Source organism: Zootoca vivipara, chromosome 6 (genome assembly GCF_963506605.1).
Source record: "Zootoca vivipara chromosome 6, rZooViv1.1, whole genome shotgun sequence".
NCBI classification, from domain to species: domain Eukaryota; kingdom Metazoa; phylum Chordata; class Lepidosauria; order Squamata; family Lacertidae; genus Zootoca; species Zootoca vivipara.
In genome coordinates this window covers 27013578-27146259 of record NC_083281.1, presented here as the reverse complement: position 1 = coordinate 27146259, position 132682 = coordinate 27013578, and the positions used below count along the sequence as shown (strand labels likewise).

Here is a 132682-nt window from a genome sequence, read left to right as displayed (position 1 = left end):
CCTACACTGGGTGGCAGCGGCTCTCCAGGGTTTCAGGCAGGGGATATTTCCAACCCTATGTGGAGATGCTGCCGATTGAATCTGGGACCTGCTGGCAGCAGAAAAGATGCTGTGCTGCTGAGCTACGGCCTTTTCAAAGGTGCTGTATGTATGCAGAAGCAACTTAAGTTTCTAGACAGCCTAAATGATGCACTATCAGTACAATCCTAACTAAAGCACATTACAAGCTACTTCAAAGGCAAAGGCTGGGCAGGTATAGAGAGCCATCCAGGTGTTGCAGCATTCCAATGCCTATATTTCCCCATCCAGCATAGGTAATGGTCAGGGCTGATGGGAGTTGTAGTGCAACAATATCTGGAGGGTCACATTGTTGCAATCCAAAAAATGGCTTATCTTCTGAGTTAGGCCAATAAGACTCAGAGACAAGAGGAGTTGCCGGTAGGAGTCCATTTAGTTTATTGCAAAGCAATACGGTTATAAAGGTAAAGGGCCCCTGACCATCAGGTCCAGTCGTGTCCGACTCTGGGGTTGCGGTGCTCATCTCGCTCTATAGGCCGAGGGAGCCGGTGTTTGTCCGCAGACAGCTTCTGGGTCATGTGGCCAGCATGACAAAGCTGCTTCTGGCAAACCAGAGCAGCGCACGGAAACACCGTTTACCTTCCCGCCGGAGCGGTCCCTATTTATCTACTTGCACTTTGATGTGCTTTCGAACTGCTAGGTGGGCAGGAGCTGGGACCGAGCAATGGGAGCTCACCCCGTCGCAGGGATTCGAACTGCTGACCTTCTGATCAGCAAGCCCTAGACTCTGTGGTTTAGCCCGCAGCGCCACCTGGGTCCCATAATACGGTTATAGTCAGATCTTTTTGTAAAACTGCAACCCCACCCAACGTGGGGCAGAGGATTTTTATAACATTTCAGACAAAGGATTTTGATTTAACCAATCACATAAATCATTACATCATTGTATATTTAATATTCATCATGGCTTGCAACAACATGATCCCTGGCCCTGACCTAGGGCCTGGGGAGAAAATAATCAGCCATCCCGATTCCTCTGTAGTTCTAGACCTCAGAGTGAGTTAACACATGTCTGCATGCCCTCCACCATTTCTTTGGTGAAAATAGGGACGTCCCATTACATAATTATAATTTTACTATTTATACCCCACACATCTTACTGGGTTGCCCCAGCCACTCTGGGCAGCTTCCAACATATATAAAAACATAATAAAACATTCAACATTAAAAAACACCCTTTCCTATACAGGTTTGCCTTCAGACAGCTCAGGGGTCAAGTAACTCCATACCCTCCAATATTTCTCCAACGAAAATAGGGACATCCTAAGGAAAATTGGGACATTCCGGAATCAAATCAGAAACAGGAATGGCTACTCTAAATCAGGGATGTCCCTGGAAAATAGGGACACTTGGAGGGTCTGATATATGTACGCACGTATTTTAAAATGTATATCCTCTCTCACTAGCTTAATTTTGCTATGTCTGATATTATTCTGAGCCACGCTGATTTGTTATGCAAAGTGTCTCCGCCTGAGTTAGAACAGAAAGTAGTCAAGATGTTTATTGAGTATCTATCCTGATTTTCTTTCATGAAGTTTATGCAGAGGTTTGACGGTGCCTGGTCCTGACTGAGCATTTGTTTGTGAGGAGGTTCCATGGTGACAGCCATTCATCATGATTTCTTGCAGGACAGTTATGCATCTTCCTGTTAATCAATAGGTTTTTTTTGTGTGACTTTTGTTGTGTATTGAGTCAAAGGATTTTATCTCTGTATTATTATTGTCTGTATTTGCATTAGGATAAAGTAACTGCCTTTTGGTTCCAGAGGGTACAGCTACTATTGGTTCATTTAAGCTGCTGTATTTGGATCCTCTGTCTTATTGGTTCCCTCCAAAAGGCAGCACGGTGATTGCCTGATATTGTTCCCTCCAAAATGTATCCCCTTCTAGCTAGTTCCCTGTCCCTATAAATGTAGCCTTCCTGCCCTCACAGTCAGTCTTGTTCACTTAAATAAAGAGCTGTTACTAGAGAACTGTCTCCAGCATGTTTTGTCAAGAGAGCTGAAATCACAAACCCCACGTCACAACAACTGGCGACGAAGGTGGGATCCGGAATGCTGAGGAGCGGTTAAACACAACCCTGCCTCAGAGTCCGGATTGCAGCTGAGAACAAGACTCACTGGCCAGCTGAGAAGACGACCCTGCCCGCTAGGACAATGGAGAGTCCAAGGGTATTGGAGCCCTTCCAGCCATCAGAACCCCACACCTGGGAAGACTACGTCGAACGCTTCGAGTTCTTCGCAGTAGCTCAAGGGATCACCGATGCCAGCAAAAGAAGGGCCACATTCCTGAGCTACTGTGGGCCCGAGACCTTCAAGCTAGCCAAGGCATTACTTGCTCCAGCGAAGCTGAGTGAGACATCTCTCCAAGATATTCTTGCCTGCCTAACAAGCCACTTGGCGCCTACTGAGACCAAGATGGCCCGGCGGATGGAGTTCCATAAGAGGCAGCAGCATGCTGGGGAGTCTGTATCCGCATTTCTGGCTGAACTCCGGAAGCTCGCTCAGCACTGCGGCTTCCAAAATCTGGAAGAGACTCTCCTGGATCGGTTTATTGGTGGTCTGAGCAGCAAGAAAGCCAGAAGACGCATCGTGGCTAAAGAAGAGGTTACCCTTGCTTCAGCCTTGAAGGAGGCCACCGCCATGGAGAATTATGAAAGAGAGGAGCTTGATGCCAGTCGCAAGGCCACTAAGCCACAGATAGAAGTTGCGCATGCCATGGACGAGCTAGAGGCTACTCCGAGCCAGAGCCCAGTCCGTGGGGTCGAGTTGGTGCGTCAGGCCTGCACAGTGCACAAAGATCGCGGAGGCAGTTGCCCAGGTTGTGGCGGAAACCATGGGCGGAAGAGTTGTCGTTTCAGGGATGCTATGTGCCGGATGTGCGGGAAGACAGGTCACATCGCCAGGGTCTGTAGATCGGCGGCGTCAGGAGCAACAGGAGCACCTATACTGGAGCATCGCAGACCGCCCACAGCAACTCATTTTCGAAAGGACTGCCACTACATAACGGAGATCAACGGGAGGGCCGTGCAGTTTCCAGCACAAGGCAAGGCACACGTCAAGGTGATGATTGAGGGTCAGCAGTGCGACATGGAGGTGGACTCTGGATCTGCATTCACCATTGTGTCGGACCAGACCGCGAAGACATTCTTCTCCAGGGGTAAGTTGCCCCCTCTGGAGCCCTTCCCGGCAACCTTGCAGTCGTACTCAGCAGGCCGCATCCATGTTATGGGAATGTGTGCCGTGAGAGTACAGTTCCGGGACAAACAGGCTGTACTCAAACTGGTGATTGCGAAGGGCAGTCGCCCCAGTCTCCTGGGCACTGACTGGTTCCCCGCCCTGGGACTGAGTATCTCAGGGCTTAATTCAATCCAAACCTGCCCTGAGATGAGTGAGACATTATGCAAGGAATTTGCTGGTCTCTTTAATGGAAAACTGGGTTGTTATAAAGGGCCCCCAGTTGACTTCGAGTTGGACCCCGGGGTGGCCCCAATCCGACTCAAACCAAGGCGAGTGCCATTTGCACTGCAACCCAAGATCGAGGCAGAGCTGGATAAATTGGTCAAGCAAGGAGTTCTCTCACCCGTGGACTCTGCTAAGTGGGAGACTCCAATCGTCACGCCCCTTAAAGCAAATGGGGAAGTCAGAATATGTGCAGATTACAAATGTACTATCAATCAGGCACTCAGGGGAAACTCATACCCCATTCCAGTCGTATCACATCTGTTGGCTAAACTGGCTGGGGGCAAGGTGTTCGCCAAAATTGACCTGGCACAAGCTTACCAACAGCTGCCAGTAACCCCACAATCAGCGGAAGCACAGACTATTGTCACACATAAAGGGGCGTTCAGAGTTAACAGATTACAGTTCGGAGTTTGTGTGGCCCCAGGGATTTTTCAAGGGCTCATGGAACGCCTGTTAAGGGGTCTGCCGGGGGTCTTGCCATTTTTTGATGACGTTTTGATTGCTGGAAAAGACCCACAGGAACTGGTTGCGCGTGTCCGTGCAGTGTTGCTCAAGTTCAAGGAGGTGGGGTTGCAACTGAAAAAAGAAAAATGCAGTTTTGGGGTGCCAACTGTGGATTTCTTGGGGTTTAAAATTGATGCATCAGGCATCCACCCCACAGATGCTAAGATTAAGGCCATCATCGAGGCACCACGACCACAGAACAAGACGGAGTTGCAGTCATTCCTGGGACTTATTAACTTTTATCATTCATTCTTACCCCAGAAAGCTTCGGTAGCTGAACCATTACATAGACTTTTGCAGAAAAAGAATGTGTGGCGCTGGGGGCGGGAGCAGCAGAAGGCTTTTGACTCCTTGCGAGAAATGCTGAGTAGCAGGAGCGTCCTTGCTCATTATGATGAGTCGAAGCCGCTGGTCCTGGCATGTGATGCCTCTCAATACGGCCTGGGGGCTGTGCTGAGTCATAGGGAACCGGATGGGTCGGAAAAGCCCATCTCTTTCTATTCCCGTACGTTGTCACCCACGGAGCGCAACTATGCTCAAATTGATAAAGAGGCACTAGCAATTGTGTCAGGAATCAAAAGGTTCTATGATTATTTGTACGGTCGCCATTTCTCCATTGAAACGGACCACAAACCACTGTTAGGGTTGTTCAACCCAAACAAACAAACGCCACAAATTCTCTCCCCCAGAATGTTGCGTTGGTCAATATTCCTGAATGGGTTCCAGTACACCTTGACCCATGTGCCGGGGAAACAGTTGTGCCACGCTGATGCGCTGAGTCGATTGCCCCTTCCTGGCGGGAGCAATGAGGATCCTGCTCCGGCGGAGCACATTATGATGCTAGAAACACTTCCTGGGGCTCCTGTAACAGCTACTGATATAGCTGAGAAAACGAGGAAAGATGCTGTTCTCTCCCGTGTGCTCACTTGGGTGGGGAGGGGGTGGCCAGGTGGTCCGCATGAAGAAAAATTCAGGCCTTATGCGACAAGGCAGCACGAATTGTCCATGCATAAGGGTTGTCTCCTATGGGGAGATAGGGTGATCATCCCAGCACCACTGAGAAACAGGGTTCTTGAGACGCTTCACATGGGACACCCGGGAATGGTCAGGATGAAGTCGCTAGCCCGATGTTATGTGTGGTGGCCTGGAATGGACCAGAACATAGAACAATGGGTACGAACATGCAAGGCATGCCAAGAGGTGCGGCCAGAAGTGGCCAGAGCACCAGTCCACTGGTGGGAGCAGTCCAGGACTCCCTGGAGCCGGCTGCACATAGATTTTGCTGGGCCATTCCAAGGGAAGGTCTTTTTGGTTATCGTTGATGCATATTCCAAATGGTTAGAAGTGGCGATGGTCCCTAGCATGGCATCAGCTGCCGTAATCAAGGTGTTGAGGCAGCTGTTTGCAACCCACGGGTTACCTGAGACCATTGTATCAGATAATGGGGCAGCTTTTGTATCCCAAGAATTCAGGGCATTCTTGGCTGATAACTTCATAAGAGGGGTCACATCCGCGCCCTTTCACCCATCCTCCAATGGGCAGGCTGAGCGCATGGTAAGAACAGCCAAAGAATCCATTGCGCGCTTAATGGAGGGTAACTGGTCGGCTCGCATTGCACGAATGTTATTTTTGCAGCATGCGACGCCGTGTACTGCGACGGGCAAGTCGCCAGCTGAGCTGCTCTTAGGTAGAAGACTAGTAACGGTGCTGGATTATGTCCACCCAGATAAAATGCCAAACCGTAATTCAAGAGCAACCCCCCAGGCTGAGACTGACACAACAAGGTATCTCGCCCCTGAAGATCTGGTCTGGGTGAGGAACTATTCACGAGGTCCACGGTGGGTGGCCGGTGTGATCACCCGGGCTAGTGGACCTGTGTCCTATTATGTGACCTTGGAAAATGGGCAAGTTTGGAAGAGACATATAGATCAGCTGAGGCGCCGGGCGCTCAGCAGGGAGGAGTCAGATAATTCATCCCTGGCTAATGACGCACAGCTGCGAGACCAGAGTGAAGATGGCCCAGAGGTGCAGTCACCAGGGGCTTCAGCAAATGAACCAGGGTCTGCTAGTCCTCAGGATGACGAGGTACAGGTAGGGGACCCTGAGGTGTCTGGGACTCCATCTGTTCCTGACGAAACCCCTATAGCAGCCCCTCCACCACAGGTAACACCCAATCCAGAACCTGCAACACCTGTTGTCAGGAGATCAAGTAGAAGTTGTAGGACCCCACAGTACCTGAGGGATTACGTCTGCTGTGCTCACTAGGGGGGGAGGGGTGTTGTGTATTGAGTCAAAGGATTTTATCTCTGTATTATTATTGTCTGTATTTGCATTAGGATAAAGTAACTGCCTTTTGGTTCCAGAGGGTACAGCTACTATTGGTTCATTTAAGCTGCTGTATTTGGATCCTCTGTCTTATTGGTTCCCTCCAAAAGGCAGCACGGTGATTGCCTGATATTGTTCCCTCCAAAATGTATCCCCTTCTAGCTAGTTCCCTGTCCCTATAAATGTAGCCTTCCTGCCCTCACAGTCAGTCTTGTTCACTTAAATAAAGAGCTGTTACTAGAGAACTGTCTCCAGCATGTTTTGTCAAGAGAGCTGAAATCACAAACCCCACGTCACAACAACTAACTGCAAATGTCTGTTTTTTGCTCTCTCTCTCTCTTTCTTGTGGATTTGCCGCTCTGGAGTCCTTTAATCCAGGGGTGAACAACCTTTTCGAGCCGTGGGCCGGTCCACCATGCCTCAGACCATGTGGTGGGCTGGACTATATTTTGGAAAAATAAGAAAGAACGAATTCCCATGCCCCACAAATAACCCAGAGATGCAATTTAAATAAAAGCACACATTCTACCCATGTCAAAACACCAGGCAGGCCCCACAAATAACCCAGAGATGCATTTTAAATAAAAGCACACATTCTACTCATGTAAAAACACACTGATTCCCAGACCGTCCGTAGGCTGGATTGAGAAGGCGATTGGGCCGCATCCGGTCCATGGGCCTTAGGTTGCCTACCCCTGCTTTAATCCCTTTTAATTGTGCAAATCTAAATTTCTGGTATGCGAATGCTCTTGGTGGGCGTTGATTGTCAGCAAAGTAACTTTGGACTGCACCTCCCTTGAGCAAAGGCTGGAAGAGGATACCAATTTTGCTATGTCTGGGAGAAGGTGGAAAGCAAAAAAACAGTAGTCTAAATTTCACCACTACCCACCCCAGAAGAGTTGGTTTCAGAATTTAAGATATTAGACTGCAGGCTCATCCACACTCCCCTTTGTTCCACACTTCCTAGGCACAGGATTAGGCTTTAAAGGTCTGTTTCTGAGCAGGTTTTTTTAGTCCTGGTGTTTCCCCATAATTTACGGTGGCTGTTTGCTCTGAATCAGGGGTAAAACATGGTTTTCCAGGCAAAGCATTGGGACAAAAAACACTGCTTGGATCGGGACAAGGACCTGGGAAACCTAGATGGGGAGCAAAGTTAAGTGTGGATAATCCCTGCGGCTGGAGAGTTGGAATGTCCAATGTGCCCTTTTCTCTCTCAAAGTACTTGGGTGTCCACAAGATTCTGAATCGCAGCCGCAAGTACATTTGGAATTTGAAAAGCAGTGATATGAACAGACTCTGAAATTCCGTTCTAGCTCAATTGTTTGACCTGCAGGCATCTCATCGAGTGCAAACTCTTCTTAGAAATCTGTACTCTTCTTTTTCTTCCAACACTTAGGAAAACAGCAGCTTCTGTACAAAGGTGATGAGGTGTGCTGTTTTTTTTTAAATAAAAACGACAATATTCAGAAATGTTGCAGTGTTAATCTGAATGATCTGACAGGCTACTGAGCAGAGATGGTTTTGAAAAAGATAGGCGTTAAACTCTGGCGATCGCCATGTCTGCTGTAGGGAGCATCAGGCGCTCCTAATGCCATGACACCAGTCGATCATGCCAATTTATTATTTGGAGCCCACTCTTCTGCTCATAGAGCAGCTTCACAACATTAAATGAAGGGGAAAAACCAACCTGGAAGCAAATACTTCACGTTGTTTTAAGCATGCGGCAGTCCCAAATCCACCTCTCCTTTCCATTTGTGCTGATAACCTTTCTATAATGCAGACCTGCACAGTGTGTGTGAGACATCATTTCGCTCAAAGGCTCCTACCGGCTTTCCAGCAGTAGCCAATGAAGTGGAGCAAAGGAAGGGAAAAACTAAAGTTAATGATGTCATGCCATCTGCTGTGGTCCTGGGAGATATGGGGAGATGTGGGCCGCTTCCAGACAGCTTGTTTAATGAGCAATCAGCCTGATATGTTTGCAGAGAGATTGAACAACATTGGTTATCTAGCATAAGGTTACCAGATTTTTTTTCAATGAACCCGGGGACACTTTTCAACTTCAATGGATTTTGTATGGGGACTGATGTGTAAATCCGGGGAACATAGCTGCCAAGTTATCCCTTTTTTTAAGGGAAATTCCATTATGCTGAATAGGCTTCCTCGCGAGAAAAGGGAAAACTTGGCAGCTATGCCGGGGAATGTCCCTGGGAAATGGGGACGTCTGGTAACCTTAAATAACATGCACTCACCCTGATTCACCCCCACAGAGCTACAATTCCCAGCATCCTTTAAGAAAAACCAACAACTACAGTTCCCAGGATTCCTTGGGGGAAGTCATGTGCTTTAAATATATGATGTGGATCTGCCCATCTCATTTTACCTGTCACTTTCCTTTCCCAATCTTTATGGGGAAGCATTTTTTCTTCCTCTCCCCACCCTGCTGCTGAAGAATCTTGGGAACTATAACCGGTCCCCTGGCAGAGCTGCAGTTTGTGCTCGCCACCCCAACAAAGTGGGGAAAGTTTGTATGGGAAAGTTTAACTGGAAGGCATAGCATCTCTTTCACCAGCTTGTTTATGTGTCTGGGGGCCGTGGCTCTCTCTGCAAAAGGAGCGGCATGGAGCCACACTTTGGTGCACGAGGGTGCACTATAACACCAGCTAGCGATGCTGGATGAAAGGTTCCTGTGCCGGAGGCCCTGCTCTCCAAGATCGCTCAGCTGCCCATTGGCAGTCGCAGAAAGGAGCAGCCTTACTATTCAGAGTCCTTCACCCGCCCCTCCTCACCCCGTGAGCTGTGTTGCACCTGGCTTGTGCTTTGTGGGGAGGCGTGTGGGGTCCTGTGGTTTCCGGTCGATGTTGTGCACTCCTTGCCTCAGTGCTGGGGCCGTTGCATAACCTCACGCTGCATTTTCAGGCTGAGGCACCCACCCCTCCCCTGAGATTCCCTGACAAGGAAAGGGGCTGAGAGTGGAGGGGTTGCAGGGTCAGCCCACCCACCTGACTCCCCCTTCCCCATTTTATTGGGGCGCTGTAGTTCCTGCTAGGATCAAGGATAATGAGATTTGCAAAAAGTTACTGTGGAGAGGTAGAAAGGAGTGCCCTATCTAGCCACTGAGAGGGGTCAAAGGCAGGGGAGGGCATCTCAGGCCTTGGGTTGGTGGGGGAAGAATCCGGCCCCTCTTTGGGGTTTTCTCTAGGCCACACCCTCTCTTCTTCGGTCACGTGCCTGCCATCATGCCCTTGTGCGGATTGAGCATGGATAGTTGCAGGTGTAGAAACCTCTGCTTTGTGTGTGGCTGGAATGCAGCCTCCGGCACAAAGACAAAAGCTGCATCCATTGCTCTGTACCTACAGTACTTTGGCCCCTGGCTACACCCAGCCAGCGGCATGCACCCCCCAGAAGTTTCCACACAAGGCAACATGGCCCTCAGGCTGAAAAGGTTTTCCCTAGCCTTGGAATAAAGATTTGGATCCAGGGCTATGAAGGAACAAGGATTCCACAGTGAGGGGTTCCCCCCCCCAAGAGCTGGGTTCCAGTTAGGGTAGAGGGCAATTCTCTTCTCTTCACTCTTACCCAATCTCAAGCCTTTACACAATCTGCGGGTTTGTGGTTTCAGGCTGTTCAAGGGGGCTGATCTATCTCTATGGGTTGTGAAACTGGCCTGACCATCGTTGCTCTCTTGCCTTCCACAGAAAAAGGCAGGCTGGGGAGATGGGGTGTGGTGTAATCTCTCTCCCTCTCCCTCTCCCTCTCCCTCCCTCTCTCCCTCCCCCCCTCTCTCTCTCTGTGTGTGTGTGTACACAAAGATGCACTCACAGTCTGTTTCCAACACGGAGAGCTGCTTGTGCCAAACAACAGCAACTAAACCTTAGAAGCTGAATGCTCTCTTGCTACCACTTTTGCATCTCCAGCTAGCCACTTCCTTTGTGAGGAAGATTGCTTGTTAATGGCTCAAGTTGGGTGGGGTGCTTGTTATCTCAATGGGAGCTAATGACTGAGAGATATCTGGCACTCTTCTCTTCTGACCTACCAGGACATTGAGAAGTGCTTCCCCCACCCTGACACCCAGTAGAACGCATGATGTGGCTCTCTCCTGCCTGGCCAGCTCATGGCGATGAAAAAACAACTACTCTATGTAACTTTAAGAACTGGCAACTGTGTTTGCTTTTTTCCTCTTCCCTCCTCACTCCCTTTTCCTTTTGTGTGCTGCAGTTGCAAGCCTGTGGGCAGAGACCATCTGGTTTCAACTGACTGCATGTGCTCTATGCAGGGGGTCAGAGTGGTCTACTCACCATGATGCTGGCCCAGAGGACTGAAATTATGGTCAGATGCCCATCTGCCATGTTCTCTTGCCCTCTGAAGTGAGGCAAGTAGCAATGGCAGGGCAAGGGGCCTTCTCAACGGCTGCAGCACCCCTATGTGGAAAGCTCCCCTCCCCAACTCTGACGCCATTTTAGTCCCCAGCATATACATTTTAAGAACCCAGAGTTGGGCAGTACCATTATTGGGGGACCAATCAAAAAGTCACAAGCTACCGAGTTCTCCAGAACGCTTCATCAGACGAGTTGTTACACAAAGCCTCTTGCCCAATGAACGAAGCTTCTGGGGAAATTGAAAGCTTGCCAAGTTTCTGAGACATTTTGGTTCTTATTGCTGAACTCTGGATTTTGCAAACTCTTATGAACCAATGTATTTCTCCAGCCTCTTGAACACCCCCCGCCTCCTGCTCAGATTGTATAGTTGTTTCTGTTTACTTTTACCTGAAGGATCGTCTCGCCGCTTATATATTCAATCGATCACTGAGCTCTGAAGGAGAAGGCTTCTGGCAGATTGTCCCTTACTCGGAGGTTCATTCCACACAATATCAGAATCAGGCCTTTAGTGCTGTGGCACCAGCTGCTTGAATATTAGACAGGCGCCACCTCTGTTATATTTTTTGTCGCCTGCTGACGAAGACCTTCCTATTTCAACCAGGCTTTTAAGTTGATAACTTTCCTGGTCTGCATATTTTATTGCAATTATTTTTTTTAAATTATTTTTTATTGTTTTATCGCTTGCTCTTTGCCGCCCTGGGCTCCTTTGCCAGAACAGGCGGGATCTAACTTTAATAATAAGTAAATATTTTAAAATAGGAATAAAAGCAGCACAACAGGGCACATTATTATATGTACATTGTTAAACGTGAATCCTGTTCTCTTGTTTGCTTTCCAAATGGTTTTAATATTGTATTTTCAGATTGTTGTAACCCCCCCTGTGGGATGGGGAGGGAGGCTGTGTGCTTGTATATGTGTCCTGAGTATATGAAAATGTACTCCCTTGCTATAGAGCAATTCACAAACCAATTTAACACACCTATTTTCCACCTTAGGAATAAAATGTGTGTGTGTGTTTGACTTGGCTCCAGTCTTGGCTTACCTGGGAGCAAGTCCCACTGACCTCTGTGGGATCTGCTTCTGAGCAGACATGCCCAGCCTCCCGTTTTGTGTTCCTTTTTGTGCGGCAGGGCAGCACGAGTGATTTTTATCAGCTGCCATGAAAGGAACCGTGAAATTGTCTATCCTCCCTTCACTCCACCCCATAGCCTCCTGGGGTCACAAAGATTTTCCATCACGACTGGTCAAGCAATGACTGCGGAATTCCCTTACACTGTAAGGATCAATACAGAGTTGCTAAACTACAGCAACAAACACATTTCACACAGATTGTGAACTCCAAAAAAAGATAAAAAGAAAAAAATAAGATGCTTCTTTGCAGAAATTCCTGCAGAGCGTGTGTAGATTGCAACATGTGAATTATCATACATCCGAGGATTTGCAAAGGCTGTTTTAAATGACAGCTTTTATGCTCAGGGCCAGCCCTATCATTGCTATTTCATTGTGCAAACCTAAATGATCAATATGTGATTGAATCTCTCCCACAAAATAGTGGCACTCTGGCGGTGGTGACCTTAGATGGCCTGGAGCATGGGAAAAGTTGTTTCTTAAGGGCACAATCCTAGGCGTTCAGGAACAAGTCCTCCTTAGCTTGTTGTTGTTGTTGTTGTTGTTGTTGTTGTTTAGTCGTTTAGTCGTGTCCGACTCTTCGTGACCCCATGGACCATAGCACGCCAGGCACTCCTGTCTTGCACTGCCTCCCGCAGTTTGGTCAAACTCATGTTCGTAGCTTTGAGAACACTGTCCAACCATCTTGTCCTCTGACGTCCCCTTCTCCTCCTTAGCTTATTTCTAGGTAAATTGGTAGAGGAGCTCAGCCTAATAGTTCTCAGCCCAGGACAGGCCTCAGAGGAAGCTGTGGTGTCTCATTTCGAGATTTATTAGGGCTACTTATACAGCCTGACAAGGAGATTCTGCTGGCTGCATCGTGGTCCCTAGAGATAAACACACCAGTCCTGCTTCCTCTCACGATTCCCCCCTCCCTCCCCCCAGCTCCCCCCAGCTCTGAAATCCGACCACCTGGCCTTCTGATCTGGGGCTGCAGAGTCGTGATACGCGGACACAAACACACACACTGGCTGTGACGACATAGACGCCTATCTCCCCCTCCCCATAAACTTAGAAAAAAGTCACGAAACTGGCTAAACCAGCCAATGGCCGGGCAGAGGAACTGGAAGGGTAGGGGGATATTAATAGAGAGAGGGAGAAAGGGCAGCAGTAGCAGCCTCTGAATCCTCTAGCCAAGGAAAAGCACCCAGCAGCACTCCCCCCACCCCCGTAAGGCATGGTGCAGGATCTCACATCTCAGAGATCGGTGTAGGTACGCACACCCTCCCTTTGCCAATTTCGTTGTCCAAGGGAAAGAAGAGGAAGAGCCAAGGAAGACGCCCCAAGGCGGCACTGGGTCAGCTATCCTAGAACGCAGCAAAGAGGTGAGTAGCCTGCATAGCCCAGTGGCAAAAAGCACATGCTCTATGTGCAGAAGGTACCAGGTTCGATCCCTGGCATCTCCAGCAAGGGATGGGAAGGTCCTTGGCTGAAACCCTGGGGAGCTGCTGCTGGACCAGGAACCTCTGACCTTCCAGGTGATGCTGGACTCTAACTTGCATTGTCCCTGACTGGCTGCGGATCATGGAAGTTGGAGTCCAGCAGCATCCCTGGAGGATGCTGAGCTAAATGGACCAATAGTCAGACTCCGTACAAGGTAGATTCCTAACTAATGCTGAGGTGATGCCTGTGAGCAGGGAAAGAGAGGCAGCAGCTCGCTGCACATTCGTACTACAGGTTTCAGGTTCCATGTAACTGGCATTTGCAGTAAGAGGCTCTCATGTCTCTGGAAAACCCACTGCTGACCAGATCAGGGAGGGCCACTGCCCCTTAGCGGGCTAAGGTGGATCAGTGGTTTGGCTCAGAGCAGCACATCTGCCATACTTTAACCTTAAAACATGAGGCTCTTAATCCCAGGGTTGTGGGTTCGAGCCCCACGTTGGGCAAAAAGATTCCTGCAGAAAAGCAGGTTAGACTAGATGACTCTTGTGGTCCCTTCCAACTCTGAAATTCTATGATGGCAAGTCCAGATATTCACAAATAAGAAGGAAAGCAAAAAATCATACTGCAATCTGATTGTATTAGAATATGAACTTTTTTTGCTATTGTTGTTTCAACTGTTTATTATTATATCTGCCTTACTTTTGCCTAGTTTTAATACTTCTTTCATTAAAAATATAAAAAAATTCTGCTCAATTCAGATCTACATCAATTTAAATAGATTGCAGACATGGATCCTTGGCACCAGTGCTGGAGGGAGCCACCCTTGCAAATGGTCCCGACTGGAGCAGAGGTGGAACTGTCGGGTAAGAGCTTCTCCCTTCCTTCCACACTAACCCCTTAACCATGTTGGCTGCAGCCCCGTACCAACGATTGTAGGACTTCCTTCTCAGTGCCTATGTGTAGGATTGTGCTGTTGGGTGTTGCTTTAGAGTGTTTTATTTTAAAGAATAACTCAAATGAATAAATGAACTTAAGCAGCTTTTTTCATTTTAGTCATTCCTACAGTTCCCACCTATGGCATGCCAAAGTAAAGGACTAATGCTTTTTATTGAGTCAGACCATTGGTCCACCTAGATCAGTGTTGTCTACACTGACTGGTAGCAGCCCTGCAGGGTTTCAGCCAAGGGACCTTCCCAGCCCAACCTACCAGCCACCTTCTGCATGCAAAGCAGATGCTCTTCCAGTTGTCGTCGTACTGCAACTCCCATCACTCCCGACCTTTGGCCATCCTGGCTGGGGCTGATGGGAGTTGGAGTCCAGCAACAGCTGGAAGGCTGCAGGCTCCCTACGCTTGATGTAAAGTATGCATTGGTTAAAAGATAGAGAGAGAGCCATTCTCTTTCTATCCTGCATTAATCAAATTCATGATGCTATAGCCTTTTTTAAATGTGTTTTTGGGTAGGGGTGGGGCTATTGGTTTGGTTTGTCTTTGTTTTGGGTTTTGATCTTGTATTTTCATGCTGTGAACCCCCCTGAGCTCTGCAGATGAAGAGTGGCCTACAGATAAATAATACAGATAAATAATGATGATGATGATGACATTCTGTGTGTCTCTTCAGCATCACTTAAGAAAATGCTCGAAGTCAACGGCAGTAGCCCCACAGATTTTTTTAAATGCAAAGTTTTATGCAAAAGTAACACAAACAAACATATTTTTAAGAAAATGTAAGATGCAAAAGTGAAGCAACACTGTCAATGAAGCCATGAATTATCAAAATGGTTGCAAGTGAATGTTGAAAGTTACAGATAATGCTCCCTAGGATAAGTAGTAGTAGTAGTTGAAATAATAATAATAATACATTTATATATAATAATACCACTTGCCTGCCATAATGGCTTCTGAGCAGTTTTCGTGTGTTTGTGTGTGTGTATGTGTATGTGTGTGTGTGTGTGTGTGTGTGTGTATCTTTAGCACAAGAAGAATGGAACTGGTTCTTTAACATTTTTGCTAGGAAGTTCCAACCTTAAAGAAAATGTCTTCAGAACTATATATCAGTGCCATCTTATCCCTTATAAATTAAGACAAAATTATAAAGTTAATATAAATGGCTGGAGATGTAGAAGAATTTAAGTGGGCATTATTAACATGTACTACTAGTCATTCACTGAGATTAAATGTACAGTATTTGGAACACATTATTGGGCATCATTCAGAAAACCACAGAGCACAACGTAACGAGAATCCTAAAACGGTGCTTCTTTGTATAATGCAAATGGAAGCGTTCAGAGGACAAGACGTTAAAGCAGAGCCAGGGTTTTTATTCCCCCTGAGGTGGTAGTGAGTAGTTTGAAAGTGGTTTCACTTTCAAAGGTGTGTACACTTGTGTACACACATTGTTCTCATGTGGCTGGGTGGTCACTCAGAGCCACTGCATGTGGAGTTGCCAGTTCTAGGCATCAATGCTGGGGGGAAAGCAGGAGGCTTTATCTTAAGAAATTTCCGGGAGAGATGTATAGCTCAGTGATAGATCACATGCTTTGCTTGCAGAAGGACTTGGGTTCAATCCCTGCCACCTGCAGTTCAAAAGGATGAATTCACAAATAATTGGAAATATTTCTGGCTGAAATCCTAAGGAGCCTACTGCCAGTCAGAACAGACAAGGCTAGTCTATTGCAGATAACAATAACAATAACAATAACAATAAATTCATTATTTATACCCTGCCCATCAGACTGAGTTGTTCCAGCAACTCTGGGTGGCTTCCTTTGTGCAAAGCCTGTGTGATCAGGTGTCTTCTTCTTCTTCTTCTTCTTCTTCTTCTTCTTCTTCTTCTTCTTCTTCTTCTTCTTCTTCTTCTTCTTCTTCTTCTTCTTCTTCTTCTGCGATCACTTGTAGCCGAGTAAGATTGACTTCCATAAACACGGTTTTAACAATGAGTCCCTAAGTGAATGTGGAGGCCAATTCTGGATCCACACATCCTTCCATAAGGAAGACATAGGTTTCTGGGTGGGAGTTGATCATGGTGATGGTTTGCCTTCCTCTTAGTACGTTTCTCCCTTTTGTCCTGAGTTCGAGTGTCTTAAAAGCCCATGACACCTTTGGTAAAGGCTGTTCTCCAACTGGAGCACTCGCAGGCCAGTGTTTCCCAGTTGTCAGTGTTTAAAAGATTTGCCTTGAGAGGGTCTTTGAACCTTTTTTGTTGACCACCAGCATTACACTTTCCATTTTTAAGTTTGGAATAGAGTAGTTGCTTTGGAAGACGATAATCAGGCATCCGCACAACATGACCAGTACAACGAAGTTGATGTTGCAGAATCATTGCTTGGACACTGGCAATCTTTGCTTCTTCCAGTACACTGGCATTAAGGGGTAGCCTTGGGATGAATGTAGACACCATTTCTTTCAAGCCAGCTTTAGCTCTTGTACCATTTTGTGCAGCCATTTTGTGTACCATTTTGTTTATCCTGCGGGCCTCCAGATATTTTTTGGACTCCAACTCCCATCAGCCCCTTCTGGCACAGCCAATGGTTGAGGGATGATAGGAATTGTAGGCCGGGAATACCTGGAAGGTTTCAACCTCCTTGTCCTTGCCCTACGAAAAAAAGTGTTTTCGAATGAAAGTCTGATGCCCTTACTTCTTTCTCTTTATTTCTCGCCTGCATCAAGATTACATGGAAGATTACAGGAAGGTTTTCCAAGAGGAAGACTTCAGCGCTGTAGATTCCTGGTTTTTGCCAGAAAATGAGGTGGATCAGACGCTCCCAAGTTGGACCGGTGGGAGTTACCTAGCTGAGCTTGAAGGGTTTGAGAAGGAAATGCCGTTCCATCACACGCTGGGCTTGAAAGGTAAATGATATCCCTGTGCGTGTGATCACTAACATATCCCGACCTTTGCATCAGCCACACTGGAAAGTCGTGGGAATCTGTGACCTTCCAGATGTTGATGGATTCAAAGGCCTCATCTGCACTATCGATTTAAAGCAGTATCATACCACGTAAACATTTATAAGTATATGTTGGAAGCTGCCCATACTGGCTAGGGCAACCCAGTCAGGTGGGAGGGGTACAAATAACAGAAAGAACAAGAACATCAACAACAAGAACAACAACATGGCTTCCCCAAAGGATCATGGGAACTGTAGCTTGTTACAGAGGCTGTTCCTCTTACAGAAGACCCTCTGTTCCTCTTACAGAGGTACAATTTCCAGAGTGGTTTAACAACCAATCCCTCTTCCTAGAGAACTCTGTGAAAGGAATAGGGGTCACCTAACAACTCTCAGCATCCAAATGACAATTCCCAGAATTATTGGGCGGAAGCCATGTCTGTTCAGAGTGGTATGATACTGCTGTAAATGTGTATTGCAGGTGGGACCCACATGTTGTAAGTTGCTTGGAGACCCTTTGGGCAGCGGCAAGCAACTAACAAGTCTAATAATTATCCCATTTCTTTTCTAGGCTTTCCTGAGTACACAAATGCGGCAATGGAATTGACACAGGTCTCTTCTACCTGCCTGGATTACAGTGCACTGTATGAAAGTGGTAAGTTATAGGGACTGGCGGAGGAAGAGGGGGGTGGGGGGAGCGCACTGCCCCCAGCAGCGCAATCCCGGTGAGGTGCCTTCGCGGCTCCCCGCAGGCGGCGCAGCATGCCCCCAGGACGGGCGGCGGGCCCCCAGGACAGGTGCCACACCCCTGGGACGCGTGCCAGCCATGCCCCCGCCTGCTCTCTGCCCCCTGGTGCCGGAGCATGAAGCTCCGCCCCTGGTTATAGGCTACTGTGCAGGAGGAAAGAGATATGGCTCTGTAGGCAGTTTTAGGAAGTTTGGGACACATCAGAGCAGGGAGAATCAGGTGCCCTCCAGATGTTGTTGAACTACAACTCCTATCAGCACCAGCAAACATTGACCAATGGTTAGATCGTTAGGGATGGTGGGAGTTGGTCCAGCAACATCTGGCAGGCACCACACCGGCTGTCTCTGCCTCGGGTCATTTCTGCCTCTGTGGTTCTAGGTTCAGACCAGATTGGCAAATGTTTCATTTCTATGCATTACAAAATAATCAAAGGATCTTACTGTAATACACACACACTCACACAAAACCAATAACGGTGCCATAAGTCACCCATTAATTACAACAGTGACCAGATGTTTAGGTAACAAGAGGCAAAGGCTTTAAGACTTCAGCAGCAATTGCTGTTCAAAAGCTAGCTTGAAATTATATATATATATAAAGGATGTTGGCATCTGCTGGCAGATGGGCAAATAAAGACGGAACCTGGCAAATTTCCAGAGTCCCGAAATCATGGTACATACAACAAGGGAGCTTGTTTTATGCTTCCAGGTATGTTGTATGTGGAGTTAGTTTTTCTCTGCATGCTATGGGGATGTTTGCTTCACATTGTCCCAGATCCTGGCTGTAGGTGCAAAACAGGAACGGGGATCCTCCAGAGCAGGGGTTCCCAAACTAAGGCCCGGGGGCCAGATGCGGCCCAATCACCTTCTCAATCTGGCCCACGGACGGTCCGGGAATCAGCATGTTTTTACATGAGTAGAATGTGTCCTTTTATTTAAAATGCATCTCTGGGTTTTTTGTGGGGCATAGGAATTCGTTCATGTTCTTTTTCAAAATATAGTCCGATCCCCCACAAGGTCTGAGGGACAGTGGACCGGCCCCCTGCTGAAAAAGTTTGCTGACCCCTACTCCAGAGGATATTGGCCTGCAACTCCCATCAGCCCCAGCCAGTGGCCAACAATAATGGGAGGCCACACCTGGAGGGCCAGCGCTCCCTGGTGTGTGGTGAGATAAGTGGTCAGATAGCGGTTGCCCCTCCTGTTGATGTTTCTTTCTCCTTCAATTGCCTTCAGATTCTAGGCTTGCCTATCAGGACAGTGGCCCCACGAGTCTGCAAGGCACCCCATATGTTAGCCCTGTGTCTCAGGCCTCGTCTTCTCCTCTGTGCTGCTGCTCCCCTGAAGAGCAACGGCCCTCATTTCAGCCTCTGCTTGGAGGTCAGCCGGAACAGCAAGAGCCAGGTAGGCATGCCAGGCTGTTGGCTTCATGCACTGATACTGGGTGTCCCAGAAACCCATCTGGCTGGCCATTGTGGGATCCTGGCCTAGATGGGTGATATTTGGTCGGATCCTACAAGGCGATTCTAGTCCGTATGTTCTGAAAGAAGCGTGGAAGCAGAGGATTCCGGAGGACGGAAAGCTGAATCTTGCAGGCTCATTAAACAGTTTGCATTGTCTGCAGCAATGTAAGAATGAAAGAAGCCCTACTGGATCTGGCCAGTAGCCCATCCAATCCAGCATCCTGTTTTCACAATGGTCAAAGCTCACTCCTCTCCTCTGATTGCCAGCAACAATTGATATCTAGTATTCTGATAGCGGAAGGAGAACATATGGTAGCCGTTGTAGTCAAGGCTAGTCCTACTCAGAAGAGAACCTGTTGAAATGAATGGACGTGATTTAGTTTCCGTTCATTTCAATGTGTCTGCTTTGAATAAAACTAAGCGGGATACAATCACACTGCTTCTCTAGTTCAATGTGGTTCACACTGCACCTAGCCCAATATTACTCTGATTTGGAAGTGTTCCTGCAGAATCTCAGGTTGATGTCTTCCCTGTTACCTGCTACCTGATCAATTTAACTGGAGATGTAAACCTGGGACCTTCTACATGCAAAGCAGATGCTATGGCCCATTTCTGATTTAGAAAGAGGATAAAGGTAGATAGAGGCACCATGGCTGTAGCCAGGATTTGGTGGTGGTGGTGGGTCGGGCTTTTGTTAGGGGGCAGAAACTCAGATTTGTATTGATTTTTAATGATTTTTTGGGGCAGCTGCCTGCCTGCCTTCCGCCCTTGGCTACACCATGAGATGCACAGAAGCCCTAACGCATGTTGAGCCCTTCACAAACCTCTATGACTTTATCAGGCATCTTCCACATGCTTTCAAGTCTACCCTCACAACTCCGTTGTTCCATAATTTCCCCTCTAGAACAAGAGTTATTGGGGGTTGTGACATCCCGTGATTGGAGAAAGACATCTGGCCCCGCTGTCGTCAGCCAACTGACCCCCTTGGAATGCGATTCATGTCGGTGTGGCCCTCCAGTCAGAACCCAGAGGAAAAAGGAGTCAAGGGATTGGGCAGAGGCCAGTGTCACCAACGTGTCCCATAGGGAACGGACAGGTAAGAGTCTGGAAAGATTTCTGCCCTTCCCATCAATACTAGAAACCAGAGACAGGGCCTTTTCGGAGGCTGTTCCATAGCTTTCAAACTATTGGAAAAGTCAGTCCAGGTCCTCCTCTTTTGGCTTGCAGAGGTCTTCAAAAAGGTTGCTGCGTTGCTGGAGGCTTTTTGTGTGCATGGCTCTAAAACCTGGAGAGGGGGGTGGGGAAATCAGCAGATTTAAATCTGCTCCCTTCAATTTATTCGGCTTGATGTGCTGCTACCTGTGTGATTCCAGCAACAGCTTTTAATCGCCATTTTATTGTTATGCTTGTAGCTTTGATTTAATCTTGTAAACACCTTCCAACGATTCCCAGAAAAACACTGTGTAAATTGGGGTCCGACAATGGGACGCCAGCAGGCAAAAGTAGACAGCAACCAGGCCGCTGCTGGTTTAAAACGATCAAGCGGTGTAAAAAATTCATGAAATTAACAACAGCAGCAGCAGCAGTGGTGGCAGCAGCAGCTGCCACTGCTGTCCCCTCCCCAACTTCCCTCTCCCTGCTGAGAAGACCCTTCCCCACCAAAATCACCACCGCCCAGCCCTGACAGGAACCACAGGTTAGGGGGCTCTATACTTGCCTTGCCCTGGGGCACTGGCAACCCACGCTATGCCACTGGCTCCGTTGAAGCCCTGCATACCACCAACACTCCTTGCTTCTTCCTGGACAGGTTCCGGTCCCATCCAGCTGTGGCGTTTCCTATTGGAGCTGCTCCAAGATGGCTCCTGCCAGGCCTTCATCTGCTGGACGGGGAATGATTGGGAGTTCAAACTCTGCGACCCCCACGAGGTGAGGCTCGTATGTGAATGGAAGGAGTGGCACTTAACCCACAAGTGGGGAAACTCCTCCCATGCCTTTCCCATCAACAGAGGTGTACCAAGGCTCCCTTGAACCCTTGGCAAGGAGAGCATGTGGATGGCCTGGCAGGATCCGAGCCAGAGTGGTGTGATTTTTACACCCCCTTGGTGGGGGCCAACGTCACAATGATGATGATGATGAGGATAATAACAACAACAACAACAACAACAACATTAATAATAATAATAATAATAATAATACAGTGGTGCCTCGACTTATGAATTTAATCCGTTCCGAAGGCACCTTCGTAAGTCGAAACATTCGTAAATCGAAAAACGCCATTGGAAACACAATTTCCCATAGGAATGCATTGAAAACGGAAAAATTTGTAAGTCGCAACCCTACCTAAAAATTCATAAGTCAAAAAGTCCCTATCTAAAACCGCTGCAGTTTCCCCCCCGGGTGTTGAGTAATTTGTAAGCGTGCAGCCATTACCCCAATTCGTAAGTTGAAAATTTCGGTTGTCGAGTTGTTTGTAAGTCGAGGTACCACTGTAATTTATTATTTATACCCCGCCCATCTGGCTGGGTTTCCCCAGCCACTCTGGGCGGCTTCCAACAGAAGAATTAAAATACAATAATTTATTAAATATTAAAAGCTTCCCTAAACAGGGCTGCCTTCAGATGTCTTCTAAAAATCTGGTAGCTGTTTCTCTCTTTGACATCTGGTGGAAGGGTTGTTCCACAGGGCGGGTGCCACTACCGAGAAGGCCCTCTGCCTGGTTCCCTGTAACTTGGCTTCTCACAGCGAGGGAACCGCCAGAAGGCCCTTGGCACTGGACCTCACTGTCCGGGCAGAATGATGGAGGTGGAGATGCTCCTTCAGGTACACTAACCCTTAGGTGCAACCCTACCCATCAATAGTTTTCAAAACCTGTGTATCATACATAGTTTTTTGAAAACCTGTGTATCATACAGGAATGGGAGATAGGGTTCATAGAATTGCACTGTCGGAAGGGACCCCAAGGGTCATCCAGCCCAACCCCCTGCAATGCAGGAATTCCAGCTAAAGCATTCAGGACAGGTGGCCCCCTAAACTCTGCTTACAAGCCTTCAAGGAAGGAGAGCCCACCACCTCCCGAGGGAGAACGTTCCACGGTTGAACAGCTCTTGCTGTCAGAAAGTTCTTCCTGATGTCTAGTCAAAATCTCCTTTCTTATAATTTGAAGCCATTGGTTCGAGTCCTACGCTCGAGGAGTAGAAAATAGCTATGCCCCCACCTGGCTACATCACAGGGGAGCAATTTGTGGGTCTCCAGCTGTTGTCAGCTGTACGGAAAGTAGATGCCATCATCTCACTAGGCAGCCTTTGCCAACCTGGGTGCCCTCCAGCTACTTCAGACTATGTGCTGGCTGGAGAGTTGGTGGAATTGTAATCCAAAACAGCTAGAAGGTTATAGGTATGCCAAGACCGCTGTAGCACAACACGTTCAGCTGCAAACTCAACATGCAACAGGTCTCTGGCTATTGTGATCTTTACACTGACGCAGTGCTTGGGGGCTGCCTTCCATCCCATTCTTCTTTCTCAACTACGGGCAGGTGGCGAGGCGCTGGGGCAAGAGGAAGAACAAGCCCCGCATGACCTACGAGAAACTCAGCCGTGGCTTGCGCTACTACTATCACAAGAACATCATTCACAAGACCAGCGGACAGCGCTACGTGTACCGTTTTGTCTGCGACATCCAGGGCCTGATGGGTGAACTGGCTGAGAAACTGCACAGCTAGAAAAGCCCAGCATTGTCGTCGTCAAGCCCCTGGGGCCTACCCTCTGCTGATGCCAGGAAAGAAACAAGGAGCAAGCTGCTAGTGGGGACTTCACCAGCTTCTTTAAGACTTTGCTTAAGAGCTAAGCGGGTAGCAAGGCTGGCACAAGGTTGGTGCTTCTGCAAATAGGACATTTCTGCTGCTGCTGCTGCTGCTGGTTGCAGGCTGGCCAGAGACTGTTTGCCAAAGGTATGCCCATTAAAGCAGGTTTCACTACTGTATTTGGAAAAGTGATCGTTTACGCTTTTTGCTCCCCACTCATGGAGCAGGGAACAACAAAGCAAAGACCAATGTTCGTTCAGAAGCAGAAAATACCTGGGCATTCAGTTGGAACAAAATACAGCAGGGTGGAAGGAGTATGTAATTCCTTGGTGTCTCTCTCCTCCACTCCTCCGTCATCCCCCCCAAAACCATGCACTGCCTCATTTGCTGAATATTTTACCAATTATACATATTCATAATATGCAGAGAATTTTCTTTGTCTGGCTCCCTTGGGTCAGTGGCTGGATTGTAAGCCACTTGGGGTAGGGGAACCGTCCTTCCAGAATTTGTAAAGCACCATGTACCGTAGTAGTATGAAAATAAAACAAACGAACAGACCCAAAGCGTAATTTTTTAGGTGGGTGAAAATATCTCTCAGCTCTCTTGGTTGCAAGGGCCATGGCAGAAAGTAAGCAGCGAAATTTTAGCAGCTTTTCAAAAAAGGTATCTGAAGAAGTGTGCATGCACACGAAAGCTCATACCAAAATAAAAACTTAGTTGGTCTTTAAGGTGCTACTGAAGGAATTTTTTTAGTTCTCATTGTGTTTAGTCATTTAAGATCAGCTGAGCATGCACAGGATTACAGTGCAATTGACAAGTCTAATTGGTCAGTTTCCTACTCTTACTTACCTGGGAGTAAGGTCCAACGAACTAAAAACAGGAACTAGTTCTGAATAGACATATACAGCATTAGAATAATTTCTCCAATTCGTAGCAAACATCCACGTCTTCTGAATGTCCACTTATTTTGTGGGGTAGCATGGCCTTTTTTCAGTGGGAGACACAGAGCGCAAATGTATGTATGTGCATTTGCCTGCCTGCAGTGGAAGATGGCAAACTTTCAGAAGAAAATAACTCCAGTTGCAGAACCTGCTTAGGATTCAGAGAGGTAAAGATTTTCCCAAGTCATCACTACAAACACCAAAGTGGGTTTATATGTCTGGGAAATGGTGAAAATATCCTTTAACCTGCACTGCAATTCAAGATAGACCCAGAGCCATCTTTGATGACATAAATTACTTCCTAGCCAAAATGATGTTTGCTGTTAATAAAGGAATTAAGAGACTGCTGGTAGGTTAAGCAACACAAACCCTTTTCAGTGCCAAACCATGCTGCCTTTAAAAAAGGCAGCCAATTTGCTTTGCAGATGTTCCAAGGTGGTTTCCCTTTTTGCTGTGAAATGGTAGAACTTCTGTTTTCTGAATGCCCACCTGGCCTGTGGAGCACCACAAACCTTAGCCTTACTTCAGGTGGGTGGGGTGGGGACCAGTGCCCCACAAGTTGTTGCTAGACAACAACCCCCACTATCCCTGCCTGGGGTTGATGGGAGTCTGAGCCCCAACATCTGGAAGGCCACAGGCCCCCTTATCCCTACCCTTAGATGGAACCCTGCTTTCTCGGGGAGGAGCAACAAACCAATGAAGCATCCTGCCGGTGCACAAGTGAGGAACTGCTGCTGAAATTGCAGGGCAGGAGCACCTATTGCAGAAGTTAGAAATGGCTGAGCCAGGCCACAGAAGGACGAGAGCAAGTCCCACCCACCCCTCCACCAGCACCTGAGATTGCATGGCATTTTGATTCAGTCCAAAGAACTGGAAAATATGAAGGCGCGGTTTGATGCGGTTAGATTTATTCCAAAGAATTAGAAAATATGAAGGCACAGTCTACTTATCAAATCATAACTTGCAGCAAGAAAGGGGGCTGGTGTGTGTGTGTGTGTGTGTGTGTGTGTGTGTGAGAGAGAGAGAGAGAGAGAGAGAGAGAGAGAGAGACCGCTCTTAGTTCTTCCCCATAGCAACCTGACCTATCCCATTCCCCTTTGGTAATGAGTGCAGCTAGGCTGACATATCTATTCCAGCAAGTCAGGTGTGGTGTGTGCCATTTTCACACAAATGCCCAGCACTCTCCCCACTGGTCTCAGACCCAGCTCTGCTGCTGATGTTGCTGCTGCTGCTTCTGTTGCAGAGCTTTGGCAGCCAGGGTCCAGCGCTCCAGCCACTGCTGCAGGGTGAAGCCAAGGCGGCGCTCGGTGGGGAGTACAAACTGTGCGGGTTGCTCCCACCTGGAAGAGGGAGAAACGAGAGGATGTTTCAGAGTGCCAGCTGGGCTAGTTTTTTGCAGGACCCCCCCACTCCTCCCCCCAAAATAAGAACCTCAGAGCAGATGGGTCCTGTGCACCAATTTCTTCTTCTTCTTTTTTTTTAGGGTAAAGGCAGAAATCCCTGTCAACTAGGGCTCCTCCAGACTGGGGAGTTTATTTTGCAGGTGCATCCCACAACATGCCATTGCATTGGGGTGGATACTGGACCATCCATACATTATTCCATATATCTGTTTTTTAATTTAGAGCACTCATTTTTACATCCTTAAAATATCAATGACTTCCCTTGTCTTTCCATGGAGTTCATTATACATATAATAAATCCCTGCACATTTTACAAAAGCATTCAGTATTCCATTATTACATCCATCAATACTTATTTACACTGTTGAATTTTTCTTAGTGCTGCCAGCGTTTTCAGCTGTACACAGTTATTTCCCATATATTCAATAAATGTTTTCCAATCTTCTCTAAACGTATGTTCTTCTTGTTCTCTTATTCTATATGTTAAGTCTGCAAGCTGCACATATTCTGTCAACTTGAGTTGCCATTCTTTGGTTGGGACCTTGCTTGTTTTCCATTTTGGGGCTAACGAAACACGGGCCACGGTAGTAGCATAAATAAATAACCTTTTTTTAAAAAAAAACACCTGGGAATTTCAGCCTGAATTATCCCCAACAGAAAGGACTCTGGTTTTTTTTGGGGGGAAAGTACATTTAAACATATTTTTCAATTAATTATGGATCATTTCCCAATACTCTTTTACCCTCTTACAAGTCCGCCACATATGATAGAACGTTTCCTCCACCTCTTTGCATCTCCAGCATTTGTCTGATTCAGTCTTATACATCTTAGCAGGCCTACCCGGAGTTAAATACCATCTATAAATCATTGTCAAGTAGTTCTCCTTCAAAGAATAACATGCTGTGAACTTCAAGTCGCTTTTCCAGAGTTTTTCCTAGAGGTTAAAATCTTTATTGTGTCCTATATCTATCACCTCCATTCTGAAGGAAATCAGCCCTGAGTGCTCACTGGAAGGACAGATCGTGAAGCTGAGGCTCCAATACTTTGGCCACCTCATGAGAAGAGAAGACTCCCTGGAAAAGACCCTGATGTTGGGAAAGATGGAGGGCACAAGGAGAAGGGGACGACAGAGGACGAGATGGTTGGACAGTGTTCTCATGTATACTCATAAATGAGTATGACCAAACTACAGGAGGCAGACTACAGACCAAACTACAGGAGGCAGACAGGAGTGCCTGGCATGCTATGGTCCATGGGGTCACGAAGAGTCGGACACGACTAAACGACTAAACAACAACAATATCTATCACCCAGTATCCACACATTATTCCTTACGGATGATGGGAGTAAGGCTGTTTGAGTTTGAGTAAGGCTGCCCTAACCAAAAGATAGATGCCACCAACTCCCATCAGCCCCAAGCAGCATGGGCAACAGCTAGGGATGATGGGAGTTGTGGTCCCAACTGTATCCGGAAGGGACTAGGCTCAGGAATATATCCCAAAATGGCTTGCTGACCTCCCTCCACTTACCAGGCATCTATGACAGCCTGTACCTCCTGCCAACAGTCAATACGACACCGGCACTGATCCGTCATGCGCTGGATCCGGGGCAGCAGCTCGCGGACCTGCTCCTCATCGTGGGTCTGTACCTCCCGCACGAGAGCTGGGGACAGAGGGGGAGAGGGAGATTTGGGAAGGACTCGCTGAGTATCAAGCAGCAACTATGTATGGAGGTTTTTGACCTCCCACAACTTGTGGGTGGCCTCGGGGTTACAGTCCACAGCATACGCAAAAATGGAAACTAAAAATGCATTTTTGAAATAGTATGGTAGTAGCAACCCCCTGCTTGCACCAATGAAGCCTAACACAGAATGGAAGGAAGTGTATTCCTGGAGTTAGCATAAGACAGAGGTTTTCAACCTTTTTGAGTCCACGGCTCCCTTGACCAACCACATTCTTTCTGTGGCTCCTGAGCCTCAGAAGTCCAGCTATGTCACCCCTTGTCTGCAGGGGCGGGAGCCCCTCCCTGCTTTTTGAAACCCCTCCCTTGTGGAGTGTTCCCTCGGCCTCCTCTCCCCTCTCCTTGAGAGTCCTCCGGGCAGCCACCGAAGTAGCCCCTGTTGCCTACAGCACCCCGGGGCGGGGTACCACAGCACACTGGTTGAAAGCCACTGGCATATACGGTATTTTCCAGTGTTCCTGAGAAAGAACATTGATGGGTATTGGTTGAGCCATTGGTGGAGGGCCACAGGTGAGGAAACTAGGCCTATTCCAGTGTTTTGGCTTGGCAGGAACTCCGATAATGCCTCTTACTTGAATGGAGAATGCAGAGGGGGCGGTGTGTATGTGTGTAGAAACCAGCCTATCAAAGGATAACATTCCCACCTGCTGCTCCGCCCACTTGTGCTTCTGGCCCCACCCACAAGTGGCACATGACCTTCAAAAGCGTGCCTAGAAGGGAATGTGGCCCTCAGGCGGGGGGGGGGGGGAACACACACACACCCTTGCCTGGCTTGCACTGACTTAACAGGGGCTCTTCAGGGTTTTCAGAAAGTGGATATTCCCAGCCCTAACCAAAGATGCTGGGGACTGAAGCTGGGACTTTGACATGGTAAGCAGATGCTGCACCCACAAACCACGACCCCCTTCTCCAAGAGGTGCCACGCTAAGGCCGACTCACCCTGTGCATCTGGCTCCGGGGAGCTATCCAGCTGGCGCTGCAGGCTTCCCAGCGTCCTCTGCTTTGAGCCAAGCTGGGCACGCAGGAGAACGAGCATCTTCTTCAGCTCTACGGTGTGCACGAGCAGCTCCTCCGGGGCCTGGAGACAGAGGAATGGTGGAGCACAGGGCACAGTAGACATCAACACAAGATGCTGGTGAGCAATACGGGAAGGCCTCCCATGTTAGAAAAGGGTTTCTAGGGCAGATTTCAGACCACTGGTAAAGGTTCGGAGTTAAGGGTGCTGAGTCATTTTGACAAGCAGCAGCCCTATGTAAAATAAAGCTTCATGTTTGATTTCCAGCTATTTCACCCATTGATGTGGCAATGAACTGCATTTTGTTCTCTTGATACGGGTGATGAATATGGCTGGGCGATATATTGATATATTGCCCAAAACCAGTTTGAAGTCAAAACCAGTATGATATCAGTTTCACAATTTTTGACCTGGCAATATATTGCAAACCATGATGTGATTTTTGCATAACGCACAGACAATGTGGGGAGAAACTATGAAGCCAGCCAATGCCTCTACATTATTTCAGACATTGTGACATATCAGTATATCACGATGTTTAGGAGGTGATCTGTCACAATGTTGAAAACCAGTTATCGCCCAGCCCTAGTGATGGACTAATCCAACAAAATTCTGCCCTGTTCTATAAAGTAGGGCATACCTAAAGGTGCATACAGAATACAACTGCACGCTTTACGAAACTGGGGTCGCCCAGAGCTCTCTGCTTTCACAGACAGGCCATGGCAATTGTGTTGGCTTCTGCATAATATGCGAAGCCCTTAGAAAGCATTTTTTTCTTGCTGGAAAGGAAGCCTGCAAAAAAGGCTGTGCGGGACCCCAGGAACATGGGGAAGCTGCCTTGCACCAGGCCAGGCTATTTGTCCATGAAGCCCAGTATGACTCCTGGCATTTCTCCCACCACCTGTTTCCTGACCCTTTTTTAACATAGAGACGTCTAACCTCCAGAAGCTACTGGACTACAACTCCCATCATCCCTGACCTCTGGGCCATGGTGGCTGGGGAAGATGGGAGTAGCAGTCTAGCAAAAGCTGGAGTGTCACAGGTGGGTGCCCGCTGTCCTGCTATAAATGAAAAGGTGAACTTAGGACTTCCTGTGTAGGCTTTACCACTGGGCTATTGGGGGAGGTGAGGGGGGGGGGAAGAAAAAGTTATTTCAAGTGATCCAACCCAGCTAGCTTCATTCCCCCCCCCCAGATATAAACCAAGCCTGCAGCAGAGAGGCACTCACCTTGTAGAGAGGGAAGGCAACAGCCTGGCACACATTGAGGAAGGGCTGGTACACGGCTGGTGCTGTTCGGCTCAGGCGGTGGATAGAAAGCTCATGGGCAGGGATTCGCTGAGACCTGAAATTTATTTTTATTTTATTTTTTGTGTGCATGTGTCAGAAAGAAAGGCTCACGATTTCCTCGCCACCCCATGCTGTGTCTTAAAATCAAAGATGGAGGATGCATTCTGATCCCATCTGTGTGCTTGCTTGAGGTATGGACACAGGCCCGGTCCGTGCTATACATCTAAAGCAGTATCATACCACTTTGAATCCTTTACGGCTTCCCCACCCCCCAAAGAATCCTGGGGAATGTAAAGGTCAGCAAGAGTTGTTAGGAGAGCCCTCTGCCCCATACAGAGCCTCGATTCCCAGGATTCTCTGGGGGAAGGCACAGCCATTTAAAGTGGTATGAAACTGCTTTACATTGCATAGCACAGATGGGGCCATGGGATACACACAGCTCTAAGCACCGTCAGGCTTAAAATAGAAATTAACCACCCTCCAGATTATGCACCAGGGGAGGACAAGACTCGAAACCCACATTGATCTCATTTGAATACAGTTTAACTGTTTGCACTTGTTCTGCCCAATGTATTCTGGCTTTGATCATCACAGGAGGAGCCAGGCCCAATTAACCATCAACCTCCAACCAGCAAAAGTCTTTAGCAGCCTTGCCCAACCTGCTGTCTCAACTCTAGCATGGCCCATGTTCAGTTGCAGTTCCACAGCATCTGGGGAGCACCAGGATTAGGGAAGGCTACTATTACTTGCAGCCAGTTCTCCAGCTTCAATGATTTCAGGAGACATGGCCAAAGCGTGACTTTGCACTTTTAAAAATGAGAAACTTAGAAGTAGATAAGGACTCACGCAGGGAGATCGCGGCGCAGCAGGCAAGGCAGAGCGATGGTCCCAAACTGTCGAACCTCACGGTCCACCCTATCCTCCAGTTGCTCCGCTGCTCCCTTCACCCATTGCTCTTGAGGCAGCAGTTTCTTTTCTATGAAGTCTTGGATCTGATGGAGAGACATAAAAGAAAAACCAGCATGGTCACAAAGGTGCCACGTAAGCACAGTACCTCTGCCTCCAGGTGCAGAACATGGAATCCCAGGTCTCCTCGCAGCACTTTTTATAAGATTTATTTTGGAAGTTTCTAGTCCTCAACGTTGCAGTACCCCACTTGGGTCAGGAACAACTCTAGTGCCAGTATGTTTGGAGGCGGTTGGAGGGTGGATGGTGGCTAACGGATTGAGGTTGAATCCTGACAAAACAGAAGTACTGTTTTTGGTGAGACAGGGGGCAAGCAGGTGTGGAGGAATCCCTGGTCCTGAATGGGGTAACTGTGCCCCTGAAGGACCAGCTGCACAGCCTGGGAGTCATTCCGGACTCACAGCTGCCCATGGAGGCGCAGGTCAATTCTGTGTCCAGGGCACCTGTCTACTAGCTCCATCTGATACACAGGCTGAGACCCTATCTGCCCGCAGACTGTTTCGCCAGAGTGGTACATGCTCTCCCACTTGGACTACTGCAATGTGCTCTACATGAAGCTACCTTTGAAGGTGACCCGGAAACTACAACTATTCCAGAATGCGGCAGCTAGACTGGTGACTGGGAGTGGCTGCCGAGACCATATAACACCGGTCCTGAAAGACCTACATTGGCTCCCAGTACGTTTCCGAGCACAATTCAAGGTGTTAGTGCTGACCTTTAAAGCCCTAAACAGCCGTGGTCCAGTATACCTGAAGGAGTGTCTTCACCCCCATTGTTCAGCCCGGACACTGAGGTCCAGCTCCAAGGGCCTTCTGGTGGTTCCCTCACTGTGAGAAGTGAGGTTACAGGGAACCAGGCAGAGGGCCTTCTCGCTAGTGGCGCCCGCCATGTGGAACACCCTCCCATCAGGTGTCAGGGAAATAAACAACTATCTGACTTTTAGAAGACATCTGAAGGCAGCCCTGTTTAGGGAAGTTTTTAAAGTCTAATGTTTTACAATTTTTCATGTGCTGTAAGCTGCCCAGAGTAGCTGGGGAAACCTAGCCAGGTGGGTGGAGTATAAATAATAAAATTATTATTATTATTATTATTATTATTATTATTATTATTATTATTATTATTATTATTAAATGCCACGATCCTTGCTGCTAAGAAGCCATGCTCCATCCTCTATCAATGGTCAGCCGGCAGCAGTCGTTACTTCAGGCTGCAGCAGAGGAGGGAATAGGTGGGGTGAGAGAACAGCAACTTTTGGTGCCTCTTCCCTGAGCTTTTGTATCCTAGATGGCCATTAGAAGACCAGCGTTCAACTAAGAACTTGCATTGCTGTTGGCAGATTTCTTCCTCCCTCCAAATTCATCTTCCTCTTATGCCATGCCTTTTCCTAGTGCTCGTGGGATAAATGGGTCAGGAAACAGCTAATGGGAAAGACGCACCTCTGCCCGAGATCCTGGAGAACCACAGGTGCCAGTCAGACGAGATAATCCTTGGCTGGGTGGGCAAATAGACCAACCTGGCATAAGGCAGATTCTTAGGTACAGCATATGAAGTTTGTAGCATGACCAGTCAGGCTTTAAGCAGATGGTGCGTTAGGTATGGGGAAACCTGGCGACTAAATGACCCTTTCAGTCCCTTCCAACTCTACAATTCTAAGATAATTTATGGAGATCACCAGGTTGGGCTACAAATCCCATTAGCCTTGACCAATGGGGATGTTGTAAGGGGCTGATGGGAGCTGGTAGTCCACACTCGCCCTCTCAAAACCTGCTGCTGCCCCTTAGCCTGACCCCAACATCTAGCATGCCCCCCTTTCTACATAGCCAGACTTCATCTCCCTACTTCTAAGCAACAGATTCTGGCACGTTGCCACCCCGGGCCATAAATATATTCATGTAGAGGTGAAAGGGAGCCTCAGATCTTGCCTCTGCCTGGTCCTTGCGAAGCTGTGATTTAAGATACGACGTTCCCTTGATGAGCGCCCGGATGTGCTGCTGTTTCTCATTCTGTAGGAAGGAGGCAGAGAAGGGAGATGAAGGAGCTACTTTTCAAAAGAGTGCAGACTGCACAAGGCACTCCCTTCCCAAGGCCTCTCCTAATGGCATAGGTGCGCACACACACACACACACACACACACGAGGCCATATCCACATCATCCAGTTAAAGCAGTATGACACCACTTCAGTCACGGCTTCCCCCAAAGCATTCTGGGAGCTGAAGTTTGTTAAGGGTGCTGGGAGTTGTTAGGTGACCCTCCCAGAGCTAAAATTCCCAGAATCGTTTAAACCAACCATTCCACTTCACAGGGAACTCTGTAAAGGGAAAGAGTGGGCTTTTAACAACTTCCTCCAATATAGCACCTGCCAGGTGTTGCCAGAGGCCCCACCAACCAATCAACATGGCCTGTGGCCAGGGATGATGGGTACTGTAGTGCATTATATTTATGCGGGGGGTGAGTGGGGTGGGGGTGGGGAGAGAAACAAGATTGGCTCTTCCTAACCGAGAAGTTGACATCCTTCTGTATAATTATTTATTCATTCGCATCCTGCTTACATGCCAAAATGGCTTCTAAGCAGTATTGTCTCAAGGCTTTTGACCCTACTCCTATCTATTGCTGGGATAGCTGGGCTGGTAGAGAATGCCGGCTGTTCATCTCAGGGTTGTGGGTTCAAGCCCCACGTTGGGCAAGAGATTCCTGCATGGCGGGGGGTGAGGGTGGGGACTCGATGACCCTGGGGATCCCTTCCAACTCCACACACCTATGATCCTGAGACCCACAGAACTCCTTTCCCCTCGAATATTTTCCCTCCCTTCCACACACTCACCACCAGGTGGCGGAAGTCCAGGATGCTCTGGCGTTTAGCTTGCACAGCCTGCAGTTCCTCGTGCCGGGTCCTCACCACCTCTTCCAGCTCCCGGCAGCCCTGCAGAAGTCCGTCTCTGTATCCCCTCAACCGCACGGCCCGGAGCTCCAGCTCAAATGCAGCTCTGGGATGGGAGGCAGCATGAAAGAAAGGGGGAAGAGAATCCCTGGCATGTGTCTGTTCACACAGTGCAGAAGAAGCAATTATTTTATTTATGGGTGTCTCCCTGTTTGCTTCCACTGCCCTTATTTTTATTCAACACCCCCCAATTGCACCCCAAAAGCTACTACTGCCCCGCTGGATTGTTCCAGCATACTGCCCCCTCCCCAGGGGCTGGTATCGCCCACTTTGGGAAACATTGGCTTCGAGTTTTGTTTTTAAAAGTGAGGTTTGAGGCTCCATTGCTGCTCATGGTCTCCCCTGAAGGAGCCGCAACTGTAAGATCCGTCTTCTCACCTGGCCAGGATGGAGCGCTCCGAGTCATCAGACAGCAGGCTATGCATCTCCTGGACGACAGCTTCCAGCCGAGCCAAGAGGCTCCTCTCCTCGGCGTTTAAAGGGATCTGCTCCACACAAAGCATCTCACACTTGCTCCAGCCCTCCTGCCCACCAGGAGAGGAAGAAAGAAAGCAAAGACTATGAGCGCCTCCTTTCCTTTGGCACACAACTCCTATGGAAAACGACAGCGCTGACAAAGCTCAGGAAGCTTTGGCTCAGTGGCAGAGCATCTGCTTCGTACACAGAAAGTCCCAGGTTCAATTCCTGACATATCCAGGCAAGGCAGGGAAAAGCTCCTGTCTGGGAGCCTGGAGAGCTGCTGCCAGTTGAGTGTAGGCAGAACTGAACTAGACGGACCAAAAGTATGACTCAGTAGAAGGCAGCTAATAAATAATAATAATAATAATAATAATAATAATAATAATAATAATAATAATTTATTTATATGCTGCCCACCTGCCTGGGTTGCCTCAACCACTCTGGGCAGCTTCCAACAAATTAAAACACAGTAAGACACCACACTTTAGAAACTTCCCTATGCAGGGCTGCCTTTCAGATGTCTTCTAAAAGTCAGATAGTTGTTTATTTCCTTGACATCTGATGGGAGGGCATTCCACAGGGCGGGTGCCACTACCGAGAAGGCCCTCTGCCTGGTTCCCTGTAACCTGGCTTCTCGCAGCAAGGGAACTGCCAGAAGGCCCTCGGAGCAGGACCTCGGTGTCCAAGCTGAACGATAGGGGTGGAGACGCTCCTTCCGGTATACAGGGCCAAGGCCATTTAGGGCTTTAAAGGTCAGCACCAACTCTTTGAAAAGTGCTCAGAAACGTAGCTTCCCATGTCCTTATCACCACACCCGCCCTAAATCCTGCCGCCCAAAATAATTTGGAGAGATCAATTATACACTTCCAGGAAAACAAGTTTTCAGATAACTGGTGTCTTTAGTTAACTCTCTCAGAATTCACACAAGAGTGAATAAGGGCAGCACAAGCCCCTTTAAGCAGTGAAGAACTGAATGTATGAACTGGCCGAAGTAAAAGCTGCATTGGAAATGGCACTCATTCATAAACTCAGGTAAGCAAGGTAGGTGCTTGACAGCCCTATCCACGAGGGATAAGACAGACCATGTGTGAACCATAGCTATATCCCGCCCCCACCGTTACATTCAGCCACAAGGCAGCGCCAAGGGCCCTCACCTGTATGAGGCTCCGGACAGAGGGCAGGTCATCCATTGGCTCTGAGACATCCTCCAGGTGGGCGCTTTCATAGCGAAACCTGAGCGTGGGGCAGAAACGGAAGAACTGTAGACCCCGAGGTGCCTCAGAGATACCGAGGGGAAGACTCTGACTTTGAGCGATCGCTTGGCATTGCGCGTTTCCCCCCACCCCCACCCCTTCCCCTTGATGGGCTTACTGGTGCCAAAGCACAGCAATGCTTCCGCAAAAAATAGCTGGTTCTGGGCCAGCCAGGTTAAGTTCCCCACAGTTCTGCTCCATAGAGAGATATCTGGGACATTGCGGGCAATTGAAATGGGGGACAGTGAAGAACCTCAGGCCTTCTCCCCAGGCCATGCCTCCTCTCCTTAGGTCACACCCTTCCCTGACCCTGCCTCATTACTATTATTATTTAGTAATTAATTAAATTTGCATACCGCCCTATACCCCCCCCCCCAGGTCTCAGGGCAGTTCACGAGATAAACATCCCAATATGGAAAACAGAAAATACATAATGAAAACAAAAACAAAGACAACCCAATAATCCCCCCTTCCATGGCACTGGCTGCCTGGTTGAAGAGGAACATTGTCGCCTGGCACCTAAATGAAGGCACCAGGTGAGCCTCCCTGGGGAGAGCATTCTACAAATGGAGAGCCACTGCAGAAAAGTCCCTTTCTCATGTTGCCACCCTCCAGACCTCTCCAGAAGCTGCCCAGGGGTGCTGGGGAGTGTCGTTAGCCCAGGAGACCCTTCTCTCCCGGGGCAGGACCTACTTGAGCGCTTCCACATCCCTAGGAATGTTGATGCTGGTGGTGAGCTCCTGCAGCTGCTGTGTGTTCTGTAGGGCAAGGTGCTCCAGGGCTGAAAGGATGTGGGCTGGAGGGTGGGAGCCAGCTACTTTCTGTGGGAAGACAGGGAAAAGTAGTGAGGATGACCTCAGAGACAGAGAGAGAGAGAGAGAGAGAGAGAGAGAGAGAGAGAGAAAAGACACTGCTCACAGGCAGTCATAGAGCAGGCTGTCCAAGCAAAGCAACAGGCTTCCTCGCCGCCGCTCTGCAATGCGTGGTCCTACCTCCACAACACTCAGCCACTGCTGGTAGGAAGGGTTGAGCTGCTCCTCATTCATCCCGCTGCTGAGAAACACCAAAGGAAAAAGAGAGAGCGTTAGAAATTCAAGGGCAGGCGCAGGGAACCCGCGGCCCTCCAGATGTGGCTGAACTACAATACCCATCAGCCCCAGCAAGCATGGCCAATGGCCAGGAATGAAGGAAGCTGTAGTCCAGCAACATCTCAGGAGGGCCGCAGGTTCCCACAAACCTGCACGGGGAGGCAGGGAGAAAGGGACAGGTAAGAATGACCAGGATGCTTTTCGGGGGGGGGGATACCAAAAGGGAAAGGGCACTCCCAAATGGTTTAAAGACATAAGGAGTTTGGAAAGGACAAACTGTGTGGGCGTAGAATTGGGGAGAGGGTCTTTAGCTGCAAGGGCTTTAGAAAGAGAGCACCATGGCACTGGACCGAGCCTGGAAGCAGACGGGGAGCCAGTGCAGGAATTTCATGGGGCGAGTAGAATTATGAACTGCTTTCCTTCTAGAAGACCCAAGGTTCAGCCCATCACATCTCACAGAATCATACGAGATAGAGGTAACCTTATCTATCTCGGGGAAACGCGCAATGCCAAGCAGAAGCAGGCAAAGTCCCACTAAAGGAAACACCCCCCCCCATCTAAAAAATTGGAGGATTAGCACTGCAGCAGAGACCTCAGAGTCCCAGTTCCGTTAGCCAGCGCTATGTTATGCCGTCCAAAGAGACCGTGGCTCATTGTTCTAAAATTTCTAGATACCCAATGTGAAATCCGGAAGCTGGGCACTCATGGAGCAAGGGAGAGGTCTACAATGCAAGGCTAATGGGAGGAAAATATACCAAACATGGGCCAAATGTAAGGGAAGTGGGAAAGGGGTGGAAGATAGGCTCTTACGGAAAATGCCCTGATACGCTGCGCTCAAAGAGGGTCTTCAGGAAGTGGAAGCGCAGCTGGCAGGCCTCCTGGACATCTCGCTGGAGAGAAACAAGGGACAGACCTCAGCTAAGGTTTTCCCCACCAAATACACCTACCTCCGGCCTGTTAAAAAAATGCAGTTAACAGGTTAATTCTCCATGAGTCAGCAGAGATGATGACTCATTCCCCATAATGTACTGGCAGGCTAACCCTTTTATCTGTGCTATGGGGCAGATTTGGGAGAAACTTTGCATATAAAAACTCAGGTTACAGCAAGGAAGGAAAACACTGGCTCCGAACCCTGATGGCTACTTCCACTGTCAGAGGCAACATGTTTCTGAATACAAGGTGCTGGAAACCACAGGAGGGAAGAGTGCTGTTGGGTTCCGGTCCTGTTTGCGGGCTTCCTATAGGCATCTGGTTGGCTGCTGTGAGAACAGGATGACTTTGGGGCAGTCACTGCCTCTCAGCCTAGCGCACCCCGCAGGATCATTGTGGGGATTAAATAAGGGAGAGAACCATGTATGCCACCTTGAGCTCCTTGGAAAGGGGAAAAGGTTGGGATATAAGCACCAGAAATCAAAATATTATGATTTCAGAATCAAGGTCTCAGCCAGTAAATAACCAGATATTGGTACCGTACGTACATTTTGACCAGAAAGAGCTGTCCTTAAGCCAGTACTACAAAGTAAGTAAGTACTTGGAAATCTCGATTTCCCTGATCTCAAGTAAATATACCTTTATAAGAAGCTACTCTGCCCTCTTCCCTGCAAGCAAGCCACCAGTCCTCACCAAAACCTCCGGCTCCAAGCTGGGGAATCCAGGCTCTGGGGCTTTCCTGCTGAACACCACCGCTGTCCTGGCCTTCCTACAGAGAACAAATTAGAACAGAGAGAACAAACCCCCTTCCAGCGGCTGGGCAGACCTCTCAAACATTCCCTGCATGCCCACTGTGGGCAGAGCAACCAATGCACATTTCACCTTTGTACACTAAGCTATACAAAGCGACTGCTCATCCACCACCCGGGCAAGGGAGAGGTGTCATCAGAGTTCCATCCAGGCAAAAACAATCAAGGAGGGGGCAAAGCTGGGGCGAGTGAGGGGTGTGGCCTGGAGAGGGGGGCGTGGCCTCAGAAGAGTTCCAAGGGCCAGGCAGGGAGGGCCACATTCGGCTCTTGGTTCCCTATTCTGGACAAATGTGCCCTGCCTATCCAAGAGACTGGAAATGGGGGACTGTACCTCTCGATCTCTTGCAGCTGCTCCAGACGGACTCCGACTTTTGCCGCTCTCGCTTGCAGTTGCTTGCGCTCTGCTGTGACCCGGGCAGAGTACGCCTTGAGCAGTAAGCTGCGGCGCTTGGCATCCCGGATCTCCTCCTGCGTCGTCTCCAGGGCGACTTCTGAGAGACCAGATGAGAGCAAGGGTGCATCACAAATTGGGCCGTGTGGGCACTCCCACGCAACTTTGGGATCTCTGCACAAGTGCTAGAATAACAACAAAGATCCCCTGTGTTGGGTTGTCACAAGTGCTAGAATAGGCATTAGTTTTGGTCTATTTTTTATTTTTTTAAACAACAACTCAAGGTTCTAGTCCTTATGAACTGGGGCCCCCAGACTTACCTAGTCTTGGGGTGGTGCCTCGAGTGCCGAATTGTGCGGCAGGTCAGAGTGTGCGCCCATACATGAGCGCACACGCGATTTCTGGTGCACTTCTGGAGCGTCAGAAATAGCTTGTGCGCATGCGCCAGCGTAATTGCCGGGTTGCCAGAACAACGGAAATAACTTGTGCGCATGTGCATGGGCCTCCTTTGACCCGGAAGAGTGCCGGAAATAACGCTTGCGCATGCACACAAGCTATTTCCGATGCTCCGGCAACCAGGAAGTGGGCAGCCGTGCCGATAAGAGCGGGCAGCGGCAGTGGTCGCTGGGGGCCGGATAAATGAACCTCGTGGGTCGTATCCGGCCCCCGGGTCGTAGTCTGGGGACCCCTGCTTATAACCGTTGAGCCAATGTCTTCCCACTCACCATCCGCCACGAGCTCACGCTGTGCTGATTCAATCTGGAAGTCCAGCTGCTGAAGCTCCCCCCGCAGGCGGGAGATGTCTTGGACCAGCTGCTTACGGTGCTCCTTCTCCGATTCTGAACTGCTGGGCTTACCCTGGGGAGAAAAACACCAGCCCTCCTAGGGTGGAACTCTGCTCACTCACACCTCATTTGCCCACCATACTCACAGACATAAGGCAACCCTCCCCCCAGCCCCACTGTCCCACAAACGTAGAGTGTGAATGTGGCCTCTATCTCCAAGTTCTCCCCCTCCACATCCTAAAGGCAGCCCCTTCCCCACAGATTACAAAGCCCAAGCCACACGGAAAAACACCAACACCCAAATCCCTCCCAGTATATCGATCTCTCACCTCAGTCTCCTCCATCTGCCGATACCTACATGAAAGATTTGGGTTAAGAAAACCAACAGTTTCCCCTTAGTCGCTACAACAACTATGTTCAGAAGTCACAAGAAGCCAACAACCACAGAACCCAGTTTTCTCTGCTGCAGGTGTCTCCCACTTCCATCCCTTGAGGTAAATAGCCATTTAAAAAAAAGTCTGGAAGCTTCTGATGAATAAACACAATTCAGTGCTTACACCCACACCCTAAGCTGTGGTTGATCTTAACAATGGTGTGTTAAAAATGCCAGCTTCGTAAACCATGGTTTGATGTCTTTCAAACAAATCGTATGTTAGGATCAACCATAGTTAGCTGGGGCTGGATGAAATGCCAAGCTGCGATTCATGAAACACCAAAGCCCTTTTCATGGATGTGGCAAGGGAGCAGAAGGGGAGAGCGTGAGAGCTCAGCAAGAGGCTAGGCTTGCTTGTTTATAACACAGTAAACCATGCTGCAGATGTAAGCAATGTGTTTAGACAAGTCAGAAAACAGGAACAAGTTCATCATTTGGAGTAATATTGATAAAGGAGGCAGTGGCACAAAGGTTGTTCTACAGAAAGGTTATTCTACAGGCCTCTAGAGTAGGGGCTGCCTCTTTTTTTTGGGGGGGGGGGGAGGGAGTGCCTCTGCTGCTGTTCTTTTAACCACAGTCAGGCAGACAAACTAAGCAGGTAATACATCCCTGGCATGAAATAAATAGTGGGCAACGCTTCACCTGCTGAATTTTTGGATGTCAGACTACTGAAGGTATAGGCACAAGGCAAATAAAAAACCCCAACACTTAAAAATGCAAAGGTTTGGGAAAGTATAAAAGTCCTCTCCTGGTGCCAAAATGACAACAAACACAGGCAGAAGTCACCTAGTCTACCTCATGGGATTGTTGTGGTAGGATAAGAAGGAAGTGGTGGAAAGAACTGTGCATCCACTTGGAGAAATGGCAGATTATAAAAAGGAAATACACTACAGAAACCCAACCGGTGCTTCTTCCTCCTGCATGGCTGGAGAAGCAGACAAAGGGGAGGAACACAGAAAGTTGCCTTATACCAAATCAGCCCACAGGGCTATCTAGCTCAGAACTGTCTACTCTGACTGGCAGCAGCTCTTGAGGGTTTCTGGCAGGGTCCTCTCCCAGCCCGACGTGGAGATGCTGGGAATTGAACCTGGGACTTTCTGCATGCAAAGCGGATGCTCTACCACTGAGCCACAGCCCAACAGCAAAGGAACTTGCCCATTGCCGAACTTCGCTTGCCAACACCATTGTTGGAAGGGGTGAAAGAAAGAGTAGGGATAACTCTTAGCAGAAGGCGGCATGGAACACTGGAGGAAAACGCCCACCAAAAGGATACCATAGCAAGTTGCCCCGGATCTTCTTTACGGTCCTGTAGTATCAAGAAAGAGAAAAATTAAGTCAATGAAGTGCATTGCACCCCCCACTACTGGGGGTGCTGAGATTCCTGCATAACGGGGTTGGACTAGATGACCCTCGGTGTCCCTTCCAATTCTGTAATCCTAAGTATCTCAGTCTAGCGTTAAAGGCACGAGGACAGAGCCGATAACAAAAGCTGGCTGCTTCAGCCCATCTATTTCCCAAAACGTCCCAGGAATGCAAACGGGATGCCAGGAGTAGCAAAATTCCTCATCCCAAAGAATTGCTGAATGTGGGCAGCTAGCAGCTAGCTTCACCCTAGAGACAGGGAGCCTGTGGCCCTCCAAGTTGTGTGCTGGACTCCAACTCCCACCGGCTGAAGCCAGCATGAAGTCCAGCCAACATCTACCAGCTCCCCACTGCGAGGAAAACAAAAAGCCAAATCCTAACCCACCAGCCTCTCGGTGCTTCTCCTGCACACAACCATTTAGCTTCTTACCTTTGGTGGCGAACATGCTGGATGACGAATTTCCAGATCTCAGCACACTGACCTGAGCACATCCTAGAGAGAGCAGGGGAAAGGATGGAAAACATTTATATCCCACTCATAAGCCAAAAAGGCTTCCAGAGCAACTAACATACAGTCCGTTGCATGCAAGCAGCATGTAACTCCACTGCTGCCCATATGCTTCTGGGCAAAGTTCTAGGCTCTTGGATTAATTTACAAAGCCTTTAATAACTTGGGACCAGAATCCCTTAAGGTCTAGTCGATTCGTTATATCACTGCCTGCCTGATGAGGTCTTTGCGGGAAATGCTGTTAGCAATCTCCCATGGCTCAGACCCACTTGCACGTTCAGAATTGTGGGCCCATTTCAGTAGACCTCCCTCCCCTCCTTGTTGAATGTCCAGTGCTTGGCGAGGACTATTTTTGTTTGAGCAGGCATTTTATGTAAGGTTTCAGATTCTGATGGACAATTTTTATCTCTGCTGTACACAACGGGGCTAAACAGGGGGAAATGTGGAATTAATCTGCTTAGAAGAGACTGGAATTCTAAGACAGACATTGTTGGAAGAAAACATTACAGGTGCAGCCTTCTAACACCCATCAGGCCCAAGCATTGCAGCCAGAGCCCCATTAGGATGGGAAGAATGGAAAATAGGGAGACCCACAGCAGGCAGAAGCAGAGTCAATGATAGGTGGACTCGGCTGATTCTAGTTTTCTCCCCATCCTCCTCTGGCTGAGGGCAGACTTAAGCCAGTGGAGGTCCTGTAAATCTAAGAAGAGAGCGCTGGTGGATCAGTTCAATGGCCCAAATAGCCCAGCATCCTGTTCTCTCAGTGGCCGACTAGATGCCTGTGGGAAACCAGAGAGCCAGCATGGTGTAGTGGTTAGAGTGCTGCACTAAGACCTTTGAGACCTGAGTTCAAATCCCCACCGAATCTGGTTTTGGGCCAGACACTGCCTCTCAGCCTAACCTGCCTCACAGGGTCGTTGTGGAGATTAAATGAGCTGAGGTGGGGGGAGAACTGTGTATGCCACCTTGAGCTTGGAGGAAAAGGTGGGATAGCTCAGCCGGTGGAGCATAAGACTCTCAATCTCAGGGTTGTGGGTTCGAGCAAAAGAAAAGGGTCCCTTCAAATTCTACATGCAATAAAATAAACCTGCAAGCAAGACGTAGGCGCAACAGCACCCTGCCCGCCAGATTCCCAGCAACTGGGTCACCAGAGGCAGTAACGCCCTGAACTCTGCACATGCTCAGAGGTACTCGCTTTGCTGGAGTTTTTGAAATATACTCCAGGGAGCCGCCTGGCGGGCACGGGTCTGAGGCAGGAGAGGGCCGAATGTCACCCACCGGCGGGCCGCACTCTCGGAGGGGATTCTGTCCGGCGGGAGCTGCATCTCCTCCGCAGCCCAGCGCCGAAGTTCCTGCGCCAGCGACGCCCCGCTGCTCCGCTCCATCTCGACCGCAGCCGCGGCTCGACGAAACTCCTTCCGCAGCTGCTGCTTCTTCTTTCCCGCTGCCTGCGCGGAACTTCAACCCTAGCGCCTTCTCTCCCGGGCTCCACCCTCCCTCGCGTGGCACGCCGGGAGATGTAGTCCCGTGTCGCAAGATCTGCTGGGACGTGTAGTCGGAGAGTGGGAGAGAGAGAGAGCGCGCGCGAAAAAGAGAGACTCCGCTTTCGCACAGGCTGCTGGGATTTGTAGTTTCGAATTGGCTGTGAGAGGGCTGAGTGTCTGCCCGAAAGGCCATGTCTGATTGTTTTGCTATTGCTACTACAGTACATTTTTTGCATCTTTATTCTTAGCCCTCTTTATGACTTATGCATGCATTTCGAAATGTGTTTGTGTGTGTGTATACTTCATTGGACTGGTCATGTTGTGCGGATGCCTGATGATCATCTTCCAAAGCAACTTCCCTATTCCGAACTTAAAAATGGAAAGCGTAATGCTGGTGGTCAACAAAAGAGGTTTAAAGACTGTCTCAAGGCAATTTTTTAAAAATGTAGTATAAACAGTGACAACTGGGAAACACTGGCCTGCGAGCACTCCAGTTGGAGAACAGCCTTTACCAAAAGTGTCATGGGCTTTGAAGACACTCAAACTCAGGACGCAAGGGAGAAACATGCTAAGAGGAAGGCACGCTTGGCAAATCCACACCGTGATCAACTCCCGCCTGGAAACCAATGTCCCCACTGTGGAAGGACGTGTGGATCCAGAATTGGCCCCCACAGTCACTTACGGACCCATTGTTAAAACCATGTTTATGGAAGACAATCTTACTCAGCTACAAGTGATCGCCAAAGAAGAAGAAAGAATATATATAGTTTTACAATTTAGAATACTTATTTAAACATCCTTAAAATATCAATGACTTCCCTTCTTCTCTTTCCATGGTTCATTTTGCATATTACAAATCCCTGCATATTTTACATAAATTAATCATCCAGTATTCCATTATTACATCCATCAAAACTTATTTACACTGTTGAATTTATCTTAATGCTGCCAGCGCTTTCAAGTGTACACGATCTGCCCCCCCATATATTCAATAAATATTTTCCAATCTCCTTTAAACATATGTTCTTCTTGTTCTCTTATTCTATATGTTAGCTGTGCATATTTGATCAGTTTATGTATATGTAATATAAACCCACAACACACTTCCCTTTAAAAGCAGGTATGGAATCTCCAGGGCACTCCTTGACCTGATGGTGTCTCTGGAGCAGGCATCCCCAAACTTCAGCCCTCCAGATGTTTTGGACTACAATTCCCATCTTCCCCAACCACTGGTCCTGTTAGCTTGGGATCATGGGAGTTGTAGGCCAAAACATCTGGCGGGCCGCAGTTTGGGGATGCCTGCTCTGGAGGCTCAAGTACCCTTGGTGGTCAGGAGTGCCAGTTTGCAGTTATGGTTAGTTCAGGAGCTGTGGCTGTTTGTGGTCTTTGTCACAGCTGTGGACTTTGTCACCCATAAATTTATATATGGATTATTGCAATGTGCATTGCATGGAGCTGCTTAGATGCAGGAAAGACAGGTGTGAAGAAAAACTAGCCTTCTGTACAAATTTATAATATACTGTATACTCTTGCCTCTGGCCCTGTCAATCAATGGTGTGTGGCCCCTGGAAGGTCATTTTGATGGGAATGCAGTCCTCAGGCTGAAAAAGTTTCTTCATCTTTCTTCTCTCCGATCCCAGCCTAACTTTTTCCCCAGAAGCTATAATCCAGACGAAATTGCTGAGCTTTTTTGGGGGGAACATTTCTCCCCCCCCAAAAAAAATATAAACATTTTTGGATATGCCTGGAAAATAGCCAAATTGGATTACACTTCAGAAGATACGGTATATAGTATCATAGAATTGTAATTTGGGAGGGACCATCTAGTCCAATCCCCTGCAAATGCAAGTATCACAGCTAAAGAATCTCTGACAGATGGCCGGCCATCCATCCATCCAACCTCTTGCTTAACAACCTCCCAGGATTTTGTTGTCTCTGTCTGCAAAAGAGTCCCTTCATCTGGTTTATGTGGAAGTGGCCAGAATTGAACCTGGGAGTTTCTGCAGGGGAAGAAGCATGTGCTCTGTCAACGAGCTGTGTGTGTGTGTGTGTGTGTGTGTGTGTGTGTGTGTGTGTGTGTGTGTGTGTCTTGCTTCAGGTCGATCTGCATCAAACCAGTGTGGGTGGCAATTCTAAGCTGCATTCATTATTCTGAGGCTAGAATTAGGGTTAACCTAATTGTGCAAAGGCAAAGTGTATATTCGTTGCCCCACTTTTGCCTCTAGCTCTGTCCACCACTTGCATGTGGCTCCCAAGGGTTTGACCCAGAGAGAATATGGTGGGAAAGGTTCCCCAACATATCACTGCATTGTCATTTTTGGCAGAAAAATACTGTGCTGTGCATCTTTGCCATAAATATATGGTGGCTCCGACTTTAATTGCAGTGACCAGCAGAGGAAATTTCCGCAAGAGTGGTGTTTCTTTTCTCTCCCCCCCCCCAAAAAAACAAGATCTTGTGCTGAGGAAGATGGCAGTGCCTCTTTCAAATGGACACGGGGCTCTGTGCCATGTTTCACCTGATTTCACTCTTAATGCCCCCTTGTTGCTGAGAAAGGATTTTGATTTCCGAAGACGCCACTTAAAGGAGCCAAGACACAAGATGGCTTTGTAAAATACTGTTTTATTTCTTTCAGGATACAAAGTCAGATGGGTTAAAAGTCATTAAACACTTGCTGTATTGTGGGACCAAAGTTGTACAAAAGCCCAGCATTTTTCTTAAGATTAATATTGCCAACCTGATAGGTGGGGTTGACCTTTGCTTGGCTGGACTGCCCGTAGAGATCGTGATAGAGATTTACATCTGCCTGACACTCATTTGAAACATAAGAGTACTTCTCACTCAGTCTCACATGCGCACACACACACACACGGAGGAACGTACTTAATGAAGTTAGAAAGCAAACAGTGGCCTTTAAAATTAAATTAAACCTAACTATCTAACCCCTATTTACAACCAAGCTAAAATTGCTCATATGGGAAACTGACAAAGTTGACTGGTATATAACTAAAGGGTGACTTGAAATTAACACACACACACACACACACACACACACACACACACACACACACACAGAGTTCCCCCCAAAGTGTGCCTGCTGCTTATGATCACATAAGGGCGTGCTTCGCAAGCAGAAGGTTCCAGGTTCAAATCTTGACATCTCCAGGCAGGGCTCAGAATGTCCCTTGTTTGAAATCCTGGACAGCTTTGTTAGGGGGCCACATGGTCATAGTGTCACTCAGTATAAGGAATATTTTCATGTTGTAGGCTGCAGTCCTACAAAGAGACTTGCTACTAGACCCTATTAACAAGGGAGTAACTCCTATTTAGGTCAGCGGTATTTACTTCTGACACAATGTGTATATGCTCATCTTTAGATCATGTTATTAGATTCCAGTTTCATATCTTCCCCACCCTCCCCTTTCTAATAAAAAGCCCCCCACCCCCCAAAAGTATATTTGCAATAAATAGAACATACCATAATCATTCCTGGAAGGTTAGAGATTAATGCTGTTAGGAGAGTGGGATCTGGTAGGAAGCATTAGCTGGGTTACAAAGCTAGGAGGAAAACAAGTTTCTTTCATCTGAGTGTATCTCTGGTTTACATCAGCTTTGCTTTAAATACCATCACTAATAAGCAACCTATATTGGATGGTGCTTATGCTACCAGAAATCAGGAATCACAGCTCCCCCCCCCCAAACACTAATTTGCCTGCGGTGGAAAGTCATTTCATTGGAACAGGCGGTGAGGGAATCCGCCTTAGCTGTGTTTCATGAATTCCCAGCTTCTTTTGTGATTTGATAGTAATCTGATCAGCAAAATACAGTATGTTTTTGTACAGTACAAACATAGGATATCTGTATGCTGGAAACAGGAGACTGGGGGCAGAGCCTTGATCTTAAAGCTAAACATTTCTGTGTAGGACATGGACATGGAGCAATAAGAGGTGCAACGGAATCTTTTCTTGGAGTATGGGAGATGGAAATCACTTGAAAAACTTCAGGAGCAGGGCCACTGAAGAGCGTGGCGACGCTACTTGCTCTCGCTGCTGTATGCGCAAGAAGAGGCCCCCCATTCATAGAGCTACAGATATGCACGTTATGTTAGCAACTGGTTAGCTATCGGACAATTCAAAACCAAGGCCCTTGGTTCTTGATGACACGTAGGGTTCAGGTTAGGCGATTGATCAAGGTAGCAGGTTCAGTGGAAATGATGATTTCAGGTGATTTCAATGGGCTAAGACAGGGTGTGGAAGCTGCGCCTCGTCTCCAAATGTTGGCAGACTCCAGCTCCCATCAGCCAGAGCCAATGTGGCCAAGGGTAAGGGATAATGGGATCTGTAGTTCGGAAATTTCCTCTGGGCCACACTGTCCCCATTCCTGGGCTAAGACATGCCTAACTCTGCAAGGGATCGGGCTGCAGAAGCAGATTTGGCCCCAGTCGCCAACCCCAAGATTTCAAAGATAACTTATCAGCACCTCACCTATTACAGAACTGGCTCACAAATTGTGAGTTGCATTTTAAAAAAGAAATAATATTTGCTGAATTATTTTTATTCATCTTCTGGCTTATGAGAGGCTCTATTTCTCCCAAAGCCACACTCGAGAAACAGTTTCATTAGGACAAACCAAAATATTACAAACTCATGAGGGAGCTTTCAAGCCCTCCCAAATTCTTCATAATCTGATGAAGAGCTCTGAACAACTCTAAAGCTTGTTCATGATGAGCCTGCAGCATTTTGGTTATTCTTAATAACAGTATTATTACCATACTGGGTTTTTTTTTGGGGGGGGGTCGTCTTTCTTTTAACTGACTAACACAGCTAACTACAATGTCTGCTTCTCCTATTAACCAAAAGAAAATTTGCTAAATAGCAGGGTTTTGAACGTGAAGTCACATAAACACCAGGAGGTCGCGATATACAGCTAGCATTGTTGATTGGGTTGAAGAGTCTCTTCTCTCATGTCTTCCAATGCAATCAAAGGCAGCCGGCTTGTTGTTGGCGCTAACATGCTCAAGATCGGGACACCGTTTTATAGAGAGAAGGGTTTTTGCCCAGCATACCCGCCTTCTGAACAGGCTGCAATTCAGAGACTGAGCTTCAGTGCCACAGCCCACAAAGACAGATGGCAGCAGAACTAGGCAGATGCTGTTGCTCTGTATTCAGCCATACATACTCATTAGTGAAACATAATGTGTTTTCACAAGAGACACAAGCGATGCTTGGAATGTACCTTAGTGCAGCACAGAAAAGCAGAATTGACATTCTTGTCAATTGACCTTCTGCTTTACAGGTGAGAGACATGTGAAAAGGATGTTAAGCATCACTGGGGGAAACACTTTGCATGTGCATTAGCCAATTATGTCAATGGCAGTCAGACACACAGCACTGCCTCTCTTTCTGATCCTGGATGTTAAAAACCAAGGCTGCAAGGGTGGAAAGGAACTGCTGGCCAGCACGTGTTTAAATAAGAGCCCCTCCATAAGTCATTTTGGTTGTGTGCTTGTGAGGATTGTGCTCAGGATGGTACACACGACCTTGCTTTCGATGCTGTTTGCACCTGCAAACGTTTTGGGGCGGACACACACTGCTATGTTTCCAATCGGTGCACGCCCTGTAACTTCCAGTTGAAACGCTGCAACTTTTTATACCCTAACCATTCTGGGCTTTGTTCATGACATCGTTCTGCTTTCGTTGGGCTGTAGTGTAAGAGTGTCCTGCTCCAGGTGTCAATAATGCGGTGGCATTTGGGAAACATCACAGAACAACTAATAAACAAGCAGAATGGCATATGGACGGTCTGGTATCAATCCGCCACTAATGCACTATTATTGCATCAAGGATATGTTGCACAATCACACCCGCCAAAAAACAAACAAACAAAAAACAAAAAAAACCAAAGGAAAATATCAGTCGGGAGGGGTCCTAAGGGAGACTTCCGTGTTCTTTTAACTAAGAGCTCGGTGCTTTCTAAAAGCGGGCTCTGGAATGTGAAATGGGCATTTTGGAGCTATGCGTCAGACCCACAGCAGGTGTTCATCAGCCCTGGTTGTGCCAGAGCGAGACCCACGTGCCCCCCTGGAGGGGATCTGGTCCACTTGCTGTGGATACGGAAAGGTGACCCACCTTCTTGGATCTGTGCATACATAAGATCGCTTAGCTATTTCAGATTTGTTAATCTCAGAACTGACCCAGAATTGTTTCCCAGTTCTGGATTAGAATCACCAGCCTGCCGCAAACCATCCATGCATGTTACAAAAGTGGAACAAAGTAATTCCCGCACCCCACAATTTCGTAACCACCCTGATTGGGTGGCAAAAAAGAGGAAAGAATTAAAAACAAACCAACTAGTGGACAGACTAATCTGCATTAGATTGATCTTCAGTATGCACTCTGGAGAGGGGAAGGAAGGAAGGGGGCCCAGGGAGATACAGATGAGCATTAAGACATCAAAACCAATTGGTAGGGTCTTCTCAAGACTAGGAAGCCAAAGCCGAGAGGCGTGGCCAGGCGTTTCATTAGACTACAATAGTTCCAATGGGTGGCGGTCCATGGGAGCTGCCTGCCGTGGTGGTTGGGGAAAGGCCTCACTTGACTCGGATCTCGGCGTACTCAGCCAGCTCCTCTGTCAGGGTGTAGCTGTCCTTCGTGGATAGTTTGGTGAAGTCTATGTTGGCGTAGTCAATGCCCAGGTCCTTGTTCAAGAGCCGTTTGTCGCAGCGCCCATACTGCAGGAGCGGGAGAGAGAAGACCAGGTTGAAGGCTCCCCCCAGATCACACCTCGGATTTGCGGAACTCACCGCTGCAGGGGCTTAAATCCTGAAGACTCGCTCTTTGGAAGACAACACAAACACATTTGTTCTCTTACGGCAAGGATGGGGAACCTGTGGCTCTTCAGATATTCCTGGACTCTGACTCCCATAAACTCCAAGCAACTAAACAGCTAAACCCCTGTGTTGCAAACAAATATCAGTAATATCCATGGCAACACGATGACCAAGTACAGTAACACAATGTCAAATGTCAACTCTTTATGAAATCTATACAGAACATAAAACGAAATGTCTTCTAAGCCTCTGAAAGTCTCTGAAGACAATCCAAGTCTTTGAAGGGAGAAGATTCTTATTTGGTGCAAACAAGCTTTCAGAAGACAACTGAAGGTGGCCCTGTTTAGGGAAGTTTTTAATGTTTGATGCTGTACTGTTTTTAATATTTGGTTGGAAGCCGCCCAGAGTGGCTGGGGAAACCCAGCCAGATGGGCGGGGTATAAATAATAAATTATTATTATTATTATATTATAAAGACTTATAAGACTTCTGTTTATTTGGTTCTCTGTTTTGAAGAGAATTCATTAAGAGTTCATATTTCGAGACTTTCGGAGATTTATAAGATTTCTGTTTACTTGGTTATGAAGAGAGTTCATATTTCATTTCGTTTTATGTTCTGTATAGATTTCATAATATTTGACATTGTATTACTGTACTTGGTCATCGTGTTGCCTTGGATATTATTGATACTCCCATCAACTCCAGGCAGTGTGGCCCAATAGTCAGGAAATGGTGGGAGGTGTAATGCAGCAACATCCCGAGGATCCACTGGTCCGTCAGGTAAATAGACCAACGGCTTGGTTCAGTATATGTTTTTGGTTTCGACCAACCCATTTACCTAAGCAGTATTTTAAGCTACAAGGGTCGATGGAGGTGCTGCAGATCAAGTCTATCTGGAACCCCAACCATATGACGTGGAAACCAAAGGGCTGCAGTTACTCAGTGGTGCCCAAATACACTCTGCACCTGTTCAGAGGCACTCTGTTCCTGTTTCTTATGAACTTCTTATGTTTCAGGATCGGGCCCTTCCGTTGAAAACAGGTATCCCAGGCGGACATATTGTCTTCACCACAAGTTTACATGTCACAGAAGCAAGCAAGGACAGGGAATGGCCTAACAGCGCCTGGGAAGGACAGACACTGGGGGGGAGCCATTGCAGAGGGACACTCAGGAAACACACAGCTTTGACACAAACGATCAAAGCGACATTAAAAGCGGCTGGAGGACTTCCCACGATGCATGCACACATGTGGAAGCTGTTCGTGCAGGATAGGCCAAGGCAGAGGGCCGTTTTCAAATCAGAAAGACACTTTTTTGAGAGAAACTAGACATGGAATCACTGACTTTTTAAAGAGGCAGGCATGGGACCCGCCAATCCAGATCAGGACTGCAATAGGGCCAAGGGTTAAAGTGTCAGTTTGCATTTCTTAGTACAGAAAGTATTGATCTGATGTGTAGAGATTTTTCCTATTCTAATTGATTCAAGAGGGTTCTGGAAGCTTCTCTGTGTGAAAGAAACAAGCCGAAGGTTCATGATACAGTCATACCTCATGTTACGTCCGCTTCAGGTTGCATGTTTTCATCTTGCATCCCGTGGCAACCCGAAAGTACTGGAATGGGTTACTTCCGGGTTTCACCGCTTGTGCATGCGCAGAAGCGCTAAAATGCGCTTTGCACATGTGCAGAAGCACCAAATTGCACCGCGCGCCTGCGCAGACACGGCATTTCGGGTTGCAGGCTTTTCGCATTACAGGCGGGGCTCTGGAATGGCTCCCGTCCGTAACACGAGGTACCACTGTATTTGGGTTTTTCCGTCAGAGAAGCTGAGTACAGCTGACTTAAACTGGTTCTGTTATCTCTTTCTGTCAAGGTCATGCTGGCTATAAAAGTAAGGCCAGAGGGAGCCTTACTTACTTCAGTAGCAGTAAAGCTCTGCTGGATGAAATACAATAGCCTCTGGTCTATTTTTTTTTTAATCCTGCAACGTGTTTAAGTTTTACTCTGCTAACCATACGTTAGAGTACTGCTCTGGATCAATATTGAGTAGAATTTCAACGACATAAAGACCCCCTTCCAGCAAAGATCTGACCTAGATTAGGCCACAACATGCACATATCCTCCCACATTTCTCTGATGAAAACAGGGATGTCCTATTCAATAATAATACTAATTCTCTACCCATCTGACTGGGCTGCCCCAGCCACTCTGGGCAGCTTCCAACATACAGTACTGACGCAAACAGATGCGCATAGGAAATGCAAGACATAAAAGCGATGTAAGCGCCATGCACCTGAAAGCACCCTCTGTTAGAACAGACACCAGAATTGACTGACATCAACCCTGCCTTGTCTGATCTGATCAGAAACTGCAGCTGCCTGCTGGCGGCAGCATTGACCAGGACCACCTCCATCCTCTCCCCACCCCCCACCTCCCGCTCAGACCAAACCAGGATAATTCTGTTTTCTAAGGCCCGGATTCCATATACACAAAAAAGGACGGTGTTATGCACATGGATGGAGAGGTCCATACTTACCTGCCCAGGTCAGTGGCTCTCCAGGGAGCAGATCTCCTTATTAGAAAAGGAACAGCAGTCACTAGTGGAAGGCTAACCCTAGAATCAGCCCTGCCATGAGGCAAGGTGAGATAGCTGGGTTTGGGGCCCCATCTTGGGAGACAGGCAGATCTGAGCCATGGGGCACAGTTCGGGGATGTTCACACCCTTCATTTGAAGTGCTGTGATACCACCTTAAACATCCATGGCTGCCCCCTCCCAAAGGATTCTGGTAGCTGTAGTTTGTTAAAGGTGCTGAGAGTCGTCAGGAGACCCTCTATTCCCCCTCCTAGAACTCCCAAAGGATTCTGGGAGCTGTAGTTTGTTAAGGGTGCTGAGAGTCGTCAGGAGACCCTCTATTCCCCCTCCTAGAACTCCCAAAGGATTCTGGGAGCTGTAGTTTGTTAAGGGTGCTGAGAGTCGTCAGGAGACCCTCTATTCCCCTCCTAGGACTACAGCTCCTAGAGTGGCCTAACAAGCAATCCCTCTTCCCAGGGATAGTCAGTAGAGCATGAGGTTCAAAATCTTAGGGCCACACTGGGCAAAAGAGTTGTGCATTGCAAGGGGTTGGACTGGATGGTCCTTGTGGTCCCTTCCAACCCTACGATTCTCTGATTCCAGTCTGGGCAGGCTCCCACCTGTCTGTTTTGATTTAAAATAGATTGCCTCCATTTTTACAAGCTGAGTTGCTTCGTGTTGACTCACAGTCCCTCCCCAGGTTCCTCCTTTCCCCCATTTTATTGAAAAATGGCAGGATTCTGCTGTAGGAAATAGCCTGCTCTCGCTCTCACATGAATAACTCAAAACGTGTTACAAGTTAAAAAGAGGATGTTTGCTCATTTTTGCTTCTGCATGCTGCTATGGTTCCCCACCGCCAATCTTTTCTGGCAATCCGAACGAGGCTCTTTCCTAAACTGTTCTTTTTCTCCTTCCAAACACCCATTGCCAGACCACAAGGGAGGGACGTGGGAAGGAGAAACATTCACATTTTTCTCCCTTCGCTTAATGTCTCTCTGCATGGTCAGTTCTCGCAGTGGCTAACCAGATGTTCAAGGGATGGTGTCTCATTGACAGAAGGGATGGCTCAGTCAGTAGAGCATGGGGCTCTTAATCTCAGGGTTGTGGGCTTGAGCCCCGCTTTGGGCAAAATATTGCTGCATTGCAGGGGGTTGGGCTAGATGACCCTCGTGGTCCCTTCCAGCTCTACAATTCTATGAAAAAGGAAAGCCCACAAGCCGGGCGAGAGCACAGCAGCACTTTCCCCACCTGAGATGCCCAGCAGAGGCATACTGCTTCCAAAAGGGGACATGGGGCACCCCCATCGCCCTCCCTCTTACCGTGTTTCCCCTTTTTTAATACGTAGTCAGAGAGTAAGCCATGGCAGCATTTTTTAGCATTAGTGAAACATAAGACACCCCCCGAAAATAAGGCATACCTCCATGCCGTGTAGAACGAGACCGTCGAGCGCCCCAGCCAGCCAGCGGGACCCAGCCAGCCAGAGGGGCCTGGAACCGGCTGCTGCAGCAGCAGCAAGCGCCTGGAGCGCCCGCGCCAGCAGCCTGGCCTCTCTTTTTTTTGCCTGCCCGAGGCAGCCTGCCGCCCCGCCACCGGAACCGGCGGCTGCAGAGCAGAGCGCTCCGCAGCGCCGGGCAGAGCGCAGCGGCTTGGCCTCTTTTTTTTTCCTTTTTTGCCTGCCGCCCCGCCACCGAAACTGGCAGCTGCAGAGCGGAGCGCTCCGCAGCGCCGAGCGCTCAGAACGCCCTGCAGCGCCAGGCGGAGCGCAGTGGCCTGGCCTCTTTAATCTTTTTTTTTGCCGGCCGCCCCGCCACAGGAACCGGCGGCTGCAGAGCGCTCCGCAGCGCCGGGCAGAGCGCAGCGGCTTGGCCTCTTTTTTTTTCTTTTTTGCCTGCCGCCCCGCCACCGAAACGGGCAGCTGCAGAGCGGAGCGCTCCGCAGTGCCGAGCGCTCGGAACGCCCTGCAGCGCCAGGCGGAGCACAGCGGCATGGCCTCTTTAATTTTTTTTTTTTTTTGCCGGCTGCCCCGCCACCGGAACCGGCGGCTGCAGAGCGGAGCGCTCCGCAGCGCCGAGCGCTCGGAACGCCCTGCAGCGCCGGGCGGAGCGCAGCGGTCTGGCCTCTTTTTTTTTCTTTTTTGCCTGCCGCCCCGCCACCGGAACCGGCAGCTGCACAGCAGAGCGCTCCGCAGCGCCGATCGCTCGGAGCACCCTGCAGCGCTGGAGGGAGCGGAGCGGCCTGGCCTCTTCTTCTTCCTTTTTTTTGCCTGCCACCTCGCCACCGGAACCGGCAGCTGCAGAGCGGAGCGCCCAGCAGCACCAGGCGGAGCACTGAGCCAGCAGCCTGCTGCCTTGGTGCTTGGAACCGGCTGCTGCAGCAGCACCGCACAGAGCGCCCAGCAGCACCCCGAGCCAGCTGCCTGGCCCCTCCGAGGAGGCCTTAAGGTACAAGACATCCCCTGAAAATAAGACACCGTGGGGTTTTTTGAGTAAAAAAAAGAATAAGATGGTGTCTTAAAAAGGGGGAAACACGGTATCAGTACCTCTGATTTCTCCAGATGGCCAGGAGTCCTGTAGTCTCCGCTGTAGGCGACAGGAGGGTTTTCTGTTTGCATGAAACTCGAACTTTCATTCATACTTTTCCTGGGAATAATAATAAAATAAGGAAGTGACAAAGATGTATAACGTTAAACTCTGTCCATGTTTCCAACCAACACCTCCATTTTGGGGCAACTCAGTCAGATGGGCAGCATATAAATAAATAAATAAAATAAATAAATAAATAAATAAATAAATAAAATAATTATGGCACCAGGCTATAAAATGTAAATCAGTCAGAATCCCAAATGGCTTCTTTCATTAGCATGATGAGTTTCAGATTTGCAATCACAGCTGATGAGTGATTAGTAAACAATTCATTAATTAACCAATGGATTATCTGACAGCTTTGATAAGTGCACTTCCATATTCAAGGCCTGATAGCTATTTTGGCAATCATCTCCAGCCAGGATAAACGATCCAATCTTTCTACTATTTGCAAATCCTCAATTATCTTCTGTTCGTCAGTATTTCTTTAATAATCTTGTCCTCAGCGGGTGATGGGCAGGAAATTCAAGTTTTGGGTTTTGTTTTGTTTTCAAAATTGTATTATTCGCTGATTGCAGTGGGACTGAAATAATTTTGAATCCAATTACTTGCATTTAATTGGATTGTGGACTGGGTTCTAAAATTCCACTAAGGGTATAATAAGAGTGCTAATTTGTTTCTTGGATTATATTGTTTGTTGGGAAGCCACAGAGACTCTCAGTATCTTCTTGGCCGCACTGCAAATGAAACAGGGGACATCCAGTTTAGGAACACAGAAAGCTCCCATATACTGATTCATACTTATCTAGCCCAGAATCAGCAGTCTCCAGCATTTCCAGCATTTCAGGGTCTGGAGTCTCTCCCAGCCCTAGTTGGTGATGAAGGGATGTGGGTGGCGCTGTGGTCTAAACCACTGAGCCTCTTGGGCTTGCCAATCAGAAGGTTCGCAGTTCAAACCCCTGCCACGGAGTGAGCTCCCATTGTTCTGTCTCAGCTCCTGCCAACCTAGCAGTTCGAAAGCACACCAGTGCAAGTAGATAAATAGGTACCACTGTGGCGGGAAGGTAAACGGTGTTTCCATGCTCTCTGGTTTCTGTCATGGTATTCCGTTGTGCCAGAAGCAGCTTAGTCCTGCTGGCCACATAACCCGGAAAGCTTTCTGTGGACAAATGCCGGTTCCCTCAGTCTGAAAGCAAGATGAGCATTGCAACCCCATAGACGCCTTTGACTGGACTTAACCGTACAGGGGTCCTTTACCTTTACCTTTTAGATGCAGAGAATAGAACCTGAGACTTTCTGCATGCAAAGGATGTGCTCTATCACTGAGCCATGGTTTAGGGAAAGTTTACATAGGTATATCCCTCACCTTGGGGCTCAGTTCAGATAACACACCAGGCTATGGTTAAAGAAGCTTAACGACGGTTTAACATGATGTCTGACTTGGCAAGCCCTAGTTGTGTTAGCATACTGGAGTTTGCACGCAACAGCAGAAGTTAATGAAATGAATCCTTGCTTGGAGCACAACTTGAATTGGAAGGTATTAAGGCTGGGACTTAGTATACCATAAGGAAGTTTATTTTTTATTAAGGAAAGTACCTATTTGATAGGTAAGAGTTCTCTAGTCCTAGATAACTAACTAGGTGGAGAAACAGAGAAGTCTTTCTTGCCACTTTGTTCTCGGAAGATGCATCCAAGGGGACCTCGACTAATGAAGGTCCAGAGAAAAATTGTGAGAGAATTGGAAAGAGGGAGTGCTTGTTAGGCCACTCTGGGAACTGTAGTTCTAGGAGGGTATGAGAGGGTTTCCTGGTGACTCTCAGCACCCTGAGAGGATGCAATTTAACACACATCCCTTTGACTTCAGTGGGCAGGTCAGCACAGAGATCAAAGGGACGGAGACAGTTTAGGAATCTGGAGGTTTCACACTCTATGTGCCTTAACCCCAGGCAGACCCTTCTGAGCACCTCAAGCATGGGGGTGGCCTCTGTGAGAACAGGGCGCTGGACTAGCTGGGCCATTGGCCTGATTCAGGAAGGCTGTGCTTACGTTTTTATGTGTTTTAATGGAAGTTGGGTGGCAAAGGTGAATGTGTGAAACAGTGACATGCCGCTCAATACATGAACTTCCTTCAGTGGAAGGTCTTGCAGGAGCAAACCACAAGTCATGCGAGACCTTTGCCTGCAGTTTTTGAGCTGTGATGGTGGTTTCACACATCCCAGGACATCTGCAGAGACTGTAGTCATGGGCTCAGAGATCATGTGAAGCCACTGTTTGCACAAACCGTGAATAGAGAGAACCTACCCTGTTTTGTAGGGATGCAGTGGCGCTGTGGTCTAAACCACAGAGCCTAGGGCTTGCCGATCGGAAGGTCGGTGGCTCGAATCCCTGTGATGGGATGAGCTCCCATTGCTCAGTCCCAGCTCCTGCCAACCTAGCAGTTCGAAAGCACGTCAAGTCCAAGTAGATAAATAGGTACTGCTCTGGCCGGAAGGTAAACGGCGTTTCTGTGTGCTGCTCTGGTTCGCCAGAAAGTGGCTTAGTCTGGCCACATGACCCGGAAGCTGTACGCCGGTTCCCTCGGCCAATAAAGCGAGATGAGCGGCGCAACCCCAGAGTCGGTCTTGACTGGACCTAACGGTCAGGGGTCCCTTTACCTTTACCTTTACCCTGTCTTGTCAGAGCTGAAGGCTCAGCGAAAGCTGCCTGCAGCAGTGAAACTTACTGATTCACAGCAGGGCCAGGCCTGTCAGCACCCTGGATAGAGCTCTGTAGCCAATGCTGGCTGGAGCATTCTCACTTGTGGAAGAGGAGTCACAGTCTCTGTGGGATTCAGAGGCCTTCGGAGGCCTTATGGAAGGGCCATCACTCAGTGGTGGAGCATTTAGATGCTCAGTCCACAGTATCTCCCAGGACAGAGGAGAAGACTCCTTATCTGAAACCCTAGAGAGTCCCTCCCAGTCAGATTAGACAATACTGAGCAAGATGGACACAATATAAAGCAGATTCCTATGTTCCTATGCTCAAACGGTCATTGGCCGATTTTGCAGCCACTGGCTCCAGGAGCACAGCTGCAGTGAGTGAGCAAGGGAGTGTGTTTTCTTGAGTTTGGTGCAAAACAGGGGAAACAAGGCCCTGGTTCTGATGATGTTTTCCCAGATTTGAATTTGGGTCTGGATTTCTTACAGGAAGAAAACAGGGTGATATGAAGGATGGAGGACTTGAGTTCACGCCCCCCCCCCACCCCCAAACAAAAAACCCCCAAAAACTTACTTTTTCCTGGTCTGGCTGACATAACACACAACTGCTATGAGGATGGCAAAGGCTACCACCGCTCCAACAGGCCCCACTTTTGCCCACATCAGACTATCTGGAAAAATAAACAAAGGAGAAAGAATTGGCAAGATAGTCCCAGTGCTCTGGTCTCAGCAGAGCAGGGGCAAATGCAGCCCTCCAGGCCTCTATAGCTGGCCCTTAGGATTAATCCCCCCACCCAACCCACCACAGGCTATACAGTACATCTTCCTCAGCCATCACCTGCCTCCATGGCTATGCCCCTCCCTGGCCCTGCTTTGCCCCCTTCTGCTTGGCTGAAATGTGTGGAACCTGCGGGACATTATTGCAGACAAGCCAACAATTCATGTTTCGTTGGATAGACACATGGAGGGGCTGAGGCCCACAGAGCTTCCCTGGAAAATTGGCTAGATAACTCTGTGAGATCCCTTCCTTTGTCTGCCTTGACCGGAATATGAAATGCTACATACCGGTACTTCCTGCCTACCTGGGCGCATCTCTCTTCTTTCACCATGCCTTCAAGCTGCCACACATGCATACCTGAGCTCTGCAGCTCAGGCACCATTTTTGAACTTACGTTTTGTACTTTTGCAACTTTAGATACCAGTTATAAACCTGCCTTCATTTTGCTACTGCAATTGCTGCTTCAAGACGTAGATTGTGTAAGTAAATACCACTTTTGCTTTTTCACAAAAGCTATGTGGAATGATAGAACTGTAGTGTTGCAAGGGACCACCAGGCCGTTCCAGGCCAACCCCCGGCAATGCAGGAATCTTTTGCCCAACGTTGGGCTTGAACCCACAACCATGAGATGAAGAGTCTCATGCTGAGTCATCCAGCAGCTAGAAGTGTGCGATTGTTGTTTTTAAGGGGGTGAAAAGGCCTAATATGAGGGAAAATCCAGTCTGCCTTAAAGCATCCTGGATTATTGTTTCTAGAAGGTCAAATCAACCTTGTCTTTGCTTCCAAGTTTAAGCTGCAAAGGATGGTATTCTGCTGATCTCAATCATGTGAGCAAGGAAGGACAATGACTAAACAATAAGTCCTCTCCTGGTGTCTAAATCCATTCCCACAGTGCCACCCCTGGATAAGACTCTGATGAGCCTCGTGAGAGCTGCAGGGACCAAGGTGGGGCAGTTGCCTGGAAGGGCCCTCACTGGAGTGGTGGAACTGCAGCTGTTGGTTCCTGGTGCCGTAGAAGTTCCTGGCTGAGCAGACGATGTAAAGCTGGGAGTCCACCTCCCTCTGCAAGGTCAGGATGCTGGTGACAATGTAGCCGGTCTTCTGCGAGTACACAAACTCCCGGTCGGTCTCGTTCACTGTCACGTTGCGCGTGGGGAGCTCAAAGGTGATCACAGCCTCCGGGTTGGATTTGGCTGCACAGATGCACTTCACGGTGTCCCGGGCGGCTGTGCACTTGGAGTCCGAAAGGATAAGGGGAGCAACTGCAGAGAGAGAGAGAGAGAGAGAGAGAGAGAGAGAGAGAGAGAGTGAGAATGCTTCTTCACACAGTGCATTGTTAATCTCTGGAACTCACTCCTGCAGGACACAGCGATTGCCACACAATTGGATGGCTTTAAAAGAGAACAGGAAGAGAAGGCTATCAATAGTTACTAATTATGATGGCTAAGCTCTGCCTTCACTGTAGGAAGCAGCAATGCTTCTGAATACCAGTTGCTGGAAACTGCAAGAGGGAGGAGTGCTCTTGTGCTGGGGTCCTGCTTACAGGCTTCCCACAGGAATCTGGTTGGCCACTGTGAGAACAGGGTGCTGAACTAGATGGGCCAATGGCTTGGCCCAGCAGACACTTCTTATGTTAAATTCTTGTGAAAGAAGTGGAGGTGCAACAGCAGATTAGTCCAGTTGTTTTGCTGGACTGCACATTTCTCTTTTCGGTGGGCGGGTGAGGGCCCACAAGCAAAAGCCTGTGTCAGAACACGAGGGGCTGTCCTATGGTGGCACAGACATGCTTTGGTAATGGGCCAGCTGCAATGACTACTACCTGCAGTCAAGTTTCAAGAGTCAAGAGATTGCAGAGTCTCCAACTAAGGCATCGGACAGGGAACTAGACCAGCACCAAGGCTCTGAAGCTGCTACTAGAGACTGGGAGACCTCCGAGCCAGAGGCTGACAGATGTGAGCCCCCAGAAGAACTCGGCCAGAGCTGCTGACATCAGACCAGAATATGGTAGTGACCCTACAGCTAGGCAGAATGAGGCAGCTGAGGCTTGGGGGGGTGGGGTAGCGTGGGGCAGGAGAGTGGAATGAATAATCCTGCTTGCATGAGCAGAAGTCCACTGAGCAAATGAGGTGTCACAGTTGGATACCACCCAAAACACATTTACAGTATGTCCCACCCGCACCCCAGTTTCTGGGGGCCCCAGGCAAGTGCTCACATTCAACGGTGAGGTTGAAGGCGGTGCTGCGTTGGCCAAACTGGTTCTCTGCCGTGCACCAGTATTCCCCGTCGTCCTCATGCGTCACAGACTCAAACTCCAGGGCCACTTGGTTCTGGTAGACGCCCATGGCCATGGGCTTCTTGTCCTTGAAGATGGTGATCATGGGCTCAGGGTTGCTCTGCGAGCTGCACAGGATGGTGACCGGCTCTCCCTCGGCGGCCACCACAGAGGCGTTCACCACGGGCTTCCAAGGGGCATCTGGGAGGGGGAAACAACCAAAAGCCATCTTTTCCACCAAAGGGACACACTAAACTCAGAACGTCTTTGGCAGGTTACTTGTTGAACCTTTCCTTCAAAGTCAGGAGTGGGGAGGATGAGAGGATATGCCATAATCAGCAAGTGACAAGGTCTAGCACAGGCATCCCCAAACTTCGGCCCTCCAGATGTTTTGGACTACAATTCCCATCATGCCTGACCACTGGTCCTGTTAGCTAGGGATCATGGGAGTTGTAGGCCAAAACATCTGGAGGGCCAAAGTTTGGGGGTGCCTGGTCTAGCACGTGCTTGGGGGTGTTCCCAGGCCACACTAGGCTTCAAATTTAATACCCCGAATCCTACAGTGCAGTGGAGGGCCAATGACAGCACCCTCACCGTTCTGGATTTTGTAGTGCAGCAGAACTAATGCATTTATGTATTTCTCCAAAAAGTTTAGGAGAGCGACCGTGCAATTCGTTGACCCCGTTGACAATGTTCAAGGAAAGTGATTGGTCAGTCACAAAAGCAACTTGCTATGTGGGCAAGTTGTCCCAAATATTTTCAAAAGGCTGAAACGAAACCAAACTGGATCTTGACACTTGATTGCTGAAGAGCAGGTTCTGACAAGTGTCCAGTCTCTTCCATGGGAAGTAGCCCTGGCCACCAATTGGGGTGGCTTTAAAAGGGGCAAAAACCATGGCAGATATCTCCAGAATCAAGCCTGGGTTTCACCTTTTCTCTTTCTATCTCTTTTCCTTCCAGTGTGGTGTTCTGTACATAGTATGCTTAGTGTTAAGGTTTAGACTTATTAAAAGTTATTGTAAGTTTAAGTTAAGTCTGCTGCAACTGGATTTCTTATGGACTGTGCCAATCCTGAATGTATTGGATTTGTGACCATTATGCTCAGTTGCCTTCAGTAGCAGTAAAGCTCTGCTGGATGGAATACAATTGCCTCTGGTCTATTTCTCTGGGAGTCCCGCAACGTGTTTAAGTTGTTACTCTGCTAACTATACGTTGGAATCTGCTCTGGAACAATATTGAGTAGAATTCCATGACAGGATAAGCCTCTTGATGGCTTCTAGTCATGATGGTTGTGTTGGGGCCATGTGCTGGTACAGTCATACCTCGGTTTAAATTCGCTTCGGTTTGAGTACTTTCAGTGGACCCGTCTGGAACTTTCCATTAATCCACTTTCCATTACTTTCAATGGGAAAGTTCGCTTTAGGTTAAGTACGCTTCAGGTTAAGTACGGACTTCCAGAACCAATTACACTCATACTTCAGCTTAAGTACGCTTCAGGTTAAGTACTCCGCGGACCGTCTGGCACGGATTAATCCACTTTCCATTACTTTCAATGGGAAAGTTCGCTTCAGGTTAAGTATGCTTCAGGTTAAGTACTCCGCGGACCGTCTGGCACAGATTAATCCACTTTCCATTACTTTCAATGGGAAAGTTCGCTTCAGGTTAAGTAGAGACTTCCGGAACCAATTGTGTACTTAAACTGAGGTACCACTGTAATCAGCTTTGCTGAAATCATTTGTAGGCCACCTTTTGCTACTTGGCTGATTGATTGATGAATCGCTTTGCACGAAAGATCACTGAGTGATTGGTAGGGAAGATAGCATTGTTAATAACATTAATTAGTTTTATTAAAGGGTTTTGGGCCCACAAGTAAAATTAATATGGAATTTAATAGTGTAGCTGCTCACATGCTCACAAAAAGGGGGGGGAATCACTACAAACAGGGAAGGAGTGGTCAACAAAAAATTTGGAAGGTAGCAACAATATTATAATGTTACGGAACTGATTAGCGTGAGAAAAGGTGGGCAGGAAGAATTCTTTAAAATGGAAACCACTGGTGGAATTTATGAAGTATAAATTTAATGTATATAATATGGACAAATTTAGTAGTTTTTCTACATAGTAAAAATATTAAATATTAAGTATATTAAAACTATAATGTATTTACCATAAATATTTTGCTATTTTATAAAATTATTATATTTAGCTATATACATGGTGTGTATGTGTTCTGAAAACCCCCAATAAACTGCTTTTTCTTCATTGTTGAGAAGTGGTATAGGAGCATTCAGAATAAATAAAAGGCTTGAGGTCCAGATGCCTGAAAGCGAGCATCTCATTTCCTGCTCCAAAGTTTAGGGTTACATTGCAATGCAGGCTCCCCTCCCCCCCCTCCCCGAATTGGCTTCAGGGCTTCAGGACTGGCTACTTACACAGCACAGCCAAGGCCAGGGAATGGTTGTCCTTGCCATAAATGTTCTCAGCCGCGCAAGTATAGATGCCGTCCTGCAGGTGGGTGATGTTGTCTAGATGGAGCGTGAGGCTTCCCGCCATGTCCTCGTGGAGAATTTCATCTTCTCGGAGCCACGAGATCAAGGCCATGGGGCTGCTGTCCACGGAGCACACCAGCACCACTTGCGAGCCCTGAATGACCTCCACGGAGGAGTTCGCCTGTAGAACGCGGGGTGGGTCTGCGGAGGCAAGCCAAAAAAAGATCAGCCTCATGGAGGTGCTCTGGTTTCCCAGTGCCGTAACCATGGCTATCCGCACCATGCATTTAAAGCACAATACTTCCCCCAAAGATTCATGGGAACGGTAGTTTTCCCATCCCTGAATGGCAATTCCCAGCACCCTGCGTGAACTACAGTTCCCAGGATTATCTGGGGGAAGTCATGTACTTTCAATCTACGGTGTGGGTCTACCAAGGTTTGTTTATGGGCTTCGAAAGACATTAAAGAGTCCCAGTGTAGAAGCAACCCAACAGGCCCTCCTTCATTGTACAACATGGGGACTTGATGTTCATTGAGCAAACATCCCTGGTTCCAGAGGTCCTCCAGCGCCAAAATGTGGCAAGAGCCCGTGTGTTGTAGCGGTTATAGTGCTGACTAGGGCCTAGGAGACCCGGGTTCAACACGCCCCCCCCTCGCTGCCTCCCCAAAGCCCACTGGGTGACCTTGGGCCAGCCAGTATCTCACAGCGTAGCCTACCTCACAGGGCCAGCCAAAACTTTTTTGTGCCTGAAGCAAAGCACAAAATGGTGTCTCCGCCCCCATGCTAGGGAAGAACGGGTGAGTGAAGATCTACATCAGGAACAAAAGCGGAATGAAGATCTACATTGGAAACAAGGGTGGGTGGAGACCAGCATCACCTCCTCTTCGCCAAGAAGCCATTGCGGAGGCGTCGTTGCGCAGCAGATCCAGCCTCCAAGGAGTGCCAACAAAAGAGATCACTGTTTAGCACAGCAGTGGTAGCAACAGCGGGCAATGCGTTCCTCGAAGGCCGGATCTGCTGCCCCTGTGGATGCTGCCGCCTGAGGCAGTCGTTTCACCTTGCCTCATGCGTGGGCCGGCCCTGGTTGCTGTGAGGATAAAAAGAAGAGGCAGCAAAGCCTGTTCTCCACCTTGAGACATAGGGAGATGAACGTATCAAGTCACAAAGTGACAGACGCTTAGGAACCCCGACTCACATTTGACATCCAAGGTAGTAAACCCATCAAACTCAAAAGTGGTGTTGGAGTAGGTGACTTTGCAGCCCAGCTCGTGCCCGTGGTTCTCGCGCGACGGCATGAATTTGAGCAGGGAGACCAGGGACCAGGTGCCGCCTTCCTCCTCCACTTGCGCATAGACTGAGTGCTCGACCAGGTTCTCGTGGTTCATCCACGTGATGATGGGCTTCATGTCGGGGCAGTTATCTGGCACCACACAGCGCAGCTCCACCTCGGTCCCCTCCACCACTTCTGGGGGGCTCACAATGGTGGGTTTGTCTGGGGGGGGGTTGAAAAGAGACACCAATGGGAAATGATGTACAGTGAAGTGAAAAGGATGTTTAAAAAAACATTTGTAAAAAAACAAAACAAAACAGAAGCCTTTCTCTTGGGAATTATAGCGATAGAACTACCTAAATTGTATAGAAATTTATTTATGTATGCGACTACAGCGGCAAGAAGGGGAGAAGGGGACGACAGAGGACGAGATGGTTGGACAGTGTTCTCGAAGCTACCAACATGAGTTTGACCAAACTGCGGGAGGCAGTGGAAAACAGGAGTGCCTGGCATGCTCTGGTCCATGGGGTCACGAAGAGTCGGACATGACTAAACTACAAAACAACAAAACAACAGCGACAAGAATGTTACTTGCCCAAAAATGGGAAGAAGAAGAAGTCCCAGAAAAGGAAGAGTGAATACAAAAACTTCTGGAATATGCAGAAATGGCGAAACTTACCGAAAGTGTAAGAAATCGACAAACATTTTATAAAATAATAGAAATGGTTTATTGAATAATTACAGATAAATTGTAAATGGATAAAAACACTGGCAGGATTATTGTTATAACCTGCAGCTGTATAAGAGTATATATTTGAAGAAGATAAGTAAATGAGTAAGTTAAGTTCATTTGGATATGCAGAAGATATTAAAAATAAATTTTAGGAACCGCAGAAAGAGGGAGAAGGAAGTCAAGTTTTAAAATGTCAAAGTGATTGTAAAATCAGTGAAATGTATATATCTGAAAAGTATAGGTAAATAAAATTTTAAAAAAGAAAAGAGACACCAACAGTGGAGGCTGGTCTGCCAGGGCGGATGGGGCACTGCCCCGCCAGCCTCAGCCTTGATTCCTCTGAGCCTTTCTGCTTACAACCTGTCTAGGGGGTGGCGCTGCCTGACAGGCTCCTCCTCCCGCATCTCAGTGCTCCCCCTGAAGAAATCAGAGGGGATGCACACTGTCAGGGACTGGACAGAGGAGGAATGGTGGAGACAGCCTCCCCATCCTCACCCTTCCAGGTAGGAGGAAGAGGAAGACAGTCTAGATTTACAACAGGAGTTTGAGGGAGGTCACAGCTCAGAGACAGATGAGGAGAAAAGTTGGGAAATCATGGGACAGCCAGAACAACACCCAGCTGACACATTGTCATTAGAAAGCATCCCAGAGCCTCCATCTCACGGAACCCAGCGAGCCTTTTAGAAGTAGGAGAGCAAAGAGCTTGAAGACAGAGGGCAGGTCGCAGCACCCATAGAAGTGATGAATGAGGAAGTGGGAGAGGCGGAGGGTGGAGATTCACTTGGGACAATGCCATTATCCAAGAGGCTGGGTTCTATAGCCTCTCTCTGTAAAGACTAAAATGAAAAATGACAGTAAGAAACTTTTCCATGTCTTTATACTTTCCTGGGCAACCAGCCGGGGGCTGCTGACGGCATCCTGACACACACCAATCTAGTGTCTAGGCAGATATTTTCAGGTCTGCGCTCTATGGAGCAGTTGCAGCCACAGGGGACCGCTCCTCCTCCACCGGTTTATGTACCTTCCCCTGATGGGCTGTGTGCATGCAGCCGGAGACTATGCCTGCATGACAACTTCCCTTGCTCCTCCCATTTCACTCCCCTCCTTGTTCTGGGAGACAGTGGTGTAGGAGAGGAGGGGGAAGCACCTGGCCCTTCACTTGCCTGACTTGCCTCTCACTGGGCTGGTTCAGAGGCAAGTCAGCACACACAAGAAGCGCAGTCTGGCAGAGATGTAAAGACTTTGTTCAATAAAACAGCGCACAAAGGCCCCTCCCCCAGAAAAAGGGAATTAGAGCAGGCCTGGCTTGGTACTCACTGATGATCTCCAGGTTGCAGTGCTCAGGGTACGTGTACTGATTGTATCCTCCCAAGTCTCCACGGAAGTAGTATTTGCCGGTGAGCTCGGGGCTGAGGCGGGAGATTTGCAGCGTGCAGTTGCGGAAGTTCAGCTCTCCCAGCAGGCGGGTGCGCCCCAAGTAGCTCTCGTGGACAATGTTGGTGCGGGACTTGTAGACCACAGGCGGGTAGTTCTTGGGGTAAGGGCTGTTGAAGTACCAGATGCCATGCACGGCTGACGGGCGCAGCTCGTCGGGGTAGCTAAAGCGGCAAGGGATGACAACGCAGGTGCCCTCGAAGGCCGCCATGTGCTCAGGCATCCAGGCACTCCATGGACCAGCCAGGACCCCTGTGCGAGAGAGACGCAGAGGAAGTCATGAAGAGAAGGCTGCCTCTCTCATCTTCTGCTTTGTACATCTTTCAGGAATGTTCCCTTGCGCATCCTGCTTTCAAGGCTGAACCGCTGCTGCTGCTGCTGCAGCAGCACCGTAAGGCTCTATCCATACCTATAGCAGCCTTGTTTCCACTTGCTTATATATACGTACATAGCATTTAGGAAGCTTCTCTAGACCAAGGCCACATTCACACCATACATTTAAAGCAGTGCCATATCACTCTGAACAGTTGCAGCTTCCCTCAAAGGATTCTGGGAGCTGTAGTTTGTTAAAGGTGCTGAAAGTTGTTGGGAGTCTCCTGTTCCCATCGCAGAGCGACAAGTTTCCAGAGTTTCTTTGAAGAGGGATTGACTGGGAATGGCAGCTTTTGGTGGGTAATAGGGGGTCTCTTAAGAACTCTCAGCAACCATAACAAACTACAGCTCCCAGAATTATTTGGGGGAAGCCAGGAGTGTTTAAAGTGGTAGCATAACACTTTAAATATATGGTGTGAGCGTGGCTTAAATCGAGCCACTGGCCTATCTCAGGGATGGGGAAGTTGTGGCCCAGAAGGCTACAAACTCCATTCGTCCGGATCACTGGCCATCCTGGCTGGGAATGATGGGAGGCAGAGTCCAGCAACTACTGGAAAGCTGCAGGTTCCCCATCCCTGCTCTGTCTATCTTAGGACTGTCTACACCAGCGTCCCCCAACCTGGTGCCCTCCTGGTGTTTGGGACAAGAGGTCCCATAATCTCCAATGGCTGACTGTTATGGCTGGGCTTGCTAAGAGTCCAAAACACCTGGAAAGTGGCAGGTTCGGAAAGTCTGTTCTATATGAATGGACAGAGGTGCTCCAGGGTTTTGGAGAAGAGCCTTCCCCAGCCCTATCCAGAGATGATGGGGATTGAACCTGCATGCAAATCATATCTCCTATTGGGCCCCCAAAAAGGCTTCCTTTAATTTTTATATGACTTGAAGAGAAAACAGGATTTCTCTGTTTGGAAGCAGAATCTACAGGCAAAGGAAGGCAATTTTCTATCACTTGAAGAGGAGCTTTACTTCTTGAGGCAAATGCTCAATCACTTCAGCTGATTCTCTCTTCTTTTACCTATAACACCACCTAAAATTAATCTCCAGCGTTGCTAATATAAAGACTGCTATGTTTCTCTCTTCTCTCTCTCTCTCTTTCTCTTTCTCTCTCTCTCTCTGCCTCTCTGCCTAGCATGTTTTGCTTAATGCTGGGGACAGGTCTAGGTAACAGTTTCCAAAAATGAGGGTTCAGGCATTGCTCCCTTGTCCCAGAATTATAGGTAAAACCTACAATTTGTAGCAGCACCTAAGGAAGACTAAGGGCACCTCCAGACTGTGGCTATTTTGCAGGTGGGATTCGGTTGCATACCGGCAAAGTTAGGCTGCGCAACGGAAGTGTATTTGGCACTCCTGCGCAACAAATCCGCTTCTGTAAAAAAAAATCGAACTTTTTGCGGTAAGGAAAGTGCCAGGGAAATGCACTGGAAAGTGTGGGAAAGCAATCGCTTGACACGACGTCTTATAACCTGCCCACAAACAAAACGAATGCTCAAATAAGCAAGCCAACATTGCATAACCTCCCCACAAACTTTGTGCAAAGAAATCAGGATGAATAAACAAATTGCAGTGGCAGCTGGCGGTGTGCGATGACACTGCTCACCTAACCTCCTGACAAGTGAATCTCTGTACTTATCAGTAGGGAGAGGGGAGAGGCAGTGAGGAGATCAGCATGATGCAAGCACACTGGTAGGAGTTCTGCATTGGCTCCACCGGTGCTTGCGCACTGCACTGACTTCCCCACCGCCTCTCTCTCCAAGTAAACAGCAGTGACTCAGTTGCTGGGAGGTCAGGTAAGCGCCAGCAGCCCAGTACAATGTCCGCTACTGACAGACTGCTTGGAAGCAGCTGTATCCAAACAAGCTGGCTACCTTCATTTTGAGACTGATCTAGTAGGTACAGGCCTTATGGTAGGGTTGCCATACATCTGGAATTTTCCAGATATAGCTGGGATTCGGCCACCAGAAACAGTGTCTGGGTAGAAATCGCTAAAAATGTCCAGGAAAATCCAGACGTATGGCAACCCATGTCGGAAATGTAGATTTTGGTGAATTTCCTTAAAAATAGCTCAAGAACTTTGGCCAAAACTAGAAAAAGCCCAAAGACTTTGCAAACAAACAAACAAAACAAAAACAAAACAAAACAAAAAACAAAAACAAACAAACCTCCACAACTTTTGTGTCTGGATTTTCACTTTTTGAAATATGGCAACCCTACAATGTCTAGGCTATTTTGGGGGAAATCATTTTTATTTCCCTCCCTCTTCCCTCCTGCTTCCATCCAGTCCAATGAAGAGTTTTGGAGAACTTGAAACCCTGTGCTTGTTACTGTGTGATGTTTTGACTGGTCCTATAAAGGCATTCAATGCCCAACTGTGGGAATTTTGGTTTCCTTCCCCCCCCCTTTACCCAGATCAACACAGCTTCCTTTGCTTTTCATAGCAAACGAGGCTATGGGTAATGGCCAAAAGAACAAAAAAAGGTGAAAATTAATTCCATCACTCGACAGAGATCGGTCTGCATCTACCGACACAATGTTGGAATGAGGGGGAGAAAAGGAAAGTGCCCATAAGGAAACCAACAAGCACCCTGCTGGCTTTCTTCCAGCTCAGCCAAATAACACAGCTGCTCCTCAGTAGACTTCTAAAACGGGTAGCTGAGGGGGCTGTCACATAAGGTAGGTGAGCCAGGACCTTCAATCACTATACACAATCTGGAGCAGGCCTGCACTGCTTATGATCCAGTCTCTGTTATGATCTCAGGGTTGAATGAGGGCAGGGATTCAGAGGGAGAGAGAAGAAGCCCTGGATGCTCATACTAACTTAGTAGCATGGGCACACGAGGAGCTCAAAATATGAGCACCTATTCAGCCCAAGGAGATTGGTTTGCCCCACCTCTGACCTCCACACAGAAGCCCTAGTGGGACCACAGTCTCCTCCTGCTTCATCAGAGCCAATGCCTGTTAAAGCAGGCTGGGGATTTTTTTAACTGAGGCGGCTCCTCTGGCTGAAGGCAGACCCAGCTACTTCGGACACTGAGGTCCACCTCTGAGGGTCTTCTGGCGGTTCCCTCACTGCGAGATGTGAGGTTACAGGGAACCAGACAGAGGGGCTTCTCGGTAGTGGTGCCCGCCCTGTGGAATTCCCTCCCATCAGATGTCAAGGAAATAAACTACTACTGTATCTGACTTTTAGAAGACATCTGTATGATGTTTTACTGTGTTTTTAATGTTCTGTTGGGAGCCGCCCAGAGTGGCTGGGGAAACTCAGCCAGATGGGCGGGGTATAAATAAATCATCATCATCATCATCATCATTTAAGGCTCAGTCTAAGGTTGGCTGGTGCTGAAACAACATTTGAGCTGGGCTCTTCAGCTTGAGCCTTGCCTGGAGCTGTCCAAGGTACCAAGGAATCTTGGCACTTGCCTCATCTCACTAGGACCTACCGCAGGTTGGTACCTTCTAAATGCGTTGAACTACATCATCCCTGATCTCTGGTCGTTCTAACTGCGACTGATGGGAACTGTAGCTGAAAAGATCTGGAGGGCACCAGGTTGGAAAAGGATGAGCTAAACTTTGCTCTGCTTTGCCTTGCCTTGCTCTGGCTGCCTAAATCTGGACTTTTGCTTTAGGTCAGATCCCCTGTGCTGCTGAGGCCATTGCTTGCTTGCAACAGGAGAGTCTCTGCCCAACGAGTGCATCAGCTGTGTACAATACAACGATGGAGCAACAAAACACAGAAGTTTTAGCACAGGAGTGGGGAATATTTTTCAGTCCTAGAGCCACATTCCATAAGCCAGTGTTAGGAGGCCAAAACATGGGCAGAGCAATAGATGTGATACAGTAGGCTGCATACAAGCCATGTGCCTTGCAAAATCCATACCTCTCTCCATCTAGGCAAGTAAGAGGCAATATCACAGTTCCAGGATACATTAAGAATATCTGCCTGTGTGTGTGTGCGTGTGTAAGGCTATTATCATGCAGCCTGCAATGGAGGATTTGCAGTGCCACATCACAACCCTGGGTTTAAACGAGGTTTGAGTAAAGTGAGATGGGAAAGTCTCTGATGTGTTAGCTTTTGTAGGTGTTAGCTTTTTCTGTGTTGGCCTCTCTGCACCCATTTCTACTGTTTTATCCTTGTTAAAACTGGTTTCTTCCTTTCTTTGTTTAAGAAAACAACTCTCCTGTGTCTCGCCATCCCTGCTTTACTCAAACCTCTTCTGTTGTTTGAGTACAGTGAGAAGGAAGGAATGCTAAAAGGGGGGGGGAGGTTGTTTCAAGCTTCTCTCTCTTTCATTCCTCAATTGCCTGATGTCAGAGAAATAAAGGACCTGGGGCTCTCAAATATTCCATAGTACCTTCACACAATGTACTTCACTCCTGGTACCATGTGTTGTCTTCAACATGAAGTTCCAAATTCAATGTAGCAATTTAGAAGAAATGTTTTATTAACAAGCAAACACCCATACATGCACTTATAGCATCCATCAACTGAACTCAACCTTCTCCAACTGAAGAAGCTAACAAGCAGGCTACAGTTACAGCAAAATATATCAGGACAGGTTGTGTGTGCACAGAGGCGGCTGCAGAATAGATGAGAGCAGGCATGGGCCCAGGGGTGATCTATGTGCAAAGGAGAGCTGAGAAAAGTAAGGAGTAGGAGGAAAACAAGGAACAGAAGTGAAAATGAGGAGTGCAAAGGGGGATGTCGAAAGGCTGGGAGTAGGAGGCGTGGGAATGGGATTGAAGATGAAAGCAGGGGCATGAAAGGGTCTGAAGAGGGGACAGTAGCTTCATAACTGGGCAGAAGTTCACTCTAAAGGATGCTTGTTAGTTGCAATTCATTGGGGGGGGGAATGAACATGCAGGATGTTACCAGGGGTGTGGTTTGTGTGCAGGGGGGTGTTCCACAAAAGGAGCAAGTGAAGGCATGGACACAGGGATGAAGGTGAAAACGGGTGTATAGTGGAGCTGCAGAACAGAAGAAGGGTGTTGGGAAGGTGAAAAGCAAGCTTGGTGGCTCTATGTTCTGGGGAAAGGAATGGGGCTTTGTAAGCTGAGGGAGCAGGGGTGCAGCCCCTAGGAAGAACATAAGTACTGGATCAGATCAATGGCCAATCTAGTCCAGCATTCTGTTCTCAAAGCGGCTGCTCAGATGCAGGATCCGAGCACGAGAGTGCTCTCCCCACTTGTGATTGCCAGCAACTGGTGTTGAGGGTGTTACTGCCTTCCAACAGTGGAGGTGGAACATAGCCATTAGGGCCACAATGGCTAGTCTTATCCTCCACGAATTTGCCTAATCCAAGTTGGTGGCCATCACTGCCTCAAAGTCAGGGTGGGTGGGGGTGGGGGTGAGAAGGGCCAATGAGGGGCGTGTCACGGGAACTTGTGTGGCCTAGGGAGAGTCTTGAGGACCAGGTGGAAAGACCTGGGAGCTGCATTTGGCCCTCAGACCCTTGGTTCCTCACCCTTTGTTTAGCATGCCTCTGGAGGGTTCCCCATACATCCTTACACTTCTGGGGGGTCTGCATTTGGGATTGGAGGGTCACAGCTTTGCAGGCTATGAGAACATCAGAGGCGAGATTGTACCCTGCATCCGAGACATACCTTCAAACAGGACCCAGGAGACGAGGAGAGCTTTGTAGAAGCACTTCATGCTGTTATTACTTTGTAATGGTTGATCTAAGAAAAAGAAGAAGCAGCAGGTTTAAATCAACAGCATAAGAACAACTGCTTGGGCTTTCTGTAATATTTATCTATTTGTTCCCTTTATCTAGAGTGGCCGGCTGCAAAAGTGGGCTCCTGCACCTTGAATAGTAGTGCAGTTTGAATGTCAAGTTGTTAAAAGTGTAGTAGCCCCATCTGCACCAGCAGACTATGGCCATCCCCTCTGTTCCCTGGGTGGTGTACAAGATAAAACCCAATTCGACATCACCATTTCAGTAAAACAGGAAAGCACTCAAGCAACAAACGAAAACCAATCTGGAACCACAAAGCAAAGCAGAACATTCCAAAGCAGAGATCAGGAAATGAACAACAACAACAAAAATCACAGCAATAATCATAGCTGCCAAGTTATCCCTTTTTTAAAGGGATTTTCCCTTATGCTGAATAGGCTTCCTCGCGAGAAAATGGAAAACTTGGCAGCTATGGCAATAATCAATAATACGAAGAAAGAAAGGAAAAGGAATACACAGCTAAAACGGCAACAGGAAACCTGCAGCAGCAACCAGCAGAGATTAACACCATCCTCACCATCGTTGTGAAGTTGCCCTTCACCATAAGATTCCAGGTTACAACAATGTAGTCAATTGAAACAATTACAAATAGTTTTGGGGGATCTTTAGAGTTTTGTTGCATATAGCTTTCAAGCATAGGGACGCAGGTGGCGCTGTGGGTTAAACCACAGAGCCTAGAGCTTGCCGATCAGAAGGTCGGCGGTTCGAATCCCTACGACGGGGTGAGCTCCTGTTGCTCGGTCCCAGCAGCTCCTGCCCACCTAGCAGTTCGAAAGCATGTCAAAGTGCAAGTAGATAAATAGGGACCGCTACAGCGGGAAGGTAAACGGCGTTTCCGTGTGCTGCTCTGGTTCACCAGAAGCGGCTTTGTCATGCTGGCCCCATGACCTGGAAGCTGTACGCCGGCTCCCTCGGCCAATAATGCGAGATGAGCGCCGCAACCCCAGAGTCGGTCACGACTGGACCTAATGTCCAGGGGTCCCTTTACCTTTAGCTTTCAAGCATAATTTGCACAGGAAACCTGGCGGAGAGGTTACACAAATGAAAAACCCGCAAAAAGCCAGGCAGATTTTCTGCAACTTGGTTCAGTTTTACATCGTATGAGCTAAAAAAGGGGAACAAAGAGGGAGACCACCTGCTTCTCACTGGGATTTATGCGAAGATATTTTTATTTAACAGGGGGAATGGTTTCCATCTTAAAAACAATTTGTTTGGCAAGACGGAGCACTCTTGCGGAGAAGGGTATTCATTGTTTATTCACTCTGAAAATAATAAAATCTTTTTTTAATGGTTTAAAACAAATTGGGATGAGTTAGTAGAGAGCCAGTGGGATATAGCACTGGACTACTAGGACCTGGGAGAGAAGGGTTCAAATGCCCGCTTGGCTGTGAAGCATGGTGGATGACCTTGGCCAGTCATGTTCTCTCAGCCTAACCCACCTCGCAGGGTTGCTGTGAGGGGAAAATGGAGATGGTCTTTCAGATATGCCCCCTTGATCTCCTTGGGGAAAAGGTGGGATGGAAATTTGATAATCAATTATAAATTAAAATAATTCACCTCCAAGAAATAGGACTTGAACCCATGGCTTCAGCTTACAAGAAAGGAAGTTCTGACTCAACATCAGGAAGAGCTTTCTGACAGTAAGATCCAGTGCGGTGTAGTGGCTAAGAGCAGTAGACTCGTAATCTGGGGAACAGGGTTCACTTCCCCGCTCCTCCCCATGCAGCTGCTGGGTGACCTTGGGCTAGTCACACTTCCCTGAAGTCTCTCAGCCTCACTCACCTCACAGAGTGTTTGTTGTGGGGGAGGAAGGGAAAGGAGATTGTTAGCCGCTTTGAGACTCCTTTGTTGTTGTTGTTGTTGTTGTTGTTGTTGTTGTTGTTGTTTAGTCATTTAGTCGTGTCCAACTCTTCGTGACCCCATGGACCAGAGCATGCCAGGCACTCCTGTCTTCCACTGTCTCCTGCAGTTTGGTCAGATTCATGTTCGTAGCTTCGAGAACACTGTCCAACCATCTCGTCTTCTGTCGTCCCCTTCTCCTTGTGCCCTCCATCTTTCTCATCATCAGGCTCTTTTCCAGGGAGTCTTCTCATGAGGTGGCCAAAGTATTGGAGCCTCAGCTTCAGGATCTGTCCTTCCAGTGAGTGCTCAGGGCTGATTTCCTTAAGAATGGATAGGTTTGATCTTCCTGCAGTCCATGGGACTCTTAAGAGACTCCTCCAGCACCATAATTCAAAAGCATCAATTCTTTGGCGATCAGCCTTCTTTATGAGACTCCTTAAAGGGGACCCCTGACCATTAGGTCCAGTCGTGACCGACTCTGGGGTTGCGGCGCTCATCTCGCTTTATTGGCCGAGGGAGCCGGCGTACAGCTTCCACGTCATGTGGCCAGCATGACAAATCCACTTCTGGCAAACCAGAGCAGCACACGGAAACACCATTTACTTTTCCGCCGGAGCGGTACCTATTTATCTACTTGCACTTTGACGTGCTTTCGAACTGCTAGGTTGGCAGGAGCTGGGACTGAGACTCCTTAGGGTAGTGAAAAAGTGGGATATCAAATCCAAACTATTCTTCTACTCTTCTTCTGTTTGACAGTGGAATGGACTCCCTTGGGAGGTTGTGGACTCTCCTTCCTTGGAGGTTTCTAAGTGGAGGTTGGATGACCAATCTGCCATGAATGCTTCTGTTGGAATTCCTGCGTTGCAGGGGGTTGGACTAGATGATCCCTGAGGTCCCTTCTGAGTCTACAATTCTATGATTCTAGGGTGAACACACATGCAACCACACACACATCTGTCAGGGGTTAAAGGCCAGGGCTTTTAGCATTTGACAGAAGCCATGCAGTGCAGGTGCCAGGCACATCTCTGTGGGAAGGGAATCCCTCTGCTGAGACAATCCCCTCTCCCAGGCCACCACTTTTAAGGGTAATACCTGAGGGGGGGTTGTATGGAAGGAGATGGTCTTTCAGATATTTGGGGGTTTACGTTGCTTGAAGAATTTAATGTGTCACATGTGACACACTTTGGACCATTCAAGATGGCCTTCCACTAATGTGTTGGCCAGGGGTAAGGAACCCGTGACTCTCCAGATGTAGTTGGACTGCAAGTCCCATCGCCCTTCACCAGAACTGGGCTTGCAGTCAGGCTGCTACCTGGTCTCAGATGACAGTGATGATGGCACAGGAAGGCTGAGACCCAACCTGTGCAAATGTCCGATGTTGGCTGTGGATACTGAGCACACATGGTGGGGTGAGTATGTGTTTGCTGCCACAATCACACAACACACACACACACACACACACACACACACACACACACACACACACATGTATGAGACTGAACATCAGCACAAGAGTTTTGAGTTTGAGGATGAGCAAATATCTTTTTTTTTAAAAAAAAGTTCTTCTATCTAGGCATTTTAATTGTGACTTTTTATCTCCAGCTCCTATGCTATTCTGCCATCTGCTGTTTTGGATTGCAACAAATGGGACCTGTAGCAAAATGTTCGAGTGTGGAGTGTTCCATCTTATGGTTTATCTATTTTTATCTTTTAAAAAAATGTACAATCTGCCTAATTTTTCTCAGAAGAAACCAAAGGCAGCTAACAATTTAAAGCCACAACAAGACTCCACCCCCAACCCGGTGTTCACTTATTTTCCTTATTGTATGGGCACTGAACAGATACAAGTCTTATTAGGCTGCTTTGGATCCTATTTTGTCCTCCCCAAGCCCTGCTGATGCCTCATTCTTGCGCATGGATGGGTGCTGCTTTGGTTACCAAGGAGAACGGCATGCACAGGCTGAGCAATGATAACAGGAGGAACAATTGCTGTTTTATTGTACATACCTTGGAGTATTTTTTTTGTTTTATAATTGTATTCTTCTATTTATTGTAAAGCTCCACCACCACATAAGGGTTGGGTGCAAACACTTACATAATAGCTAAACAAAAGCCACCGTGGGACCATTTTTTTGGCTGAAGAATGGGATGAAAAATGCTTTATATGATGAGTAAATAAATAAATCTGTCCCCCTGCTTGATGTGCTCTGACGTTCCAGCAGAGGGCAGAGACACTTTACATGTTTTGCTCCTGCACACTTCTGTGGTATCTAAACAGAGGCATCAAATATATTTTGGTTACAGCAGGCCTGTATCGAACACACCAACTTTGGGCTTCTAGCCTTGCCAACTTACTTCCACTCCTGCTTTGGAAGGCTCCTGTGTGACAGGCAGAAATCCAGCAGTGAAGCTTTTCTCAGCATGCAGTTGGTGAAATAGAATCATAGAAATTTACGAGCTGGATGGGGACCCAAGGGTCATCTAGTCCAACCCCCTGCAATGCAGGAATCTCGGCTAAAGCATCCACCGTGACGGATGGCCATCCAACCTCTGTTTAAAAACCTCCAAGGAAGGAGAGTCCACTACCTCTCGTGGGAGTCTGTTCCACTGAAATGGTAGGGAGAAAGCTTTACCAGTTGAATTTCTGCATGTAGCTATTCAGAAAATGGTCAGTGGCAACTACTGGGTTGCCCAAGCCAAGTCCTGTGAGCTTTCTTGGGTTTGCATGCTCTCGGGGCTATGGTTGCAACCTACATTTCCAGAGAGTGGATCATCGATACAGGGTTGTTGACCCAGAGGTAGCTGGGAAATATTCCCATAGAATTGGAAGTGACCCTGAGGATCATCTAGTCCAACCCCCTGCAATGCATGAATATGCTGCTGTACCTTACAGGGATCTAACCTGCAACCTTGGCCTTGTCAGCACCATGCTCTAACATACTGAGCTATCCACCTGACCATTGATTGATTGATTGATTAATACCCCACCTTTCCTTCAAAGAGCTCAAGGTGGCATGCATGATGTTTTTCCTGCTCCTCATCTCATCCTCACAACAACCCTGTGAGGAAGGTGAGGCAGAAAGACAGTGACTGGCTCAGACAGTGACTGGCTCAAGGTCACCCAGTGAGCTTCATGGCAGAGTGGGGACGAGAACCCTGGTCTCCCAGGTCGTAGTCCAACACTCTAACCACTACACCACACCGGTTATTATTTGTAGGCAACTCTGCCTGTCACCTCTTCCCTCGAACGGCCAGTGAGCCAATCAGAAATGGAAGCACGACAGGGGCAGCTTTAATTAGCCCACCCACTAAATGGTCTTTTTTTTTTTGCCACACAGTCTACCAGAACTGAAATTCTTGCAAGAAAAAGAGATAGAAAGCAGATCTCAATTCATTCTGCATTTTGACATTGCTCTGTATAAGGAACTGCAGAGCAGTCCTAACTGTGTCGACCCAGCCAGAGATGCATTTTACTCCCAGGTAAGTGGGGTTACGATTGCAGCCTAAACTGGTGAGCTTTATTTCCGTTAAAATCCATGGGACTAACTTGTCTCATTGGTTTCAATGAGAACTTGAGTTCAACGAGTTTGGATCCATCCATTTGCACAGTTATTTTCCACATACTGGTAAGCACAATCCACTTCTCTGAGCAGCGAGATGTTCCAGGGACGCAGGTTTGATTACCCAGGTTTGATTTCCTTCGGAAGGAGGTCACTGGACGTTCACTGGCATTTTGTAACATTTGCATTGATTTACGTATCGGGCAGAGAAGGTGAAAGGTGTCATCGAAACAGTCCAGCAGCGAGGCAAAGTCGACTAAGGCCGGAGCGGATCTCTAGGGAGACAGCCAGCACCCTAAGAGGCTTAGAGAGCTCATACTCATCTCCTAGGTCTGCCTCAGGGATGGGCAAGCCTTTTCACTCTGAAGTGGGGCTGCTGCATTCCCTCATAGGCCACATTCTTTGCACATTTCAAGTGCTGTGATGTCACAAGAAATGGCTTCCCCCAAAGAATCCTGGGAGCTGTAGTTTGTTAAGGGTGCCAAGAGCGGCTAGGAGGCCCATCTATTCCCCTCCCAGAGCTACAACTCCTAGAACGATTTTAGCAATTGATTCCTCCTCACAGGGAACATTGCCTGAATTTGCCCTCTTCTTCTGCTGTTTCCCTGTACCTGTTCTAGATTGTAAGCCCCTCGGGGCGGGGAACTTGTCATACCTGTTCTTTGTAAAGGACCATGTACATCAGGGCTGGGGAACATCCCATTGTGGCCCTCCATGACTCTCTACGCGGCCCCAGGGGCTCTTTAGGCCACACCCATCTCCCCAGGCTCATACCCCTCAACCTATCTTGCTGCATATCCTTTTCCTGCATTTCTTGCCTGGATGGATGGTGTCCTCATATTGTGTACCCTTTGCTTGCCTAGAGGGCGAGAGGTGTCTGTGTACAAAAATAAGAAGCACATCCCAGAAGCTCCACCTACTTCTGCCTCTGGCCCCACCCACCATGGGAAAATGGCCCCTGGGAAGTTCACCACGAGGGAATACGGCCCTTTGTTTCCCCACCCCTGATGTATATACGTAGGTGGCAGCATAAATAAATGAATGAATGCTGCATGTCTTGACTTCCTTCCAGAGGGCCTTCTTGGTAGTGGCGCCTACCCTGTGGAACGCCCTCCAATCAGATGTCAAGGAAATAAACAGCTATCTGACTTTTAGAAGACATATGGAGGCAGCCCTGTTTAGGGAAGTTTTTGATGTTTGATGTTTTATTGTGTTTTTCATATTCTGTTGGGAGCCGCCCAAAGTGGCTGGGGAAATACAGCCAGATGGGTGGGGTATAAATAAATTATTGTTGTTGTTGTTGTTGTTGTTGTTGTTGTTAGCATCAGAATCATCGCTGGCTAACTAGGGTTTTCCAAAATAGCCACCCGCCTTCCAGGTGAGTCTCCAACCAATTCCTGGTCATTGTCGGCCATTTTTGTTCCCATGGAAACACATCCTTGGGTGTGGGTGGGTGGGGGAGTTAATAGCACTCTTTCGTCATGTCCAGGTATTTATTGCCTCTGCATATTTCCCCATGGGGAGCCCTGCTCACAGAAATCTAATTGCTCAGGGAACACATAACAATACAGAGAGTTATGGCATAAAATATCAGAAATTCTGCTTGCAGGATATGGGTTCTCCTTGGTGCAGATTCTAATGACATTTGATTTACATTCAATCTCTATTACTGCTACAAGGGTCCTCTGTATTTCCAGGCAGACTCAGCAAGAATATCATATGCATAATCCGCCCCTCCGCCCCCAGTTGTGAGTCGTCTCAGGGAATGTTGCCAGTCGTCTCAGGAAATAATAAAATAACTGAAATGTTATGCCTGGAACAACTGATTACTAATTCTCAATGTGGCAAAAAGCACCTGCATTTAATAGATTCTTGGGAAATTACACTTATAAACCCAACTGTTGCCAGGAACATAGGCAGCATGGTTGTTATCGAAAAGTATGATTTATTTTATTTTCTACCCGAATCAGCCAGTAAGTTGCTCCATAACAGGGCACATTCAAGTTCCATGCAGAAAGCAATTGCATTTTTCAAGTTTAGAAAGTGTTACGGTAAGTTTCTAGTCCTTATTGTTCCAGCAGCTACAGCAGAGAGCTGAATTTTGGAGATGTTGTTGGTGAAGCACCCCCACACTCCTCACTTATGAGAAAGGAAAAGCAAATGAATTTGCAAGCATAGCAGCATGGTGTAGAAAGATAAAATGTCAACCAGTAACACATGCAAGAGAAGAACACTCACAAAGGGATCATAGCTGAAATTGTTTTCATCCCACCCTCCTTGTACTGACGGAAAATCTTAAGCCTGTGAGAAAAGATGACTCACTCAAGGGAGTTCAGATGTTCTGCGGTGGAGCTGAGGACCTAAGCAGAAGACCTTCAGAGCTACTGTTCTTGACTTCCAAGAGGTTTCAGGTTGACCACACTGAATAGAGAAACACTGCCAAGTTAGTAGGGCTTTTGACATTTCCGTCAAACTGTTTCCCCTCCCCCAAATTATCTGAAAAGATTTTGAGACCCTTGTTCCTAAAACCAACAAATGTTCCATCCTAGCAAGATGGAAAAGGCTCTCTCAGTGTAGAGTTAAGGGCCCTTCTGTGACATCACTAGCCAGCAGACCAATCAACTTGTTTCCCCAGTTGCACAGGTAGGCTGTTGCTGTGACACCAGCAGCCAGTAGACCAATCCACTTCTTCTCTCCTGTAACAAATGCATTTTTGCCCACTGGACCATCTAACCCAACACTGACTACACTGACTGGCAGCAGGAGCTGTCCAGGGTTCCAGGCACTTCCTGGAGATGCTGAGGATTGAACCCGGGAGCTTCTTCATGCAAAGCAGAGGGGAAATCCTAGCATTGCTATATGCAAGGCAGATTTAACTTCCAAAAAGCCCAGACGGAGTCCAAACATTCACAGCATGGGGGCGGGGGGCGGGGAGAGAGAAACCCACACTCAGCTACAACATTCATGGGATGACCTTGATTCAAACTGCCTAGTTAACCCACCTCACAGGGATGTTGTGTGAGGATAAAAGTGGGAGCAACCAGGAGAGGGGGTGGGGAGAGAAACAGAAGATCTATGCATGCCACACTGTGCTTCTTGGAGATACAGTACAAATGAAATATATACTTGCAAGTCAGGCCCACTTGCTCCCATTCAGAGTTCCAGCCACTTGATTCTTTCCCAATCATTGCGCCTCCAACAATAATTCAGCAATCTGTACCCACTGAGCATGCTCAGTCAACATTTGACTCTTTTTTTTTGTGGTTATGCAAACATCGGTGTTTCCCTGAGTCTGCCGACATCTTCCTCTTCTGAGGGTGTCTCTGCGGGTGGTGCTGTTTTGGCTTCATAAGGACCAGGACTTGGAGAAGGGAAACGGCTATTTAGCATACCTGATTGCAAGATAATTATTGCAGAAAAGGCAGGGCTCCCTTCTGTTCCTAGGCACAAAGCCCTTTAAGTGGCTTTGAGTACAGTCGCGATCTGAATACACTTGAAAAAAGAAAGCTGAAGGAAACTGATCACAGCCGCCGAGATCAAGAAAAAGGCAATTCTTGCCATTTCAAATCCCTGCTAGGTTTAATATGCCAAGACACCAGATACTATGATAACTCATAGACACAAGATACTGCAATAGCTTGCTGGGCTTCTCAACATCTCCATTTCAATGATTTACCAGCAAGGCATTCTGAGCTGAGCCAGCAGCCATTGCCAAAGTGGGGGCGACTCCTTACACAGATGCCCAGATTGGGGAGTAGGGAGAAAAGGCCAAAGGAAGGCTTGCAAAATAAACAGGCTCACCACCTCATATGGCTCTCATCCCTAAGGCTCATCAGGACTGCTGCTCGGGTGGCAGGCAGAGCCAACTGTACATTCAGTACGTTTCCGAGCACCGTTCAAAGTGTTGGTGCTGACCTTTAAAGCCCTAAATGGCCTTGGTCCAGTATACCTGAAGGAGCATCTCCACCCCCACCATTCAGCACGGACACTGAGATCCAGCACCAAGGGCCTTCTGGTGGTACCCTCGTTGCGAGAAGCCAAGTTGCAGGGAACCAGGCAGAGGGCCTTCTCGGTGGTGGCGCCCGCCCTGTGGAACGCCCTCCCCTCAGATGTCAAAAACAGCTACCAGATTTTTAGAAGACATCTGAAGGCAGCCCTGTTTAGGGAGGCTTTTAATGTTTAATTGATTATTTTATTTTATTTTTCTGTTGGAAGCCACCCAGACTGGCTGGGGAAACCCAGCCAGATGGGCGGGGTATAAATAATATATTATTATTATTATTATTATTATTATTATTATTATTATTATTATTATTATTCAGGCTCCTAATCGGGCCTACCCTGTGGCAGCCAAGGCAGTGGAGAGATCCTCCTTTGCTGCTTCCGCTGCATCCTCAAAGCAACTTCTGGTGGCATTGCTGTACGTGATCCAGAGGTTGGCTACTCCTGACCAGAGGAGTGGAAGCCTTCTAACTGAATGGCTGACTGCTTTGAGGATAAAGTCGCTCAGTTTCGCAGTGATTCAGACACTGTTGCTGCGACATTGCCTGCTGAGGTCTCCAGCGCCGTGTTGGGGGAACTAGTTCCAATTCATGTGGCCTGAGGATGTGGGCAGGATTCTCGCAGTGCTGAGCCAGACCACCTGCTCATTGGATACTTGCCCATCCTGGTTTATTAAAGCTAGCTGGAGTGGGGTGACTGAATGGGTCACAGGATTGGTGAATGCATGGATTGAGTGGCTGCCCACTGCTTTCAAAGAGGCGGTGGTGCATCCCCTTCTTAAAGGAAGTAGTAACTATAGACTGGTTGCCAATACCTCTTTGTTAGCAATGGTGATGGAGAGGGTGGTTGTGGAACAGATTCTGATATCCCCGGATGAGCCTGATTACCTAGATCTGCTATGATCTGGGATCAGGCGCGGTTTTGGAGCCAAATCAGCCTTTGTTACCTGAATGGATTACTTTTGTCATGAGAGGGAGCGTGAGATCACCGTATCTCATATATAGTGGCACCTCGGGTTACAGACTCCGCATATTCGGAAGTAGTACCTCAGGTTAAGAACTTTACCTCAGAATGAGAACAGAAATCGCATGGCGGTGGTGCGATGGCAGCAGGAGCCCACATTAGCTAAAGTGGAACCTCAGGTTAAGAACTGTTTCAGGTTAAGAATGGACCTCTGGAACGAATTAAGTTCGTAACCAGAGGTACCACTGTATGCCCACTTAACTGCTTCAATATGTGGAACTGCTGCTGTTACAGGTAATAAAAATAATTCCACATTTGTAAGAAATCCAACTTTTGGAACTCCCTGCCTATTGACACCAGGCAGGCATATTCCCTTTACTCTTTTTGGGCACCTGCTAAAAACATTTTTATTCAGACAAGCCTATCCAGACATGTCTAATGCTGACAAATTTTAATCGGGAGTGTGATAGCTATAGACCAGTTGTAATGAATAAGGGAAACCACTCTGATACTTTCCGGTATATAGCTATGTTTTACAAATAATCAACAAAAACAATGAATAATCTTAGGAGAAAGGAACAGGAGGCAGTGTCTTTCTTACTTCAGCATAGCAGAGAGACATTCAGCCAAACGTACAGAGGAAAACTCCCTCAGAACTACACAGCCAGTCAGAGAATGTGCTACCTCAGTGAAGATCATGCCACTCTGCCCAGTTGCTAAGCTGCATCTCCACTCTTGTCTAGTTGACTAACATTAACCCTTACATTACAAACTAAATGACCCCTGCTTTTGCACTTCCAACAAGTCCAGCAACATCTGGAGACTGAAGAAGGCTGGAGAACGCTGTAACTACCGCCGGGTCCTCAGAACATCCCAAACCAAGATGGCTGCCGGATGGAGGCCCCTGGTGGCACAGTGGGTGGTGCAGGCCCTTTTCACGCATTTCCCCCTCCCCACCAGCAGCCGCACAATGTCAGCCTGTGGCATCAGCCTCAGGCGAAGATCTGCTGGGAAGCAGCAGGGAGCAGAAAACAAAAGCAGCAGAAGAAGAAAACACACAGGCTCCTATTGTTGCTTGGCTGATGGTGACACCCACTTGCCTGCCTCTGTCGCAAACTGAGGCACAAGAGCAGGCTTGATCCTGGCTGGGTGCGCCCTGCGCCCCGCGTCAAACGCACAACAAGAGCCACCTGTGCAGTTATCAATACACCTCTTGTTTCTCCGACACTCCCCTCCTGCAACGGTCCCTTGTCATCTCTCCTTTGCACCTCTCCTTCCTACCCCCACAGAAATGTCCAGGCCATACAGCAAAACCTTCTCCCTGCACACAGCTCACCTCCTGTCTTTGAGAGCGAGGCGGTCTCTGTCCCTTTTTTAAGGGAGGGCCTTTCTTGTGTCCGAATACCACCGATTCAGAGCGGTCCACCGCAGAGCAGCAGACCCCTCTCCTTCCTCTGGCCATTCCTTAGGGCTGATTTGTTTATGCCGAACTTTCCTCTCTGCATCCAATCCACACACATCCTCTCCTCCTCCCATCCCCGGCAGCTCAGATGAAGCTGATACTTAATCAGAGACACTGACACTGGTCTGTAACACTTAATCCTCAAATGGTTAAGGGCAATCAAGCAGGCAAGGTGGGGGGGGAATGGGGTTCTAGAATGCAATGGGATGTGAGAACGTGGAGGAGGAGTGCCTCTGAGGGCATGCAGAGGGACATCCTCTTGCTAGCGTTGCACCAAGCACTCCACCAGTCTGAGATTAAGTGGAGGAGTGTTAGTAGTCAATATAGGAAAGTTTTGGGTGATATAGCTCAGTGGCAGAGCATCTGCTTTGCTTGCAAAAGGGCTCAGCATCTCCAGGTAGGGTCGGCAACATAAAACTCTGGATTGCTGCTGCCAGTCAGTGCAGACAGTACTGGGCTACAGGGACAAGTGGATCTGACTGTGTTCCTAAGGTCTGAGCCCTGCCCCCAGATTCTTTTCAGGACCCTCATGGTCCCTTCCAACTCTATGATCTTCTGTGATTAACTCTTCTGTGAAAGTGCAAAGAAATAAAAGTCTGTGGTACCTTTAATAGTGGTGTTGAAGAGGGGCTGTCAATCTTGCAGGACACGCTGGGGCTGCTAAGCCCTCTCTCTCCTGGTCTTCTCTATCCAGCGTGAAGTTAAAAGGGCATGGCCGTTCTTTTTTTACATCTGCCCACCTTAGAAATGAAGCAGAGCAGGGCCCATCAGGACAGTGAAGAGGGAGGATAATCTAAACACGACAAAATGATATGTGTGGATCTATGAGCGCACACACATCAGGGCTAGGGAACCTGTGACTCTCCAGAGGTATAGTGCCCAGATCAAGGAAGTAATAAATAGCGCCACTCTATTCTGCCTTAGTCAGACCATGCTTGGAATACTGTGTCCAGTTCTGGGTGCCATAATTTAAGAATTGACAAGCTGGAACGTGTGCAGAGGAGGGCAACCAAGATGATCAAGGCTCTGGAAAGCAAGCCTTATGAGAAACGGTTGAAGGAGCTGGACATGTTTAGCCTGGAAAAGAGGAGACTGAGAGCAGATCACGGAAACATAGAATTGTAGCGTTGGAAGGGACTTAAGGGTCATCTAGTCGAATCCCCTGCAATGCAGGAATCTCAGCTAAAGCATCCCTGAGATATGATAGCCACCTTCAAATATCTTAAGGGCTGTCACATGGACGATGGAGCAAGCTTGTTTTCCCCTGGTCTGGAGGGTAGGACTCGATCCAATGGCTCCAAGTTGCAAGAAAGGAGATTCCAACTCAAAATCAGGAAGAAATTTCAGTAAGGGCTGTTCAACAGTGGAATGGACTGCCTTGGGAAGTTATGGACTCTCCTTCCTTGGAAGTTTCTAAACAGTTCTATCTGTTTGGGATGCTTTAGCTGAGAATCTAGCATTGCAGGGGGTTGGACATGATGACCCTTGGGATCCCTTCAACTCTACGATTCTATGATTCTGTGTTGCTGGACTCCAGTCAGCATGGCCAATGCTCAGAGATGGTGGAAGCTGTAGTTCAGAAACATCTTCTGTGTCACACCTTCCTCACTCCTAATGTATACTATTATGTATTAAGTGAACTGCAGACCCACTATTCTACATATACCCTGTGCTTGCTTGTGGCATGCTTCTTTACCAGCAGCTGCAAATCCCACCCTCTGGGAGGGCCATGGTTCACTCCTGCCTTGCATCTCCCTTTAATACAGCACCTGGGAGCTTCCATTTTTATTTCCCACAATGCCACTGGTGTTGCATCACTCCTGGGCACTGTGGGAAATCAAAATGACTGCTCTCAGCTGCACCATGTTTTCATTAAGAAAGCTGTTGCAACTCAAGAGGGAATAAGTTTTACAAATAAGGCTCCAGTCCTAAGCACACTTGTTTGGGAGTAAGCCCCACGGAACACAGTGAGGTCTTTGTCTAAGAACATGCCCAGGATCGGGGATGCAGAAATGCAAGGCTTGTGAAGGGCTACAGTGCAATGCCTGCCTGCCTGCCTGTTTGGCTTGAAAGTCTGTACAGCTAAGCTTTGGGTGGGCTTAGCGTATTGACATATTAGCCTCGAAAAATAGAACATTGATTTGCATGTGCTGATTTATATGCACAGATGCAAATTTAGAAAATTATTACTATCCTGTCATTTAAATTGAATTATGCTGCTTCTCACCATAGTGGGAAAGGCTGTTGGTACCTCCAGACTATTTGGGGGGGAGGGATTCAGACCCATACCGGACATTTAAATGTGTGCAATTGAAGTGTTGCCCTCATGCCCTTTTTAGGGTTCTTCTTCATTTTGAAAGAAGCCCTTCAAACAGAGGACACCTTCAAAGAAAGGACCATACCCTACAATGCAGGACACAGGGCCACCCTAGTACAACGCCCAGCAAAAGTAGCAAGAGTAGCCAGTTCTCGCCTCTCCCTGTGCCTGCCTGCAAATCTGGCAAAATACTTGACTTGTGGCAGCTGAGCCATCAGCTGGTTGCTGCCAGGGCAGCTGCAGAAGGTCTTGGCAGGGCTGCCCTGGTGCTTTCAGCTCCTGCCTGCTCCCAGGGCTTGCTCAGGTTACAAACACAGGGAGATCTTATCGCAAGGGCACCCACAGGATGCAAAGGAGCTGAGAAAGCAGGGTGGGCGGGTGGCACGGGCATGAAAACGACAGGAAAATTGTGTGTGTGTTTCTTGAGGTTTGAGAAAGAGGCTGCTTAAGAAGGAGGGATTAGCTGGGAAAGGCGATTAAAAAGATGGAGAGTTTGGCTGCCTTTCCCTCTCTGAGAGGAGGAGAAAGGATCTCGCTGGTTCACTGAGAAGCTGGAGGAAAGGGGCTGGCATCCTGATGTCCTGTTGCAGAAATTATCTGTAAATCTATAGCCACACTGGTTGTTTGGGTTCGGGTTTGCTGGAGAGATGGAACGACCAACAGAACCTGGATCTATTTAGAATTCCTTGCCTCTATTCCTTCTGGAATTCCTTCATACATTCTCAGCCAAATTTGTGGTGCTGCAGATAGATTAGAACACATGACGTTTCACCCAACCTGCTCCTCAACTCCCTGCCACAAGATTTGGGGTGCTTTTTAGGGAGGGCCAGCAGGACTTCCCCGTGCCCCACCATCCTCGTGTTTCAGATCATATGCAATTGCTCCTCAAGAACGCCTGTTATTTCTGCTCTGCACGCTGTTGCAAGCTGGAAGTGAGCCCTAAGTCAGAGGTGACTAACCTGTGGTCCTACAGATGCTGTTGGGACTCCCAACTCCCATCAGCCCCAGCCAATGGCAAGGGGTGATGGGAGTTGTAGTTCAGCAACATCAAGAGGGCCCCAAGATCCCCACCTCTGCCCTGAGCTAACTCTGTAGGACTTACTTCCCAGCAGATAGGCACAAGATTGCAAAGTTATTTATTCAATTTAGGGCACTGTCAACTAAGTCCGCCCACCGGTGATCCTGTGATGTGTCACAACATAATTTAAAACAAAAATTGAAACAACAATCCAGGCAAAATAAGAGTGAGTCATAATATATATTAAATATACAGAAATCATTGGACATGGGTAATTTAGGGCCATTTTTCTAAATGCAAGCAAAACTCAGAATAAAAATTCCAGCACATCAATGTGTAGCAGGGGACTAACATCCCATAAATCCCTGGACAAATATTGGCACAAATTATACTTCCAAGAGGAGAGCACTCCATATTGAGGGTGCAACCATGGAAAAGGCCCTGTTCTGATGAACGCCCCCTGGTGGTGGGACTGTGACATTGGTGGTGGTGGTTACAGGTGTAGCTTGCCCAGTGAGGTGGAGATGCAGGGATAGCCTTCTGGCAGGTGTGCCAGGTAGGCTCCTCCAGTGCCTCTGACCCTGGGAGACCACTCCTGTGGCTCTGCCCCACAAGGAAAGCTGCTGCCTTGTGTTGCTATAATATAGCGATGGATAGCGAGTGACCCTTCAGGTCCCAACAGCCCCAGCCAGCATAGAAGATGTGCATGGACGATGGGAGCTGGAGTCCAGCAACATTTGGAAAGTTACAAAAAAGGAAAGAGGCCTGCGTTCCAGATCTGCAGGTCAAAAGCACACCTCTTTTTCCTATTCTGTTTTAATAAAATTGCTTTATTAAAATCTGTTTAAAGAAAATTGCTGAAGTTGTCACCATCTATGCTTTTGTGGCGGCGGGGAGGACAGGTGTATTCTGCTTTCTAGCATCTGAAACTGCAATCCCTAATTCGGCAGGAAAGCGGGGGCCCTCTTGATGTTGCTGAATTACAGCCTCCGTCACCCTGACCACCGGCCATGCTGACTGGGGCTCCTTGGAGGTTTGTAAGCAGAGGTTGGATGGCCATTTGTCACGTGTGATCTAGCTGAGATTCCTGCATTGGACTAGATCACTCTCATGGTCCCTTTCCAGCTCTAAACTCTGTGAACTTCCAGAGAGCCACAGCTGTCTGATCCCTACGTTACAGAGAGTAAGTACTATAAAACCCCAGTGGGATTTCCTTCTGAGTGGGCATTCATTGGGTTGCTCTGATACACATTTCAAGAACAGACCACGGAATCCTGTTGAAATCTGCTCCCCCACGAAATTGCCGCCCCTTTCTCTACAGACATCTGAAATGACAGACAGGCATGCCGTGTCCCTTTAGGGCTCTCCACGCTCCATTTTGAACACCTCCGCCCTCTCATCATTGTCCTCTGCCACCTCCCCTGCCTTGGATGTCAGTCTGTCCACCCAGCCTTTCAACGGCGCTCCTGCCCAGTCCCATCAAGATAACTGTCAGCAGAAGCTCTGTTTCTTCCTCAACGAAGGGTCCATCTCACCCCCAGAGCCAAGGGAAACAAACCCCCTTGGGGATGGTTAGGGTGGATGTCTGTTCAGACCTATCAATCTAGAGGATCAGGGCCCTTTCGTTTCCCAGGGGCTGGCATCACCCTACCTCCCCCCAGACAGGCTTCACTTGGATAAACAAGCTGCTTGTCCCCGTTTGCAGAGCAAACAAAACAAAGCACATTTGTGTCTCCTTCCAGAATGGAGAACAGTCGCAGGAGGCAGGCATGATTTATAGACAGGCTTCTTTAGCCAGCGCAGCTCCTGCCCTGACCTCTGTGGCCCCAAAGCACCGGGAGCTACAGTAAAGCCAGACTGCTCACGTTCACCTCCAGACCAGTTTTGCCGCCTCTGTCTGCCTCGTGGGTCTGCATAGTTTCAGGCAGAGAGAGGGCTTTTTAAAAAAAACAGGCGATGCCAGGAATTGAACGGGGGACTTTCTACCTGCAGAGCTCACATTGTAACACTGTGCCAAGGTCTCTCTTCCTCCCTAGGACAGAGAGATACGCAAGAAACAGGGACCCAGACCAGGGCCGAATACCAAGCTATTTCACTGCCTTAGATGAAGATCAATCCTTACCCCAGATTTCCCCCCCCTCCCAGTTACGACGTCTTTCCCCTGATCTGGCCAAGTTGACAGGCACATTCGTTCCATCCAGTTTGTATGGAGCAAGGGAGTTGCAATCAGGAAAAAAGCATGATGGAGGGAGCCAATTGGCCCCAAACCTCCAAGCCTGCTGTCCCAAGGGGCAGAGGAGAACTTGAGACTTCTAGGCAACTCCCTGTACTGGTGATCAGGTTGGGCAGGACGTAAAGGGGTGTCAGCAAATATATTGCCCATGGTTCTGCTAATGTGACGTAAGAAGGGGCAGAGGTTCCTAGTGGGCTCAGCAACTTATTCATTTCATGTATAGCCCACCATTCTTCCAAAGAGCTCAAGGTGGCATGCATGGTTTACCCCCACCCTGTTTTTATTATCCCCCAAACAACCCTGCGAGGTAGTTTAGGCTGAGAGACATGGACAAGCCAGAGGTTACCCAATAGGCTTTTGCAACAGGGTAGAGATTTGAACCCTGTTCTCCCAGACCAACAACAGCCAAACCCCCACACCACACTGGTTGTTTGCATGTGGGGCATCTACCCACCAGGGACAGAGCCTAGAGCAGAGTTTGAGACAATGCTTCCACCAGGACTGCTGGGTCTGGAAACCCAGCTTGCAAACAAGCACCCCCTTCTGGTTTTTATATTCCGGCTGGGCTTAATCTTAAGAAAACAACTCTACAAGAACCCCTGAAGGGGTCCTGTCCAAACTCTACAGAGACAGAAACTCCCACTGCTCTGATGAAACTTACCTTTTAGCAGCGTCTGCTGGCGTTCTCTCCTGTTAATGCTTCCAGCATCGAGTTTGGATGAACTGGGTGGGGATCTGGAAGGAAAAGAGCAAGCTGAACCGGGTTGCCTCGGGAAGCAGAAGGGCAAAAAACACCTTGGAGTCAGCAGATGGAAGTGGAGCCCCTGGTTCTGATGCTGCTGGCAGGGCACTTGGGCCTGATGGACAGCAGCAAAGAGGGATGATGGAGTCCTAGCCAGAGTTGAGGGGATGCTGCAGACCCTTCTGTCCCAGGACAATTGCCACCCTGCTTGTGGCCTTCCAAGAGATCTCAAGGGTGGCTCAGCATCCGTAGGTGGAATCTGGGCAGAGCAGGCAGCTTCCTGGGCACGCGAGTGTCAGTGGGTGCCCGACTATGTTAGCTCTGCATTTCTGCAAGTGGAGCCCACACACAAATTCCACCGGCTATGTGTGCGTGTTGAGGAGAGGGGGGGGGAGAGTGAAAAGACAGGCTGCTGCAAGGGGGGGGAGAATGCTTGGCTTAGTACATTGGCTGCTTCTCTCGCAGCACATCTTCCTTCCTCTCTTGTGGGTGGATGTGATTTGGGCTGGGCCCTGGGACTCCACTAAAAGGAGCCGGTTTTTAATTCTCATCCGACTGCTCTCCTGCTTCTAGCAGTGTGCCATTATCTAGCAATCAGCTAAATACCTGTTATCCTGAGCAGCTTGCCTGCATGAGAGCAGCATGAGATCTTAGCTTCTGCACTGAATTCTGGGAGAGGGGCCGAGATCTGCATGAGCGACCAGAAACATAGGAAGCTGTTTTTCCTTCCGGACCCCTGAACTGGTTTACGATTGACTCTCCAGGGGTCTCGGGAAGGAGAGGGCCTCCCCCATCTCTGGACTGCTGCCTTTTCACTAGACTTGCCAGGGAGGGACTGGAGCTTTCGCATGGAAAATGTGTGCCCTACCGCTGAAAGTGCCTGCGGGCCATCAATATTTTGCGGGAGAGATTAAAGTGCAAACCGGAATGTTAGGGGCCCCTCCAGATTGGTGGATTTTTTAAAATGTTGGGTACATTCTACAGCATGTTCTTAACAGAATAAGGCCCCATCTGAACTATGCATTTAAAACAGCATCATATATACTACTTTACACAGTCATGGCTTCCCCGAAAGAACACTGGGAACTGTAGTTTGTTCAGGGTGGTTACAGTTGTTAGGAGATCTGTATTTCTCTCCCAGAGCTGCAATTCCCAGAGTTCCCTGGTAAGAGAGACTGGATTGTTAAACAGTTGTGGAAGTTGTAAACCAGGGATAGGCAACCTCAGGCCCGTGGGCCAGATGCGGCCCAGTTGCCTTCTCAATCTGGCCCACGGACTGTCCGGGAATCAGCGTGTTTTTACATGAGTGGCTGGGGAAACCCAGCCAATGGGCGGGGTATAAATATTATTATTATTATTATTATTATTATTAGTAGTAGTAGTAGTAGAATGCGTGCTTTTATTTAAAATGCATCTATGGGTTATTTGTGGGGCATAGGAACTCGTTCAACCCCCCCCCCCCCAATATAGTCCGGCCCACCACATGGTCTGAGGGACGGTGGACCGGCCCACGGTTGAAAAAGGTTGCTGACCCCTGTTGTAAACCTATGAAGGGAACTGGGTTCTCCTAACAACTCTCACCCTTAACAAACTACAGTCCCCAAGATTCTTTGCAGGAAGCCATGGCTGTTCAAACGGATACAATATTGCATTAAATGTATAGTGCAGACGGAGCCTATTATTGCAATAGCAGTGGATTTATTCTGCTTCACTTTGTTCTAGGATGCTTCCCCAATGCTACTACTTTACAAGCTGTCTGGAAGGGCTAGTGTAACTAAAGCAGGACAAAAATAAGTAAACCGGAACATTTTGGGTATGAAAAGCTACAGGATTTCAGAGGGAGGTTACGGGACGTGCACTGCTTAAAAATGAAGCAGGGTGTCCACTCTGAAACTTTTGCAGGGTCGAACAGCATTGAAAGTGGGAACATGTGCAGCTGCCATATGTAATAGCATCAAGAGCACAACTCATCATGAATGTGCAACCCAAAAGGATGTCTGGAGGGGCTGTTGGTTTGTGCATTTAAAGTGGATTAGAACAAATCTCCGCTAAAAATGAACCAGACTGCTTGCTGTTAGGAAAGTGAAGGGGAAATGCGTAGGATGAACCTGCAATCAATGGGAAGACATGTAAACACCCCACCAGCAAATCAAGATGAGTGCAGGATGAATGCTCATTGTCATATAAACAAAACAAAACAAATCACACAAAAACGACTACACATTAGTCTAACCACCACATAAGATTTGTGCAAGCAAATTAGGGTCTGTGATCAATAAATAGGTTGCCTGAAGGAGCCCTGAGCTACGATCCCTCACCCAAAAGAGGGGACCACGCCCTAATTGCCCTATTTTTTTGTCCCTATATTTGCTTTTGTGTGGATAGAGATTGAGTTCTCTAGGCATCAGGCTCCTTTCCAGGGACTCCAAAAGTTAAATATCTGAGCGGATCTCTTGGCTGTAGGGTGTGTGCACTCAAATGCATGGGTGCAAAGAGTCAGAATGCCGTTTCCCTCGCAGCCCCCATCAAACCTCCACTCTGGATACTACTATATACAGGTACGCCCCCATCAAACCTCCACTCTGGATACTACTATATACAGGTACGTCACCAAATGTGGTTGCTGCAGCTCATCCTAGGTAAGAGCAGTCAGATCCAATGATGAACCTTCTCTTAAGGTTTCTCGGGAACGACTGATTTGGAAGCCAGTGCAGGATAAGTTCTCTTCGAGCAAATGTATGCAGCAATTTCAAGGCAGCGAAGCTATGCATCACTGTGTGTCCACATGTACCATACACTCAGTAATCCTTAGGCTGTGAAAGTATCACCTGCATACACGTACACAAGCGTCCCTATTTTTGTCTGCAAGATGCTGGAGGTGAGAACACTCTATTTTCAGAAGTGGAACCGTCTATTTTCTATTTCCAGGTGTGGAATCAATGGCCATTGGCTATTAGTCAGGAGAAGGGGGAGCTTCAACCAAATGTTGCAGTGTGGAGTGCTCCCTGCTCAGAATTCCAGCCACCCCATTCTATTTCTCTGCCCCACGCTCCATTTCCACTCTCCCAACAGATGATCAGCACCCTAAATTGGCTGTATTTGGCTTTATTGGGGGCAGGCAGGGGGGGGAAGTGGTTTATATATGACAGCGATATATGTTGGCTATAGGGAGCTGGTTTGCAGCGTAGAGTTAAAACTATGGATTTTGCTCCTGTAGGAGGCAATGGTGGTCACTAACTTGGAAGGCTATAAAAGAGGATTGCATAAATTCACGGCGGATAACACTGTCAATGGCTACTAGCCCAGCTGGAGGCAGCAATGCTTCTGAATACCAGTTGCTGGAAATGACAGAAGGGGAAGAGAGCTTTTGTGCTTAGATCCTGCTTGTGTATTTTCCACAGGCGTCTGTTTCGCCACTGTGAGAACAGGATGCTGGACTAAGAAGAGCCACTGGCCTGGAGATGCTGGGAATTGAACCTGGGACTTTGACAAGAGGAGATGGGGGCCTAATGGGCAAGGTGCTTTGGAGTCAGGATTCCAGAGTTTTCCAGTTTGGCGGGGGGATGGTTTTCATGCTGATCTGACGCACAGTGAATCCATTTCTCCGTCTGCGTTCATCAGAGCACAATCTCCTCCAATTGAGCCTTTCTACTGGGAGGCATTCCTGACACGCCCAAAGACACATTCTTCATGTTTCCCCCTCCTTACTGTGGGCAGGCACACCTCCCCAGACCCAGGAAAACACAGTTAAGCCACAAAAGATCCCTGTTTAATGGTCCCCCCGTGTTTCCAAGCCACCAGCATATCCATTGCCGGGGAATCTACAATGTCCTATCCTCTCTTTGTGTGTGTCTGCCTCCACAGAATTCCACCCTCCCCTTCCTCTGCTGGATCATTTTTCAAATTGTACCATGAGCGTCCTTCACTTGGTGACAGTTAGGGACTGTGATATTATTCACAAGGCAGGAGCAAAACAGCCTGGCGCTGCTGCATAATCGCTCCAGAACGGATACGGTCTCCTCCTCCCCGTCCAACAATTGCTCATGAGATGCAGCCGCCTCTGGGGTAGAGCACAGCAACGGCTGAATAATCTAGACGACAGCAACAAGCAATTATCTAGCCCAGAGCCCCAAAAGGGAACTAATCCATGTTTACAGCACCTCAGCAGACACACTTTGCATTACAGGTGGTTTGTGTGTGTGTGTGTGTGTGTGTGTGTGTGTGTGTGTGTGTAATTCTGCAACAAGTCTTTGATGCAATAATGCTGCATTGCTGGTGGGTTTATATTGGACTGTCCGCACAGAGGTCTCTGTGGTGCAATGGGTCAGTGCGTCTGGCTGTTAACCAGAAGGTTGGTGATTTGAGCCCACTCAGGAATGGGCTAGATTGCAGGGGGTTAGACTAGATCATGGGTAGGCAAACTAAGGCCCAGGGGCCGGATCCGGCCCAATCGCATTCTCAATCTGGCCCGTGGATGGTCCGGGAATCAGCACTGTTTTTACATGAGTAGAATGTGTCCTTTTATTTAAGATGCATCTCCGGGTTATTTGTGGAGCATAGGAATTCATTCATTTTTCCCCTCCAAAATATAGTCCAGCCCTAAGGTCTGAGGGACAGTGGACTGGTCCCCTGCTGAAAAGGTTTGCTGACACCTGGACTAGATGATCCTTGGGATTCCTTCTAACTCTACAATTCTATGATTCTATATAATCCCACTGTATTAGTCATTCTGCATTGCTTCCCCAATGTTACAGTGTTGTTGCTGTCTGGAAAAGACTCTATTTTTATTTATTTCATAAAGAATTACTTTTTACTTGACTGCAACCTCCCCCCCCCCCCACCTCAAAGTTTTACTGCGGTGCAACAAAAGTGAGAGAACCCCCCAAACCCAGGACATTTGTGGTGTAAAAAGCTGCACGATCTCTGCAATGAGACACACACTGGTTGGGAACAAAGCAGTATGTCCAACCTGAAACCTGTGCAGGTGCACAAGGTATTGAAAGTGAAACTGTGTATTACCACCTTGACGCCATCATGAGCACAAATAACCACAAATGCACAATGAAAAGGCTGGTGGGAGTCAGGGTGGTGTGCACAGGCTTTGCTGACCGCCTTCCTGTGCAGGCAGATGCCAGACCTGCTAAGTTTCTGCAAGGAACCTGCATCGTGTCCCTTCAGACCATGCACAGTCTATACCCAGACTGAAACGGAATACAATACCATTTTGCTCATGTTTCCTGGTGTTGTCTTCGCTGGCTGGTTCAGTAGGGTCTCGTGCTGAGAAGGGTCTGTTTTGATATAGGAGAGGGGGAAACTTGTTGGCCCTCCAGGTGTTGGACTACAACTTCCAGCATCCTCGGCCACTGGCTATGCCGACTGGGACTGATGGGAGTTGATGCCACAGCAGGGTTTGTCCACACAGGAGCAAAATGTGGTTCTGCACTTGCTTCTGCCCCCATTAATGTAGGGCCTTCCACGTAATACCTTCCCCCCTGCTCAGTGTTCTCCCAAGTCTCCAACACCCATTTTAAATGCAAGGTAGGTTGTTTTTCCCCCCAACTCTTGGGAAGTCTGAAAGGGCTAGGATTGAGAAACCTGCATTTAGAAGTGTGTGAAAGGTCTGGGTCAACAATGGGATGGGGAGGACATCCTCTGGTTGCCTCTGCATTCATGGGGAGACAAGCAGGTGCAAATACATGTTTTGCTGCTGTGTGGACAAGCCCCAACATCTGGGAGGGCAGAGATTATTGATTCCCGTGATAAAGAAACAGATGCATGTGAGCAATTATTTGGTAGTACGTTTAATTCTGACAATGCACTAGGGAGTGTCAGTTATTGCTATAGCCATTTCACAGACTGGGCAACTGAGGCTTAAAGAAAGACTTTAATGGACTCATGTTGTCCTTGGCAGAATTAGAACAGGAGCCCCAAACTTCTAGGTCTGTGTCCAGTGTCCTATCACAGGGATGAGGAGCCTGATGACAGCTGTAGTCCAACAACATCTGGAAGGTGAATCTGACAATTTTGGCTTCCCCCATTTTCTCATTTTTCTACTGCTACATTCTGTTCTCTATATTTCCATGTAATTTGCATGCATTTTTTTTCCCTAATGGGCTCAGGAAAACAAATCAGCCTTTTAGAGCAAATTTATCCGAATGTACACAGATCTGTATACAATTTCACCTAACATATGCATACTTGCAAAGCAGTTCCCCCTGATATAATGCATTTTTGAATGTTGATTTTCCTTAGACGTGCATTTTTAGGCACACTTCACAGCAGGACACGCATGGTTTTTGCCCGTATCCCTGGCTGGAGGACCAAGTAATGAAAAATTCGGAGAAGTGTGATGTTATGTATTCAGTGGTCTGTTTGCCTGAGCTTAAGTCTGGACTAAGGAATCTGAGCTCCTGTGTTCTGATTCAATGCATGACATCCAATCATAGAACATTTCAGGATTTGGGCCTCTGCCATTGGCCCTTGAATTCTGAGTCGCGCTTTGCAGCTTGGAAGTTTAGACAGCCAATCACGTTGGGAGTGGGAGTGGCCCAGGATTTCAGGGATGTATATAAGCAGTTGCTTTGCCCCTGTTTCCCAGTTATGTAGTTCATAAAGGTTCTTGCTGTTATCACTGTGTCTTGCCTCGTGGGAACCCACCGACACTTCACGTGACTCTCGGAGGATGGCTCTGTTTTGGTTCGTGTACTGCTTTAGAAAGTGTGGATTTGGGAAACTCTCTCCACAAATTTGTCTTACCCTCTTTTAAGGGCAAACTCAAGCAAATTTCTCTCCCCTCCCCCAGAGGTAGCTGCATCTTAGCTTAATAAGCCAAGCAATCCTTGCAGAGAGAGACCTCCTGTGCAGCTGTGACGTAGCTGACTCCCCCTGTGCCATCTCCTCAAACATAGAGGCAATAGGCAAAAGGGTGTGTTTTAATTGCTCGGGCTTTTGTACTGAACTCTGAGTCACTGGCACGGAGCCCACCTCCCTACCCCCCCCCCCCCGGCTGCCTTTCCAGCTCTTGCACCCTCCTCGAGCTCTGCTGGCGTAAAGCAAGCAGGGATATGGCCCTAATTATTAGTGTGAATCTGCATCAATCCGCAGAGCATATGGGGGAACAAGCTCTGACTTCCTGTGAGCAGCAGCTCCCTGTCTGCCTGGGCCCGTACGCCGTGCGCACATTGCCATGGTGAACCCAACCATGTCTCTTTCGCAGCCGACTAAACAGGCAGGCCCTTGTGGGGATGCGAACTCGAGCTCGCAAAGGAGCAGAGTGAGATGGTCTGGAGGTGGGGGGGGTGGGGTGATAAAAGATAACGTTCCAGAATGGCTTTCCCCAACTGGGTGCCCGCCAGGTTTTGTTTTGCTTTGGGACGACAGCTCCCACCAGAGCATGGTTACTCTGTGGAACTCACTGCTGCAGGAGGCGAGGACAGCCACCAAACAAGATGGCACACTGAATGCAAACAAACCATGAAAAAGACTCTATGAATTGAAAGTGGAGACACTATATGCATCTTTCCTTGCTTGTTTTTCGTATCACAGAAAACCTTCTATACTATAAAAACTGGGTGTTTTTTGAATAAAAATAAAAACAAGCAAAAAAAGAGAATTAGACAAATTTGTGAAGGAGAGGTCTATCTATGCCTACTAGCCATGCATGATGGCTAGGCTCTGCCACAACAGCTGGAGGGATGAATGCTTCTGAATATTACTTGCTCCCAAAGGACCATTTGGATCCCTTCCAATCGGGATTCAGGCCTCACCATGGGACTGAAACTGCCTTGGTTGCGCTGGTTGATTATCTCTGGCGAGCTAGGGACAAAGGTGAGAGCTGTTTCCTAGTTCTGCTGGATCTCTCAGCGGCCTTTGACACCATCGACCATAACATCCTTCTGGACCGTCTAGAGGGGCTGGGAGCTGGGGGCACTGTCATACAGTGGTTCCGCTCCTTCCTCCTGGGCTGTGTTCAGAAAGTGGTGGTGGGGGATGAGTGTTCAGACCCCTGAGCACTCACTTATGGGGTGCCTCAGAGTTCCATTCTCTCCCCCATGCTTTTTAATATCTATATGAAGCCGCTGGGAGAGATCATCAGGGGGTTTGGGCTGGGTGTTCATCAGTATGCAGATGACACCCAGCTCTACCTCTCTTTTAAATCAGAACCAGTGAAGGCGGTGAAGGTCCTGTGTGAGTGCCTGGAGGCGGTTGGAGGATGGATGGCGGCTAATGGATTGAAGTTGAATCCTGACAAGACAGAAGTACTATTTTGGGGGGACAGGAGGCGGGCAGGTGTGAAGGACTCCCTGGTCTTTAATGGGGTAACTGTGCCCCTGAAGGACCAGGTGTGCAGCCTAGGAGTCATTTTGGACTCACAGCTGTCCATGGAGGCACAGGTTAATTCTGTGTCCAGGGTGGCTGTCTACCCGCTCCATCTGGTACGCAGGCTGAGACCCTACCTGCCCGCGGACTGTCTCACCAGAGTGGTGCATACTCTGGTTATCTCCCGTTTGGACTACTGCAATGCGCTCTACGTGGGGCTACCTTTGAAGGTGACCCGGAAACTGCAATTAATCCAGAATGCGGCAGCTAGACTAGTGACTGGGAGTGGCCGCCGGGACCACATAACACCAGTCCTGAGAGATCTACACTGGCTCCCAGTATGTTTCCGAGCACAATTCAAAGTGTTGGTACTGACCTTTAAAGCCCTAAACGGCCTCGGTCCTGTATACCTGAAGGAGTGTCTCCACCCCCACCATTCAGCCCAGACACTGAGATCCAGCACCGAGGGCCTTCTGGCGGTTCCCTCATTACGAGAAGTGAGGTTACAGGGAACCAGACAGAGGGCCTTGTCGGTAGTGGCACCCGTCCTGTGGAACGCCCTCCCAGCAGATGTCAAGGCAATAAGTAACTTTTACTTTTAGAAGACAACTGAAGGCGGCCCTGTTTAGGGAAATTTTTAATGTTTAATGCTGTACTGTTTTAATATTCGGTTGGAAGCCACCCAGAGTGGCTGGGGAAACCCAGCCAGATGGGCCAGGTATAAATAATATATTATTATTATTATTATTATTATTATTATTATTATTATTATTATTATTTTATTGTTATTATTATTGCTGGAAACTACAGGAGGGGAAAATGTCCTTGTGCCTGAATCCTGCTTGCTGGTTTCCCACAGGCATCCGATTGGCCACTGTGAGAACAGGATGCTGGACTAGCTGGGCCATTGGCCTGATCCTGCAGCTTCTTCTTTTGTTCTTGTGCCCATGATTTAGCCCTACCCTATAGGATTAGACATTTGCATGAGGTGGATTTCAACGCAATCGCTTGCCTGCACACCGCTCAAATGGGCACATGAATGTCATGCATTGCTCCACAAATTGAAACCAAAAATGAATGTAAATGGAACGTTGGCCATGCAGGTCTCAGAATCATGCATCTATAGGATGGAGGTCCTCTAGCCAATCCCCCACTCAGTCCTGCATCTACAATGTTCAGAGCTGCCAACTTTAAGTAGGGAGATGAACGGTTTGGGCTGCTTGTTTTAGCTGTTGAGTGGGCAGCAGTTGTGCAGGTAGCCCAGGCAGCCGCTCCACAAGTCTGGCATCGCTGACTGCTGAAATCCTAAACTCTGGCTGGACAGATAGACAGCTGCTGGTGCTTGGTGCTCTATTGTGAATAAGCTCAGAAATCTGGTTGGTTGGTTGGTTTTTTTGTAGCAGGGCTGAAAAGAGACCCAGCTGGCGGCTGTCTGTGTCCAGTCAGGAGGAGTCAGCCAGAGGGTAGAAAGGCACCCACCTCCTGATTTTCAGAAGGGGTGAGGGGGAAAGTAGTAGAAAGACAGACTATAATTTCTCTGGAATAATTACAGTATGTAGATGGAGAAGAACAGAAATTAGCATGGAGTGCATCGCAGGAGGAATATCAGAGGCAATTACTCTGTGGGAGAAGGATGAGGAAACAAGCTGAAACTCAGCAGCTGAAACTTCCCCTTATCGTTTTCCCTCCCTGCTGAGAAACAGTTTGGCTGCCAAATTTTATTTGCTTGCCAAGTAGCCGTTCAGGGCACAGGGACGCCACCAAAGGGGGCGGAAAAAAGAGTGTTGGCAAGAGCAGCACCTAGATGGAGCCATTGGTGGAGATAACCCCTTCCACCAGCTCTGAGGTTTCGAAGGAGAGGACAGGTAGATTAGGCCACCTGCTCTGAATACAAAGGTGGCAGGTTCAAGCCCAGGGATTTTCATGGAAGGCTGGGACAGATTGCCTGCCTAAAATCCTGGAGAATCAACTCTGTATAATACTGATTCAGCCTAAGATAGCTTCCTATGGAAAAGGGTGACAGCTCAACCGCATAGCACATTTGGAATTCTCGGGAACGCTCGTGGGAACCACAAAAGACCCATTTCACAGATGGAAAAACGGAGAGGCTCAGGACCTCATCACAACACACAAAACACCCACACAAAGCAGGCTTCTGCAAGAAAAACCACTCAACACCCCCATCAAACAACCAAACAGCCCTCCAGATCTTAGAAGGAAGCTCTATATCTCCTTAATTTTCCTTCTCTGGGCTGAACTTAATTCAGCTCTTTCAACCATTTGTTATAACACTCAAGTTGTGTACACACCATATGTTTAAAGCACATTCTCTTTTCCCCCCCTCCACTTAAAGAATACTGGGAATTGTAGTTTGTTAAGAGTGCTGGGTATTATAGCTCATGGGGATAAACTACAGTTCCCAGGATTCTTTGGGGGAAAACATGCGCTTTAAGTGTGCGTATTAAATATGCTTTGTGTAAGCAGTGTTGTGGCTTCCTTACCACCAGGCCAACCCTCTAGAATTATTAGAATTATTATTATTATTATTATTATTATTATTATTATTATTATTAATGAATCAATCAATCAATCAATCACATTCTAACATGTTTGTCAAGGCAATTTACAAACATAATAACAGCTCTTGCAGATCCTATCATCAAGGCAGAACGAGTTGTCGAAAGGAAAATGTCTTCATACCCTCCAATATTTCTCAGATGTAAATAAGGATGCCCTATTCCATAATAACAATAACAATTTTATCATTTATACCCTGCCCGACTGGGTTGCCCCAGCCACTCTGGGCGGCTTCCAACATATATGAAAACATAATAAAACATTAAACATTAAAAAACTTCCCTATACAGGGCTGCCTTCAGATGTCTTCTACAGGTTGTATAGTTACTTATCTCCTTGGCTTGGGAGCTGCATAACTTGTGGTCCGCATGTGGCCCTTCAGGCCTCTCTTTGTGGACCCTGGGGCTCTCCATAGGCCACACACCCTTCCTGGTCCTGCTTTTCATTGTGTTTTTGCCTGTTTGGGATGTGTACAGTGGTACCTTGGTCCTCAAACAGCTTAGTTGTTGAAAAAATCAGCTCCCGAACGCCGCACACCTGGAAGTAAGTGTTCTGGTTTGTGAATGTTTTCCGGAAGCCGAATGTCCGACGCGGCTTCCGCTTGAGTGCAGGAAGCTCTTGCAGCCAATCAGGAGCCGCGCCTTGGTTTTCAAAGAGTTATGGGAGTCGAACAGACTCCCGGAACGGATTAAGTTTGAGAACCAAGGTACTACTGTACTCAGAGATACAGAAGGGGGTTGGGATTGGGCGTGTGTAGAAACCAGCCTCCTGCACCAAGCTAAGTTTTAGATCCATGTTCTGACCCCCTGCTGCCCAGCACTAGCCTGCCCCCACTCTCCCACTCCTGGAAGGCTGACCAGGAGGCAAGGTGAACATGGCCCCACAGATCTCGAGGGCCACCGCTCGAGACAGCTTCTGAAGCGAGATGGAGGCTGCTCCTCTCTTCGGAAGACTTGGCAGGATACCGAGCGGTAAATACACCCACCAGGAAGGATCACGGTGCCAGATCATTAATCACGCAGGATCTGCAAAGGTTGGCTCAGCTGCCTAGTCAGCTGCTGCCAGTGTCCCATCTACCTCCTGCAGGGAGAGCGCTAGGCAAGGAGATGGATTCGGATGAGCAAAACATTGAGGCAGGGAAGAGGGTGAGGGGGCACTCAGCCTAGGACCATCAGAAGCTGCCTTCCATATATATATATACCATTCAACACACACAATTTCCCCCTCCCTAATAATCCTGGGAACTGCAGCCCCCCCCCACAGAAAGACCAATCCTAGCACCCTTATGAAAGCTACAGTTCCCAGAATTCCTTGGGGGAAGTCAAAACCCACGGTCCATCTAGCTTAGTAATGTCTGCATTGATGGGCAACGGCTCTCCAAAGTTCCAGGCAGGGGACATTTCCATTCCTACCAGGAGATGCCTGGGACTGAACCTGAGCCTGAGGCAGCTTCTGATGTTCTACCACAGGGGTGGCCAACTCTGAAGAGACTGTGATCTACTCACAGAGTTAAAAACTGGCAGTGATCTACCACCTTTTGGGGGGTTCAGGTCAAAGTTGTTAAGCTTTTTTAGGGATGAAGAAAGCCCCATTTTTAGGGGTTCAGGTCAAAGTTGTTGAGCTTTTCTGATGCGGGAGGAAAGCGCTAAAATGTTGAGCATTTTTAAAGTTGTTGAGCTTCTTTGGGGGGAGCCAGTGATCTACCAGTAATCTACCACAGACATCTAGTGATCTACCGGTATCCCAACGGCAGACTGCTGAAGTCTGGAATCCAGAATTACCTAACTGTACCACAGGTGGTGTCATCTAACCATGGCACAATTCATAACAATCCTGTTGGGTTGTGACAGTATCTAGGTTTTAACTTTTTTGCGTTTTTGTCTCTTTGTTTAGAATTCTGTATGGAGGGGGGGAATCTGTATCTGTATCCAAGGGAACCAACCTTGTGATTTAGCTGAACAAAAAGCAGACACAAGACCGATGAATCTTATCTGCTCTATCCTGCATTTCCTCTCTGTTCATACCTCAGCAAAGTTACCAGCCATAGGTACACTTCGGAGGTGACCCGGCTCCTGTTTTCCACTGTAGTCACCAAGAGTCCTATTCGTAATTTCCTACAGGAGCAGTTCTCAGAATGTCAGAACCTCCATGTGAATTGCCCTTCAAGAGACCACCCACTGCCACTAAAGGAACAGTGACATTTTCTTGTCAAGTCGTCTAGGCCATGTGGGACTACAACTCCCATGATCCCCAACCATTGGCCTTGCTGGGGCCAGAATATTCAACATGGTGTCCTCTTAGATACTGATGGACTATTAGTTGCTATCATTCCTGTAACTGAATCATAGAACTGTAGAGTTGAAAGAGACCCTAAGGGTCATCTATTCCTATGGGGGGGGGATTGTGTACACTTGAAAACATTAGCAGCATTAAGATAAATTAATGGATCAGGCCAAAGGTCCATCTAGTCCAGCGTCCTGTTCTCACAGCGACCAGCCAGATGCCTATGGAGACCCGCATGCAGAATCTACGGTAAGTGTCACAGCGTTTGTGAGTCTCATCAACTAGTTCACTGCCTCTGATAGCCAACACTGAGCCCCCCAGCTGCTTTGGACTAATTTATTTTATAAATTTTGTATCCCGTTTGATTGCACACACAAAAACCTCAAAGCGGTTTACAAAAAGAAGAAACCGGTTAAAAACAATTATTCAGAAGATTCGAAGAAATATTTGACATTAGCAATATGCTAAAAACCAGATTGAAACACCTGTCAACATTCGACACTACAGTACTGATAGATTTGCCCGAAGAGAAATGTTTTTAGCAGACCACACAGAATACAGTGACGTCAATAGAAGATCCATTTCTTACAAATGTGGAATGAGTACTGTACTATGCAGAACAGCGCCAGCTCTGCGGTTGAGTGGACTTTTAAGGGGTAAGGCAATCTCACAGGTAAACAGGTCCCAAGTTGTTAAGGGCTTTATTTACCAATAGTAATACCTTCAACTTGGCCCAGGAGCAAATTGGCAACCAGTGCAGTTCTCTGGGCAAAAGGTGTTACTGTATATTCTGACAGGTTCTCACTCCTGTCAGCAATTGTGCTGCAGCATCCTACACTAACTGCAGTTCCGGACCGAGCACGAGGGAAGCCCCCCTCCCCGAATTCCCATCTTCCTTTACCCATGGATGAAATCAGACCCTCCGAGTGTCCTGATTTTCCAGGAACAATCCTGGACTTGCAGAAGCCATCCCGGTTTGATCCCGGACTGTCCTGCTTTCCCTTTGGTTGTCCCTATTTCCGCTGGAGGGGATGAGACGTCACTCTCTTCACTGGCGAAATGGAGGGGCTGGATTAGGACATCCCATTTACATCAGATAAAAGTTGGAGGGGTGGAACAGGACACCCCTCTTTTCACCACAGAAATGTTGGAGGGGGTGTGAAATACTGGCTGGGCTGATGGGATCTGCAGTCCTGGTTTGATATCCCGGTCTTAAGTTCTAGTCCGCCATCGACCGCAAATGAGCAGACTGGCTACAGAGAGCAGGCGAAACTGACATGATCCGTCGGCCCGGGAAGCAGTCCTAAAGCTCAGGCTCCAAACTGAATGCACACAGAAGCTTCTGTACAAGCAAGAAAGAGTGCCTCTTCGAGGTGTGGGTGTCCGCAACTGTGTGTTTGTGTGCGAAGAGCGCTCACACACGGAGGCCTCGGTTGTAGCTGATTCTCCCTTTCCTGCCTCCGCTGTTGGTGTTCACTTCCCTCCTACAGGCACCAGCTGTGCCCGCCTACCCCTGGCAAGAGGCCCAGGCCTGCTAGCTCTCTGGAGGCGCATGTCCCAGACTGACTCCTTCGGAGGGGGAAAGCTGGAGCAGCTCTCAGGAGGCACTGAACACGACGGGAAAGGATGTCGACGTCTGCAGTAGCTGCGGAATGGAAACTGGTTGTCGGTTTCTCTCCGAGCCCAATTCAAGTTGCCATGTTAGTGTTTGAAGCCCCAAACGGCTTGCCCCCAAAATTTCCACAAAACCTTTCATACAGACCTTTTCAGGTGTGGAGATTGGCAGAGGTAGTTCCACCTCCCTCAGAAGCTGAGGCGGCGGCAGCCGGGAATAGGGCATTCTCTGCGGCAGCCCTTAAACTGTGGCATTCCCTCCCCCAAGTGGTCCGCCTGGCTTCTTCACTAAACAGCTTTCGGCAAATGCTGAAGACACCGTACTTTTGACCCCCGAGATGTGGGTTTTGAGACCCCACCCAATTCATGTTAATGCAGCGCTCACTGTTTGCAATTCTGAAAGTTCAATTTCTGCAACCTGCCCTGGGATCTGCTGGTAAATAACAACATCCCTTTAAGCAGTCATAGTCCCCCCCCACCACCACAGAATCCCGGGAACTGTAGTTTGTTAAGAGTGCTAAGACCCTTACGCCCCTCACTGAACTATAATTCCCAGAGTTCCCTGTAAAGAGGGGTTGATTGTTAAACCACTCTGAGAACTGTAGTTGAGGGAGGGGAACAGGGGTCTCCTAACAACTCTCACCACCCTCAAAAAAAACACAGTTCCCAGGGCAAAGCCATGAGTGTTTACCGTGGTATGATACTGCTTTAAGTGTGTGATGCAGATGGGACCTCAGTCTAGGGCTGCTCCTCATCTCTCTCCTATGTGGCTGTGGTTTGAAACATGCCAGGGGGACTGGAGTAACAGTCTGTGCAGTCAAGGACTTTCTAGGTGCTCATTCCCTCTGGGCTTGCTAGTTTCACAAAGGTTTCTTTCCCACTCGTAGAGCAGCACCCTTCCCTGCTCTGCCCTCTTTCCTCTTGACAATGGATTGTGTTAAAAGCAGATCATGCTCAACGCAGCGCCGCAAAGCAGCCGCTCTGGAATGGCACAGCCTGGCAGCGCCACTCAAGGAAAGGTCACAGAACAAAGCTGTTTGTCCAAGCTCGTTCCTTGCAGAGCCCAGACTCTGTTCGCTTACATCACATTGTGCAGCCGTGCTGCAGATCAGATGTGATGGGCTTCTAGGGTCGTGGCACCCTTTTGCAATCTGATTTTATTTTTTAATGTCGTACAAATCTTACAGCCTGGAAAAAATTTGATGGCTGAAACTCCACACTCAGCATTTCTAACCTGTTGCCCGATTAAAGAAAACTTAGTCAATGAATGACATTCGTTTTAATTGATTAGTGAATCGATTTAGCTGGCATGCATGCGCCAGCATTTGATGAAAACAAGTTGTTTTGGAATAAAAATGCCTGCATCGAGAGGCCTCCCCCCCGCACACACACCCCAGGAGCACAGGAGATGCCAGAAATCAAACCAGGGTCCTTCCGCATGCAAACAAATTCTCTACCACTGGGCTACCACCCTTCCTCAAAGAAGGACCTATGAAATAGTGATCTGGGGGAGGGGTTGATGACTTCTAAGTTGGTGGTTGCCACCTGCAAACTGCAGTTTTTATGTCTGTATATTAAAACTCTTAACGTCCTATTTTTAAAATTCTTGCCTCATAAATCAGAGAATTCTTTACAGGTGATTACAAAATAAATAAATTAAACTGATTATGGTCCTAGGCCTAGTCTTGTCAGGCTTTGCTTTCCAAGCAGCAAATGGATATTTGAAGATTCAGGTAATAGCTGTGTTAGTCTGACGCAGTCGAAATAAATAAAAAATTGTCCAGCAGCACCGGGTATAAGCTTTCGTGTCTGAAGAAGTATGCATGCACACGAAAGCTTATACATAGAACAAACTTAGTTGGTCTCTAAGGTGCTACTGGGCACTTTTTTTATTTTGGATATTTGAAGAAATTTAGATACAGTACTCGATAGGTTGGAAACTGGTGCAATGTCAAAAAAAGAGGAACCACATCACTGAAATTCAGCTTGAAATGTACATAAGGGCCTGGTCCTTCTTTGCATCTGGTCACCTTAGGAATTAAGTGGGGTGCGGGGAATCAAGAGCACGAAGGGGGGGGTCATCTAAACAGGGCAAAATGATATGTGTCTGTCTCTGTCTCTGTCTCTCTGTGTGTGAATTATGATTGGACAACCTGAAGCCCTCCTGATATGGGTGCCCTCTGACCCCCATCAGGATGTCACTAAGAGATTATGGGGTTTTTAATTCAGCCACTTTTGCTGGTCCACACCTTCTCCATCTATGGTATAGATCAGGCATTGGTGAACTCAGCCATCCAGATGCTTTGGAACTACAACTCCCATCATCCCTGACCATTGGTCCTGTTAGCTAGGGATGATGGGAGTTGTAGTCCCAAAACATCTGGAGGGCCGAGTTTGCCTATGCCTGGTATAGACCCCTGTGCCTGCTCAAGGCATGCATCCTTGGGCAGCCACAGGACACTCCCCCCCCCCCGGAACCTGGCAGCGCCCATGCTTCCTTCCTGCTTTGGGCCTCATTTTAATAAAGTGTTTGGGCGCTGCCATTTTTATTTCCCACAATGCCATCGATGTTGCATCACTCCAAGGCATTGTGGGAAATTTAAACAGCCCTTTCCAGCTACACGGCGTTAAATGAGACAGCTGATGCTACCTGCTTGCCACTGCCACCCCCGAGCAAGCCTGTGGGAGCCCACGCCATCCATTTGAAGCATCACGATACCACTTTGAACAGCCACAGAGAATTATGGAAGCTGTAGTTTGTTATAGAGTGTCGAGCAATAAACATGGATTCTATGCGCCTTGACTATGGCTAAAAGATTGGCATCGATGAACTGGAAGAATAAAGATAAGATTCCCTTTAACCAATGGATCGACAACATGACAACATTCACAAGGTATGAATGGGCTGCCTATTGATGTAGGTTTTGTTTGGATAAATATATTGATGTTTGGAACGAGTTTATATAAAATATAGTGGGTTATTAATCATATGTATTAGGACAATAACATCACGTATACAGTGGTACCTTGGTTTAAGAACAGTCCGGTTTAAGAACTATTCGGTTTACAAACTCCGCAAAACTGGAAATAGTGTCCCGGTTTGAGAAATTTACATTGGTCTAAGAACGGAATCCAAATGGTGGAAGGGCACCGGTGGTGGGAGACCTCATTAGGGAAAGCGAGCTTTGGTTTAAGAACAGTTTTGGTTTAAGAATGGACTTCCGGAACGGATTAAGTCCATAAACCGAGGTACCACTGTGTATCTATATAACAATGTATGGAAGTGTAACTGATTATATTTAGTGTATTACATTATATCCTTTTTTCTTATTGTATTTTTATTTCTCATTTGCATTTTTCCTCCTTTTTTCCTTTCCTTTCTTCGCTTTATTTTGTATAACTGAAATTCTCTTAAAACAACAACAACGGTGCTGAGAGTTGTTAGGACAGCTCCTTTAATGGTCCTCCTACTCTCCCTTCTGTCAATCCTTTTTCGTTAAACCAGACTTGGACCAACCAGTCCTTCAAACAGAGGGCTGTCCTCTGTAAAACAGGGCACATGGCCACCCTGATCTTAGAATCTTGGAAGCCTTTCAGTTGCTGCCAAAATACGGTAATGGACCGCTAGATCTTGGCAGAGAAAAAGCTGTCACTAGGGCTTCTCTCTACTAAAGGTTAGAAAACAGCACAAACGTTAAAGATTATTGCAATATCTTACAGATGCATTCCTGTAAACAGAAGGTGGATGTGCTTGTATCGAAATGGCTCTCAGCTTTGCTAAGTCTTGAAGAATCAGCATATGGCGACGAGGCTCGTCGTGTTTTCATATTGTTACCGCTCAGCCTTTCGGGAGAATTCAAAAGAACATTTTGAAGTTCCTAAATAATTTTGAAAGCCTCCGAATGCTCAATGTTTCCAGGCAACGTAACTAATGATGAAAGATTGGCTGTCAGAATTGCCACTCGGGATACATATTAGTAACGAAATTCAAGGGTAGTTTTTTTTTTAACCCAGTTTTCTGAAGGCCAATATTGGTTAGCGTGGCGGGGGCAGGGCGAGCAAATCTCATGCTTTTAACAAGGCTCGTAGATCTAGTGATCAAATACCACAATTTATCAGAATTTCCAAACTCACAGTGGTGTGATCTAGCAGCAAAACATAAAGAGCCAGTGCGGTATAGCCATCGTCTAGGGAATATGACTGGGGAGATTTGGGTTCATATCCCTATTCAGCCAGAGGCCAACTTTGGGACAATTACTCTTTGTCAGTCCAACCTACCTCATAGTGTTGTTCTGAAGATAAAAGGGTGTGGTGAGTGAACCACATATACTACCAGGCCAGGTTCAAAGTCCTTGCAAGACCCTTGCAAGACCCTTAACAACTTGGGTCCAGGATACCACAGAGACCACCTGATCCCTTATATCCCTGCCTGATCCCTGAGGTCTTTTGGGGAGTCACTCTTAGTGGTCCCCCATGGCTCAGATCCACTGCATCCGATGGGATACACTCTTGGGGTCTCTTTCAACTCAATGGTTCTATGATTCTATGCTCATATTCATCAGGAGCTATACGTTGAATACTGGGGACACAAATTTATGGAAGCCTCTTCCATCTGAGGTGAGAGAGAATCCCCACTTTCTCTGTTGAACTTGAATACTTAAAATAAAAAAATCCCAGAAAGCATTTAAACTGAATTTTGACTTCACAGTTTTAATCAGTTTTTAATTTTCATTGGATTGCATTCCTTGTACCCTGCTTAGAGACAAGCACAAATAAGTGGTGTGTAATTTCCCTGGTTGAAATAAATAAGAAATACTTCCTGGAGCTCCTTGGAGGAAGGGAGAGATAAAAATATAATAAACGAGGATAACGAAAGCTGTTGTTTAGGTTTGTTTTCTGCAAATTTAGAACAGGCCAGCAAGGAGGCAGCATAAATGAACTCACGTTGCCTCCTCATCGTTGAGAATGATACCCTATCTTAGGAACCTTTCAAAGCTCAAGACTGGGGGCTTTGTATTGTTATTATTATGCCTTTGTATTGCACTTTCAAGTGTTGCAAGCGAGAACAGTTTAAACACAAAGCGCGGCCAATGTGAGAGAACATAAAAATACATCTTGCCAGGGTGCTGACAAGGAGTTGGGAGAGCTATAGCTGCGGAAGAGCAATCCCGCACTTCGTCTGCTATTAAAAGCTCTCTTCTTCACGCTTGGATCTGAACACCATGTAGGGGCTGCCGCTTATTCAAAGCTGCCTTTGTTGAGCGGGCCTTTGTGTTTGTTCATGTGTCCCTGCTGCCCTCGGGTGGATAAAATCAAACGTGCACCATGCCAAGAAAAAGAAGAAAAAGAAAAGCTTGTTCAGTTTGGGACTCGTTATATAAATTCCCTCCGTTCCAGTGTGAAGCATGAAGGGTTGATAACTCCACACACACACCCTGCCTCTCCTGAAATGGGTCTTGAGCTGCAACTCATAGAATCATAGATTTGTAGAGTTGGAAAGGACCCCAAGGGTCATCTATAATCCAACATAGGAATCAGTGCTAAAGAATCCCAGACAGATGGCCGTCCAACCTCCGTTTAAAAACCTCCAACGAAGGAGAATCCACCACCTTCTGAGGTGGGTCTGTTGCACCACCAAACAGTTCTTGCAGTCAGAAAGTGCTTCTTAATGTTTAGCCGGAGTCTCATTTCTTAGCATTTGAATCCATCGATTCGGGTCCTACCCTCTGGAGCAGAGAAGAACTTCCCTCATCCCTGGCCCACTGGCTAAGCTGGCTGGGGTTGGCGGAGCTTGATGGGAGTCCCAAGTGAAGAGCCAAAAGAGCAGCCACAGTTGTTTTAGCAGCAACAGTAATCCAGCAGGTGATGCTTTTCCTGTCATGGGGGTGCTGTGACAGGAAAGAAGCCACATGCTGAATTTTCTACTCGCTTCGGGCAACCGCTGAAAACAACAACACAACGCAGCAAAAAGTTCTGTCCTTAGGCTGCAGTGCTGAAGCAAAACGCTCCACCGAACTCAACCCAACAGATCTTCAGAAGACAGCAGCATCTTTTCCAGTGTGCCTTTTTTTGTCAGCCATCCACTTGCGTATGTACCTTGCTGAACAGTATTGCCTGCACGTCCAGAGGAAATGCAAGATAATGGTGAGAGGGCGACCTGCAGCTAACATCCAGTATAAACATATGAAATAGCTGCCTTGTACTCAGACCCCTTGGTCCATCTACTCACTGTGTCCCCTTGACACTGCCTGAGATCCTCTGCTCTTGGAAATGCAAGAGATTCAACCTGGGACAATTTTAACATACGTTGCAAAATGTACCGTATGGTGCACAGGAAACGCTTAGAATCCAGTAGAAGAGGCTGCTGAACCAATTCCTTTGCTGGAGGATTAGTGCTGTGATGCCCTCCATCCTATGCTCAGGTTGTATATATTGGTAAATATAACCTAAAGATGCCGCAGTCTCCATTCACCTTCGTTCCAGACCTCAGAGAAGTGCTTGAAACCACCACCGGAGTGTCTCACCACTCAGAGACTGGGATTGTGCAGAACAATATGTGTTTCTGAATAGGCTAAAGGTTTTATGATTAGCCACCGCACCAACCTAGAGAACTTCAAAATTTGATGAAGGCTTTGAGAATTCAAATGCACATACCGGTACACACACCCTTGCCTATCCGCTCTGCAATTTGCAAAACAATTTACCAAGAGTGCTCCCATCAGAGACAAGATTCTGGCTCTGGCATTCTGGCTTTCCTGGTTATTGCTGAAATGACTTGGGAGGGTGGGGTGGAATTCTCATGCAAATTGTGGGGTATCAAATTTGCTTGCAAGGAAACCGCAACCTTCAAATGCTTATCCCATTTTTCTCCCATGCCACATTCCTGGCAATGGCCACTATTCAATTTAAGGGTTTTGGGAACACCAGCTGAAAAAGTGTCAAACCCGACCACTGAACACAGCAGACCATCGCCTCTCAGCACCACATTTTAAAACATTTCCAAATGTAGTGCTCATATACCAATTTCAAATGGCTGACCTACTTTCAGAATTTAGTTTCAGTTCTGCTGAATTAACCCTTTTGAATCCAAAGAAGACCTATGCACCATTCCTTTGCACCATTCCTGGCCACTTGCTCTAAGCTAAATATTCTCATATTCTGCACTCTCAAGGGCTACTAAATGTACAAAAGGAAAGAAAAGCTCGCCATTAAATTTACACACTCCCTCCCCTGATTAAGGTAAAGATACCCCTGACCATTAGGTCCAGTTGTGGACGACTTTGGGGTTGCGGCACTCATCTCGCTCTATAGGCCGAGGGAGCCGGCATTTGTCCGCAGACAGCTTCCAGGTCATGTGGCCAGCATGACTAAGCCGCTTCTGGTGAACTAGAGCAGCGCACGGAAACGCCGTTTACCTTCCCGCCAGAGCAGTACCTATTTATCTACTTGCACTTTGATGTGCTTTCAAACTGCTAGGTGGGCAGGAGCTGGGACAGAACAACGGGAGTTCAACCCGTCACGGGGATTCGAACCGCCAACCTTTTGATCAGCAAGCCCTAGGCTTTGTGGTTTAGACCACAGTGCCACCCACGTCCCTCCCTCCCCTGATTATTGATGGTTGAAAATGTCCACTTTGGTTTCTAATCTTTCCAATGTTAAGTTCTCAACTTTTTCAGTTTCACATTTTTTAAAATACAGTTCTCATGAAAATTCAACAACATTTTAGAGAGTGTCTCCTAATATGCACAAGGCTGTATGCGATATTACCTGAGATACACATTTTAGAGCAATTTCCCCTAAACTCATGCATCTTTGCCTGTTCTTTCCATGAATATACACCCAAGTATATGCATTTTTGGGGTGTATTACTTAACTGGAGAACTGTATCACAAAATTTGGATAAGTATGAATCCAGAAGGATGCCTGTGTTTTGGTTCACATATTGTTTCAGAGAGTGTGAAGTAGATAAGCTTGCCTTTAAATGTGGGCAGAATCAAATCCCTACTCATGATGCAGACATGCAGCAGAACGGTGCAAAGTTGACTTTAACATGGAGTGCAGGGGAGGAATGCCGTTTTTTAAAGACTCTTATAGGACTCACAAGCCATTGACTCAGCATTCAACCTGATCCACATGCAAAGTGGTAACATGTCTTCCCATCAGTACCAGCCCAAGACATTTTGGCACATCAGGTGGACACACACACCCCAAATGGCACCTCTCTTCTTGCTCTGACATCGCGACTTGCTGCACCAATGAATCCTGTTACCCGAAGCAGTCTCCTCACCTTGCCTCATGGGTGGGCTGAACCTGCTTCCCATGAATTGTTCATTCATCCATCCCACCCATTTCAATGCATTTCCCCATCACTTTTCTAACAGCAAAAGGGCATTTTAAATTTAAATTAACATGGGTGAAAAGGCACTTTCATGATACAAACCTAAACTTCTGAAATCTCTCCTGCATAACAGTGACTGCCTGGAGGGGGCACCCTCATAGGAATATTTTCTGAAAATAATAAATATATAAAATAACCCTAGCGCTAGGGCTCTATTTCAACCCCCTCCCAGAAAGGAACTGTCAAAACTGTGATTCTCAGCATGCGATCTTGAATGAAACTGTCCCTTTTTCTATCACTTCAGAACCGAGGAGCTGTAGCTCAGTGGTGGAGCATCTGCCTTGCAAGCAGAAGGTAGCAGGTTCAATCCCCAACATCTCCAGGTAGGGCTGGGATAGCATCTTGTCTGAAACCCTGAGAGTTGCTATCAGTCATTGTAGGCAAAGTTGAGATGGACCAGTGGTCTGACTCAGATTCCTATGTTCCTATGTCTCCGTATTCTTCTGCATGTAGTAGATCACTGGAACGTATAAACCTGTCTTACACTAAATTAGACTATTGGTCCATCTGGCTCAGTATTACATACCCTCCAGCATTTCTTGAATGAATGAATGGATGAATAATAATAATAATAATAATAATAATAATAATAATAATAATAATAATTTCAACAACAACAAGAACACCCCACCCATCTGACTGGGTTGCCCCAGCGAATCTGGGAGGCTTCCAACATAAATAAAAACATTAAACATTAAAAAACCTTCCCTATACAAGGCTGATTTTAGATATCTTCTAAAGGTTGTATAGTTATTTATCTCCTTAGCTTTTTTGGGGGGGGGTCCACATAACTCCAGTGCTTCTTTTCTGGGGGTATGCATACCCCTAAATATTTTGTGAATTGAAGTTTGAGGGGCACTATTTCAATGAGTAGGAAAATGAGAGTGCCCCTAAACATTTAATAGAAAAAAAGCACTGCCTAACTCCATACCCTTCAACAAAATCAGGACATCCTACGCTCATCGACACTGGTTCTTCTTCTTCTTATTATTATTTATTAAATTTATATACCGCCCTTTCTCTGAAGAACACAGGGATGTTGAATATTTGACTAGGACCTGGGAGACCAGGGTTCAAATTCCCACTCGGCTATGAAGCTCGCAGGCTGACCTGGGGCCAGTCGCTGTCATTCTGCCTAACCGACTTCACAGGGTTGCTGCGAACATAAAATGGAGCAGGGAGAACAATGTATGGGGTCTTGAGTTCCTTGGCATATTGTAAATAAATCAGTTTCTAACAAGGGCCTTTCCCAGCCGTACCTAGAGCTGCTGGTGATTGAAGTTGTGTCTTTTTGCGGGCAATGCAGGTGTTCTGCCATGGAGCTAAGATCTCACACAGACCACGAAAATGCCTCCCCCTGACTTTTCCCTTTGAGAGTAAAGCAGTAGGCAGGCTTTATCCCACATCTTGACTGAGTTATTGTGGGGTTCCACCAAGCGATAGATGCCACAGATGTGGCTCATAGGCCAGAAGTTGGCTACCGCTGTTCCGAACAGCCGCAGTCTCCTTCCCCCCCAAAGGTATAAAAATATCTTAGCAGCTGTCCTTTGATTCGAAACTGCCCTCTGACACTGCTTGGAGATCAATCCAGGCTCTGACAATACACAGAAAGAACCAGGTCCTTTGACCTTATCTGTGAGCCTTCCCACAGAAGCCCCTCGCAAAAGTAAAAAAAAGAGGCACTCACCCAGAATCTGAGGATGGGCTTCTCGTGGAATTGCTGCTGTCCTTCCTCCAGCAAATATGTCCCGGGAAACCAGACAAGTCCTCAGACCCAGCCAAGGGTACCAGGGTATGCCAGCCTCAGTGGCCAGCGAAAGCCAAGGCAGATCAGCCCACGGGGGGAAGCTGAGCATCCAGAACAATGAGCCCCTGTGTAGACGTTGGGCATAGAGGGAGCAGCAGTGGCGAGATGTCAGGATGAAGTGATGTACACAGATGTGCCAGACGTGGAGATCGGGCTTAAGTATTGATGGAGATGGGGGCAGGGAGGACCAGAGGGTGGGGAGCAAAACACCCAGGAAAGGAATGACTTGCGGAAGTAAACAGAAAACTAGGATTGGGTTGCTTTATTGAGCAGGGGTCCTGTAACTGAGCTAGGGGTGTTCTCAGCAGGTGGCCCAGGGGGCCTGAGCCCCAGGTCTTTTGCATCAGGTCCCTGATCTCCTGCCCCTTTCTTTCCCAAGGGCCACACCTCGGTGGCAGAGCATCTGTCTTGCATGGAGAAGTTCCAGTGTTCAATCCCCAGCAACTCCAGCTACGGCTGGGAATATCTCCTGCCTGGAGCGCTAGAGTCGCTGCCAGTTAGTGTAGGTGGCACCAAATGGACGGAGCAATGTGCAAGACATCTTCCCATTTTGCCTTTTTGATTTTTTTTTAAAAAAGAAATAGTCTTTTGCTTACTGGATATACTGTGGAGCACAGGGCTGGTAAGATCCAAGGCCTCTGACACCTTAATTTGCCCAGAGGCATCCAAGCATGTAAATAGGCACATGCCCATTTGCACCGTGAAACTGTGCCTAACTATGCCCCTGGGTAAAAATCAAAATACAGCAGCCAACATGGAGCGATGCATAGCAGAGCTCTGGCTTGGATGTGGGAAAGCTGAACTCAGATATCCATTTGGGGTCTGTCTTAGAAGACATGTCTCCATGGTAATCCCATGCAGGGGTCTGCATAACATAAATGCTTGGGGGGGGGGGGCTGGTCATACAGGCTGAACTGACAAAACCAGCACTATTTTCCTGGCAGGGTTTCGGTTTTGCAGGTACAGCTCAAGGTTTCGATCCTCCTGTCCCGTTTGGGGTGTCATTCAGCCTTCAGCTGCATATGGAGGCATTTCCACACGACACTTTCTCTAGTGGAGATGCAGGACCTGCTGCCCTCCAGATATTTTTGGACATCCCAACTCTCATCAGCTCCAGGCAGCATGGCCCAAGCGGTAGCTTGGTGGTAGAGCATCGGCTTTGATTGATTTGATTGCTTGATTATATTTCTATGTTGCTTTTCATGCACATGCATTGCAAAGCGGCTTACGAACAGTAAACAGCAACAGCATAATAGAACTTCACATATACAACATAAATCGTGTAGAATAACAATTCCTCAGTAAAACAATTATAAATCATCAGTAAAACAATTGCAGTCTATAAAGCACTAGTAACAAAACGACAGGGGGAAATAAGCTAAACAGCACCATTACCACAAAAGTCATACACAGGATTCAAAACGTACTACAGCATTCGTAATCCGTAAAACAATATTAACAACATTAACAGAATAGCAGTCAAAAAAGTAAACTAAGCGCAATGGAATTCGTGCACACACTCTCTCTTGATGCATGCTGAAGGGTCTCGGGTCCTGGGCTGGGAACCACTGACAGAAACCTTTGAAAGCTGCTGCCCTGACAAAACTACAGCTCCCTGTGAAGAGGGTTTGGGTGTTAAACCAATCCCTCCTCACGAGGAACTGAGAACTGTAGCCCTGTCATGGCTGCAGAGGAAAAGAGCTGCGTAAAAATTGTATGCCCCTAATTTATTTATGCATATGTAAATTTGGAAAGGATTTCTGCAATTTACATAGAAAAGACTTCTCACCATCGTGGGGGAAGGGGGCCTCCTGTGCTGTGTCTGGGCAGCTTAAAGACTTTTAGGCAAGTTTTTAAAAGTTTGGTGTTTTATTGCTTTTAATATTCTGTTGGAAGCTGCCTAGAGTGGCTGGGGAGGCCCGGCCAAATGGGTGGGGTATAAATAATAATAATAATAATAATAATAATAATAATAATAATAATAATAATGTTTTCAATCATTAAGCCAGACTTGGACCAGACAGAGGATTGTCCTCTGTAAACTAGGGCACACCTGGTCATTGCTACTTAACGGGATGGGGAGTAGAATAGTCCTGAACAGGACCCCAAACTGTATTAGGGAAAGGGAAGATTCTTGCATTGCAAGGGGTTAGACTAGATGGCCCTCGGGTTCCCTTCCAACTCTGCAATTCTAGGATTCCACCCCAGCGCATTCTTTGAACCGAGATTTTTCTAATCTTCCTGCGCTCCCTTTTCATAAGGCTGCACTCAGCTGCCGAACAGGCACTTGGGAACTGTAGTCCGTTCGATCCACGATCTGCCTGACGAGTAAATGAGAGGTAGAGAGAACTTCAATTCCCGTCAGGCAATTCCCCATGACGCATCCACCCCTTGGCCATTCTGATTGGGGAAAAATGTGAAGAAACCCCTCCCTTCGCCTTGTTAGTCTTTGGCTCCCGCTCATTGGACGAGAGGCTTGTATATGGAGAATGTATAGCAAATCGCGTGCTTCACCGTGTCTTAATGGGCGGGATCGAATGGGAAAAAGGGAGGTGGGAGGGGAGTTGCCCAAGTTGTTGCTTAGTATTATTTCCCCCCTAGGATCTTAGAATTGTAGAGGAGGAAGGGGTCCTCAGGGTCATCTAGTCCAACTCCCTGCAATGCAGGAGTCTCAACTAGATCATGCATGACAGATTGCCAACCTCTGTATCCCCCAGGAGAGCAATATTCATTTTATTCCATTTATATGCCACCTTTTTCTTCCAAGGAGCTCCAGGAGACATTCATGGTTCTCCTCTCAATTTCATCCTCACAACAACCCTGTGAGGTAGGCTCGGGCTAAGAGATTATGACTGGCCCAAGTTCACCCAGTCAGCTACATGGTGAGGTGGGGATTCGAACCCTGGTCTCCCAGGTCCTAGTCCGGCACTCTTAACTATTAACAGCACTTCACTGGCATTACTTGAATTGGGTTCAAACGACCAATACAATGTACTGGGTCTATCTAAAAAGTAATGTGGAAGCAAGCTAGTTCAGCACCAGAACTCGCATTAGTATGAATATAATGGAAGAAAAAAAAGGGGACTACAAGGGGTGTTGGACAGAGTGGGAAAAAAATGTGGCCCACCAGGTGTTATTGAACTACGAAATGGAAGCTAACTTGAGGGATAGTGCCTCAAACAGCATTATGCCTCAAGAAACTGCAGGATCAGTAGCTAACGTGTGTGCAGCTTCGGAAACTTGCAATGGAAGCAATAACAACTTTGCCCCCCCCCCAGCTCTTTTGTGTCCAGATTCCACTTTTCGAAATACGGCAACCCTAGAATAATAGGAATTGCCAGGGAACATAGAGACCAGGCAGGAGCGCCCCATGGTGCCTGTCCAGTTAACTCGCCCCTCTTTTTTTTAAAAAAAATGTTATAAGTTGTTTGGGTGTGAGGGTTGGTGGGCTTTTTGGTTGGGTGATCTGCATTTTTTTTTTGCCTGTGTTGTTTTTTATGTGTGTGTAGATGTTCTGCCTTGGGTGTTTTTTTGGGAGGATTCTGAGCATTGCCAGTTTTTCTTCTGTGAAATGGTTATTCTGTGGTGCGCCAAACACAACTCCTTAGATTTCTAGATTTGTCCCCAGGCTCAGAAATGTTGGGGACACCTTGGTTGGACTCAGTTCTGGACTACAATAACTAGGGAGGCCTGGGTTCAAATCCCCTATCTGCCACCAAGCTTGCTGGGTGACCTCAGGCCAGTCACTCCCTCTCTCTGTGCCTAACCTTCACAGGGTTGTGGCGAGGATAACTAGGGAAGATCAAAATATGCTGCCTCAAGATCCTTGGAGGAAAGGTGGCATTAAAAAATATATAATAAGTTAATAAATACACACACCAGTTAAGCTGCGTGCACACCGTACAATTAAAACACATGTCTTCCCCCAAAGAAACCTCGGAACTGAAGCCCTTTGAGGGGATAAACTCAAATTTGACAGTGGAATTTGCTGCCAAGGAATGTGGTGGAGTCTCCTTCTTTGGAGGTCTTTAAGCAGAGGCTTGACAGTCATCTGTCAGGAATGCTTTGATGGTTTTTCCTGCTTGGCAGGGGGTTGGACTGGATGGCCCTTGTGGTCTCTTCCAACTCTATGATTCTATGATTCTACAGTTCCCAGGATTCTTTGGGGGAAAGACATGTGCTTTAAATGCATGGTGTGAACACCACCCAAGTTTGGATGTAGTCATTCGCCCCAGAGACAATTCCATAGGATTGTATCAAACTAAGTTCTACTCAAATGTAGACCGATTGGAACTGATGGACATAAGCTACTAATGTGCATGAAGCTCAATGGGTCTGCCGTGAGTAGCACTGGATACCACCCAGAGATGGAAAGAAGATAAAGTCCATACCAAAAAGAATGTCAAATCAAGTTGATGGATTATGCCGAATTGGCTAAAATGACTGGAAGAATCAGAAATCAGGAAGACCACAATTTTAATAAGGAATGGGAAAAATTTATAACTCATCTTAAGGACCATTGTAAACAGTTAAAACCATTAGTAGAATTGGAATATCACTTGTAGTTTAATGGCGAATTTTTGGATACAATGGAGAGATAAAAGATTTGGATTATTATAAAAGATGCAGGAGGAAATGATTAACAATAGGACCCACAAAGGGAAGTCCAAGAGATTCATTGGAATCTTGTTTTTAACGTTGTATGTTGAATGTTGTATGTTGAATGACTGTAAAGTTTTAATCTGGAAAACCAATTTTTATTTTTATTTTTTAAAAAGTTGGATAGCACCATAGCAAATACTGTATATGTATTTCAAGGCCTCGTGCTGGATCTCTCAACTCATCTGCTGCCTGTTAGCAAAGAGAAATATTAAAAATGAAACAGACACCTGAGGGATGTGCCTGGTTTCTCTCCCAGGAGCGAAAGGCTAGGAGTTCTGTGCCCTGGGCAGTGGGAAGATGGAAGTGCCCTTCTTAGCTGTCCCTGGCACCGCACAGGGTGAGAGAGGGCTGTGTCAGTCACCCACCGTGCCATCCCGAGAGCTGGAGACAAAGGCCGCGGTTGTGAGCAGGCATGAGTCAAGCAACGGCTACCGTGCGCACCAGGGTGATTCATTGCGAAGACAAAGGCTGCAGGGACTGTTTACCCTGGCTACTAAGTCATAGCAGTTGGCAGCAGATAATTGACCTATTGTCTCTGAGAGAAGAGTGTGGATGTTTTCTGTGCGCTGGAGGGACCTGATAGTTTATTTGACCCCAAAGGCATTCTGGTTTGAACCAGCTACTTGGATCGCCCCTGCGTCCACCCCCTGCCACATTATTTGTAAATAAGCACAGACATATAGCGGTGAGCTGGGGAACCTGTGGCCCTTTAGGTGTTGTTGGACTACAACTCCCATCAGCCTTGGCCATGATGGCTGGGCATAATGGGAGTCTTGAGTCTACAGCTCCCAAGATGTGTTGGGGGTAGGCGTGTGCTTTCAGTGTATGGTACGGATCTGACCTAGTTCTTCTTGTCCATGGGTCTCCATTTACCTTGCCTTGTCAGCTGCTTGGAAACGTGTTAGTTTTCCTGATAGCTAGTTAATTCTGTGTTTCCCATGTGGTGTAGTGGTTGAGAGCAGTGGACTCGTAATCTGGTGGACCGGGTTTGAGTCCCTGCTCCTCCACATGCAGCTGCTGGGTGACCTTGGTCTAGTCACACTTCTCTGAAGTCTCTCAGCCTCACTCACCTCACAGAGTGTTTGTTGTGGGGGAGGAAGGGAAAGGAGATTGTTAGCCACTTTGAGACTCCCTAGGGTGATGATAAAGTGGGATATCAAATCCAAACTCTACTTCTTCTTTCTGTTTTCTTTTGAAATGCAGTCTCCCATATTATTATTTTTTAATCTCTCTCTGCTTCGTTCTTAAATTGATGTGCTTAACTGAAACTCTGGAGGTGAAAAATGCCACCCCACAAACTGTGTTGGGCACACATTGGCTGCTGTCAGTCAGAGTAAATGGTAAAAGACTGTAAATGGTACCAGGCTAGATGGACAAATAGTCTAATGTGATATAAGGCAACTCCCCTAGTTCTGCCCCTTAACCTGAAAGTAGGGATGTCAGTTTCAGTTCTCTCTTTTCCCCCATCCTGAGTTAAAATTATAAACATTTTTGCAGCAATTTTTAAATAAACCCTCATGAAAATTCTTCAGCATTTTTTGTGTGTGCAAATTTCTCCTAACAAAGCACATGTTTGTATGCAGTTTTGACTGGTGTGCACTTTTTTTGCAAGCAATTTCCCTAACATGCATTTTAAAATACTATTTTCACTAAAATGTTTGTTCTTCTGTCCACATCTCATGTAATTCACTCAATATGTGCATTTTTTGTAAACATCGTTTGGTTGGGAGAACTGCATTGCACGATTTGGGCCAGTGCAGATTTAGCTAGTTCCCCGTCCCTATAAATGTAGCTTTCCTGTCCTCAGAGTCAGTCTTGTCTTGTTGCCTTAAATAAAGAGCTGTTATCATGAAGATGTTGTCACTGAATGACTACTATTAAGGAACTCACGACACAACAACTGTGACTCATCGTTTTGCAACATGTGGATTTTATAGATCTGTCTTTAAACGTGAACGAAATCAAATTCGTTCTCTCTCCCCCCCCCCCGCCCCTCAATCTCTACCTGGAAGTGCAGCCAGTTAAAAAGGGGATGGGAAAGCCCTTCACACTTGTGGAACATCTTGTGCTGGGTTCAGCCAGTGCAGCTGGTTAGCTGGATCTATTGTCATCACGAGTCCCTTGGAGATGTCATGGACTGAATGGTCAGATCCTGGGGAAGAATGGGAGGAGCTCAGGGAGTTGATGCCTGACCACCCTGGGGAGGGTCCCAGTGGGTTGCTTGGAGAGGGAGTGTTGGTTGCCACTGAACTCGCTGGGTGATTGTACCTGCACCTGCATGCCAATCAAAATCTGTGGATGAATGCCTTATGCCACAGTGCCCTCTTGTGTCGCGTTGGTGTGCTAACATGAACATGAATCTCCTCATCACAGCCTCCATTGTGGACCAAACTACTTATTCCATCAGTGGGGGGGACCTGTGGCTCTCCACATGTTGTGGGACTCCAACTCCCCTCAGTTCCAGCCAGAAGGGAGCTGAGGTCCAACATCATCTTGCAGGCCACAGATTCCCACGTTAATCACACTGCGGCAAAACATGCTTAAAATCTCCTATTTCGAAAGGAAAGCAGCCCGATTCAGATCCGGATTCTGCTGGAATCTGCCCTGCAGCTATTTGGCCTTAAAGATCATTATAAGCGGTAAATAGCATATTTGCGGAATAGTAACAGTGGGTATGCAGGAAAGTGGTGCAGGGCCTTGATCTGGAACGTAATCCTGTGTGGTTAAGTGCACCTTTTTAAAAAGGTGATTAATGCAATGTGTGGTTTGGCCCACTTACTTGATACAGCACAGCTTCTCCTGGTACCAGAGGAGTAGTGGTCCTTGGTTGTGGGTGGTCAAGAACCTGTTACTATTTCTGCAGCAGGGCCCCTGCCTCCAGCATCCTAGACCAGACATAGGCAAATTCGGCCCTCCAGATGTTTTGGGACTACAATTCCCATCATCCCTGACCACTGGTCCTGTTAGCTAGGGATCATGGGAGTTGTAGTCCCAAAACATCTAGAGGGCCGAGTTTGTCTGTGGCTGTCCTAGACCCTCCCAATCAACATGACAAGGGAACCCTTGGGCAACTTAGAGAACTCTTGTGGCCCTCTGCTCTGATTGGAGACAATCAGTGAGAAAGCTGCTGAAGACTGGCTCCTAGGGTCACTCAGGAGAAGACGCACAGGAAGAACACCGAAGAGGAGTTTTGTGTGCTCCAAAGCTAAGTGTTTAGGGCAGTGTTTCTCAACCTTGGGTCCCCAGCTGTTGTTGGACCTACATCTCCCATCACTCTTGACTACTGGTCTTGCTAGCTAGGGATGATGGGAATTGTAGTCCAGCAACAGCTGGGGACCCAAGGTTGAGAAACACTGATTTAAGGACACTGAAAACGCAAGCTGCTTCAAAAGAAGGACGTGCAAGTTCTGTTACATGCAGTGGAAAACAGCTCTGAAAGACGATACTGGAGCTTTCAAAACCATTTGCCCATGTATGTGCACAGAAAATAGCTGATCTCGCTGAAAGACAACACATGAAGATCTGCATAGATTGTTGCAATGCATCCCTAATTATTATTATTGCATAATCTTAAGACGGTTGTATAATCTTAGAAGAGGTGTGCGGCTGTGAGGGGCCATGGCTGTGAACAGCTGAATTTGCCACTGCATTACTGCCTGGTATTGTCCCAGCTCCTGCCAACCTAGCAGTTTGAAAGCATGCCAGTGCAAGTAGATAAACAGGTACCACTGCGCTGGGAAGGTAAACAGCCTTTCTGTGCACTCTGGTTTCCGTCACGGTGTTCTGCAGCACCAGAAGCGGTTTAGTCATGCTGGCCACATGACCCAGAAAGCTGCCTGCAGACAAATGCCGGCTCCCTTGGCATGAAAGTGAGATGACCGCCACAACCCCATAGTCACCTTTGACTGAACTTAACCGTCCAGGGGTCCTTTACCTTTCACTCCAGCCAACACAGATTTCAAGCCCTCCCCTCCCTACACATAGCTCCAGGGCCCAAGACTGACTCTGAATGCATTGCTAGTCAATATTTTTTATTAGTCAGCGATCCATGCCCTGCTTTTCTGGGATGCTCAAGAGGTTGTCTGCATCCCAGTTTAGACCATGGTGGTTCCGGGTTTCCTCCGGCAGGACTGGATGATGCTGAGGAACATCAGGAAAACAAGGAACATGGAGAGCCCAACAATCAGCGCCTCAATGATGGAGTAGGTGTGGCTGTGGTCCCCAGAGACTGGCACGACCCCGGAAGAGGCGACGATGAACTTGCCCACCAGGTGCCCGTTGACATAACACTGGTAATAAGCCCCATGGGATTCATTCCGGAAGGAGAGACGCAGGATCCCGCCGCCGGTGGCCTTGTCCAGGCTCTGGGAGCTATTCTTCTGGAGAAGTTCGAGGCGGGTCAGCATTGTGGGGCCAGCTTGCCAGTACACAGGACTGAAGAAAAGAAGGGGGGAAAGAAATGGGGTTGGCATTGGATGGGGGGGGTGCAGGCAGGCAGGCAGAAATGCAGGCTGTTACTGTCTAGTTAGCATCCTAGCCAATTAACCACAGGTGCCTGAGGTGATTAATTCATTGCCTTAGTCAAGGATGCTTCCTTTTTTTTAAACTAAATTACGGCTCTCATCCATGATATACTGTACATATAAAGCACTCTTCTAACACTTTAACAGTCATGGGAATAAAGGATCCTGGGAACTATAATAAAAAAATTCCTTCAGTAGCACCTTAAAGACCAACTAAGTTTTTATTTTGGTATGAGCTTTCGTGTGCATGCACACTTCTTCAGATACAGTGAAATAGAAGTCCCCAGGCACTTATGTAGAGAAGGGGTGGGGAGGGGTGGGGATGGGGAGGGGAGGGGGGATCACTCAGAAGGGTGGTGGAAGTGGGTGATTGACTGATAGCTGTTGATGACCGAAAACGACTGCAAATGGGAACTATAGTTTGCTAACGGCGTTGGGCATTTCTGAGAGGGAATTTCCTAGCAACGTTCAACAGCTTTAACCAACTACTGTTCCCAGAATTCTTCCCAGAGGGAAGCCACGGCCTTTAAAGTGGTAAAAGAGTGCTTTTAAATGAATTGGTGAACCTCCTTTAGTCATCTCCTTATTTTCAGTGGGTCTACCCTGAGTAGGACCAACATTAAATACAATCCAGTAATTCCAAGTAGGTTGTCTACTAACGGTACTTATATTTATTACAATTATCTATACCGCCTATCATAAAGAATGCCAAAGCAGTATGCAGCATAATATCACAAAATGCCATAACATGCAAATCAAACATCAGAATAAGTTAATTCAGATTATCTGTACAGTAGTTATGTGGTTGGGCTGCATTTCAGGGAATGCCTGAACAAACGAAACAAAAAGTTTAAGCAAGTGCTGAAAACTTTGTACTTTTGACACATGACCTTTTGTTCTAGAAGCAATGGAGACTTGCTAAATTGTCCACATGCTATCTAAATTCTAAATGAACTGCAATTTTTATTTTTTTGCCCCTGAAAAACACTTCTTGAGAAACTGGTTTCATTCATCAAACAGAAGCTCATTGCAGACTGAGTCTGCACTGCCCCAGTGTGTGTCTGTTTGAAAACAGGTAAAAACAAATGTGCTTGTGTGTGTATCCATCACACCTGTACCATAACACTGTGGGTGGATATATATGCAAAGATTGCAACCACCACATCCTTCTTCCTTCACCTGGGAGAACGTGCAGGGAGGAAAAGGTGTGGAAAACCTCATCAAAGAGAGCCCATCAAGTTACCACATTCCCTATTACATACAACAGGAGCTAAATTAAATCTATCTAGATCAAAAGCAGCATCTTGAGGATGAGAACAAACAATTTCAGGTTGAGAAAAGACATTGTTGTGCTACAAATGTCCTACACAGCAAGAATGGCAGGGCAGGACCGGTTTTTTCAAGTATTTGTCAGGATGCAATATAAACAGCATTCAGATCGTTATCAGGGCCAGATCCAGTGATCATTGGATTCCCATCCTGCCAAACATAGCACTGTTGTTAAACTTTCGCTTTAGCCTCGGCTCAAATGTCTTTATTTCTACGTAACTTCTTGCTTTTCCTGTGAACTGTTTCCTGCTTCACTAAAGAGTAGGATTTAGTTTTCTGCTACTGCTACTTTTCTAGTCCCCAGTTCATAGCTGCCAAGTTTTCCCTTTTCTCGCGAGGAAGCCTATTCAGCATAAGGGAATTTCCCTTAAAAAAGGAAGAACTTGGCAGCTATGCCCCAGTCCCCACCCCCCAGCTATTAATCAGCATTTTGGCCTGGCATCCGGAGGTGAAAGTCGAGTCACTTGACAATCATTAACTGGCTTTCTTCTTTTATTTGAGAGAGAACATACACAGGCGAAACTTGTAAGTGCTGTGACAACACTTATATGGGACAGCATCTCCCCTTCATTCACACAGACATTTCTTCATGCTGAAGATTGCGGTTGGTGAGCAGTTCATGACTAGGGTGGTGAAAGAATTGGAACAAGCCATATACGGCTGCATGTAAACCATGCATAGCTTCTTCCAAAGAATCCTGGGAACGGTAGTTTGTTATGGAAGCTGGGAATTGTAGCTCTGTCAAGGATAAACTACAGTTCCCAGCATTCTTTGGGCAGAAACAATGTGCTTTAAATGTACATGTGTGCAGCTGACTTTAATTCTATGCAGACTTACTTGGGGCGGAAAGCTGTGTACACACTCACAATTGAGTTGGTAGAACATGATACCCCTAATCTCAGGATCGCAGGGCCGAGCCCCACACTGGGCGAAAGATTCCTGCATTGCAGGGGTTGGGCAAGATGACCCTCATGGCCCCTTCCAACTCTATGATTCTATGATTTACTCTGCACCCAGGGTGTTCCCACTGCTTGCTGGGGCAGCACTGTGCACACAATCATGGCCACACTCCATATTTGTTCTGTAGTTTCTTATGAAAGGCTGCATTTTGATGTGCCCCCCCACCCTTCAAACCAGTTTCGATCTGGATTGGAAAACATGGACCTAGCTGTGTAATGTTTACACAGCCTACATGGGATCAAATTCAGAGGAACTTACTTCTGAGTCAACACATGTGGGACTGTGCTACGAGACCCCGGTGGCCACTTGACTATTCTATTGGGGTGAAAAGGAGGCAGATTAAAAGAGCAAAGTTTCCTCTGTGCCCTCCTGGCTAGCATGTGGGATGGGTTGCTGGAAGAAGTGGATAGCGAAGCCTTGCATAGATTGCTTCTTAGGTTCATGGCGTGGACAAGAAAGCGGTCAGGTGGAATGCTAAAATAGTCTGACAAATCAAATCTTTCAGCCAGGAAAAAAGGAGGGTGGATTTCCCCTTTCCCATCCAAGAAAGGTACAATCTGTGTGTGTGTGTAAGTGAGAGAGAGAGATCAGCTCTAAGCTCTGGAGACATTTTGGGGTGCTGGCTGCTTTTCTAGAGATCTGGCATGGGGCATTACCTGCATTGCTGGAGGAGGAATACTTCTGAATAGGCGTTGATGGCAACAACACCAATGCAACAATAAGATGCTTTTGGTTCCTTACAGTCAGCAGCCACCCGCCCGTGTGGCAAACAGAAGCAACCACCTCAGGCGGTGGAATCCAAGGGTGCTCCCATTGATGCCCTTCCCCAATAGAGGCTGCGGCTTCCAGTGAGCTCTCCCAGGGCTTTCGCCAGGTCTAGCCAAAAGCCACTTCTGCTTCTCTTCCGCAGCCATCGCAGGCACTCCAGCCACTGTCACAAGAGAAGTGGCTTCAGTGGCAGCTTCTGGGGTTCCAGCTGCCAGTGAGATCTTGCAGTAAGTGCGGCTGCAGCAGCGGCACCTTCCTGTTTTGCCTCAGGCGGCAAAATGGGATGTGCTGCCCCAGATGGCAGTTGTTCCCTGGAGCACTGAGCGCTACCTGTTCACTACACTTCCATCCCACCCTCCCTTTGAAGAGCTCGTGGTAGGATGCCAAGGGCTCCCCCCAATTTTATCGTCACAATAACCCTGCAAGGCAAGTGTGGGGCTAGAGACAAGACGTATCAAGGAGACACAGCATATTGAGCTGCCTTACACCAAGGTGGACCATTGGTCCATTTGCATTTGGTGTAGTCTTAGTGCCTGACTGGCAGTGGCTCTCTCCAAGGTCTCAAGGAGAGAAAGTTGCTGCTGCCTTCTACCTGCTCCTTTTAAGTGGGGTTGAGCCAGGGCCTGTGGCTCTCTACCAGGGAGCGAGCTCGAGGTCCATACCTGTAGATGGAAGAGGTTGGGCAGCGCAGGTGGGCGATGGTCTTGAGCTGGGGGTGGTAGGTGGTGAAGACGAGGAGCGGAACAGCGCTGGCCTGATCCTGGGACAGCAGGTAAGATGCATCACAGGGCACCTGGCAGCTTTCTACTCGCAGCTCCGGGCCCCTTTGGGGCAACGCTGGGTGCTTCCTCCTGACCATCCCGCAGGGCAGTGGTACTTCTTCATGCTGGTCCTTCCGGGTCACCTGGGCGTAACAGAAACCCACTCGCTTCCTTTCTCCAGGAGTGCCGCAGCGGTCGCAAGACTGCCAAGGGCTCCAGGAGGTGAACAGCTTGGCCTGCGCTCCGTCTTCTAGCTCGGCGGTGGAATTGCCCAGGGTTGTCTCCCCAAGCCCCGCATGTGAGACGTGGATGCTCCCGGCATCCTGGAAATCCACGTCGTAGTAGGCGATTGTGGCATCGCCTGCCCGGCAGGTGTACAAGCCGGAGTCCTCCACGCTGGGGTTTGGGATATACAGGTTGCCAGCAACTAGCTGGGATTTGAAGCGCAGCCTCCTCAACTTAGCATGGCTGAGCAAGGGCCAGAGGGGCCCCCCTGAGCGCAAGAAGGTGATGGGCTGCTCCTTCCCCCAGGCTGGGTCCAGGTATTGCCAACTGACAAAAATCTTGAAGTAGACATGGGGGCAGCGTAGGACCACTGGGTTGCTAGAGATGAAGGCTACTGTGCAAGGCTGGCCTGGGACACATGGCGGCCCTAGGGAGTGGCCCTCGTACAGGCTGCCATCAGTGAAGGCCAAGGCCAAACCTAGCAGCAGAGCCACAGTAGATGCCCAAGAGGACATGACCAGCTGGGCACTGTCGCACTAAGGGCAACTGGAAAGGAACGGTCTAGCTGACCTCACTGTGACATCGTAACTGAGGGGGTCAAGGGGATGATGTCATAATGGAGTGTGGGGCTTAGTCAGAGGTATTCTAACTGCTGATGTTCAGCATGACTTTGGTTGTCTGGAGACCCAGCCTTGCCTCTCTCCACAACTGCTGTCAGGGGGTGGCAAGTCATTACTCATTCTTATTTTTGTTTTATTCCTGATCTGATCTGGGAGGCTTTATCAGCAGAAAGGCTGGGCAATTTTATTTTTTTACACAAATAAAATTATTACACATTTCTTTCTCCAAGGAGTTTAGTGTAACACACATGGTTCATCCTTTCCCATGGCCCGTTTTATTTATTGTTATAGATAATAAACATTCTTAACAGCAACCTACTGAAAGGGGGAAAAGATGCAGCCATTGCCTTTATAAATGTATGTAGCAACAGAAAATGGTAATGAGGGCAGTACAGATAAGTGCAGAATTATGGTTTATGAAGATGCTAAGACTTCTTTCCCTTGCTGTATATATATATACTGTATATATATTTAAAAAGTATTTTTCATTTTTTTATTTTACAAATATTTTAATGAAAATACAAAATCTTTACATCTTTCCTGTACTGTAAATGCACTGGTTAGACCTAAAATAAAAATAGAAACAAAAAGGGGAAAGAACATTAGAAAGGAGACAATATTGTTATGCGCCACCTCAATCTTTGAATGCTGAGAAATTCTGGGAGTTCCCATGCTTACTAGGTTTGGTGTCCTTGGAATGAAGGTCAGAGGAGACTGTGGTGTCTTTGGGATATATTTACATGTGGGTTAAACCACTGAGCCTAGGGCTTGCTGATCAGAAGGTTGGCGGTTCGAATCCCTGCGACAGGGTGAGCTCCCGTTGCTCAGTCCCAGCTCTTGCCAACCTAGCTGTTCGAAAGCACGTCAAAGTGCAAGTAGATAAATAGGTACCGCTACAGCGGAAAGGTAAACGGTGTTTCCGTGCGCTGCTCTGGTTCGCCAGAAGCGGCTTTTTCATGCTGGCCACATGACCCGGAAGCTGTACACCGGCTCCCTTGGCCAGTAAAGCGAGATGAGCGCCGCAACCCCAGAGTCAGTTATGACTGGACTGGACCTAATGGTCAGGGGTCCCTTTACCTTACACATATGAGCATAGGATGGAGGGGCTCACAGCACTAACACCCCAACAGGTATTGCTTCCCTTTTAAGTTTTGATGCGAGCCCCCAAGTTGAGCTCAGAGCAACACAGAGAGCAAGAGATGTCTCTCCATCTCTCCAGCTTCCAGCTCTCTCACAATCCAACTGTGTCTATTGTTCTCCTACATACCAGTCAGGTGAAGGGGGTGGGGGGAAAGGCCCACCCTGGTGTTCTAAGATGCAGAGTGACCTCTTTGGATATGCTAAATTGTGGTACTTAACTAGCCATGCAAACAAAGGAACTGGTTTGGCAAGCTTCCTTTTATACATTCTGCTCTCAGAGACACAGGATCAGAGTTTTGGGAGGGTTTTTCATCCAAACTGAACCTCCTCACCAACTTATAACAATATACTGTAGAGGGAAAGAATAAGGAAGAGGGAGAGAAGCAAGAAGGGACATGGAAGCAAAGGATGCTGTTTTAATCCTGTACTGTTCTCACAATTCCAACAATCTGCTATGAGGTTTTGATTCCATTTAAGGGAGTTGGGCCTTAGTGGAGGGGCCAATGTTTTTGCCACTTAAATTGGGGGAGGAGGGGAAGAAATGTCAAGGGAGATAGAGGCTGCAGCCAAAGAAAGGGTCAGGAGAAAAAGTGGGGCTTAAAACTGTGTGATCTACATGCACACCATAAAATGGTAGAGAACTTCCTTATAACAGGATGTTGTATTTGTTTACACTAGCCTTGTAACTAACATGGTGCTCTCTCACACTCACATTGTTCAGGACTACAACTCCCATCAGCTGGCTGTGGCTGATGGGAGTTGTAGTCCAAAACATGAGGGCAGGGCTCAGGTGGCTGGGTGGCCTGCACTCTGACTGGCAGCAGCTCTCAGGGTGTTATGTACCCTGATCCCCCTAAGTACGGCCTCATGTTTCCATTCACCAGTATTTTTTAAACACACACATACAGAAATAATATACAGGTTGACACGAAATATTTCTCTAACCATAAAAGGTCTCTCTTGTGAACAGAAAACATACACCGCTCATTCAGCAAACATTGATGAAAAAGAAAATAAATAATGAGTAATTCTTCTTTTTACTAAAGGAAACAGAGTGTTTTAAACAAAGTATGATGTGGTACAACAGGAATGCAACTGTAAGTTCAAAGCCTTTTTTTTTAAAAAAAGCTCTTATTAATCTTCTGGAATAATAATCAAATCGAGGTTTCCGACCCAGGGATGGGCTGCCTGTCTTGGGGTTGGCTCATCTGTGATGATGGGAGCTGGAGCTCAACAACAGGCCCCCATTCTGGCTATGTACAGTATATTTACTCAGACATAAGTGGCACTGAATTCAGTGGGGTTTGCACCCAGAGTTCCCTGTGCAGAGGGATTGGTGGTTAAACCACTCTGCTTATAGCAGTTTCCCAAACTGCAGATCAGTGCCAACATGAAACTCTGCAATCACAAGATTATAGGAATGACCCCCTGTGCCATTTGCTGTATGTACGGGAAAACATCAGCCTCTGACTTTTATCTTTCGGCTTATGTTTTCCTTCCCTTTCCTTTCTCCTTTTATCCGGAGTGGCAGAATTTTAAAACAACAAGAACAGAAGTTATTTCTGGCAAGTAGCAAGCAAAGCCTTTCTTCTTCTTCTTCTTTGCTTGCTTATATTGGAAAGGGCCACATATATTGATGGTGCTGTAAAAAAATAAAAATCATCAAAATACTCCTTTTGTTTATTCGCTTTTAGTATTTCTCCCCCACCTTTCAGACAACTTATTTATTACAAGTTGCACCAGCTAGCTCCTGATGGGGAAACAATTCAGTATATAGGAAGATTGTGATTTAAAGATTGTGCCATCATACAACAGCAGAAGCGA

At 47.7% G+C, this 132682-nt stretch overlaps 4 protein-coding genes across 10 annotated transcripts; 1 reads left to right on the top strand and 3 right to left on the bottom strand.

The window, feature by feature from the left end:
• Nucleotides 1-14083: 14083 nt before the first annotated feature.
• ETV2 (ETS variant transcription factor 2) lies at nt 14084-23106 on the top strand. The gene is made up of 7 exons (XM_035118724.2): nt 14084-14159; nt 16964-17143; nt 17753-17836; nt 19162-19329; nt 20293-20484; nt 21196-21314; nt 22921-23106. Exons 1-7 carry the CDS (start codon nt 14084-14086, stop codon nt 23104-23106), a joined length of 1005 nt encoding a protein of 334 aa, XP_034974615.2.
• A 1904-nt stretch (nt 23107-25010) lies between these two features.
• On the bottom strand, nt 25011-42975 carry HAUS5 (HAUS augmin like complex subunit 5). Its single transcript, XM_060275679.1, has 19 exons — nt 42776-42975; nt 41420-41482; nt 40901-40933; nt 39524-39548; nt 39135-39267; nt 38350-38509; nt 37903-37978; nt 37090-37169; nt 36184-36244; nt 35885-36012; nt 35093-35171; nt 33858-34003; nt 33363-33525; nt 32463-32543; nt 30421-30566; nt 29515-29629; nt 28211-28349; nt 27061-27193; nt 25011-25468 (listed from the first exon to the last, which is right to left on the bottom strand). The coding sequence occupies exons 1-19, from the start codon at nt 42880-42882 to the stop codon at nt 25324-25326; spliced, it is 2013 nt and encodes a 670-aa protein (XP_060131662.1). The 5' UTR covers nt 42883-42975; the 3' UTR covers nt 25011-25323.
• Nucleotides 42976-46425: 3450 nt separating this feature from the next.
• LOC118087583 (myelin-associated glycoprotein) lies at nt 46426-115976 on the bottom strand. 7 transcript variants are annotated; one of them, XM_035120360.2, is made up of 13 exons: nt 115751-115976; nt 90792-90865; nt 85168-85302; nt 80458-80556; nt 72603-72677; nt 66516-66884; nt 64391-64687; nt 63138-63395; nt 60646-60906; nt 59408-59695; nt 58230-58326; nt 54917-55016; nt 46426-49709 (listed from the first exon to the last, which is right to left on the bottom strand). In XM_035120360.2, exons 5-13 carry the CDS (start codon nt 72649-72651, stop codon nt 49569-49571), a joined length of 1860 nt encoding a protein of 619 aa, XP_034976251.1. In that variant the 5' UTR covers nt 72652-72677; nt 80458-80556; nt 85168-85302; nt 90792-90865; nt 115751-115976; the 3' UTR covers nt 46426-49568. The 7 variants fall into 7 exon arrangements, with proteins under 7 accessions (XP_034976251.1, XP_034976252.1, XP_034976253.1 ...); XM_035120365.2 differs by having other exon boundaries at nt 49600-49813; XM_035120361.2 differs by lacking the exon at nt 80458-80556.
• Nucleotides 115977-124556: 8580 nt separating this feature from the next.
• Nucleotides 124557-129866, bottom strand: FAM187B (family with sequence similarity 187 member B). Its single transcript, XM_035118432.2, has 2 exons — nt 128775-129866; nt 124557-124966 (listed from the first exon to the last, which is right to left on the bottom strand). Exons 1-2 carry the CDS (start codon nt 129611-129613, stop codon nt 124627-124629), a joined length of 1179 nt encoding a protein of 392 aa, XP_034974323.1. The 5' UTR covers nt 129614-129866; the 3' UTR covers nt 124557-124626.
• Between the last annotated feature and the right edge of the window lie 2816 nt (nt 129867-132682).

What these genes read in the sequence shown, in the direction of transcription:
- HAUS5 (XM_060275679.1), bottom strand. Translation starts at nt 42,882, where the DNA reads ATGGAGCGGAGCAGCGGGGCGTCGCTGGCGCAGGAACTTCGGCGCTGG. An exon ending in CAGCATGTTCGCCACCAAAG is followed by an intron (nt 40,934 to 41,419) that starts GTAAGAAGCTAA and finishes TTGATACTACAG; the next exon opens with GACCGTAAAGAAGATCCGGG. An exon ending in AGTGGCTGAGTGTTGTGGAG is followed by an intron (nt 36,013 to 36,183) that starts GTAGGACCACGC and finishes GTCTTCCCACAG; the next exon opens with AAAGTAGCTGGCTCCCACCC.
- LOC118087583 (XM_035120360.2), bottom strand. Translation starts at nt 72,651, where the DNA reads ATGAAGTGCTTCTACAAAGCTCTCCTCGTCTCCTGGGTCCTGTTTGAA. An exon ending in GTCAGCCAGACCAGGAAAAA is followed by an intron (nt 55,017 to 58,229) that starts GTAAGTTTTTGG and finishes TATTATTCCCAG; the next exon opens with GAAAAGTATGAATGAAAGTT. An exon ending in GCCATCTGGAGAAATCAGAG is followed by an intron (nt 49,710 to 54,916) that starts GTACTGATACCG and finishes CCGCTCCTGCAG; the next exon opens with TATGGGCGCTGCGACAAACG.
- ETV2 (XM_035118724.2), top strand. Translation starts at nt 14,084, where the DNA reads ATGGATCCTTGGCACCAGTGCTGGAGGGAGCCACCCTTGCAAATGGTC. An exon ending in TCACACGCTGGGCTTGAAAG is followed by an intron (nt 17,144 to 17,752) that starts GTAAATGATATC and finishes TTTCTTTTCTAG; the next exon opens with GCTTTCCTGAGTACACAAAT. An exon ending in CAGTGCACTGTATGAAAGTG is followed by an intron (nt 17,837 to 19,161) that starts GTAAGTTATAGG and finishes AATTGCCTTCAG; the next exon opens with ATTCTAGGCTTGCCTATCAG.
- FAM187B (XM_035118432.2), bottom strand. Translation starts at nt 129,613, where the DNA reads ATGTCCTCTTGGGCATCTACTGTGGCTCTGCTGCTAGGTTTGGCCTTG. An exon ending in CCAACCTCTTCCATCTACAG is followed by an intron (nt 124,967 to 128,774) that starts GTATGGACCTCG and finishes TCTTTTCTTCAG; the next exon opens with TCCTGTGTACTGGCAAGCTG.